General features: G+C 32.0%; 5 protein-coding genes, 3 long non-coding RNA genes, 5 other non-coding genes and 1 pseudogene across 14 annotated transcripts; 10 read left to right on the top strand and 4 right to left on the bottom strand.

The window, feature by feature from the left end:
• Nucleotides 1–13,678: 13,678 nt before the first annotated feature.
• LOC120088194 lies at nucleotides 13,679–19,801 on the top strand. Its single transcript, XR_005484857.1, has 2 exons — nucleotides 13,679–15,295; nucleotides 19,230–19,801. It is a non-coding gene; the product is annotated as an uncharacterized LOC120088194 (long non-coding RNA).
• LOC120089585 lies at nucleotides 13,817–13,899 on the top strand. Its single transcript, XR_005485260.1, has one exon. It is a non-coding gene; the product is annotated as a small nucleolar RNA snoR117 (small nucleolar RNA).
• Nucleotides 14,173–14,295, top strand: LOC120089594. The gene has a single exon (XR_005485269.1). It is a non-coding gene; the product is annotated as a small nucleolar RNA SNORD14 (small nucleolar RNA).
• On the top strand, nucleotides 14,830–14,951 carry LOC120089591. Its single transcript, XR_005485265.1, has one exon. It is a non-coding gene; the product is annotated as a small nucleolar RNA SNORD14 (small nucleolar RNA).
• An 18,677-nt stretch (nucleotides 19,802–38,478) lies between the features above and the next one.
• On the top strand, nucleotides 38,479–42,906 carry LOC120087640 (endoglucanase 24-like). The gene is made up of 4 exons (XM_039044480.1): nucleotides 38,479–38,934; nucleotides 40,052–40,351; nucleotides 40,805–40,966; nucleotides 41,970–42,906. Exons 1-4 carry the CDS (start codon nucleotides 38,512–38,514, stop codon nucleotides 42,573–42,575), a joined length of 1,491 nt encoding a protein of 496 aa, XP_038900408.1. The 5' UTR covers nucleotides 38,479–38,511; the 3' UTR covers nucleotides 42,576–42,906.
• Nucleotides 42,907–43,072: 166 nt separating this feature from the next.
• On the top strand, nucleotides 43,073–43,145 carry TRNAE-CUC. Its single transcript has one exon. It is a non-coding gene; the product is annotated as a tRNA-Glu (tRNA).
• A 2,159-nt stretch (nucleotides 43,146–45,304) lies between these two features.
• On the top strand, nucleotides 45,305–45,377 carry TRNAE-CUC. Its single transcript has one exon. It is a non-coding gene; the product is annotated as a tRNA-Glu (tRNA).
• A 15,143-nt stretch (nucleotides 45,378–60,520) lies between these two features.
• Nucleotides 60,521–61,962, bottom strand: LOC120088279. Its single transcript, XR_005484886.1, has 3 exons — nucleotides 61,715–61,962; nucleotides 61,188–61,289; nucleotides 60,521–61,103 (listed from the first exon to the last, which is right to left on the bottom strand). It is a non-coding gene; the product is annotated as an uncharacterized LOC120088279 (long non-coding RNA).
• A 138-nt stretch (nucleotides 61,963–62,100) lies between these two features.
• On the top strand, nucleotides 62,101–64,834 carry LOC120088277 (fructose-bisphosphate aldolase 1, chloroplastic). Its single transcript, XM_039045463.1, has 6 exons — nucleotides 62,101–62,404; nucleotides 63,095–63,364; nucleotides 63,569–63,678; nucleotides 63,752–63,842; nucleotides 63,938–64,207; nucleotides 64,328–64,834. The coding sequence occupies exons 1-6, from the start codon at nucleotides 62,231–62,233 to the stop codon at nucleotides 64,604–64,606; spliced, it is 1,194 nt and encodes a 397-aa protein (XP_038901391.1). The 5' UTR covers nucleotides 62,101–62,230; the 3' UTR covers nucleotides 64,607–64,834.
• Nucleotides 64,665–67,209, bottom strand: LOC120088278. The gene is made up of 3 exons (XR_005484885.1): nucleotides 67,014–67,209; nucleotides 65,698–66,313; nucleotides 64,665–65,623 (listed from the first exon to the last, which is right to left on the bottom strand). It is a non-coding gene; the product is annotated as an uncharacterized LOC120088278 (long non-coding RNA).
• A 9,071-nt stretch (nucleotides 67,210–76,280) lies between these two features.
• Nucleotides 76,281–86,111, top strand: LOC120089384 (NADH dehydrogenase [ubiquinone] 1 beta subcomplex subunit 9). The gene is made up of 6 exons (XM_039046835.1): nucleotides 76,281–76,494; nucleotides 76,597–76,638; nucleotides 77,497–77,578; nucleotides 84,497–84,552; nucleotides 85,158–85,225; nucleotides 85,746–86,111. The coding sequence occupies exons 1-5, from the start codon at nucleotides 76,363–76,365 to the stop codon at nucleotides 85,194–85,196; spliced, it is 351 nt and encodes a 116-aa protein (XP_038902763.1). The 5' UTR covers nucleotides 76,281–76,362; the 3' UTR covers nucleotides 85,197–85,225; nucleotides 85,746–86,111.
• A 3,639-nt stretch (nucleotides 86,112–89,750) lies between these two features.
• LOC120088210 (ubiquitin fusion degradation protein 1 homolog) lies at nucleotides 89,751–103,358 on the bottom strand. Of its 2 annotated transcripts, none has more exons than XM_039045336.1 (10): nucleotides 103,220–103,358; nucleotides 102,549–102,590; nucleotides 101,764–101,841; nucleotides 101,352–101,376; nucleotides 101,232–101,264; nucleotides 100,987–101,108; nucleotides 100,767–100,897; nucleotides 90,761–90,984; nucleotides 90,359–90,615; nucleotides 89,751–90,109 (listed from the first exon to the last, which is right to left on the bottom strand). In XM_039045336.1, the coding sequence occupies exons 2-10, from the start codon at nucleotides 102,549–102,551 to the stop codon at nucleotides 90,017–90,019; spliced, it is 966 nt and encodes a 321-aa protein (XP_038901264.1). In that variant the 5' UTR covers nucleotides 102,552–102,590; nucleotides 103,220–103,358; the 3' UTR covers nucleotides 89,751–90,016. The 2 variants fall into 2 exon arrangements, with proteins under 2 accessions (XP_038901264.1, XP_038901265.1); XM_039045337.1 differs by having other exon boundaries at nucleotides 102,549–102,584; nucleotides 103,220–103,329.
• LOC120089601 lies at nucleotides 91,788–91,883 on the top strand (annotated as a pseudogene).
• Nucleotides 103,359–109,105: 5,747 nt separating the features above from the next.
• Nucleotides 109,106–112,334, bottom strand: LOC120087618 (arginine decarboxylase). Its single transcript, XM_039044449.1, has one exon. The coding sequence runs from the start codon at nucleotides 111,713–111,715 to the stop codon at nucleotides 109,559–109,561; it is 2,157 nt and encodes a 718-aa protein (XP_038900377.1). The 5' UTR covers nucleotides 111,716–112,334; the 3' UTR covers nucleotides 109,106–109,558.
• Nucleotides 112,335–144,179: the final 31,845 nt, after the last annotated feature.

Here is a 144,179-nt window from a genome sequence, read left to right as displayed (position 1 = left end):
ATTTTCAAGACCACATTGACTCAAAAGTTCATACTTCTATTTAAAGATGAACCCTCGGTCTTGCAATTTCCTCCTCAACAATATTCTCATATAGATCAAGATTAGTAGACATCGTTTGTTATAAACGATTGGGTGAAGAATGAGATGTAAGTCATTCTAAACAAATGTCAATATTATTATTGTTTTAATAGGTAACTTCAACTAGATTTGTTGTACAAGAAATCAGTCGTCTTAAAAAAGAATGAAGCTCGAAATGTGTATATAATCATCACATTTCTCATAAGGGTTATGCGAATCTTGCCCAAGAATTAGTAAGTTTTTCAACTTAAATTAAATATTTTATTCTAATATGTTTGTGCTAATTAAATATGTATGTTCATGTAGAATTATCAAGTGATCCTTCTTATCAGGCGACTTTATGGAGGAAGTATGAAAAGGAAAAAATAATGAATACTTTGATGAAGCCACTCGAGAATGTGCCAGTCGAATTATAAGTTTATATTGTGCAAAGTTTAAGATGGCATATATATAATGTCTGAAATTTGTGTGATATAGATATTGTGTGAAAATTGTAATATGTTTTACGGGATAAATTAGCCAAAGTCTATAAAGGTGAAGATGTTTTGACCAAAGCATGGGGTACAGATGAACATTGGGGACGTGTTAGAGGAGTGGGTGATTTTTTTTCCCATTCCCAATATTTCAAATTAGTAAAACCAAAGTCCACAATGAGCCAAGAAATTGAAGAAGGCTCTAATGAAAAAAATGCTCGACAGGTTAAAGTGTCAAGAGAAAAAACTCATAGCAGACAATCTCATCAGTCCAAATCATCTGTTGGAAGTGTCGCACTTAGTACATATGAAGAAGAAGATACTGAGAAGATGCATAAAGAAGATTTGGAGGTAATTTATTTGTTGTGACTTTTAAATTTTAATCATATTGTGCTTAACCATGCATGACATTAGTTCTTTTAAATTTGTTAAGGGGGCACCATGCCTCTTGTCTATAGGAACTCTAGATAATATTGTTGCAGTAGCCAGATGATGATGTGTCATGCTTAACTATTAAAGTACTAATTGACATTGTCATGGGAGAAGATTTGCCAATACTAATTCCTGTGAAGGGAAAAATAGATTCCTTAAATCAAGCAATTGGCAACTTCATAACATGGCCTCGTGAACCAGTAATGACGAGAAAAAAAGTATGCCTCTTTTTAAGTATATGAGTTTGGTTATTTATTATTTTTCGTACTTTGAATTTTTGTAACTTCGGTTATGGTAAGACCATTCAACAATTAAGAGCTTTGGCCACTCCTCCAAATATACGGACACCAATAGTACCATCAAACTCTTGAACGGACATTCCATGCACAACATAGATGATGTAGACATGATTCGTATCAATTTAGATGAACATATATTTAGAAGAGACAAAATTGTTTATTTAGGCCGCGATGATCTGATCCAATATTACAATATGGTTGAAATAGGTTACATGTGTATTTTAACATACATTGCGTAAGTATTACTCATTTAGATTCACTCGTGTATATTTGTCTTATGTTTAAATAATAAATTTTACTTTGTTTAGGTATCTTTGGGATGCTTGTGGTCATGATATTACGAAGAAGTTTTTTTATCATTGATCAAGCAAACATATAGCCACATGTGAAGTCTCAAGATATTCGATCCAGAAATTTAGCCAACCAACTAGAATTGGATAATTTGGACCAATTAGTTCTTATTCCATATAACACAGGGTAAGTAAATACAAGTTTTTTAGTTATTTTTAATTTGCATTATACGCATACTAATATTTCAAAATTGTTGCTTATTATAGTTATCATTGGATATTGATTGTAATCAATCTACAAGAAAATTTTGTTTATGTTTTGGACTCCATTCGAAGTAAGGTTTAAGAGGATTTTCATGGAGTTATAAATATATAAGTGTAATCGAACTTTCTTAGCTCTTAATTGAAGTATTTATGTTTAGCTAATGTTTTCAAACTATTTAGTGGAATGAAAACATGGCAAGCCAAGTACGATCTCCAACACCATCGGTCTTCTCCAAAATGGAAACTTGTAAAGGTAAATTTGCATTCATTTTTTAACAATTTATGTCCATTCGAACATAAGAATAATTGTTTTCAACTTCTTTATATGCAGTGCCCCTGTCAATTAGATTCTGTAAGATGCGGGTACTATGTGCAAAAGTATATATACGAAATAATGCATAATCCTACTACTCCCATTACTAGCCTCGTACGTAAATTATTTATTTTTTATATACTAGCTTTAATTTAATAAATGATGTAAACTTATGTTGAGTTTATCTTTTCTCTTTCTTTCTCTCTCTCTTTTTGTAGTTCAATACAAAAAATGCATATACCCAAAGAGAGATTGTCTTAATTCGAACCCAATGGGCAAGTTTTGTTGGCTGATTTGTGTAAGGATGTACTTATTGTTTTTTGTCTCGATAGAATGTAAATGCTAGCTTAGAATGAATCTTGACAAGTTTTGAGTAAAATATGTAAGTTTAGAATGAATCTGAAGTATTAATCGTTGGTTTGTAGATAGACGAATTGTTATCTAACCATGATCTGCTTACTGGAATATTTATGTATAATTTTTTTTGTTTATGGGGTATTTGGTGTAAGTATCTATGGAAGTACTAATTGATATTTGTGAATCAGAGAAATGATTATTAATATTATAGAGGTGGTTGATAATTATAATTATTGTTCTATGAAACTATGTTATCGATATACAAATGTTGGTTAGTGTGTTTATTTCATATTTGATGAGTACTTATAGAATGGAATGGAAATATTAATTATTGTTTGTGGATAAATTATTATAGAAGTATACTTCATTGCAGGTAACTTTGTATTTAGTTTTTTAGTAGAGTGTATTGTTCTATCTATTGTTATATTTTAGGTTTGAGTTAATGAATTCATAGGTGGAAGTTGGCTTGCCATGCAGAATATAAATATGCACGCATTACAATGAATATTTTTTTTTATATTTTTTAATAAAAAAAACAATGACGGACAATTCACGACCCAACACGAAACTTATAATGTCGTTTTTAACTTTTTGACTGGTATTAAAAATGGATTCGACAATGGAATTTTAAAAAGATGGACAATAATTGAAAAAACGGACATGGATTATGGGCTTCAATGTCGGTTTAAAACTGACATTAAAGGCTTTAATGTCAGTTGATAAACGACATTAAAGGCTTTAATGTCAGTTGATAAACGACATTAAAGCGTTTTAATGTCGGTTGCAACATACATTAAAGATAATGTTATTAAATCCCTTTAATGTCGGTTTAAAACCGATATTAAAGCCCAGAATTCTTATAGTATGACTAAACTCTTTAGTCACGAGATCTACTGTCCATTAACTGTCGGACATTCCACTAAAGACCGACAGCTGCACTCTTCTCGCTACAGATATATTTTTGTGTCCATATGATCAATTAACAGTGCAATAACCCTTCATAAATCACTCGTAAGTACAGCTAGGCCAATTTACCGGTTTGCTCCTGTAGTACATCTAACTCCTTAAGTACCATTGATTTCTCTAATGAACAATAAGTCATAGTCCTATTATGACTGAGTCCTCTCTTTCAAAGAGAGGGTATGGCCACTATGTTCAAGACTTGGAATCAGCCATTAAGTGAGCAATTTATCTACTTACCCCTACTTCGGGGAATGAGTGAATTACGTATTGTGTAGCTGAGTTCCCAGCTCCCGAATTAAACGAATCCCCAAAAAGGTAAGCTGGTTGAGTTAGCAATCTGGTCATTCTCACCCATACTGATCAAATGATCGCCCTCATAGGCGGGAGTTCCCAAAACACTCAGGATTAAGGTCATGTCTCCTATGGTCATTTTAGTGAAATGTAAGTCTCAATTATCAACGGCGTTATATAAAGAGACTAATCATCTCGTGGTCCGGTCTTATACAAACTTTTTGTATAGGACACCCTCGCTCGTATGTCTACACATGAATAATCAGGATCAGACCATTTGTAGAACTTTACAACACTTGTAAATATCTAAAGTGGTTCGTATCCGTAGTGTTACCAGAATAAGGTATCCCTCATTTATCCTTATACTACAGATCATTTAAGTTATTACTTAAGGCATAATCCACTTGTATGTCTCACATACATGCTTAAGTTACATAAAATAACCATAGATATTAGTTTATTGAATATGAGTATATGCAAATAAAATAACACTTATTTTATTAATAACAATGTGTACAAAATGTTTACAAACTACGAGACCACAGAAGAATTAGGACATCAATCCCAACATGAACATGTTATTAATGCATACGATCATATCATATAAGCTTTATATAAATGATGCATGATCATGCTTTTCATTAATAATATAACTCTTATGTTAAATTAATGAACTATATGACAGTAGTACTTTCGTTGTCGCTCCCAAAAGCCTAAAGATTTAAAAAAAAAATTATAAAACCGTACTACGCCTATTACTACTAAAACGTAGCAATAGTGGTAAATGCAGGGTCGAACCACAGAGAGGCAAGGAATTAATTTCTCTTAAGCTAAATTTGACTGTGAAAAACGATAAAAACGGGTTTTGGGTTTGATTAATGAAAAACTTAAATGTAAGAAAATAAATTGCAAGGATGAATGTAAAGGGTAATTGATTCATCTAGTCCTCAAATTAAGATAGGTATTTAATGCAATTTCAATCTTTGTTTTCTGCTAATTGCTTATGCGATCGAATTATGCATGCATGGCTACTGAATTGATACAATTTAACTAGCCTCTACAAAGGATGACAACTAACTAATTCGAAATCAATCAAGCGTCCTAATTATTAATTAAGGTCGGAAAGGTCATACTCTAACTACTCTACATGCTTTTAAACTCAATTGGGTTCTCAACGGCTATAAAGAACTAGAAATACATGCATTAAGATTTAGGATTCAACTATGTCAATTAATTATCAGGAAAGTCATGTTCAATTAACAAAATTATTCTTTGAACCTAGCAATTAGACATTCTAGGAATAGCCATCAAATGTCTCACTACTATTGCTACCTATTAGCATGCACATGCACGATAGAGTATGACAGTCAACCTCAATAGTCATGCTTGGAAATTTAAACAGATTCAAAGAAAAAGATAATTCACTATATCAATTAGAAACAAAAATCTCATGAAATCGACATCAAATTCTTGATCCAAGAAACTAAATGAAAATCAACTCATAAATTCATAGATAAATTCAAGAGTTAAAGCCAATACATGTTTACGATCCAAAATAAAACTAAAATCTAACGTAATGATACCAAAAACATCAAAGGAAAAGAAGATATCTCAACCTCCATTGAATTTTAACATAAAAATTAACCTAAAATCGAAAAGTATTTATAGGAAAGTGGCATCGTTGCAACGCTAGATAGAGCACTGCAAGGCTCTAATGTGGTTGGCTTCGAGCGACAGGTATAGAGGCACAACGCTTGGACTGACACTCACTTGTGCGCGCGCTAGTGCATCTCAGTCTCTATGTTCTTAGCGTTGCAACGCTGCCCTGCACCTTAGTATTCCATCTTCAAGCATCAAGCAATCGTTAGGGCTAGGCAAATTACAAGCGTTGCAACGCCAAGCAGATGTAAGATTTTTGTGTGCAAGGATAAAATCATTTGACACCTCGGTAGAAATTTTTTTTTTAAAAAATAAATCATGCGATGTTCTAGAATTTAGTAAAGTTATTTTGAAAGGTAAGCTTGCAGTCCCTAGGTCTTAGAAATATTTTAAGAAGAAATTTGAATAAGACTTAAGGAAATTCTGGTATATAGGATTTGAACGGAGTATTCTTGAGAAATCTAGGAAAAGAACATTGCGGTTGACTTGCTAAAGGAATCTTTAGCTTATGCTTGAGGACAAGTATTGTTTAAATTTGGGGGTGTGATAACAGGCAGAAATGCACATTATCATAGTGCTAAGTTCTTAAACAATGTTGAATTGCATTGATGAAATATGTTAACTTGCATCCATTAAGCATCGTTTTCATAATATCGCGGTCGCATTCGATCAGCGCATTAGAACAGTTGATTTTTATATTTTTTGTGCAGAATATACGTTGACGCAACGCAAGAATTGCGATCATAGAAAATCATTGGTCGAGCACAACTGCACCGCAAGACTTTGCGATGATTGTGTTCATAAACATTCGCCCGAGAAGGATCGCCGCAACTTGGTCAGCGCAACATGGTGGGCGCATCTGGGTGCAAGGCTAATCAATCGCGATGGGACAGAAAGCTGATGATAGTCGAATCCGAATTAAGTTGATAGCCAATAACGGTCACAAAGTACATTCAGCTTTTCGGTGACAATTATTCGGCGCATCAATCAAGAATTAAAATTGTTCCATCTGTACAACCATGAGAGAGAAGCCGCCTTTCACCATGGATGCTCTATAAATACCAAGTGCATTCTTCAGAAAAGGGGTTCACCGTTTTTACAATCTTTTGTTCCACAAGTTCACGCCGCTGTCCATAGTTTTCCTTTTCATTTTAAGGCAGAACAAAAGAAGAGTGGTGGCGCCGAAGATCGCTCAGGACAACTCGAGAGAGAACCTTGAGGTGTAGAAGCAGAGAGCGGGCCAACTCTCGCGAGAGCGAGATTATCATTTTGAGCACAAGTAGAAAAACAGTGTAAACGCCTGGCAACAAGAGATTGCTACCAGGTTCTTTATTCTATACTTGCATTATTATTTTGTACTTCATCTTCATATTTATACAAAGGAAGTTCTATTTCTATATATGTCACTCTCTTAATATGCATGAGTAGCTAAACTAGTCGAATGGGTTGAGAAGAACTAAGCTAACATGACCTAGGAAGTTCATTGCTTGCGATTGTCTTGTTTTATACTATGCAAAATACTCTTTAGAGTTACTCGAGAGAGAGTCTAAAGAAAGAACCTAATGACTCGAGAGAACTAGATTAGAATCTGGACTCGAAAGAGCAAGATTAGACTTGCATAAACAAGAGATGGGGACTTAGAGATAAGCTCTATTTGTCAACTTGCATCGCATGCATCCTAGAGATAGGAATAATATTATGTGGTTGCCTTACTTATGTGTGTTATCCTATCATCGCATAAATAAGAATAGAGGCTTATGTATAGGTCCTATAGACTTATCGCATATATCGCATGCATTCTAATATTAGAAGTCGTTGCATTCGTGTCGAGAGATGGTTTACTATTGTATCCATGTTGCATGACCGCAAAGTATGAACGCATTCTAGGAAGTGTTCGCCGAAACTCTTCTCAACCCGTTCACCGCATATTCATCGCATCTCCCATTTATCAATCTTTTCAAACTCTGCCACATTTATTTATTTTTCATCAACGCAAACAAAAAACCTAACAATTTATTTATTTATCCGATTACTGCAAAGTTCTTCACAAAAATTACCAACGGAATCTGTGTTCACAAGCCCCTGTGTTCGACCCTGGACTTACTAGGAAACTCTGAAGAATTTACACTTGGATTCTACTGGGGAAACTTGAGTGCACAATGCAATTTCATCAACGCATATCATCCATATTTCCACTTCATAAAATCAAGCATCAAGTTTTTGGCGCCGTTACCAGGGCCTTCAGCAAAATAGAGTGCTAATGGTATTTTTTTAAATTTTTTTGCAGACTCTCAATCTCTGGGAAATTACGACTCGGAGATTGAGAAGAAATTCAGAAGAATATTAAGAGATCGCCAACAATAATAAGAAAGAACATCAAGAATGGCGGAACAATCGACAGAAAGGGCCGCGAATGCGAACAATATGATGGCCAACCCCATCCTTCTGGCGAATGACCGCAATAGACCCATCCGGGACTATGTGTCACCTAACCTCTACGATTTCTCTCCAGGAATCATGAGGCTGACGTTAGATGGATCGAGGTTTGAAATGAAGCCAGTAATATTGCAGATGATCCAGGCTGCTGGGCAGTTTGGGGGAAGGCGTGGCGAAGACCCGCACGCCCACCTCCAGAGCTTCATAGAAATCTGCAACACTTTTGTGTTCCTGAATATCTCAGCTGAGGAAGTTCGACTGACTCTGTTTCCATTTTCTTTGTGTGATCAGGCAAGGAAATGGGCATATTCCCTAGAACCAGGAGAGATACTTCGTGGGAACAGGTGGTGAAAAAGTTTATGAATAAGTATTTTCCACCAACTGAGAACGCTAGGAGAAGGAAATTAATAACAAATTTTGAATAAGAAGATGACGAATCACTTAGCGATGTTTGGGCGAGGTTTAAGCGGCTGGTAAGAGACTATCCACACAATGGCTTACCAGACTACCTACAAATGGAGATTTTCTACCATGGATTGAATCCTTCTTCGCAGACCGCTGCCAATGCGACAACCGCTGGTGGTCTGCTCAACAAAACATATAAGGAGGCAAAGAGTATACTTGATCGCATTTCCAAAAATCACGAGGATTGGAGGGAAGACGGTCAGAGATTAAGAATCAAATAAAATGACGCAAACAATGGGTTCATCGCATCCCTGCAAAATCAAATGACTGCGATGATAAGCAAGGCATCGCAATTAATAACACGGGAGCGAAAAAATGGCAGGTCAGCGCAATTACTCAAACGACCACAAGTTGTGTCATTTGTGGTGATGCTCACCCGATGGAGGAATGCCCAACAAACTCGCAGTCGATATGCTTCATGAGAGATAATCCCTATTCCAATACATATAACCCCGGTGGTGAAACTATCCAAATTTTGCATGGAAAAATCAACAGCAAAGCTTTCAACCTGTGGCACAAAAAGGAGGGCCACTCAGATTTTTCTCACAGAACAATGGTCAAGCGCGTAGCCAAGCTAACAGCTCACAATCACCGCAATCTTCATCCCTGGAGAGCTTGCTGAAGCAATACATTGAGAAAAACGAATCTGTGCTTCAAAATCAAGCTACATCCATTAGAAATCTCGAAATTCAAATAGGACAAATTGCGGGCAAGCTGAAAAATAGACCGCAAAGAGCGTTGCTGAGCTCAACTAAGCTCCCTCGCAATGCAGGGGGTAACGGGAAGGAACAATGCTTAGCAGTCTCCTTGCTAAGTGACAACATGACTGCGAAAGTAGGGGAGAAGCACATTGCGACCAACTTGAATGCTGTGATAACCAAAGACCTGTTGACCTATAGTTTCGAGAAGCTTGAGAAAATAGACCCTGAAGTTGCATCCACCCTTAAGCCTCTAGATCTTGAGACAGAAGAAGTTCAACTACCAGTGACTCCGCAAAGACTCAAAGAGGAACAAAATGAGGAAGGAAAGATCGCAATAGTGGCTGCAGCGCAAAATGCTACGATCCCACCTAAAATGGGCGACCCAGGAATCTTCACGATCCCATGCTCTATCGGAGGGACCTTCAATGGCCAAGCACTATGCGATCTTGGGGCAAGTATAAACATAATGCCACTATCAATCTTCAAATAATTGAATGCCGACACACTTACGCCTACAAAGGAAACTCTCTTGCTCGCAAATAGATCTCGAATACACCCTGAAGGAGAGTTGAAAAATGCAGCAATTTCAATCGATAAATTCATCTTGCCGGCAGACTTCCTCATTTTGGATTATAAAGCGGATGAAGATGCGCCCATCATATTGGGACGACCGTTCCAGTCAACCGGTCGCACTCAAATTGATGTGCGAAAGGGGGAAATTGTAATGAGCATTCATGGGGAGAAACTCTGGATTAAGGCAGTAAAGATCCTAGAGGACAAAGAAAAGTGAGAAAAGCCACCATGGACATGAACAAACCAACCTGAAATAAGTGGTCCCTGAGTATTATATGATTCAACCTCATCAAGGACGCAATCCTTTTGAATATCCTTTTCCTGCATCAAATACTTCATGAACTTTTATCTTACTCGTTATTATCTACTATCGTAATTACTTTGTTTATTATTTATCTACACTGCTCTAAAAAAAACACTTGTTGTTTTATTTTAAAATAATTTGACCCTCTCTTTGTTTTTCATGTAATGATCGAGGCACTGGATTGTAGAGATGATACTTGAAGCAGTAAATTATCTCACTCTATCACCGTAATCCAAAGAAGAAAGATCACCGCAAAGTTGGATGCATCGATACACAATGCGGGCGACAACGCAAATTTGGGGGTGTACTCTTCCTTATCTTTATTTCAAAATTTGCACTATCACATTGCATTGCAGTTTTAAAAGCTTTATCACTGCAATCATTTGACGTAGATAAATTTAATAGTTTACCACATGCTGTTTCTTTGCCAAGTATGATTTCAATGATGAAAAATATGCTTCTATTTCTTTTGTATATACTAAAGTCAACTTAATCTTAAGATAGTCACCTCATAAAATATTTCTAGAAGTTAGGGGTTTGCTAGCTTTCTTTCAAACTCTCTTTACAAGGCATTCTAAGAACATCGCAGGACTTATTTTAATTTTTTGGCAATGAGAATTTAAAATTTGGGAGTGAGGTATTTATTTTCGACCTTGCTATTTTTGAAATATTATATATTATATATATAGTTTGAGAATAGCAACTCCTGCAAGTTGTGAAAGGCACTTACCCGTAGTTGGATGTCTGCGTGATACACTTGATTTCGTGGCTTGGACTCCCAAGCCTCATATTGGCCTTGAGGCCAAGGCCGACCAACTGGGCTCTTTTGAGCCCAACTTATCTTCCTTTTATTTATTGGAACTCTCCTCGGCCTGCTCCTTAGCCAATCTTAGGTTCATTTTCTAGGTTAAGTAACTCTTTTGGTTCGTCCTTGACTTTTGACATTTTGTTGGTCCGCAATTACCTATAACAATTTGAGTAACACGATCGACAATACTACAAGACACAAAAATAAGCTCATTACTATATATATATATAGAGAGAGAAAGATAGATAGTCATATTCACGATACAATGGTATTTATATACAATTATTGAGGTTTGATCCGATCATAAAATTAAATAAAAAGTTTTAATTTGTGGAATAAATATGAAATTACGCCTGAATCATAGGATCGTCATTGAAACTCTCAAAATCATATATGTTGGATATTTAGAGTATAATAAAAGTAAATGAAACATTTTGAATATTGAAACAAAAAAAAATAGATTTAACTATGTAGATTAAATTAATCGTTACAAAATTTCAAATTGGATTGAAACTTCAAATTATATATTTTTCATGTACAAATTTAACATATATGAAAGTTAAATTTGTAGTTTCTTTAATTTAAATGAAACTTGTTCGTAGCATTTTCATTTCAAAGTGAAGAGTTCTCTCATTTCTTTTGTTATATTGAGTTGAGTTGGTAGAAAGTATTCAAAAGTTTTGCCAGATTCGAATAGTTCAAAGTTACAGTTATGCCACAATTAATCATTATATATTGCTTATACGATCGATGTAGTCTATTCGCAGCACATCTAGAGTGAATAATGATCTTCAAGACATCGCTTATTAGAACCATGTCTCGACTACTTTTTAAATCTCCACAGGCCTTTGAGGTTTTTATAAGTTATTGGTTATTTCATTTTATAAGCTGTGTCATACCATCTGACTTGCTTTTGAGTTTGAACATTATTATTGTATCCAGATGAGATCTAATTCGTCTGCTAATTTATTCGGTTACTATGTATCATGTCCCTCGACAAAATATACAAAATTACAAATTAGTTCAAAATATGAGGATGGATTTTATAATTTGACCTAAACATAATTATAAAAAATCGTTATTATCTTTAGTGAAGTTCAAGCAATAGTACGAGCGGGAAAAACAATACTCATTAGTCATTAACTAATTTGAATGCTCCTCAATGGATGAGGCAGAAGGCACCTTACTCTAAGATCAAAGGTATGATTTATCGACCTATGTTTATTGATGTAAGTAAAATAATAATAATAATAAAAAATCATTTTTTTAATCCTCAATTTTTAAAGAATTGGTGCGTCTGGCCTATAAATTTTTAAGATGTGCACTTTTAGTCATTAGATTTTTAAGAATAGGTGTATTTAGTCATTAAATTTTTAAAATGTATTTTTTAGTCATCGAGTATTTAAAAACAGGTTAAAAAGGTTTCCAAATTATATGTATATTTTATTATTTTAACCAATTGCGTGACATTTTTAAAAATAATAGAAAACTAGTAGATGAGAAGCTTAAAAACAAATTTGGGAAACACACCCTCTTTGCTAAGGCCACTCTAACTCTAGACGACCATTTTTTATTAAAAAAATAAATATCTTCTTTCCAAATTGACCTCTAATTCTAGCCATTTTTTTGGTAACTTGAGATGTAATCATGTATTTTTTCGAAAAACAGTCATAAATAGGCTTCTCAAGTTTTCATTTTTTAAAACTAACATTCTTTTTTGTAACTAGAGAAATTTAAATCTTTAAGAGCTTTAAGAACTTTAACAAGTTTATTCATTTTAGAAATATCATGCTTGATAAATTTAATCTTATCTAACATAGTACACTTTTTTTTTTATCATACGACATTTCAATATCATCATGCTTCACAATATCATCAGTCTTGAATTTCAAACATACATTTTCCTCAATTAATGACTTATTTTCAATAATCAAGACATTCAGATCATTTAGTTAAAATAGTTATTCTCGGTCCATCTCACCCAAGACCGGCCACTGAGATTTTGTTAAAGAAAATGTAACCTTATCTAATTTATCATTGTTTTTACTTTTTTCATATATCTTGTCAGATTGTACATCAAGATTCTGTTAATTTTTCTAAATATAATGTAATCTTCTTAAGTTTTATACCAAATCTTATATATTTCCAAAGTTTATATAAATTCAGTTATCTTTACCAAATATTATATCAAATATTTATGTAATTTGTCAAACTTTTAACCCAATTTTTTTTTTACAAATTTAAAACTTTCGAATAGATTTACCAACTATCCAAATGGATCTCAACTAATTGCACTTTGATTTTTAAATTTGGGTAAAGATTAAATTTCGCAAAAAAATTAGGCGAGATATGAAAAATATATAAAATCTCAGTATTAATCTCGTGTAGATTAACACCGATATTCTATATATTTGGGTTTTAGAGACAAATTAACATCAAGATTCTATATATTTGTCATATCTTACTTTTTTTTTTTTTTTTTTTTTTTTGTAAAATTCAATATTTTTCAGATTTTAAAAATAACAAGTTAATGAAAACCATTTGGATAATTTGGGAAATCATATAATTTATATAAGATTGAAATAATTATACAAATATTTGGGTAGATAATTGTATAAAATTTAAAAATATATAAGATTTGGAAAGATTTCCTAATATTTGAAAAAAAGTAGGCGAATCTCCCGGTAACAGAATCTCGTGCATAATTTGATATTGAGAAGGCTCAAAACTAAAAAAGAAAAAAATAATATTTTAATAAAATTTCGATAAGTTGTAAAGGCGAGTTTTGACTATTTCCCATTTTTCTTCCTAAAATTATCAAGACCGAAAAATAAAAGTTACCAAAGATGAAAACCCCAACGTCTTAATCTAAAATTGCGCATCGCCAGAATGCTATCGAGGGTGCATTGGTAATTTCGCTGGTTCTAGGGTTTCCACAAATCTCCTATTTAAACATCTCCGAATTCTCCGTCTCCCTCAAAATTCTTAATTTCAGCTTCTCTCTCTTGAAATTTCTCCTCTTTCACCATTGGGCGGTTCATCAGATCTTCAACTGTGGTTTAGGGTATTTTTTTTCCTTCTTCAATGTTTTGATTCTTTTCTTCTCTTTTGGCCTATGATTTAGAACATTTGTCCGTACCATCTGAGAAGTATTTCGATGGAGTATACAATCAAATTCTACATTCTGAGGCCTTCGATATGTTCTTTTCCCAAATGCGTTTTAGATTTGTTTTTGGTTTGACTTTCTTCTATTGGAAGGCAATAAATTAGAGTCTCTGATGCGCTTCTAATATTTCGTAGCGTTTTCAGCGCTGTACGTTGCCGACAATGATCTTTGGGAGATGAGATTCTGGCATTTGCTTCCTTTATGATGCTTATGCATTCAGATTTTCCCACATTCTATATTCTCTTGTATTGTTTTTTTTATTTGATTGTTGTTGTTGATTTGCATGATGATTTGGTAATGAGTCTGTGATGATACATTTAAGGCTTGTTTCTCAAAACATTCGCAGTGGCCGCCTGAGAGCTTTCGCCTTCGCCAGGCTTGAGAGCTTCTGCTGTTCTTATCCTTCCTTGGATGTCTGAGGCTCTATTTAAGAGTTCTACTTCTAGTTTCTCGACGATTTAAGTTTTTGTTTTATAATGCCTGTTCGCCCTTCAAAACCCCCTAGCGACTATTTTTGGGCTTTAGACGAGTTTATGTATTACTGATCATTGCTGCTTGGAAAATCTTATATACAAGTACTATTGCTTTTATTTGAATTCTTGGTTTCATTTGCTTTTCACCTATCATTGGAGAATCATTGAACTGTTGGTTCTGCTATTAACTTATATTTTAACCTCATTTAGACTTGTTATATGAGAATCCTTGAATTGCATTGTCTGTTTTGAACTTCTGTTGTATTTTCATTTCCTGTTGTCGGTGGAGTACTTTTGAACTGTTGGGTCTGTTCTGGACTTGTTTGTAACTTCATTTCCGTTTTCCATTGGAAATCATTAAATATTTTCCATCTGTTCTTAACTTATCTTGATACCCCATTTCCCCGGTTTTGTTTCCCTTTTTCAAGGGCCTTCTGGTGGTATCTAAGATTCTCCATGCTCTATGTTCAGTTTGATATTTTGATAACAATGATGATATCTTGAAGGCTTGTTTCTCAAAACATTCGCAGTGGCCGCCTAAGAGCTTTCGCCTTCGCCAGGCTTGAGAGCTAGTGCTGCTTTATCCTTCCTTGGATGTCTGAGTCTCTTTTAACTCCTTTGGAATTACTTTTTAATTTTGTATCTTTGTGTTGACATTTTTCGAAGCGTTGCTTCTCCCAATATATGCTGCTGCCTTGTCATAAAGCTCTTGCCTTTTTTATGCTCGAGCGCTTAATGCTGCCAGCTTGGAATGTCTGAAACAGATCTGTATATTCTTGCTTTTTTATTATTCAATCTTCATCCTTCTATGAATTTTTATGAAGCTTGTGGAAAACTTTTGAAGTAAATGATCCGAAATATCGCTTTTTTGATGTAATGTTTTGTTGTTGATGGATGAAACATCGTGATGGGGGTGCTTCCCAGGTTATAAGCGGCAGGAACATCCCAAAGTACTTGCCTCTGAACAATTTGTTATGAATTACTGAAAAATAAAGACACAGTATGTTAGTATATTTATTTGAGCTTTGGTTTCGAAATACTTTGGATAGTCAACATGTTTGACAGTGTATGAAAACATTTTCAATGATTGATTGAGGCAACATAAATTTATGTCACAGAGGCAACCACTAAAACCCCTCCACCAATGTTGAGAACAATCAATAATGAAATCATTATATTAATTAATTTATTTCACAGAGGCAACATAAATTAAGGAGATTTTGGAAAAATTAAGGTGTTTTTTTATTGAAATTTCTTATTGAATGACTTTAAGGTTATGGACTGATCATTTGGGCATGTGTTAAAAACGAAGAGAAAAGTGGAATTTTGAATATGGTGGGCTGAAAGGAAAATGCAACCAAATTAAAAAGGTAGCAAAGAAGTTTGTAGGTGGCTTGATTTGTAGAAATTTGACCGAAGTAGGAAAAATGAAGAAAAACAGTGGTGCTAAAGTTTTCGTGAAAACAGAGGAAGCTTGGGTTTTTAGTGAATTTGTGTAGTTAGAGGTTAAGGTAAGTACTTATAAGGTCTTTCTAGAGTTCTATGGTCTTTAATTTGATGGATGGAATTTCTGATTTTAAGTTCTAAAACAGGGGCATCATGGAGAGTTTGGTCGGTTCTAGGAATTCTAGGGTAAATTGGATGTCCAAACTATGTATAAAAGGTTTTTGTAGGCCAATTAAGTGTTAAATGTCTGGAAAGTGATGAATTTAAGTCTGAATTGCTCACTGGAAAAATAGAGGTCAAATCTGGAAATTCTTATTTTAAGCTTTAAAACAGGGGTACTATGGAGTGTTTGGTCGATTCTTGGAGTTTTAGGGCAAATTGGACGTCCAAACTTTGAGGGATGTTAATTAAGATCAGTAAAAGGTTTTTATAGGTTAATTAAGCGTTACATGCCTGGAAAATGATGAATTTAAGTCTGAAATGCTCATCAGAAGAATAGATGCTAAATCTGGAAATTTTTGGGTTGGAAGTTGAAGAAAGAGTTGACTTTCCTAGTTTGACTCTTGTCTGTCATCTATTGTCTGTCATTAAAAGCTGAAAAATAAATTTTAAGTTAATGAGGTGTTCTAAAACTTAATTAGGGATTCAATTGGTATTGTTATGATACCTTAAACCTAAAATCATAATAAATTGGGATCCTAGTGGAATAAGGGATTAATTTGAAGTAAACCCTAATTAGGGTGTTAAATGAGAAAAATTAAGCAAACTTGGAATAGAATTAGTCCTATTGATGATTAATTTTAAAATCTAGAGTTAATTTTAGAGTAATTGAAGGACCAAATTACAAAGCAAACTCTACCTTGGATCAAATAATGGATTTGGCAAAAGTTTAGGTGAAATTGGTTATACTTGAAGATTAATCTTCAAATAATTGGATTTTGGTCATGTGAAGGATAATTAGAGGATTATCAATATAATATCAGGATAAATGGGAGATGGAGAAATCGAAATTATGAGGAGTCGGGTAAACGGTGAGTGGTTTACTTTCAGATATTTTGATATAGAATTATATTTTATAGTATGTTATGATTTATGAAATGTGATGGCATGATCTGTTTTACTTGTTTGATATTTCAAAATTTAGATCATGATTTGTATGGTTTTTATGAAAATCTCCTATGTGGTCAGAATATATCGGGGAGTCCACTTGGTCTTGTGGTGTGTATCTATTCTAGGCTTGTGGTGCTTGTTTCAGAGATTGCTTTTTCTAGCTTACAGACGTGATTTAGATAATTAGAGCTGACATAACCAGGTGGTTGACTCATATATACATCCCATTACTGGATTGAAAGTGATTCAGTATTGTACCATCCATGTTGACGAAATATCCATTTGTTCCCCACGATATTTTGAGATGGAGAAGGTCATATTTCTCATTAGAGTCGTGTATTCCTCATCCATCACTTTTTTCCATTGAGAGGTTGCTTGAATTTTGGTGGGCTCTGATTGGAATTCTGGTGGGCTCTGGTTGGGCGATCGTTCTAAACGATGGGGGTTGGGCGATCGTTCTAAACGATGGGGGTTGGGCGATCGTTCTAAACGATGGGGACTGGGCGATCGTTCTAAACGATGGGGACTGGGCGATCGTTCTAAACGATGGGGACTGAACGATCGTTCTAAAATGGAGGCTGAGTGATCGCATTGTCTGTCATCTGGTTGATCGTTCTAAACGATCGTGTTGCCTCAGTGATCGTGGTGTCTTTTATTTGGCCTATCGTCTGGGTAATCGTGCTAAACGATGGTTGGTTAGCGATCGTTTGATCTGTCGTCTGGGCGATCGTGGTGAACGACTGGGATGCAAAGCGAAACTCTCTTGTATAAATCTGACCTGATGGACTGAGACATCATACCCTTTGTGATATGAGCTGGTACCAATATACATATATTTCTCCGAGTGTGATTGGAATTTTTGACTATGATATGGCCGTAGGTATGGGTAGCAGGCACACCCGAATGTCCTGAGATTAAAAAAACCAAGATTAGAACCAAACATTATGGTGACAAGTGATTTACCTTACAATACTGTGGTAGGCATGCCATTAATGAGATAGGCAGCTATTGAAAACAAGAGGACAGAGGCATGGATGCTTGTGTAAGGAGCGTGAGTCCAATTTCTATGATGTGTCGATGCTTATGCTCAGCTCTGTCGTTTTGTGCAAATGTATATGGACACGAATTTCGATTAAAATGCCTTTGGACTCACAAAGATGGTGTATTTTGTCATATTCTCTCTCATTATCTGATTGTAGTATCTTTATTCCAAAATTAAATTGAGTTTGTATTAATTGAGTGAAATGATGGAATGCTGCCAATGTCTCAGTTTTCTGTTTCAGAGGATATAGACACACATATCGATCGTGATCATCCAAGAATGATATGTAATATCGGTATCCATTAGTAGATTCAATAGGGGGTGGTCCCCATAGTATTAATTCAAACTTATTGGAAGCCCGCCCGAGATTGAGATTTAGGAAATGGTAAGACATAGAATTTTCCCAATTGACATGAATGACAAAATTCTTTTCTTTCATTCGATTTTATGGTAAGTTACATTCTCTAATAACATAATCTAGAGTTTTCACTGATGGATGTCCTAGTCTCCTATGCTCTTGATTAAACTACATTTATCCTAACTCCTGATAAAAGTCGAGTTGATATTTTTTTATAGAGCGGTTCCTCGGCTCTTGATGTTGTTTTATAGCACTTCAGCCCCTTGTAGTCGGTATAATCTTTTGTCAAGCTCCCCTTTCAGCAGTGTTCTGCCCGTATCCTTGTCCTTAATGACACAACAATTAATGTGAAATTCAATAACCACAGCATTATCATGAGCTAACTTTGATATACTAATCAGATTATTTACTATGTTAGACACACATAGGACGTCATTTAGTATAAATTCATTCCTTCCATTAGATAAACAAGATTGACCAGTGTGAGATATGTTTAATTGTTCACCATTACCTACAGTGACTGGATCGTTCATTACCTCCATACTCGGTTGGATTGTTGATGTTGTTACAATCTGGAGTGACATGGTTAGTATCTCCACTGTCAATGTACCAATTTGGATCCGTTAAATGTCTCTGGTGTGGCTATAAAGGGGTTGGAGGGTTGAGCTGATGTGAACAGGGCAATAGTATCACTGTTGGGGCCGACTGACCCATGATTCCCTCTTATTACCATTGAATGAGGGATTGAAATGTGGTTTCCCTCCATTTGTATTTCTGTTAAATGCTACATTGAAAAAATGTTGTTGTGCAAAAGAGCTATGTATTTTGATAAAATTTTGGTGTTCCAGTTGTTTTTCATAAGATAGCAGTTCAGATTACATATCTAACCAAGAGATATCTGGTTTACCTTGGATGCCTACGACAACAGGGTTGTATTCTTCATCAAGGCCAAGGAGGACTTGTTAGATTAGAGCTCTTGTCAACATAGGGTTGCTTGCTTGTGCAAGGTTGTTAGAGTGCATCTTCATCAATTTGACGTACTCGTTCATCTTCTGGCTACCTTTTCTTGTCGATTGAAACGTTGCTTCAGAGGTCGTCTAGATGAACATTGGTGGGCAGAGTATCTGACCTGAAAGGTGTCCTTCGAGCTTGTAGCTTCGGAGGATTGGCAGTGCAAGTGTCTTCCACAGCATAAAATTCCCGTGTCCGAGTTTCATGGTGGTGAGTTGATTCAAGAGCTGGTTGAGAGGTGGCGTGGTGAATTTTATCGGTTTGGAGGAGGAGCAATTTCCAGTGAGTGTGGTGTCGGCCATGAAGCTCTGATTCCAATTTTACCGATTTGGGAATTTTCTCAGTCCTTTGGACTTCTACCTTTTGTTTCTTTTTGTATTGAATGAATAATGAATACCTACAGCCCTATTTCCTTTATACACATCTTGCCCTAATATGGTTACAAAATAATAATAATACAAGGAATAAGAATAACTATTTTCAACTAAATCGACCTCGACTTTATCTTCTACTCAAAAATAGAATTTATGCTTAAGCCCTCCATTATTATATTAGTGTATTATTATTGAATCAGTGTTTTAGAAACTTCTCGCTTTGACTCAATCTTGCTCTCTTTTTTTTTTTTTCAAAAAAAAAAAAAAAAATTAAAGAAAAAAAATGATTAAAGGTGTTTGGTTTCTAATAGGCATGTTGTTGGCCTTGCGACATCTATCAAAATCAATCGTTGTTTTAGTTATATTTCACAAATTTTCAATTATCAATGCACAAATTGAATGCATAGAAATTAACGTACCTCATCATTGGGCCACACCAGCCCAACCCAGCCAAAAGAATCGAGAGAAATTGATATATATGGCCATTCGGTTGCTTTTGTTGGCCCATCACTAAAACTTGTTTCTTCATTTTGCCCCTTGAGCCCAAAGTACATCTCTCCAATAAATTTAAATTACTGCACTTGAAAAGAAAATTTTCAAATAGATTTTTTTTTTTAAAAAAAAAAGTTTAGATTTGATTATGGAAAATATTAGCGAGGAAGGTGGGCATCCTACTTCCAGAAAAACTATGCACAAAACCCTTTTAAAATGAAGAAAGCAAGAAAACGGATTTTAGAATTTGCTTCAACCATTTTTTTTCTTTGCTTAAAATTTTAGGGACATTTGGATTGAGGAAATTGGGATAAAATTAAATTTGAGAATAGGTAACAGATAAAGTTTAGTACAAGTGAATGATTTCCACCTTTGTCTCTCATCTTATAATACATTTTTTATTCTTTTATTTTATATATTTTTAGAATTAATTAATTTAAATTATATGAAAATTATATTATATTAAATTTTAAATTATAATGTATGAATTTAACCATTACTATTTAATAAATTAATTAATTTACATACATACTTAATTTTTCTACTCAATTAAATTTAAATATATTTTTTAAACAATTTAATATATACTTAATTTTTATTTTAGTTTAATAAATTAGTTTATATATATACATATATTTTCATACTTTTTTTCAATAAACTATAAAGAAGCGATGCAATAAGACTATTAATTAATTAATTAATTATATTTGTAGTTAGCTAATGATCATTATAATGAATACAATATGAATTTATTTTTTTTAATAATTATAATTAGTTTATCATTGATTAATGAGAATTCATTAGTTGCTTTATTAATTAATACATCATAATTATATAATCAAGTAACTTTAATTATAAATTTCTCATTTTACTAATATTTATAATTAATAATTTAATTAATATTATTATTTGATTGTTAAATAATTAATTTTTCTCAATTGAATTTATTAAATTAATCTACCAAAATTTTATAGAGTTTTATAATTAATTTTATAAATTAAATAAAAAATAATTTATTCCCACAAAATTCTTGATAACATTTCCATGGTACAACCAAATACATTTGGTTGTCAAGGAGTTAGAATTATATAAAATGAAAGAAAGAGGGGGTTGCTTTTAAGAAGGATTGCTTTTTAAACTGCATGGTACAATGTTAGAATAATGTCATTTGGGTCTTCATTTTCTATTTTGTGTTTGTCTGTGGATTATAAACTTCGAGAGAAGATAAAGAAGAAGACTGCTAAAGCCAAATGTTGGAACATTATTGAAAATATTCAAATAAGATATTTGCGCAAAATTTTATAAAAATTATTTTCAGAATTATGTGTTCCTAAAAAGTCTTAATTTTATTAGTACAATCTATTTGTATGAGGAACGATTCTATTCTAGAAGTCAATTTGTTCCTATAATATCATAGCTTTGTTAGTACAAAATATTTGGGTGACTTGTTTCTTTTTTTTTTAATACATAGTATTTTCATATTCAATATCGAAAATATTTTTCTTTGTAATGTAGGGTTTCTTTGGACATAAAAGAATTGAAATATGGAGAGGTTCTCTAGCATGAATGAGAGAATGAGAGGAAAAGGTTGAATATGAAGAGTTTCTTGTCGAACAAGGTATCTTAGCCTACTTGAATGTATTTGAGTGTAAGTTGTGATTTGATTGAAGTATATTGTTTAACGTGTCGTGGTTATTGCATTAGGAATTGTAAGTATATTGTAAGCATGGGTTCCGGGTATAATGGGAGAGGTCTTTTTTTAGGTGATCAACCTAGACTTTAGATTAATGGGAGAGATTTATTTTTGGTGATCAATCTAGATTTTAAGATGATTTCTAGTATTTTTTTTTTTTTTTTTATTTAAATGGTTATATAATTAGATATTGTTTTAAATACACACAAAAAAAAATGTAGGGATTAAATTGTGAGGGCATAGTTTTTCTTATTTTGAACCATGAGGTTGAAAGTAGTGGTAGTCTTTTGGTTATTCATAAAAGTAAAACTTGGTTGGACATTTTTTGAAAAGTTTATATTTATTTCGTCATTTGTCCAAAGAATCTAAGAATCAAAGGCTAAATTTGGGTTTGGGGACTCAAACCCTGATTGGTCGATAGCCCAATTCATGGACTTTGCTCAATGAGTGAAATAAAACCAATAAAAAGTCATGGGTCGACCGGTTAAATGTCTAAATTAAATAGGTATTTCTGAATAACATCTAATCCTATTTTTTACTTAAAAAGTATCTAAATGCCTAGTTTCATTAATTTATTTAATTTGAAAACGGACAAATATATCCTCAAATATTTAAAACGAAATTTAATTCAAAAAATCAAATAGAATGAAAAATAAATCAAATCTTGTAATGTAGGTTAACAAAATCCCAAGTGAATCTCAAGATCTTTTATTAAAAAAACAACTACCAAAAACTAAAAACCAAATTATAAATATAAATAAGATGTGTATGTTAACCTAAAAAGGGAAATAAATCAAAATATCAAAATAAAATTATAAAAAGATCAACTATCTAAACCCCACCCATAAGCACAGATACATGGTGAAAAAAAAAAAATCAAATTTAGAATACCAACAACTAAATCTCATACCAAATACAGAGTTGGCTACTATTGTTCTTACGTTCAATGATGATAATATAAATCTCAATAAAGATTAAATCAAATAATAATCATCGAACAACCCCACATGTTTTCTTAGTCAATTACATTTTCATTACACACAATAACTCCAAACCATGAATCAAACCAACCTTCCAATCCTTTCAAATTCATAAAGATCCACATTCGCCCTCGTCCTCTCCAAAGAAAAAAAACATAAACATGCATCTTCCTCCATAAATACACAAGTTTTAGGTTTTTTATAGACGTGTATTGCTTTTTGTTACCTTGCATAGACCATGTATTTGATGGTGCCAGAGATTTGGAAATAATTAACATAAACTAAAGTTTTGTGAGTTGTCTTCTCACTAAAGTCTTTGTCGCGAGGACGATTGCCGTTTGCCCGAGTTCATCCTATAATTTTTAGAGGAGACGAGACATATCATACATCATGCACAATGTGCTATTGTATATAAATTGCTAGTGCTTCAAAAATAAGAAATCAGAGAATTTTGCTAGAAATAGTGCATTGGCTTGAGGAGATAAGATGTATCAAATGAATTGGGTGTTAAAATTACATCTTCCTTAAATAAGTTTGATGGTCATCTTATTCAAAAGTGTAAATTTGGAAACATGCCAATTTTTTTATACACTAATTTCCCTATTTTCCCCCAATTTTTTTTGTTAAGAATTTGGGCTTAGCCCAACCCATTGCACTAAACTAAGAAGGCCCACAATGGCCCATAATTGACCTGAGTTTATCAATTGAACCGTTTTAAATTTGGGCACTGACCCGACCCACCATACTCAAGAGAAAGCTAACTTTTTGGGTAATTGCAATGGCAGCGGGTAGCACTTTTAGCGATATTCTCTAAGAATCGTAAATATAACAATTTTCTCAAATCTACTTATTTATTTTATTTTCATGTTTATTATACTTTTTTTTTCATTCTAGTTCTATATGTTTGGGAGATTCTTGGTTGTTCTCGTTCATCTTGTTTCTCATTGTTGATTAACATTAGATTTTTTCTTCTCAATTTTCTTTTTTCTTTTCCTTCCATTTTAATTATATGGTTTTCGCTGACTTTTCTTTTCCCTCTTTGTTATTTTATTGGTATTTATCATTATATTTCTTTTACACAATAATTATGAGATTCATTTTTTTGACTTTTTCTAATAAAGTCTATTTCTTATACTAGTTTGAATTATTTCAACCGATTTATTCTATATCTTCTAAATATCTTCTATCACTATTAGGTTTCAAACAAACATTTCTCTTTCTTCCATCTTTTTTCTAAAGGTGTTCAAATGACCCAACAACTCGAACGTTTCCGAAATTATTTCAGATTAAGTTAAGTCTCGAGTTACCTTTTTAAAAATTTGGGTCGACTCAACCCAACCCCAAATTACTAATATATATATAAAATAGTAACATTTAGGGTTTTTACGTTCTCTACCTTGTGTGACCACTTATTGTAAATCTTTTTTTACATTGCATAATGGTTAATTCTGGGACATGATTGCTATATTTATAACGATGTTTCGGTTTGAAAGAGATTATTATTATTTTATATATTATTGTTATTTTGAAAAGTGCCCACTTATTGATTTTGGTTCCATTAAAATGAGCATGTGTATTGTTTGGATGATGATTTGGATACAATATCATAATTACTGACCGTTTTGCACAATCAACGAAAGTGATATACTAGTGCTCGTTTAAAACCTCCTAATTCAGCTTTCTTATTATTTCTTTTTTCTAATTTCTTAAGAAAAATACAAAAAATCAAAATTAAAAAATTATTAGGCCTTGTTTGGCAATTCAATTTTGTTTTCTTAGAAAAAAAAGTTATGAACCTAATATAAAACATTTTAATTCTCTTTTGAATGAAACACTTCAAATAATTATCAAATCTTATATTTAGGCTGACCTTTAACTTTATAGATAAATTTACATTCAATTAGAAATTTTATCTTTGTAATTTGATGAATTGTGGTTTTTCTTTCTCTCTAGTTTAGTCTTTATGACTTTAAAAGTTTCAGTTTCATCTTTATGATTCAATTAAATCTGACAATTTCATCCATCGTATATCATCATATTATATTTTTGACACGACATTGAGCTAATTTTTCTTTTTTTAAAAAAAAAATTACACCAACCATTTAATTGACAATATACTTAATAGGATAGTGGTGCCGCACGCTGTGTTAGGTTAAGAGTAGGTGCGTGACAGGCCTTAAAATGCGTTCGTCAGGCATTGTAGTTAGTTGAGAAGGCAAGTTAAAAAAAAAACACACACACACACACAAAGAAATATAGTGGTTAATCAATTGGTAGAAAATAGTTTACCTACAACTTGAACTTTTATGAGTGAATCAATTGATGTGATATTTATAATGGTTTCAATTAAAATTCTTAACTTGTTATAATTTAATCAATTTAGACCATTGATTAATAAATGTGAAAATTGTCAAAGCATCAATTCTTATGTGTAGATTTCTTCAAATGTCAGATTAACAAAATGGATGACTAGAATTGATACATGAACAATTTTTAAAGAAAATCTTTACTTATGTAAGTTTAGGAATTTAATTAATAAAATTATAAATCTCACATAATGCTTATCAAATAGAACATAATGGAGGTTACAAATTGATATACTTACAAAAGTTTAGAATTTGAATGGATACAATTATTAGTTCAAGATTTTAATTGATATAACCCCAAACTTTAGAGGTATAAATTTTTCAGATTACAAATTTGGTCCCTATAATTTGGAGAAAGTTAGAATTTAGTTCTTACGAGTGGATAAAATCTCATAAATAGTCTCTATGGTACAATAAATCTCTCATAATTAGTGGTAGCACACAATGAATATGAGTTAATATTAGAATATGAAACTATATGAACTAAATTCTAACTTTCTCCAAACCATAGGGATCAAATTTGTAATTTAACTGTGGATGTTTTGAAACAAAAAATCCAAATGAGTTGACTTAAAAACCTTTTGAATATGTGAACAACTAATTCTCAAACACTAAAGTCCGCAAATCAATTTGATTTCCATTCTAAATATTGGATTAGACACGAAAATCCTAAAAATCAAAGCTCTTAAACAAAATAATAATAATAATAATTGAGAGGATGATGAATTCCACGCTAATATTTTTTTTATATGCAACTCAATATATGAATCATAAAATTCAAGAAGCTCTCATGGCTAAACTTGAAAGAAGAAGCACACATGCCAAAATTGATTCATAAAAATCTCCCAACAGCCTTAAAATGAAAATCCTAATGTCACATCATCAATCATAACAATAAAAATATTCGTACATTACGTCGTAAAAAGAATAAAAAAAAAAAAAAAAAAGTAAAAATAAAAACCTCTATCCACAACCATTTTCCTTTTCTCACTTTCGAGGACATTTTTATGTAGAAAACAATGTTTTTGTCAAGAGTTGCATACTCCATGAGATAAACCAATGTGTTCAAAAAGCCCGACAACTCGAATAATTTGGATTATTCAACCCAAACTATAAGGATTGGATTGGATTAGTTTTGTTTTATTTTAATTATTAGTCATACGTTATAGATAAATTTACGTATTTAAATTAATAAGGAAAAATAAGTTGTAATCCGATATCCAACTTAACTTGAATTTTAAGGGTTGAGTTGGATTGGGTTGAAGACTTTTACTCAATTTTTCTGGATTGTCAATCCAACCAACTTGAATTTTTTGGTTAGTTCAAAAAATACTCTCAACCAAACACAGTCGAACCCGTGTATGATGAATATCATACTTAATATTTATTTAAGCAAAATTTAAAATGTAGAAAGTAAGAATAAAGGGAAATGCACGCATTTTTAGGCGGGTTAGCCGCAAAAATAACACAACAAGTAACAATGAATATGAATGAATATATTCTTCTTTATGGATGTTATGGAGTGTACCCATTCCCCTTTCCCTTCAATTCTCAATCAAATCAAAACTTCCAAAGACTTTTAACATTTCCATTGAAATTGATGCACCTACCTATCTTATCTTTACCCTAAAAAATCAAGAGGGAAGATTATAAAATTCTTTTTTAAAAAATACTCTTCCATCAAAGTTTTATCTAAAAATCAATCGATAATGGAAGAAGTAATTTATTTATCTTTTAAAGACGGTATGTAACGTCTCTTCATATTTTTAATGTGGGATCTTCAATATGTCCTCTTCAAATGTACTCTTTTTAGTTAGTTTTATATGCTCCAATATCATATTGGATAAACACTGAGATTTCATCTAAAAATAACTGACAATAGAAGAAGTAACTCATCTATCTTTTAAGATTGTGAAGCTAAATTATTTTACCCTTAATTTTGATAAGATTTGAAAATACATAGATTAAATTGTTACAAAATTATTAAAGTCGGGGGACAAAAATATTTTTTAAATTTAATTTGATGGGTGAGTTTTGATAATTAGTTTTTTTTTCTTCTTATCTACTGTCATTTTATTTGGTTCACCTATTGACTTGTGTCACATCTTGCCAAAACATTATTTTATAATTCAATTCGCATGTCATGTCAAGTTTTAACCTAACGATCGATAATAGCGAGAGCTAATCAAAATCAAAGTTAAAAAACATACACAATGACTAAATTTGTGATTTGAACTTTGAATGGAGTGCAATTCAAATCTATATATTTACCGATACTTTCTTAATTGAAACCATTAAAATTATATAATGTTCTTAGAACGAAAAAACTCAAATCGAACTAAACACACATTCTAACTCAACCACAACGAACAAAATAAAACATCTAATACAAAATCTAAAGAATCCATAAGGATAGATAAAAGAGTCCTATCTAATTTAAAAAACTTTCGCAAACTATTAGACGAATCAGATTGTTCATTTCTTTAGTGCACCTATTGTCTCCATTCACAATCAAATCAAGCCAAACCAAAGGAGTCTTTTTAGGGATAATGCAAATTAGCATCCATTGAATTAATGTACCATAATTCTAAATCCTTTTTGTCAATATTGTCTTCATTTGTTCATCTCCTCGACAACCTCTCATTTAATAGATAATATTTGTACTACATCAAACAATATCACATTGATGTTTTTGAAATACTCAACATAACTTATCCTAATTAATTTTAATAATTTTTCATTAATACAAATGTTTTGGCTCGTTTATAATCATATATTAAACAATCATAATTATAATTATAACATCTAAACTTTTCCTTCATAATTGTGATACACTAAGCATATTTTAACATGTTCGTCTAAGAGGATAATAAAAAATCATAGAATTAATTGAACGGTATGTATTCGTTATACGAACAAAAGTATAGAGATAAAATTGAAACGTTTTAGAATGGAGAAGTGTGTGTTATAAGTGAATAAAATTGGGAGTGTGTTAGGGAAGGAGGAGGAAAAAAAATGGAAAGATAACTTGAGAATAGAGGAAAATATATTTGGATGCTCTTCAGTTCATAAACCAAACTTTATCATGTAAACAATTTCAGCTTTAATCAAAGCTTCCATTCAGCTCTGTCTTTCATTCTTTTTTCATTATTTTATTTAGGCTAAATTATCATTTTAGTCGATGTACTTTGAAATTTATCAGTTTTAATCTATATACTTTCAAATATCTAATTTTAATCTCCATACTTTAAATGAATTTTAAATTTAGTCCTTATTAGTTTTTTATTGGTGATTTTCCACCTAATTTTTTAATATCTATTAACATTTTCACTATAATTATTTACAAAATAATCATGTATTGTTTTCTCTTGCATTAAAATTAATATTATTATTTAACTAGTTTCTAGAAAAATTAATTTCTAATGAAGAGTATGAGGATTAAAAATAGACATTTAAAATTACATGGACTAAATTGAACATTGAACAAATCTTATGGTATAAGGACAATAGATATTTTAACCTCTTAATTAATTAATTATTACTATTATTAAATGAATGCCAAAAATATCATTTTGGTTTTATTTCATTTTAGTACATAAACTTTCAATAAATCTTAAATATAATATTTTAAAATTAATATTTTATCGAAATGAATTTAACAATAATAATAACAATAACTTCCATCCAATAAAAAAATATTGACCATATATCACAATTTATAAAGGTAATGCTAATATAGTTTGATTTTTTTATTTGGAAAAGATCAATAATAAACTAACTACGACCCAAACTAATTTTAAGATGGATTGAAAACTACGTAAAATTAAAATCGATATGTGAAAATACATTAACTAAAATGAAATAAGATCAAAGTATAGGGATTAAAATTATTTGTTTTTTAAAAAATAAAAAGATTAAAAAATAAAAAGGAGTAATGGGATCATGTAATAACCGCCCAACTGTCATAACAGTCTGAAATTACATCATCATCTTATCCCTGCACTTAAAAAAAGGAAAAGACCATTCAATCTCAAAAACTTCACCTTTACTCTTACACTTTCTCATTCACATGTTTTTTTAAAATAAATAAATAAATAAATAATTTAGAGTTTTTTTTTTTTTTTTTTTTTGGTTGGAGTTGTTAGGAATTTTAGCTTATAATATTCACCAGAATATTCTAGATATATTTACATGTTATGTTATTACGAGTATAAATGTATTTGTTAGACATTATAATTTTGTAGTTAAGCGTGTATACGAGATGTAAGGATTAAAATTCTGATAAAAATTTGTTGATTTAAACATAACTCAAATAGTTAAGCTAGCAGTAATCACTTTTAACACATTTGATCGAGATTTCTTTCACTTTTATTTTATTTTAGTATAATAAATATGGATTACAGATTTAGTATGTTTGAATTCCAATTCAACCACATATTGAACTAAATAAAATAAAAACATTAGAAAAAATAAACATCAGTTTTATAAAATAAAATAATTAAAAAATAAACTTATTATCCTTTTCCCTTCTTTTGGGGTGGACGGAGAATATTAAAATCAATTGTTTTTTTTCGAAAAATTCTAAATTAATTAGCTAAAACTTTAAAATACTAAACGAATAATATAAATTGAGTTAGCAACAAATTTAAAATAGTTTTTTTACGTAAATAATATGTCGCTATGATAATTATTTTTGTTTGATAAAATTTTTATTCAACAATTATAAGTATATTTTTCTTAATAAATTGTGGATTGCATTTTATTTTATTGTTTTTTAAGCACACGTGTATTATTGGGAGTTTTGGGAGATGGGATTAGGGTTTACTTTTGGATCATGTATTTCAATTTTTTTTAATGTAAGAAGTTATTTTACAAATTTTTGCATGTGACATTTTTAATTAAGCCATTTTTGTTTTAACATTTTTTATATAAAAAAAACTCATGTATGATGAACTTTTTTTCAAAAGTGTTTTTACATACAAGTTTATTTTTTAGAATTCAAGGTAACAACTGTACATATAAGTTTATTTGATTTCTTAACCGATAAAGTTGTTTTTTATTGATGTTAAATTACTATAAATAAAGATTATAAAATTCTATGAATTAATTATAAAAATTGGGAATTCACGTTTTGACGGGACTTGCGTACTTGTGTTAACAAAAGTGTTTTCAATGACATTTTTGTGCTTCAACTTAAATATAAACAGTTACGGATGTTCTATATGTATTTTTAAATCAATAGTCATTTTGAAGCTTTAAATTAGGGTTTTATTGACAATTTTATGTTACAAGTATCAAAAAAAAAAAAAAAAAAAAAAATTGTGTGTCAACAAAACCCAAAATTGTAGTAGTCATAATTTAAAATAAATGGTCGTTGGAGTTCGATGAGTGGCTGTTGGAGGTCACCTTCAACAGTGGTGGTTGGATGTTGCTGGAGTTGGCCACTGAAGGTGGTTGCCGAAGTTAGTCGTCAAAGATGGTTGTCAGAGTTGAGTACCAATGCATTAATGGTGATGGGGTTCGGTACATTATTAGTGGACATGGTATAAATTGTTGGTGACATACGAAGTTGGCCTCCCAAACAATGAGTTGAGTTCATATCTCAACTCATCTCATCTCGTCTTCTCACTTTAAACACTCCCTTAGTGTATTTGATTTATGACGATATATTATTCGCATAACAAAATTTGTTTAATGATGATTTATTTTAGTTAAAATACTATTTCAAAAATTCTTTGAGTTTCATTCTATTTTAGTTTCATATATTTTTTAAAAATTCAAATTTAGTTCGTACCGTTTAATACATCTTGAAAATATTCTCAAAGGTTAGGTTATTGTTGGTTTTTTCTAATAAAAAAGAAATGCTATCAGTAATATCTTTATAAAATTTGGAAATATCTCACGTAATGTCTTCTTTCATGAAAAAACTTACTATAATATAACTAGCTTCAATCAAAATCAATTTTGATTAACCAAATTCAACATGTATTGAAAATATATAGACTAAAGTTAGAGATTTTGGAGTATAAGAATTTAAATGAAATGAAATTCAAAGTAAAAAGACAAAAAATGACATTTTAACCATTTATTTTTTAACATATTAACCAAAAAGCTGTGCCTAATAAGAGTAATGTCTAACTCTAACATTCACCTTTAGGCTTTATGGAACTAAATTAAATGAAATCATTAAGGTTAAAATTAAATTTAAGTTACCTAAAAAATAAAATTTAACTATTTCAAGTTGAAAATATAAAATATGTATTCTCCATTAACTAAAAAATAAGGTACAAAATAGAAAATTTATTAAAAATCTTATAGCAGAACTTATGAAATCTTATAGCAGAACTTATGATTATTATTATTTACTGTCCAAGTATTTCACTCATCTAGATTTAAACATGATATACAAATAAAAGATTATCTCATTCAAATTCTGTAAAAACAACATTTGAGGGAAATTTGGCAATAGTTTTTTTTTTTCCTTTTAATTTTAGTTAAAAAAAATGGTGGAAGAACATATGCACCAAGTTAAAATAGATTTAATTTCTAAGATTTTTTTTTAAATAAAAGTATTTTGAGATTTAAAAGGGAAAAAAATCATGATAACGTATCAATTTACCTCTATGTTATTTTTAAAAATTTTATTTTAAGGAGCAATAAAATTAATTTTTTAAATGGAAAAATATTATTTACTTGGAAACATTTGATTTGGATTTTATAATTTATTTATAAATCTCAGGAATAAAAGGAACACACATCTCTAAAACATTGAATAATAGCACACGTTGAACGAAGGTAGGAATTTAATTATTGAATATTCCTGAAATTGGAGCATTCCAAAGTTCAATAAATGACGTATTTTGATTTTTATTTTTGGGAAACAAGAAAGATAGGAAAAAAAAAAGGAGAAATTAAAATTGTCGATCATATATCTACAAGTACAACGAATCTATACCCATGTATAAATACTCAATAAATAAATAAATAAATAAAACAATAATAATAAATAAAACCATTATCTCTATCCATTTTTCTAATATTCCTTTAAACTTTTCTTCCTTAAAACTCCGAGGATAATTGCCCTTTTTTTAATTGCCCATCATGTGCCCATTTCTTTATTATAAATTTTAGAAGATTCTCTTCCTCTTTTTGTTCAAAAAATTAAAATTAAAATTAAAAGTTGCCTCCATTTCCGAATTAGTGTTCATAATTTCGAAAATTCAATATGTATAATCCAAATATAAGTTTTTTTTTAATAATAATAATAATAATAAATAATGCAATTTTTTGTGTCATGTAATTTATTTATTGAAAAAGGAACGATGGTTATCATTTTGTTTATGTGGGTTATTGTTATTGGCTTGAAAATATTTGCGAGACCCACTTCATTATTAAATGCAATATGAATAAATCAAACATAAGTCTTTTCCTAAATAATGCATTTTTCCATTGTGATTTACTCAAAAAATCAAAAGAAGTAATTTTAAAAAATATGTAGTTTGTAAATAAATATAACAACATATATACAAGGTTTAAATTCTATTTTATTTCTGAACTTTAAATTTTATATATTTTGATCACTAAAATTTTAAATATTTGTTTTAGTCCCCAAACTTTCAAAAAATATTTATTCTAGTTCTTATTGTTAAAAATCTATACTCTTCAAAGATGAAATCTATCTAAACATAAAAATGCATATAGTATAGATTGAGTAAGATGAAAATAAAGTAAAATGTCATCAACTAACATGCGACAACCAAAATGTTGTACCCAAAACAACTTTTGATCTCCATAGAAAATTACTTTACGACCTAATTTAAAATTGAAACATTTGATTTTTTAACATTGGCTAACTTACTTGTAACTTAGCTAGTTAAAAATACAAGTCATCTCACCATTCTAGTTAAGAGTTAACCGAATCTTGACAACAATGACTAAAACGAACGTTTTTTTAAAAATTTAGGGACCAAAAAGAGAATAAAATTCAAAATTTAGATACCAAAAAAAAGGTTTAAACCTATATACAATTCACACTTTAATTATTTTGACTATTATATAATTGGCATATTATTATTTATTGCAATTTTCAACAATTAGTCAAAGTTATTGATAGTTGCCAAAAAAAAAAAAAAAATCCACGACGTGGGATGAAAATTCGAGCTTCGAGTCTTTAAAATAGGTATACAATACATTTTTTTTTTTGTCAATATGAAAATAGTTCAATAACATTAATTTGTATTATCAAACTTACAAAATAAAAAGTTCAACCTCTTATATTATATGTTGTAAAATAAACGATTATTTGGAATTTATAGTATATCATTTAAATTTATGTTGTTTTGATCATAATTCCATGATTTATGTTAGTTGAGCTACACTTATATTAGCTATAATAGATTGAATTAAACTTAAATTGATGTTATTGATACAATTTTAAAAAAAAAAAATCTAATTTTTTGTTTAAAAAATGTAAAACTTGTACTATATTTGAAATAGTAATAAATGATTTATGTGGTTTGAAAAGTATTAAAAAAAAGTACAAAAATAATAGAAATTGCCTTTTGTAAGACGGTAAGAATATTGTTTTGCTCCATTTGCAATATGGGAATCTCCATTTGCCCTTCAACCACTCTCTTTTTTTCCCCTTTTTTATTGATTCCCTGGCAGCTTTATCCCCTATTATCCCATTTTATTTTCATCTTTACATTTTCTAAAATTCTATTAGTTTGATTTTTTTTTTTTTCATTTTAAATTATAAAAAATATTCTTAAATTTTATCCCTTATTTTAAAAATATCTATAGACTTTTAAAATTTTCAATATTACTCTTGAATAAATGTTTCAAAACTATCTCTACATTAGAAATTCTTTATATTGTTTAGTTAAAAAGCACATTTAATCCCTATACTTTCATTAAGGTAACAATTGATCCCTAAACTTTCAAAAGAAACGATTTAATCTCTGTACTTTTAGATTGATTACAATTTAGCCCTATTGATAAAATTGCTGTTAAAATCTAAATCGTTACTTTTGAAAGTTCAGGAACCAAATTGTTGCCTTAATGAAAGTAGGAGATTAAATGTGATTTTTAGTCTTTTTTTAATACAAAAATAGACACTTGATTGTTATAACGGTAAAATGAAAAATATGAATCACCCTATTATTTTAAGTCATTACACATCGGTTTAAGTTTCAATTTATGTCTAAAATTCTAAAAAATTTCTACTGAATCTTTTTGAAACAAGGAAAAATTATATGAGTAAATTCATGGTATTAATTAAATCACTATACAATACAAATGGACATAATTATGGTCTTTAAAAGCCATTATAATTTTGCATCATCAAGAAATTATTTTCCATAACAATCTTTTTTGCTAAATAAAAGTAATATAGTTTTTTTTCTTTTTTTTTTAAAAAATAATATGGTTTACTATTTATGTTTCTTAAGAATAGAATTAATGTAATCTCATTAATGAGAAGTTACATAGACCATTAAATAGATTATGTAATATAAAGTCAAAAGTTTATTCGACACAAACAAAAAAAAAATGTACGATAATCTGAGAAAAATTCAATTGGTTATACACATATTTTCAACCAATATATTAGAGATTCAAATCTTCTCATTATAATAGAGTCTTGTAAATTGAATATAGACACTTAGTCACGTTATTTGTCAAATAATTTGCTACGCAAGACATCTTCCCAATAACTTAGGTGAAATACATTAATTGAATTGGAAAAATATGTGAAAACCCAATTCAACCATTCGTGTTTGATTGAAACAACAATATGCAATCTCTTTTTATAGTATTAAAGAAAGAGAGAAAAAAATGATAAAAGGAGGTTGGTTTATATTAAAAAATTAGGCTTACATATTTTAATTTGAATGGGTGTAATTTTTTTAGTAGAAACTAAAATATATGTGTATTCCAATTTATTCACAATGGTTTTAAAAATTTAAATAGAGTTTTAAAATGTATTACAAAAATTGGTGGGGTTAGCAAAAATTCATAGTGGATAAGTGAAATTACAATCATATCTAATAAACTAGGTTTTTTGGTTGCACAATTTTTAATACAATATCTTATTAAAAAAAAGATAAATCTTTGCTAGGATAACACGTCCAATATTTCTAAGAATATATAATATTATTATCTACTTTTAGGAATAAATTTATAATATGACTTGCTTTTAATTTTTTTTTTTTTTTTAAATATTGGTTCTCATTAAAATAATATTAAATTGGGACGGATATAATCAAAAATGACGATATTTTAGTCAAAAATGTCGTAAAATGTTATTTCAATAGATCTTTCTAGCAAACATAAGATAAAAAATCAAAAGAAATTATTAAATTAATAATAAATATATATAATATATACGCTAAATATTATTTAGAAATTTTGTTGTTTATTTTTTAATGTTTCATATATTTTTTTAACGATTTAATGAAAATGTATATTCACCTCGCATATCATGTTAAATCGATGAAAATATAAAAATATCGACATATCAATCGAAAATTTAAACAAATTCATGACACACATATATAATATATATATATATATATATATATATATATAATATATATATATATAATTATTAATATATTCCTAAATATAACAATTATATGGTGGTAGAAAGATTTAAACTCCAAGAAAATAATTAGGCTTGTTTAACATTCATTACATTAATATTTGATTGTGAACTATACTATTATATTGACACTCTAGAAAAAAAAAATTAAGGCTTCGTTAACTCTAGCTAAAAATGTAATCCATAAATGATAATATAAAAATTAGGCCCCCAGTTGATTACGTTTGTTGTTATTTTCTATGTCTTATAATCGTAATGAGCTATGAGGTCCACCTCTAAATTTGTAAAAAAAACGTACAATCTAATTGAAGAAGAGAGAGTGCTCATTCTTATTATGCTTGAAAATTACATGGAATTCACTCCATTTACTATGATTGTTACCGTTACAGATATTGTTATCGTAATAGTAAATGCGAAATATTTGTAGTTCTAAGTAAACATGATAAAAAAACCAGTCCAATTACGTTTACAATTTAGACTCATTATGATTACACCAATTTTCGTTAAGGTTTGGTAAATGTGACCTAAGTTCAAAGAAAATATTATATTAAAAAATGACAATGATTAATTGCAGCTAACGATACCTAATCTCGTAGGTCTCGATTTCCTTACTTAAGCAAAATAAATAAATAAAATAATCCAAATATTTTTCTTACAAGAATAAAATTGAGATTAAAATAGAGTGGATTGGTCTTAATTAGCTACTAGGGGTATGATCTCATATTCGGTAACTGTTACAAATTCCGAAACACCATGTTTTAGAGAATAAAACACAAACCCTATCTCCCACTCCATTTTTCCGCCCTCTTTATCAACAACTCCGGGACCCACGTAGCTACACAATTAAATTTAAAATATTTTTTTAATTAATAATTAATTAATAAATAAATTTTAAATTATAACTTCAATCTTTTTCTTTAAAATCATTTTCGCTCTCTAAAATTTCGATAAAATAATAATTTAGTCCTTAAACTTTAGTCTCTTTAAGATTAAGTGTTGAATTTTATTATATAATGACTTAATCTTTATAGGTTATAAAAAAATTGATTTTCGATCAATTTAACAATCTACATTTGTAAGAAATTTCATTAAATCTTAAAAATATTTATCACAATAAAGACTAATTCGTTACAAATTATAAAGTATAGACACCAAATTATTGTTTAATAAAGTTCAAGGACTAAATTGTTATGAATTTGAAATTACATGGACGAAATCATTACCAACAAAATCTCATGGACTAAATTGTTACTTTAATGAAAGTTGAAGGACCAAAAGTAATTTTAAATTTTTTTTTTCTTTTAATATATTTTATGAATTTTAATTTTTAACGTGGTGGTATTTATTAATTCTTAATACTTGGTAAAAGAATGTGAACGCATCGATTAGAATTGAACTATACATGATAATATTTGATCATTTGATCTATACTGATATTTTGATACTCCATGTATGATTACATTTATTTTAGTTTAAAGATATACTAACAGATCCATGTACTTTAAAAGTTCTAGTTGGTCCCTAAATTTTATTTATTTTCATAAATGCAAACAACTACTAACTATTTGTTATTGTCAACTACGTCTAACAACTAATTAGGATAATCGAGCTCCCAACTTTGAGAAGCAAAATCATCTAGTGCCACTTGCTCCACGCCATTGACAAACACTATTTTGTAATTGATTAATGTAATGAAAAGAAAGACTCACATAACTTCGTCTATGATGATCTTGACGTCTATAAAGTTTTTGTACTCATCATTTAGAATCGAAATCACTTTCATACAAATTGACTCAATAGTTACTTGAAAATACTCTCAAGTAAACTATTTTCAATTCCTCTTCAATAGCCGTCATCTCCCAAGAATAGTATATTATTTTATATGTACCATACCTCCATCATTTTCATCTCCTTTTAACATTTACTAAATATTTTATATGGCCTAAACAAACTACTTATCATATTGATTTCAAAATATTTTCAAGCGTATAACCTCAATATGCAATTATATACGAATCATATCAAGAAATTTAACGAAATAAGACAGATCATAAATTTAATATTGCATTGGACACATTTTAAAGTTGACTTTTTTAGTACAATAGAGACTAAGGGGCGTTTGACCCCAAGTTGGGTTGGGTTGGGTGGGTTAAAAAAATTCACTTACCATTTGGTTAATTAATTATTAAATAGGTTTATTATCTCGTTATTCGCATTAACTCACATTTATCATCTCGTTATTCGCATCAACTCTCTCAATTACTCTTATTTTATAATAATTATCAACTCAATTATGCGCGTCAAATGCAGATTCAAAATAATGGTCACTAACAGCTAAAAACATTCATATTTCAAGTTAAATTATATTCGTTTTTGTCATCTTAAAGCATAATTCAATGTACTTGTATTATCGAATGTGAAGTTATATAAATGTAAATATTAATTGACTAAATTTGTAATTTAACCAAAACGTCATTCCAGGTTAAGTAACTAATCCCTTTCTCACACTTTACGTCACGTGACTTCCTTCCTCCCTCTTCCTTCCCCCTCTGTCGGCGCTTATTTACTCTTCCGCCACCATCGCCACCACCCTCTCTCTCTCTTCCTCGTGACGCTGCCCTCAACTTCCAATCTTTTCCTATAAATACCCACAAAACTTCCATTAAAAACTCCCAAATCAAAAAAGCCCCCAAAATGAAGAACCCCATTTTCTTTCGCCGGACCATTCTTTTCCTCATTCTTTCGATTCTATTCTCGCCGGACTTCGCATTTTCCAGCCACGATTACGGCGACGCCTTATCTAAATGTATCTTGTTCTTCGAAGGCCAACGATCGGGGTTCTTGCCACAAGATCAGCGGATGACGTGGCGTGCCAACTCCGGCCTCGGTGACGGCTGGACTTACCAAACTGACCTTACCGGCGGCTACTACGACGCCGGCGATAATGTTAAGTTCGGTTTTCCGATGGCTTTCACCACCACGCTTTTGTCTTGGAGCGTCATTGAGTTTGGCGACTTGATGCCGCCGGCGGAGTTGAGGAATTCGTTGGTGGCTATTCGTTGGGCGACGGATTATCTCCTTAAAACGGTGTCGCAGCCTAACCGGATTTTTGTTCAGGTAATGAAAATTTTTGCAGTTTCAGTGCGGTTAGTGGTAGTGTGGTAAATTTGATGAAATTTATGGGTATTTTTATTACGTAATGGGGTTACTCAGCACAACGTGACCACGTGGACTCTATATGTTCTGTGATTGGTCGGCTCTTCCCTTCCTGGGGCCCGCTTTGTCCCACATAAATTTTCCTCTTCTTTTCGCTATTTATTGGGAAACTAATCTAATTACTAATACAAAAATTAACTTTTTTTTAAACTAAAAGTACCATTTTGCCCTTGTACTTTACTTCTTCTCTTCTTATTTTATGCTCTAACATTGAGTTACCATTCATGTTTTTTTAGCGAGGAATAAATGACATTTTTTTTTTCATTTTTATTCGCATTTTTATCACAATTTTTTCGTTATTTTTCTCAACTTATTTGGACCTTGACTTACGTATTATTGTTTAAAAAAACTTAACTAATTCAATTAATTAATGATCAAGAGGTAGAGTTATATAGTTCTTAATTCGAATCCTCCATCATTATATTAAAAAATAGTTTTAAAAATCTTACATGATCTTAATTTTCAAATCCGAAGTCTTTTCTATACTATAATTGTTTTATTTGCATTCAAATCAAATGTCAAAATGATTCTTAAGAGTACCACAGTGAAAATTCATAAATCTAGTGTTCATAATTTTTTTTTTTTATAGTATAAAAGAAGAGTAATATATGAGTGCATCTCAGGTTTCACCAATATTTGTATTAAAATATATATATATATATATATATATTAAGAAAATGGACAATTATGGTATTTTAGCTTTTGTTATTAAAAAAATTATGTTATAAGGTAATTTCTTGTTTTGAAAAAGAAAAAAGAAAAGGAACAAAAAAATGAGTGGCACCGAAGTAAAGTGAAAGGACCCCAGTTGAAATCCGTGAATGTTTAAGGAGTTAGGACCCAAAGAAAGAGATTGTCCTAACCGTACATCATGTTCCCTACTATTTAAGGGCATATGACCCCAACCAACCCATCTCTCATTAATGCCTTTCTGTTCCTCTTCACACATTCTTCCCATTCATCCACCTTTTTAATTAAATTCAAATTTCAATGACTAAACTTGTAATTTAACTTATAGGTAGGTGATCCGAGTGCAGACCATTTCTGTTGGGAGAGACCAGAGGACATGGACACCGCAAGGACCGTGTACGCCGTAGATGCTCCAGGGACTGCATCGGATGTGGCGGGGGAGACAGCAGCCGCACTAGCAGCAGCGTCAATGGCATTCCGATCGTCTGACCCAGGATACGCCGAGACATTGCTACGAAATGGAATTAGGGCATTTGAGTTGGCTGATACTTATAGAGGAGCTTATAGTGATAACGATAATATTAGAGATGGTGTTTGTCCTTTTTATTGCGATTTTGATGGCTATCAGGTTTGATATCTTAATTATCCTTTGAAATTTAGATTAAATTGCAAAATTTTTAAAGATTTTTCTTTTAATAATAATAATATTAACAAAATGAAATAAAATAAATATATTTTTGTTTAGATCCACCCGTGATGGCACACTTTTTTCTGTCATCAGACAATTTGACTTGTTTTTTTATTATTTTGTCATTTCTTGATGCGTCGACTAAATGGGAAAAATAGGAAGAAATAATTACCACTACTTTTACATTATTTACAGAGTTTTTGTTCATTGAAAAAACGCTCTATTTGGTAATCATATAGTTAAAATAGACTTAATTTTAAAAAATAAAATGGTTATCAAACAAGACGTTAATAAATCAACATTTTCTTTGATTTGTTTTGACAAAAGAAGAAAAGTTTAATTCCATCTATACACAAACACTAGGATGTTAAATATTATAATGATTATGGACAGGATGAATTACTATGGGGAGCTGCTTGGCTAAGGAGGGCGAGTCAAAATGAGTCGTATTTGAATTATATTCAAGACAATGGCAAAACGCTTGGCGCTGAAGATAGCTTCAATGAGTTTGGGTGGGACAACAAGCATGCTGGCCTTAACGTTCTCGTCTCTAAGGTATCTTTTTTACTCTCCTATTTTATCATTCATTCTTAATGCATTTAATTCGAGATTAATTATATTTTCTTTCAACTTAAATATCAATTTCTGTCCTTATATTTTCAACTTTATTTCATTTTCACCATTTAACTTTAAACGTATCTATTTTAATCCTTATAGATCTGTTTGATAACCATCTTATTTTTAGTTTTTGTTTTTGAAAATTAAGTGTATGGACATTACTTCTACCACCAAATTTATTCATTTGTTATCTAATTTTCACCAATAGTTTAAAAAATCAAGCTAAATTTTGAGAAATGGATTTGATTTTTAAAAACAAAAACAAAAAACCAAATGGGATCTAAACTTTTAAAAAATAACCATTTTATTTTTTGATATATTATTTTTCATTTAATATTCATTCACTTCAATGATTGTCTTAATTTTGTCTTAAATAATTTGAATCTGATTTATATCAAGAGTAATGATTGGGTGCAGTATAATTCTATGCTTCACTTTCCTTTACACAAAGTATATATCTATATATGTACATGTTTGCCCATATATCTTTATAAATGTCATGTGAAAAGAATATGGTAAAAAAATATTTGCCATATGTCAACACAGGTAGTATTTAAATTTTTCTCTTACGTCAATATTTCTAGTATACATATTCAAAGTTATATAATTAATTTGTTTTAAAAAATCTAAATGTAAAGATCAAATGATTGTCTTTTTTAATATAGAAAAATTATATCTTTCATTTAGTTTTTATTTGATCTCCATAAGGTTATATTTTTATCATTGAATGTTGAGTTTAATTTTTATAGGATATTTTTAATTCATTTTTGCCCCTTATATATCGTTGTTGATGTTAACTTTCACTTAATTAATTTAAAATAATCTTAGATTTTATTTTATTCATTTATTATGTACGAGAATCTTAGTTTTATTTGGAAGAAGTTAAAAGAAGTAGAATTTAAAAAAATATTGAAATGACAAAAACGTCGTCGTTTTCCAGGAAGCCTTAGAGGGAAACATATTCACACTCCAATCCTACAAAGCATCTGCAGACAATTTCATGTGCACTTTAATTCCAGAATCTTCTTCCTCCCACATCCAATTCACTCCCGGCGGCCTCATCTACAAGCCCGGCGGCAGCAACCTCCAACACGCCACTTCCATCACCTTCCTCCTCCTCGCCTACGCTCACTATCTCGACCGCACTTCCTCCACCGTCAACTGCGGCAACGTCGTCGTCGGTCCCGCCACTCTCCGCCGCCAGGCCAAGCGTCAGGCCGACTACATCCTCGGCGACAATCCGAAAGGCATCTCTTACATGGTCGGCTACAGCAACTACTTCCCTCAGCGGATCCACCACCGCGGCTCCTCTCTGCCGTCCGTACACGACCATCCGCAGCCGATCGCTTGCAAGGAAGGCTCGGCGTACTTCAATTCGGCGGATCCGAACCCTAATGTGCTGGTGGGAGCCCTAGTGGGTGGCCCAGGGGAAGACGATGTGTATGAGGATGATCGAGCTGATTTCCGGAAATCGGAGCCGACTACTTATATTAATGCGCCGTTTGTTGGTGTTTTGGCGTATTTTGCTGCGAATCCTGGCGATTGAATTGATTGATTGATCTGATTTGATTGATTTTCCGGCAATGGGCGATCTCCGGTGAAAGGAAAGGAAGTTTTGGGGGTTTTTTTCTTTTGTTTTGATTTTAGGGAAAAGGGAAAAGGGAAAAAAGGGAAAAGGATGGTCTCTCATCTTTGGCGGTTTTGCGGAGAGGGTAGAGGCTTGTTTTGGTAATTTTACTTGTTGAAGAAAACTAAAAAAGAATTTAAAAAAAACAAAAAGTCCACAGTAGGTCAGTAGCTACCATGTTGTGACTTTTTTGTATTTTAACTTAAAAATATATATATATATATATTTCACTTTAGTGAGCAAATTTCAACTAATATATCAGTGTGCTGGTGACCAAAAATAATTTCGTTAATCTCTTGTACTAAACAAAAATCTTTTTACTTTTACTTGAAAATAAAACAATAAAATTGTGTGCCTATAAAACATTGGAGTGATTCAAAATATTTAAATTATAATTATGAGCTTGGTATTCGAAATCCGTTGTAGTCTAGTTGGTCAGGATACTCGGCTCTCACCCGAGAGACCCGGGTTCAAGCCCCGGCAACGGAATTTTATTCTTTTTAATCCTTTAAGAAATGGAATTAATTAATTAACAAATCCACAATATTGTATAACTCGATATTATTAATTGTATCAAATTACGTCATTCACTTAATATTATGGCTTCAAAAATAGTGGCAGCAATATTTTGAACCTATTTTAAAAAATTCAAAAAATTAAACAGATATATCTTTAAATTATAAAAAACTATGCAAAAATAACTTTTTAATATTTAGGTTTTATGTTTCAAGATTTACACTTTTAAACTTGATTATTTACCAATATTCATTTTCCATCTTCAGTATTAATTTATGTTAATTAATTAAATTTTACTATTTTGTATCATTTCGTTTTGTAATTTTTTGTAATTAATTACTAGAAATTGAAGTCAATGATTGAAGGTGAATATTTAATGAAAAATTGATGTTAAAAATATAAAATCTTGAAACTTAGATGTCAAATTGTAACAAAGTTCTAATTTAAGGATAAATTTATAATATCTTGAAACTTAAAGACTAAGTTGAAATAAAACTCAAAATTTAAGGACTAAATTTGTAATATTTGAAAACTTAAAAACCAAATAAAAACTATACCCGAAATCTAAAGACCAAAAATGTATTTTACCTCAAAAACTAAACATGTGTTGTTAAACCTTTGGTGTCTCCTATTTTTTTTTTTAAAAAAAAACTTCGGTCAAAAAAAGGGAATAGGGAATGGTAATTTATGTCAATTATAATTGAGTTATACCAATTTATTCTGTTATAGTTTGGTTGATAAAAGATGCTCATTTATCACTTGATAGACTTGAGTATAATTAAATATCTTATCCGTATACATATACATATTCTAAATGATGAGTCGTAATGAGTAATGATTAAAATATCTATTAATATATTTGTAAACCAAAAGGTTTAACATTGATACTTGGGAGTAATTGAGATCTTCGATATATTTTTTATAAATACACATTAAACATAAATAAATAAAAAAAATCCTATATTGATCTTAACATGAATATAAATAATAATAATGAAATGCATAGCTTGTATAGTTTAGAAATAAAGTTAATAAATGTATCCGACATGTTCAAAAAATTCGTGAAAAATCTAATCAAACCCAATCCATTTCGTACAGTTTTTATTAGATTATCAACTCATTTAGATTGAGTTGGATTGGTTCAAATAAATATAAATTTTATAGGTTGAGTTGGTTCTTATATTTACTTTAAATAACTCAAATTACCTGAACTTATTACTATTATTATTATTATTTACTTGTGTTACAATTATATATACATATATTTAATTTACTTTATAGTTTTATTCTCTAAAAACTCTTGAAAGTAATTTGTCACACTTTAAAACTTTTCGCAATATAAACTGAAATTGATCTGTTAATTTTAATTTAATATATGATAATAATTTTTTAAAGAATATTACGTATTAACATTTTACTTATTGTTAGAACAAAAATTTAAACAAATAACTCAATCCAACACCTAAATGTATCATGTTGGGTTTGGTTGTGTTCATTATTTAATTATTTAATAAAGATTATTTGGGTTGAAGAAAACTTACAATCCATAAAATTGAATTGGGTCTAAAAAGTGCTTCCAACTCAACCACTAGACACCCCAAGATGAGAATTTAGTGAAAAATTAGAATTTGGTATAATTATTAAAACGTAAGTATAATTATTGAAACCAAGCCAAATTAAAAGTATAATTATTGAAACGTAAGAACCTAATTAAAATAAAACACAAAACTTAGATTTCATTTCGTAGCCATTTTGTTTTTAAAAATTAAGCTTATGGACACTACTTCAACATCCAAATTTCTTCTTTTGTTATCTACTTTTCACTAATAGTTTAAAAAACCAAGCCAAATCTTGAGAACTGAAAAATTAACTTTCAAAAAGATGTTTTTGGAATTTAGAATTCGGCTAAGAATTTTACCATTGTCTTTAAGAAAGATGTAAATCATTGCGATAAATGTAGATGAAATATGCTTAATTTAAAAAAAAAAAAAAAAACAAAAAATGAGAATTTTAAAATATAAAATACCAAATGAAAACTAAATCAAAAATTAATTGACCAAAACTATACTTTTCGCAAGATAGACATTGGTATTATTTTATTTATATATAATAATATTGTACTGAATTCAAGTTCCGTTGTAGTCTAGTTGGTTAGGATACTCGGCTCTCACCCGAGAGACCCGGGTTCAAGTCCCGGCAACGGAATTGTTTTTTGGTTTTGTTTTTCTTTTTTATTTTAACTATTTTTTTTTCCTTTGGGGTTTTAGTTTTCATTGTTCTGAGAATTAATTTTATTATTTTATTATTTTATTATTTTATTATTTTTCCTTTTTATGAATAAAGGATCTTGTGAGTTGTGAAGCATTGGAAAATCTGCTCTCCCTGACACTGTAAAAAAGGTATTATTGAAGATATGATTAAATAAAACTTCGGAAATTGGAAATTTTTAATCAACAATTTTTTTTCTTCTAAATTTTAAAATTGTATACTTATTGAATTAATAAACACGACATTGCTATGTGGCTCGAAATTCTATTTTTATGTCTTATCCACTCTTTTAATTTTTTTTAACTCGGATCTCGTTTTTGTTAGGCTTCTTGACGGTGTCTGATGGTCTTCATTTTCAACTTGCTTTCTCATAGTTTGGTCTCGATCTCTATCTAAACTAATCTACGCAAGAGATCTTTGCACCCGTATGTTTCCGAGCCTACTACACTATAATGCTCAAGCTATTATTAAGAGCAAGTAATTCGGCCAAGCAGGTAAAGAATTAAAGTCATATCTCTCTACGTTCACTTACCCCGTTTGGGGTGGTAGATGAGGCTATCTATAAGCCAGTCCTCTGGCACATGCCCACTATTGTGTGTGATACAAATGGTATCAAAGACATTTCTTGTGCTCAAGGTTACATATTGTTAGTCTGGTCTTGACTCATTTAATTTCCAGTAGATATATGTTTACTAGCCTCATTGATCGATCAAACCATTGACAATTCTATTTTGAGATGTGCACCCTCCTCTGTCCTTTTTCAATACCATTTGGGCTTGGACCCACCTGTAGACTTTAGATCTTGTCTTGGATAACTCTCACCGAAGTTAAATATAATTTTTTATCTTTATATCTTAGAGCTCGTTCCATTTAGTTTCTATGCTAATATATGTTTCAATTTAACCATTATATTTTGAATAAATATTAAAAAATACTTCACATCTTAGTTGTTGTTGTTTTTTTTTTTCTTTGGAAAAAAGGTATCTCTATTAGCATTTTCAACAGAATTTTGAAACATATTTAAGTTATGTATTTTTTTAATTTTTTTTTTTCATTCAAAATATTATTATTATGCAGTTAGTTTTTTATAAAAATTAACTTCAAATACCTAATTTAAGATTATTTTATATGCTCTTTTTTTATGTACTTTTACATTTATTTTATATACTTCAAATACAAATTCATTTTACATTTATTTTATGTATTTTTTTGGATGATTTTATCTCGAAGATATTTTCAAAACACAAGAACAAAAGCTGAAATTAATATTTGAACAATTTTTAAATGGGAAATTAAAGCGTAGGGTAAAATTTAAGATTTCGTTCTGAAAGATAGTACGTCAAAGAATAAGATTTATGGCAATTCCCGTGACATGTCCATATTTTATTGTTATTTTATATTATGTTTAACCACTCATCGAATTAATCTCACTCTAATTAAATATCCAATTTTTTTTACCAAATTATATTTTAAATATCCATATATTATCAACTTTTATTTTATCCATATATTTTATTCAAATCTCTTTTTCATTATTCTATACGTATTCAATTTTATTCAAATATTTGAATTATTTTTCATATTTTTTTATATACATTCTTAATAAATTAGTTGTATATTCTCATATTCTCAATAAATTAGTTTTATATACTGTTTTTGTTATTGCTTTAACGAAAAAAGAAATATCACTTCGTAAAAAATGACCATAACTTTTGTTACTCACACAAAGTATTCATCGATTTAGGTTTTGTTGTGGTTTATTTAACAGCTTTACAACGGATTAAACTCCTTTGATGGTTGATGGGAAGAGAATTCTCACTACCATGATCTTCGAAAATTTGAGGCGCATATTTCATTAAATTCATTGTTCCAACAATTTGAGGAATATATCCAAAGTAAAAAAATTTCCTCTGTTGAGTTAACTATATTTCGTGTAACAATGTACCGAATTGGTTATGCTAATTCGAATATTGTTGAAGATAAAGATATTTTGTGGTTGGTGTCAGTTTTACCGTAGTCCCCTAAATTGATGTTACTACATGTAATTGTAGAATAAAAAATAGGGTCGAGTTACGTATAAGGGTAATTGCTGATATTCCTTAACAATCGCGTTACTAATTTTGTTGATGTAGTTAACATAATCTCCATATTTTATTATTATCTTATATTCTATTTAACGACTTTTCAAATTAATCTCAACTTAATTAAATATCCAGATTTTTCTACCAAATTTATATTTAAATATCCATATATTATTTATTTTATTTTATCCATATATTTTATTCAAATCTTTGAATGTTTTTTCATTACTCTATACAAATTCAATTTTATTCAAACATTTGAATTGTTTTTCATATTTTTTTTTATATACATTCTTAATAAATTAGCAGTATATTTCTCATATTCTTAATAAATTGGTTTTATATACTGAAAAATGGTCATAACTTTTGGTTGTTCGTCGATTTAGGTTTTATTGTGGTTTATTTAACAACCTACCATTTTTGTTATGGCTTTACAGTGGATTAAACTCCTATTTGATGGTTGATCGGATGAGAATTATCACTACCATGATTTTAGAAATTTTGAGGCGCATATTCCATCAAATTCATGGTTCCAACAATTTTTGGAATATATCCAAGGTAAACTTTTTCTCTCTAGTGAGTTAAATATGTCTCGTTTGACAATGTACCGGATTGGTTCTGCAAATTCGAATCTTATTGGAATTGTTGAAGATAAAGATATTTTGTGGTTGATGTCGGTTTTATCAGAGTCCCTCAAATTGGTTTATGTGTAGTGTTTGAATAATGAATTTGCATAAATTGATCATTCTTCCCAACCTCTGGAGGGCAACACTGAAATCGTTGATTTCTAAGATTTTGATTCATTTCAATCTTGTATTCCCACTAGAGCAAATTTAGTTTTTAGGAGTAAGTCTGTATTGAAAAAAGCAGTTAATTTCTTGTACACGTGGATTAGACACTTTGTTAAAATGCATGTGTGTGATAGTTGTATAGGTAGAGTGTATTTGTTGTTTTCAAACGGTTTTGAAACTTTCACATCTTTAGAATTCCATGTGGAGTAGTTTTGGCAATTGTTAATCATTATTTTTAAATTTTATAATCTATTTTTCTATTTTTAAAATTTTAAAAAGTTTTTGCTATTTATCTAAATGAAAACTTAAATTTTGTTATTTATCTAGTCAATCCTTTTTAAATTAAATAAAATATTAAAAAAACACTTTGATTAATACTACATCATTCAGCCCATCCAAGGACAGCCCATGGACCTCTACCCCAAACACTATACAAAATAATAATAATAATAATAATAATAATAAATAAATAAATAAATTACAAGTCGTATAAATTTTATCAAATTGTATCTAAATATTCAATGAATTACAAAAACATATGCATATTATAAAATGGATAAGATTCTAAAGAAAAATTATATTAGACCTTTCTTTTTAAAAAAAAAAAAATGAAATGTGAATTTTGACAAAATTGATTTAATGGTTTGTGTTTTAACCAAACTTAAAAAATTTAATTTCATTGAATTTAGTCAGTTTCTATTTTTTACTTACTTTTTGTTAAAACTTGTGGACAGTTTTGTGAAAATTAAAAAGAATTTAATGTTCAATTCAATGGCAACCGGAAGTTTAGAGTATAAATTGATACAAATAATTAATTATTTTTTTTCAAAAGTTCTATTTTGAATTATCTAATTCTTTGATTGAGTATTAGTTTTTGAATATTCAATTTTAATAGGGACAATTGCAAATATAGCAATCAAGTTTTAAGTATTAGTAGATATAGCACAATGTAAAAATACAAATATGATAAAAGATAGTATATCACTCATAGATCATATCGCGCACAAACACACACACACACAAAATTTGCTATATGGTAACTTATGATTGGGTATTTGGGTAGGTTGTACAAAGATGGTTGCAACTAGAAATGTACTCAAATATTCTTCTTTTAATATGGAGATGGAAATTCAATGCATGTGTAACCGTGTTAAAGATTCATAATAATATCTTAAAAACAACTACAATTGTGCTTCTTTCATAAATGCCTTTTGTTGGGTGAAAATTTAACTTTAAAAAACAAGAGGAAACCAACATTTGGTTGGAGAATCCCACATTGACAAATTCGTATTTGGAAGTCTCCCTTATGTACTTCAATCTTGAGTTTTGGGTTTGGGTCCCAAAGGATACCCATATATTTGGAGAAAGTGAGGAGACCCACCAATGTGGGTTCGATAGACGTCCCACATGCACGTTGCCGTCTGTCCCGATCAGGTGTGGTGAGGTGCTTCATTCATGCATGTGATTATTAATTTTAATAAAAATATTATTATTTTTATTTTTTTAACCAAAAAAAAAGGTCCTTCCCGTTCGCGCTTCGTCCGTGCACGTTCTGAGGCTCACCGCCTATTTCGCTCCCTACCGTTCCACGCTGAAGGCCTATAAAAGGCGTGGCCTTCAGAAGTTCCAAAAACACAACTCATTCACTTCATTCCAATTTTCCTCTTTACCTCTTCCATTTTAGTTTTTTGTGCAGTGAATTAGAAAGGGTGTGTGTTTCAGTCGGTAATGGTGCATTTCTGATCGGGTTTCCTTGGCTGTTTTATCCTGGGGACGACGTGGTAATTCTCAGACTTGCTTACACACTTGGGCAGAGCCGCGAAATGTCTTAAAGAGAGCTAGCTCCACGACTCAGCCTATAACAAGTTTTTGTTTTGCAGGTTTTTGCTCTTTGCTTGACCGTTGTGCCTAGACCTGTCTCTTATACACATCTAGATGTGTATAAGAGACAGGCCCAATCCCATGAACTCCAGAATATAGCCCACAAGATAATTACTGAAGGTATGTCTCTAGACGAATAATTCCAAGTTGCTGTTATTATTGATAAACTGCCCCCTTTGTGGAAGGACTTTAAGAACACTTTGAGGCATAAGACCAAGGAGTTCTCCTTGGAGAGTCTTATAACCCGACTAAGGATCGAGGAGGAAGCTCGAAAGCAGAACCGGAGGGAGGAGGTGAACATAGTACCTGGGAAATCCGCCTCTGCCGTGATAAAACCTAACAAAAAATCTAAAGGAACAAAGAGAAAAGGTCAAAACCGTGGCTTCAGTAACCAAAACCAACAGAAAAAAACAAAAGCCCCATTCAGGGGAACGTTACAGTTCCTCTGCTTTAAATGTAATAAACCTGGGCACAAGGCTAGGAACTGTAGGAACAAACATCGTCCTGCTGGTCAGACGAACCTGACAGAAGAATCGTTAGTCGCCTTGATCACAGAAGTAAATGTGATTGGTGGTTGTGAAGGGTGGTGAATAAACAATGGCGCTACACACCATGTCTGTCACGACCTTAGTCTATTTAAAACTTATACTGAAACTAAGGATAAAAATATTCTGTTGGGAGATCACCACTCCACGAAAGTTGCTGGAACCGGTGAGGTGGAACTGAAGTTTACCTCTGGGAAGACCCTCACGTTGAAGGACGTTCTGCATACTCCAGAGATAACAAAGAATTTGATTTCAGGCTATCTCCTCAACAAAGCCGGGTTTACTCAAATTATAGGGGCAGACCTATATACCTGTCTCTTATACACATCTAGATGTGTATAAGAGACAGGGCCAGACCCTCACGTTGAAGGACGTTCTGCATACTCCAGAGATAACAAAGAATTTGATTTCAGGCTATCTCCTCAACAAAGCCGGGTTTACTCAAATTATAGGGGCAGACCTATATACCTTCACCAAAAATAATTTATTTATAGGGAAAGAGTATGCAACTGAGCGAATGTTCAAATTAAATTTAGACCTTAATAAAATGAAACCTTCTCTGTATATGTTGTGTTCTATGAATATTTGGTATGTTAGACTCTATCATGTGAATAAGAATTTTATTAGTAACATGATTAGGCTGGAAATGATACCTAAGTTATCCACGAATGATTTTGATAAATGCGAATATTGTAGTCAAGCTAGAATTACTAAAACTCCGCATAAATTTGTACTTAGGAATTCTGAGCCTCTAGATTTGATTCATTTTTATGTTTGTGAATTTGATGACATCTTGACTAGGAACAGTAAAAGGTATTTCATTACTTTTATTGCTGATTTTACTTTTGTATACTTGCTGAAAAACAAAAGTGATGCTTTTGATGCCTTCAAACTTTTTTGTTTCTGAAATAGAGACTCAGTTTTATAGAAAGGTTAAAAGACTTTGTAGTGATAGGGGAACCGAGTACGACTCAGACAGTTTTAATGAGTTCTTTAACTCACATGGAATAATACACAAAAAAGACCGCACTTTATTCTCCTGAAATGAACAAAAAAGTCGAAAGAAAAAATAGAACTTTAGCTGAGATAGTAGTTGCTATTTTACTTAGTTTAGAAGTTGCATCTTATTGGTGAGGTGAAATCATCCTTATCGTGTGTTATGTCCTAAATAGAATCCCAAAGTCTAAAAACAAAACTTCACCTTACGAAATTCTCAAGAATAAGAAACTAAACTTGTCCTACTTTAGAATATGGGGTTGTCTAGCCTTTATAAGGATTCCAGAACCGAAAAGGAGAAAGTTGGCTAGTGGAGCTTACGAGTATATCTTTATAGATTATGCCTTAAATAGTAAAGCCTACAAGTTCTATGATCTAGTGAACCAAGTGATCATTGAGTCAAATTATGCCACTTCTTTGAAGATAGTTTTCCTTTTAAATCAAGGAATAGTGAGGGCTCTGAATCAAGTGATATAACCATATTTAGAAATCCTAACCCTGGAGAGGAAACTGGCCTAGAACCTAGAAGAAGCAAAAGAGCTAGAACCGCCATTTGAAAATGACTTCCTGACCTACAATGTAAAAAAAGATGCTAACCTATGGTAAGAAGCCATAAATGATGAGATAGACTCACTTGAGTCAAATAGGACTTGACACTTAGTAGATCTACCCCTAGGATGTAAGGCAATAGAGTGCAAATGGATCTTAAAAAGGAAACTTAGACCTGATGGGACTGTCAACAAATTTAAAGAGGTTAGTAGAATAGGGCTTTAGACAAAGAGAAAATGTAGATTTCTTTGACACCTTCTCCCGTGTCACTAGAATTACCTCAATCATATCCTGTTCTCTCTCGCTGCCCTTTATAACCTCGTAGTACATGCACGTCATAAATTATGTGAAATCAATATTGAGTGCAAACTTCGACATGAAAGACTTAAGAGAAGCTAGTGTAATCTTAGGCATAAAAATAAATAGATCTGAAAAGGGAATTTCTTTGAATTAATATCACTATTTAGAAAAGATTCTAAAGAAATATAATTACTTTGATTGTAAACCAGCCTGTAGTCCTTATGACCTTAGTGTCAAGTTGTTCACGAACACTGGTGATAGTGTTAATCAATCTGAGTATGCGAGCACCATAAGCAGTCTTAGATACGCCGCTGACTGCACTAGGCCTTACATAGCATATGTTGTAGGGTTACTTTGCAGGTTTACAAGCAGACTTAGTAAAGAGCATTGGAATGTTATAGAAAGGGTAATCGGATACTTGATAAAAACACAAAACCTAGGATTACATTATCAAAAGTTTTTCGCTGTCCTAGAACGCTTCAGCGATGCTGACTGGAACTCTCTTTCGGATGATTCAAAGGCTACGAGTGGTTATATCTTTAATATAGCTGGCGGAGTTGTCTCTTAGAAGTCCAAGAAACAGACTATTTTAGCCCAATCTATGATGGAGTCAGAAATGATAGCACTAGCGACAGCTAGTGAAGAACCAGGCTGGCTTAGAAGTCTACTATCATCCCTTATGGGAAAAGCCGGTACCAGCCATATTGATCTATTGTGATAGTACTGCAACAATCGCAAAAGTTCAGAACCGTTACTATAACGGAAAGAGATGACAAATACGTCGTAAGCACAATACCATTAGAGAGTTTCTCACTACTGGTGCAGTTAGAGTGGATCACATACGAATTGATGAAAATTTAACAGATCCTTTGACGAAAGGACTGGCTAGAGAAAAGGTTTTCAGAACCTCAGAATCAGAAAAGATGGGATTCATGCCTATAGAAAGATGAATCACGGTGAGGAAAACCCAACTTGCAGACTGAAAATCCTAAGAAATAGGTTCAACGGGTAATAACTGATCACAAGTGATATATAGTAAATCATGTTAAACCAAACAAAGAGTTCCATTCTTATGGTTTACAGTCTGATCATGATATCCTGAAGCATAAGAAAGGTTAAACTTAGTTCTTAATGAGATCTATACTTGATGACTAGTGGGGTACCTAGCTACAAGAGTACTCTTGATAGACTCATCTGTGTGAATGTGGAAGTGAGAGCCGCTTCTTATGGAGTTTTTAGGCAAACTCTCTAGAGCATTCACTAAACCATGATACACGTGCTAGGCCTTAAAGCACAGGCTTTCGTACTACACCCTAATGACACTCTGTGTGAGATACTGTTAAAGATAGAGTTCAAAACCAAGGGTTACTCTAATATATTCTGAATCATCTATACTATGTAAAGGTTCAAGTCATAAGAAAGCTTTGCTTATGCTTAGTGTTGTATAGACTAAAACTGCTCGATGAAAATCTTTTTTCTCTCTCTTTTTGATTAAATTTCCAAGTAGGGGATTGTTGGGTAAAAATTTAACTTTCAAAAACAAGAGGAAACCAACCTTTGGTTGGAGAATCCCACATTGGAAAATTTCAATTTGGAAGCCTCCCTTATGTACTGCAATCTTGAATTTTGGGTTTAGGCCCTAAGGGGTACCCATGTTTTGGAGGAAGTGAGGAGATAGACCAATGTGGGTTCAATGGACATCCCACATGCGCACTACGTATTTAATAAAAAAATTAGTATTTATTTATTTAATTTTAATTAAAAAAACAAAAGAAAAGGTCCTCCCCGTCCTAAGGTTCAATGGACATCCCACATGCGCACTACGTATTTAATAAAAAAATTAGTATTTATTTATTTAATTTTAATTAAAAAAACAAAAGAAAAGGTCCTCCCCGTCCTAAGGTTCAATGGACATCCCACACGCGTGAATATGGGGTGACCTTCAATAATTCCAAAAACACAACTCATTAACTTCATTCCAATTTTCCTCAAAACTTTTCCATTTTAGTTTTTTGAGCAGTGAGTTAGAAAGGTGTGTATTCTGGTCGGCAATGATGCATTTTCGATCGAGTTTCCTTGGTTGTTTTATCCTGAAGACGACGTGACAATTTTCAGACCTGCTTGCACACTTGGGCAGAGTCACGAAACGTCTTAAAGAGAGCGAGCTCCGCGACTCAGCCTGTAACGAGTTTCTATTTTGCAGGTTTTTGCTCTTTGCTTAACCTTCATGCCTTGACCGATTACTATTCGTCGTTTTGAGGGTCCTGCCATTTCTAACACCTTTAAAACAGTGTCTTAATTATATGAGAATGAGAAGTTATATGTTTCTCTATCCATTCTCTATGTAGATTCCTCCCTTAGGATACGATCATTGTGAAGAATTTTCTAATTTCCTAACTACCACAAAGAATACAAGTATTTTCTTTTAAAACAATAAACTAAATAACCATTATAAATATTCAAAAGAAAAACAACCATTTAAAAAATAATATGAGTAAAACTCAACCACTACAAGAATTTTTACATTTCCTCACGTAAAAAAATGTCGGACAAAGTATTAAAAACGTTGGGATAGGTTATGCCAACACATCTTTTTGTGTCGGCATAATCATCGGCGTATCCATGCGGGAGAAGTTCCTCCCAACGAAAATGAATTTCGTCGGCATAAATACCATTTTTTGTAACACAATTGCTTGCATCGGCATAAATACCATTTTTTGTAACACAATTGCTTGCGCCAGCATATGTTTTTTTTTTCCAACAAAATGCAATTTACGTCGGGAAAATCATAATCTTTGAAGGAACTCTGAATCGAGATCCAGTGAGCGGAAGCAGATCGTTCCAAATTCCATTGAGAAAGAACACAATATTACAATCTAAACGGAACAGATTATGCATATACTATAAATTACAGCAAGCTTCTTATAAAAGAACAAACAAGAAATAGAGTATGCAAACCTTTGAAGAACCTTTCTTCAAGTATCCCTCGATCGTTTAGCAACTCGATCAGAATGATCTCAACGAATGGAACAGCCAACAATATGAAATGATGAATTCTCGATCACTAACGAGTCCAACTCGATCTTCGAACCTCGAATTAAACAGGAACACCACAACAAGTGTTACCTTTGTATTCTCGATGTGAGAATCAATGAGTTGTGGGCTCTGTATGATTTTGAATAGAGGAAAGAAGAAGATAGACGATCGAGTAAATGGGAGATGGATACTGTCTATCGTATAGACGAAATACTAGATCGTTCAGTCAACAGAAGCCTATTGTATAGACGACTTTACCACTCGATCGTGTAGTAATGAGTAACTATCGCATAGTAAACTCAGAACTTCTGATTGTTTAGGTTGTGATACTATCGTTTAGTAAAATACTTTTACACGATAGTCTTTTCTTTTGTCAAACGACACAAATGAAATCAACCCTGATTTTGGTAAACGATTTTCCTTTTATCTCATAGTTACCATAACTTCCAATAACCTTTCACTCTATCGGTTATTAAAGAAAAAGAATTAATTATTATATAATTAATATATTATAAATAAATATATAACCAACTTATCATATTATATTTATTAACATGTAGTATTTATATTTCATCATTTGAAACATATAAACCATAGTTCTTTTTATATATTTATCGGTATTAATATAAAATCATATTTATATTAATTCTCCAACTAATGTATCTAAATGTTGTGGTTGTGCCCTAAATCTCGTTGAGTCCAGTAGTTTGTAAAAACATCTTGTATATGAGCAAACATTTGGTGATGTAATAATATGAAGATATTTTCTTCACTACAATCTTTGATAAGAGATATTTTTTGTTGCATTAACCACAAAACTAATAAACTAAGATATCTGGTTATCAATTGTAACTTAAGCATGATGTAATGGGACATATCAGTGATCATGCTTTAAGTGATAATCTCTAAATGTCTTGTAGTAGATGGACAGAATGAGGGTAACCTTATTCCTTGACATTACGAGTTGGTCTGCTTTGTAGATGTTACAAGGTTCTTAAAGTACTACAAATGGTTTGATATTGACCATTCATGCATTAAACATGCGAGTAAGGTATCCTATACAAAAGAAGTTTTGTTATAAGATGCGATCACAAAATGTTTAGTCTCGTTATGTACGCGTTTTTAAGAGACTTTCATATTCACTAGGATGACCATAGGTGACATGACCTTAATCCTGAGTGAGTTGGGAACTCACGCCTAATGAGTGATGTCCTTTGTTTGTTATGAGGGTGCGAGTGGCTAGATCGCCAACTCAAACCTACCACTTTTTTGGGGATTCGTCTGATTGGGGAGCTGGGAACTCAGCTACACAAGACATAATTCACTTCTTCCCCGATTTAGGGGTAAGTAGATAAATTACTCCCGGTTGATTCTGGAACTTGAACAATGTGACGCTACACCTTCTCTTGGCCCGAGAAGGAATTACCCATAGTAGGATTATGATGTATTGTTCATTAGAGGAATCAAATGTACTTAAGGATTAGATGTAATTATAGGGGGGCAAAGGTAAATTGGCCTGATTGTACTTACGAGCGAAATGTGAGGGTCATTGTACTGTTGATTGGTTATATCCAATGGACAAAAAAATATATTTGTAACGCAAAGAGTGCAGTTGTCGATCTTTAGTGAAATGCTCGATAGTTAACGGATGATGGATATCGTGATTAAAAAGTTTAGTTAGTTATTTACGCATCGTTGGAGCTTCAAGCTATAGATCCATAAGGTCCCCTTGGTAGCTCAATAGATTCATGTTGAGAATCAGTTTTATAGTTAGTTTGAAATGTTCAAATTAACAAGAAGAAATTTGATTATATATGATATAATTAAATTGTATCAATTAAATGAGATGTAATAGACTTAATGTATTAGATACATTAATTAGAGGAATTATTATTAAATGCTATAAGGGAGAAAAAGAACTATGATTTATATATTGCATGAGATGTGATATTAAAACTGTAGGTGTGAATATCTTGATTATATTTGTAATTAAATCAATTATATGATCATTAATTACAGTTTTTTTCTCCCATAACCAACTTAGTGGGAAGTTGTGATCAGTTATGGTAACTGATGGTTAAAATTATGCTTTCATTTTTACATTATGCGATCCTTACGAATTTGTAAATCGTGCGATCAAAAGATATAGCTATATGATAATTTGAGAGCATACACGATCGTGTAGCAAGTTTTCTATACGATAGTCACTTATCCTCTAAACGATCGAGTAACTATCTATACGATAGACTAAACCTATCTCCCACTTACTCAATCGTCTATACGAAATGCCAAATTCTTCCTATCCTCTACCAAATCCTACAGTGCCCACAACTCCTGGATTCTCACACCGAGAATACCAAGGCAGCCCATTGGTGGTGTCTGTTTCGTGTTTGAAGGTTGAGTGTATATTGGCTCTTGTTCGAGGAGATTATTGAGGCTTGACGTTTGTGTTTGTTGAATGATCATGTAGTAAGTTCGAAGGAACGAGAAGAATAGTTCTTCAAGGGTAAGTTCACTTAATCCTTAATATTTCCCTTTTTGAAAGCACGCTATAATTTAGAATTTTGCATAACTATTACTGTTTGATTGTAAATGTGTATGTTATGTCACAATGGGGTTTGGACCGATCTTGCTTCTGCTCATGGATCTCTCTATTAAAAGTTCATTCATCTAATACATCATATCAATTATATCACATATAATTAAATTAATTTAATTATATCGCATATAATTAAACTTCCTCTCGTTAATTTAAACACTTCAAACTAACCCAAAATCTGATTATTAACTTGAACCCATTAAGCTACCAAGGGGACCTTATGGACCTGTAGCTTGAAGCTCCAACGGTAGGTGAATAACTTACTAAACTTTTTAATCACGATACCCAACATCCGTTAACTGTTGGTCACTCCACTAAAGATCGATAGTTGCACTCTTCGCACTACAAATATATTTTCGTGTCCATTGGATATAACCAGTCAACAATGCAACAACCCTTCACAAATCGCTCGTAAGTACAACTGGATTAATTTACCATTTTGCCCCTATAGTTACATCTAGCTCCTTAAGTACCACCGATTTCTCTAATGAACAATAAGTCATAGTCCTACTATGACTGAGTCATCTCTTTCCAAGAGAGGGTGTGGCCACTATGTTCAAGATTCAGAATCAGCCCTTAAGGGAGCAATTTATCTACTTACCCCTGCTTCGGGGAATGAGTGAATTTCGTCTTGTGTAGCAGAGTTCCCAGCTCCACAATCAGACGAATCCCAAAAATGGTAGGCTTGTTGAGTTGGCAATATAGTCACTCTCACTCATACAAATCAAAGGACCGCCCTCAGAGCAAGAGTTCCCAACTCACTCAGGATTAAGGTCATATCATCTATGGTCATCCTAGTGAAATGTAAATGTCAATTATCAACGGTGTTATATAAAGAGACTAATCATCTCGTGGTTTGATTTTATACATACTATTTTTATAGGATACCCCGCTCGCATGTCTCTACATGAATGGTCAGGATCGGACCATTTGTAGCATTTTACAACACTTGTAACATCTATAAAGCGAGCCGTATCTGTAGTGTCACCAGAATAAGGGACATTATCCACTTGTATGTCTCCACATACATGTTTAAGTTATATGAACTACAAAGCAAGTCATATTCGTAGTGTCACAAGGATAAGGTATCTTAGGCATGATCCACTTATATGTCTCCACATACATACTTAATTTACATGAAATAACCACGGATCTTAGATTATTGAATTTGAGTAAATGCTTATAAAATAACATTTATTTTATTAATACTATATGTTTACAAACTACAAGACCACCAGGAGAATTAGGACACCAATCCCAACAGTTCTAAACAACAAAATTTCAATTCAATATGCAGATTTCTGCCAACGTTTATTTCCGTCGATATGAGTTGTTTATAATTTTATATATTTTTTTGTAACAATTAAATAACTTTTTTATTTCCTTAATACCTAATTATGCACATACAAAAATTAATCTTCAAACAAATCAATTGAGGATAAATATAACAAAAGTAAGTTTATATATTTAAAAATAAGACTAATATTTAATAAACAAGCTATAAAATTTTACGAACAAAAAACTGTACATACAATTAATTTTGAGCTTTTCTAACTTCTTACAAATCCCCTATACAAAAAAAAAAGTTTAATCTTCCCTAAGCCAAAATAAGTGAGATACTAAACCAAACTAAGTAATCATCTCACAAAATCTTCTTGCAATCTAAAAAAAATGATCTTTATGAATTTACACGAACAACCGGAAATAGGAAAAACAAAATATTTAAAATGGTTATGAGGAATGATCTCTCTCTCAAGCTACAAACATGTTGTCAATGTTCATAATTAAAACATGAACATCACAAACAACGATTTTACTATCTAAAAAGTGATTAAAATTATTATAATTAAGATGTGAACCCCTCCCCCACATTACGAGCATGTCGTAAATCCACTTAAATAAATAGATAAACACCCTTTAAACCTCCACAACTATCAGATCCCTATAAATAAGCCGAGAACTTATTCGTTTAAAGTCCACATTTAGGCTTCAAGATAATTTAAAACATAATTACAATATATACATCCCCCTCCCCTCCCAAGCTACAAACGTGTCCTGGTTCCACTTAAACGTCATTTAAACCACAAAGTAGCAACAAATGCATAGAAAGCGTCGAAGCGAATCCCTCCCCTCTAAATCCACCTAAATTTCTTTCAAGGCTAAACCCGTCATTTGATAGTCCTAAAAGCATATAACTCAACTCTCAGATCCCTACAAATAAATCCAAGAACAAAGTTCTTTTAAAGTGCACAATTAGGCTTCTAGATAATCTAAAAAACAATTGCAACATATACATCCCTCCCTCTCAAGCTACGAATGTGTCCTAATTCCACCTAAACGTCATTTAAATTACAAAGTGACAACAAGTACACTAAAATACACATATTTAAAGTGTCTGCCATAACTGCAGGATAGTCACAAAACAAACAAATGAAGTTCCTAAATCCACTACAACACTCATATTTGAAGTGGCTACCATAACTGCAATATATCACACAACAACCAAATTAAGTTTCTAAATCCACTAAACAAGAACTGAAAATTGTCATAACGTATCTAGTTGTTCGAAGGTTCATCTCCTTGCTTTTGTTGCGCACCTACCTATCTTGTGATTTCAGTCAATTGATCTTGAAAACCCGAAACTATTGACTTCAACATGGCATTTTCCTCCTTTAAGCTTATCACCTCTGCCTCAAACTTTTCATACTTATTCCCAATATCTTTCTCAATTTATGAGGAAGATATAGCTAATCGGGTTTTGGGTTTCATCCAAGAACTTTAGTGTGGCTTGATCGTTTTCCCAAAACCTATTCACAAATAATTTCCTTCGTTGTTGGTTCGACCTTATCTTGTGATGACTTTCTAATCTCCTCTTGCATTGCCAACTATATTTATACTAGTTTTTTAGGTTATATATTATATATAAGGATTAATATAAAATTATGCATATATGATACAATATAACTTACATGTGCTTTTTTGGTGGCTTCGCTTATCCACCCATTCTTCTCTGAGAAGTGACTTTTGTAAAACAATTCTACTTGATCTACTTTTTCAACCTTCTCGATCGTCTGTAATTCAATAAACAAATTTATTCTTTACATTCAGTGGAAAATGAATAAAACGATATGGATTTACATCGTGCTAGTTCTAGTTAATCTTTTCGCAAAGAATAATGAATAAAACATTGATGAATTTATTTTATTAATAATTATACTTTTCGCAAACATCGTGCTAATTCTAGTTAATCTTTAAATGAACTTTAACTTGAAATGGACGACACCCAAAAGTTTAAAAAAAAATCTCCAATTTTCTCAAGTATTTGTCTAAACAATCAATCAAATTTCCTATGCACAAAGCATACTCCCTCCCATCCACACAGTACTATTAACCACACATATTTGCATCAAACAAATAAAACCAAAAAGGTCTATTTGGAAATTCTTCATCATCAAAGAAAAAGGAAAAATAAAAATAAAAATAAAATAAAAATCACCTCCAAAATGATGACGTGGCAAGCTATCTACCGTTGTTCATAGTGATCACAAATCTCATCAAATCCTCTAACTAAACCATAGCCATTAATCCCCTTTCCTCTTCTCAAATCAAGAGAGAATCAGAGCCTCATATTCTTCAGAAAACCATGAATGTGATAACCCTTTGTCCAATTCCATTTTAAAAATAAAAAAATAAAAAAAAATTAATTAATTACATAATAATAATAAGAGAAAGAAAACAAAAAAATATAGCATGTGGAACAGTGGGGAGTGCCAAGTCAGCAAAGTTATCATCCACGTGGCAAAGAAATATTGGAAGATGGACAAGGGCCTCAAATTGGCAATCTTTAATCAAACACAAAGCAACTATAAATACAAAGAGAAGGCTTCTCATTTGTGGCCACGGAGGCAGCAACCAGATCAGAGAGCGTTGGTGAAGAAACAAAAAAGATAAGATTTTTCCACCTTACCTTCGTTTCTCAAGACTCTGTGTTGAACCCTTCTTCAATTCATCAATGGCATCTGCTTCTCTTCTCAAATCCTCCCCTGTTCTCGATAAGTTCGAGTGGGTTAAGGGCCAGTCCCTCCGCCAGCCCTCCGTCTCCGTTGTCCGCTGCCACCCCACCGCCGCCCCTTCCACTCTCACCGTCCGTGCTGGCTCTTACAATGACGAGTTGATCAAAACCGCCGTACGTATAATCCTATTGTAGACTCTATTTGATAACACTCCTTTAGTTTCTATGACTTGATATTCACTTTCAACCAATGTTTTTTTGAAGACTAAGTCGAGTTTTGAAAATTTAAAGGAACATAACTGGGTGCAGTCTAGTAGATTTATTTTTTTACTACCTAACCAAAGCACCTAATTATTATCGCTCAACTTAAAGAACAATTTTTAACTAAAACTAAAAACATAATAACTGAGTCTTACCCTTTCAACTTCCAAAATAAGTGTGGCCTCCATTCTACTTTAGACCCTACTTCATTATACTCTTTTAACTTATGAGTTTCTTTATCGTGTTATTCACTTTCTATCAATATTTTCAAAAAAAACCGTGTCAAGTTTTGAAAGCTAGAAAAACGCATTTGAAAACTATAATAAAAAAATGAGGAGTAAACAAAAAATGCATAACCATTACCAAATTGTTAACGGAGTCTTAGGACCCGTTTGGATTGACTTGAGAAAAAAATGTTTTTCAAAAAAATCATTTTTATTTAAACACCTTCGATAAAAATTGATTAAAATACACTTAAAAAGTTATTTTGAGTGGTTGTCAAACACTCTCATTTCTTCCAAAATGACTTATTTTTTGAATTAAATACTGAAAGTGTATTCCAAACACACTCTTAATATTTCAAATTGTGGTGTGTTGTTGTAGAAAACTGTGGCGTCTCCGGGACGTGGAATATTGGCTATGGATGAGTCTAATGCGACTTGTGGAAAGCGTTTAGCTTCAATTGGATTAGAAAATACAGAGGCTAACCGTCAGGCTTACAGAACTCTGCTGGTCACTGCACCAGATCTCGGCAAGTACATCTCCGGTGCTATACTCTTTGAAGAGACTCTCTACCAATCCACCGTTGATGGTGAGAAGATCGTCGACGTTTTGGTCAAGCAAGGCATTGTCCCTGGAATCAAAGTTGACAAGGTAAGGAACATTGAAATCCAAAAGGAATTGAAAGTTTAGAGATTTGTTTGCTGAAACAGAGACTTTGAATTCAACAAATAGGGGAAGATGAAAGCTTTTAGCTTTAGAAAAGAAAATTTATCAGCTATTTTTGTAGTGGACTAGCTTGTTTGCTTATTAAAACAGAGTACTCTGTTTTTTCAATGTGTATAAAAAAACAAACAGGGTTTGGTGCCACTTCCTGGTTCCAACAATGAATCATGGTGCCAAGGTCTCGACGGCCTTGCTTCTCGTGCAGCTGCTTACTACCAACAGGGTGCTCGTTTCGCCAAATGGTACCAATTGTCTTCTTCTTCATCAGCTTCTTTCATTTCAGAACTTCAAATCACTAACGATGACAATTTACAGGCGCACAGTCGTGAGCATCCCAAATGGCCCATCAGCCCTCGCCGTCAAAGAAGCCGCCTGGGGCCTTGCTCGCTATGCTGCAGTCTCACAGGTCTCAACAAATCAAACCCCTTATCTATTAAGGAAACCCCATTTGATTTGAGGTTTCTTGATTGTGATTTTAAATGGGGGCTTTGCAATTTGCAGGACAATGGGTTGGTTCCGATTGTGGAGCCAGAGATCTTGCTGGACGGTGAGCATGGAATTGACAGAACTTTTGAGGTAGCACAGAAAGTTTGGGCAGAGGTATTCTTCTACCTTGCAGAGAACAATGTTCTGTTTGAAGGAATCCTTTTGAAACCAAGTATGGTTACTCCTGGAGCTGAGAGCAAAGACAAAGCAAGCCCTGAGACAGTTGCAAAGTACACATTGTCTCTTCTCCAAAGAAGAATCCCTCCAGCTGTTCCTGGAATCATGGCAAGTCATTAAAACATAGCTTAAAGAATTTTCACAGAATGAAAATTTTTGGGGTCGATTACCTTGATGAATGATGAACTTAATCGGGTTTTTCCTTTTGTTGTTATTGTTGTGGAACAGTTTTTATCAGGTGGGCAATCTGAGGTAGAGGCTACATTGAACTTGAATTCCATGAACCAAGCACCAAACCCATGGCATGTGTCCTTCTCATATGCCAGAGCTCTGCAGAACACCTGCTTGAAAACATGGGGTGGCCGGCCGGAGAATGTGAAAGCTGCACAGGATGCTCTGATTCAACGAGCCAAATCGAACTCGCTCGCCCAGCTTGGAAAGTACACCGGTGAGGGCGAGTCCGACGAAGCCAAAGAGGGAATGTTTGTCAAGGGTTACACATACTAAGCTTTTCTATAGATCAAGAAGATGAAGAAGAAGATGATGATGGCTGAATTCGGAGACTAATTGCTCTGTTTGTTATGTTTATGATGATGATGCTTTATAGCAATTTAAAAAGAACAAAAAAAAAACTATTTTTGTGTATTCTTAGCAGCTTAATGAACATTTTGTTGATGATTTTAGTTTAGTTTGTGCTCTTCTCAATCCTATGTAAGATGCTTGAATTTGCATTAATCATGAGCATATATAATAAGGCTTTCTTTCGAGGAATAATTGTCTAGAGATTGAGAATTTCTTAATATCATGTTACAAATTATTCAAGACCTAATCCAAAAGTATTTCAGATCAAGAACAGTGAACCTTGTAATTCAAGAATAATCATGGAATGATACATGCATGAAGAAAACTAGAGTTGTACAAGATAAATAGAAATACATGGACCATAGAATTCGAGAAAACTCTATCTATTTGATGGGAATAAATTTTATGAAGAGTCATTAGTTTTGTAAAAGCCTTAATTGAAATTAAAAATGAGGCAAGGAGTGGAATAAATTTTATGAAGTGCTCTTTTTTTAGACGTAGGGTTCTGGAACTCCTTGGGCCAAACAAGGAGAATTATTAACTCCAATCCTCCAACTCCAATTCTTTGGGCCAAACATCCTAAAAGAAAGTTCGATAAGTTTTGTGATTCATGCATTAAGATAAGAACGTAACAAAAATATCCCTATCATTCCGCATCAACAGTTCAAAACGTTAAATTTCAAAGCTGTAATATATTATCTACAGTGAAAGAGACTACTGCATGATATGGAACCACGCACTTGCCTGAGAAATGGCCATTTCCTCGAGGTCAGAAAAAATTTGGCTCCTACTTGATTTGATCACTCTTGGCTCTGCTTTCTAAGCTACAATCTCAGCTTGCACCTTCAAATACTTTCTTGCCATTCAACTTCTTTCTTCAATTTGTATCCGTTGCTCGTATGCTTATCTGTAGCTCCACTGGAAGATGGGACCTCCTGACCTCTGCTCTAATACCATGATAAATCACTGATTGATCCAAAAGGTTGAGCATGAAGGCAAATTTAATATTTTATCACCTAATAAAAGATTCTGAATCATTGAGCTTAGTCCTCTTTAAGTCCCTCCGAGCAAATGAAATAAGCTGAAGTTGACCCGTTTCCAAGGCGAAAAAGGCTCAAATAGGAAAATATTTCAAACAAGAACATCAGTAGCCACAAATTTTGGTGTTACTTGAAAAGAGATATGTGAGAAATTTAAACAAGAACATCTGTAGCCACAAATTTGTAGGAAAGAGAAGCTCTGTTTATTATTTCACACATCTAGTTTGAAATAATAATCTTAAACTATACCAGCAATCCAACCATAGTTCTTAAAACAGAGAGAAAAAAGCTGTTTTGAAAGTAATCTCCAAGACAAGACTTCCCACCATATAAGTCAAATTAATTTATCTTTGAATTAGGGTGTGCTTGGTTTAACTTTTCAAGTGTTTAATTTTGAAAATGAGTCATTTTGGAAAAAAAAAAAAATGAAGTGTTTGATAACTATTCAGGTTCTTGTTCTGGTAAGCAGATGTGTAATTTTGAAAATGAGTCATTTTGTATTACTTTTCAGGTTCTTGTTTGAAGGATCTTGCAAGCATCACACACCATCAGGTTCTTGATTATACCCAAGAAGTACTTCTGTGTGCAGTTCCTGAAGTAGAAAACACGAGATCAACATGGAATTCATGACAGTCTTTGCAACATTAGATTTGATAATAATTGTAAAGTTTTAAAAGCTTAATTATGAAATAATCAGACATCTGCTTACCAGAAGACCAAAATAATCACAAAAAACTCTTCCAATTGGTACATTACATATCGAATAGAGGTTAAAAAATTTCTTCAAACAAAGTCTCGAACATTATAAAACACGTGGGGAGAAGTATTATCTTCCTAGTTCCTGGTTTTAAAACTTACCCAGATTAAAAATGCTTCACAAGAACAAAACAAAGATGGAAATGAAATGGATAGAGAGGCAGAGAGTCATCAAACAAGACTAGAAGAATGATTGGTCATAATCATAATAAAAAAACGGGGAGAAATTATAATTAGCAGCAGGGTCATATTCCTATCACATTTCAAACTCCTTATCCAAACAATAACATCAATTATCCACAATTCTAAACCAATAATAAACAGGACTTCTGCAGATAGTTTATATCTGAGCCAAACATTTCTTCACTTCAAATTAATACACCATCTACGTCCATGCTCTCAAACACAACGAAATAGACTATTCTGAGTGTTTCTAGGTGGTGTAGGCCAATCATGCTTCCAAGTAAACCTATGACGGAAAAGAACGGAGAGCAAATTGGAGAAGAAAAGGGATTGAAGGGTTAGTAAAGCATAACCTCCTGATCGCAGGAGCGGCAAAGGGCGGCCTCGGCGGCGGCGCAGAAGAGGGTTGCAGCGGCGCTCTCACAGACATTGCAAAGGGTTCGCATTAGCTGCCTGAATCGTCGACGTTGATACAACGACGGCGTAAAATCCTCCCTTCTCCGGTCATCTCTATTGACTTATGACTTGCTCTTGAGTGTTGACTCTCGAGTGAGGCAATGCTGACAATACAAAAACGTATAATTATTTAATAAAACTTTAACTGGACCTAATTAGACCATTTTTAATCATCTAAAACAATATTTAATTTTTAGAGGTATAATGTAAATATCTGTGTAAATGTAGAGCAAAATTTAAAAAAAATAATAATAAATAATTACAAAATAATATCAAATGTTATTTTATTTTTTCTAAATCTTTTTCTTGGAAATGAAAAGTTTTGATGGTAAACGAAGCAAAATTCACGTAAATGGAAATAATGTACAAATGTAATGGGAAAATGTTTGAATGAAATTAAAAGTAAATATATATTATTTTTATCAATTTTAGTTTCTTATAAATTAAAGCTTTGGATGATAAAACAAATAAAACTTATATCAATCCAATTATGAGGTGAAATGATGTGAAAATTAAATAGAAAATTTTAAATGAAATTAAAAATAAATATATGTTATTATGTTTTTCAATTTTGGTTTATTGAAAATGAAAGTTTCGGAGGGTAAAAAACAAAACTTACGTCAATTTAATTGTGAAGTGAAATAATGTGAAAATTTAATGGAAAAAAGTTTGAATGAAGTTAAAAATAATTATATGTTATATTTTTTGGATGGTAAAAGAAAAAACTTACATCAATCTAATTTTAAGGTGAAATTATATATTGATGTGTGAAACTATATAATTTATGTAATCAAGACAAGTCTATAAACTAAAGATGTCCACGGTCTTGGATCAACACCAGCATGCAGCGGAAGGGAACCGGATCCATAAGCATTATAATTCATTAATTTTGGATGAAAAGAAACATGTTAAAACAGAGTATAATGGGTTTCAAGAACATACCTTGACCGAACCATTGAAATAAGCTGCTAAATCCTCCAAATTTTTGTGTAGACCACCACAAGATCTTCCATACTATCCTCTTAGTGCTCTAGATTGAGCTGTGGGACTCAAAATAAGCTAGAATCAAAAGAATATGGAGAAAGCTCGTTGAACCAACCCATTAAAGAACACCTTTCATCCGAATTTTTCAACAATCTCTTCAATATATTGCAGACTATCATGCAAAGAGATGTGCTGGGATGCAGCTCATGTTTGGAGTAAACCAAAGGAGAAGGTGGGATCCATGTAAATTAGTTGAAGATGAACATGAAAAAACCCAATTTCAATTTTTGTGTAATTTTTCAATTTTCAAAATCTATTTTGATTTTAAAATAATATTTTATTTCTAAAATAAAAATTTATTAATTTTACAAATTAATTTCATAAATTAATTTTATAATAAAGTTAATAAATAAATATTTAAACAATTTAAATAATTCTAGTTAATTTAATATCCAATATTAAATTAATTTTTATACAAATTCATCTTCATATATTTAAATCATATTTAAATATATTTTCTCCAATTCCATTTGATTCTAATTTTAACGTTTCAAATTAACTAAGTACACTACTCTAGAGCTAATCCATGTCCGAGCTAGTAGGTGGACTTCATGGACCTACAGATCATGGGTTCCAACGATCCGAGATTAATCGTCTAAACTCATTAGACCGATGTAACCCTTATTTGTTAAATAATGGGTTACTCCACTAAGGTCCATAGTTGAACTCCCCTCACGGTAGATATATTATGTCTACTCGATATAACCATGATATATGGGTTCCAACGATCTACTCTAGAGCTAATCCATGTCCGAGCTAGTAGGTGGACTTCATGGACCTACAGATCATGGGTTCCAACGATCCGAGATTAATCGTCTAAACTCATTAGACCGATGTAACCCTTATTTGTTAAATAATGGGTTACTCCACTAAGGTCCATAGTTGAACTCCCCTCACGGTAGATATATTATGTCTACTCGATATAACCATGATTAATAAGTCAACCCTTCACAGGTTGTTCGTAATAACGACTGGGTCAAATCTCTGTTTTACCCCTAAAATTACCTCTTGTTCCTTAAGTCCCCACTGATCCCCTAATGAACAATTGTTTTGTGATCCAATCACAAAACTGAGTCCCTCTCATGCCAAATGAAAGGACGGGATCCCTCGTTCAAGCCCCATAATCAGCATTTAAGAGAGCAACCTCTCTACTATCCTTAAAGCTGGTAGGAGTGAATTCCCTCTTGCACTCTATGTCCTTAGCTATCTATCCGATCTTACCCCTGAAATGGCAGTCATATTGAGTCTGCGTTGTTGAGCCAACCCTCACCTATGCAAATCTAAGGGCAATCCCAAATAAAAAATAGTTCATAGTTAGCTCAGAATTAAGGTCAAATTACCTATGTCATCGCTTTGAAATAGTCAGTCTTAAATAGTAAACGTCGTTATAAAATAAGAGTGACTCATTTTATGGTCCGATCTTGTACAAACTCTTTTCCACAAAGACACCCTCACTCCTCATGTCCAACATTAACGAATTAGGATCACTTCGTTTGTAGCACTTTACAACTCTTTGTAACAACTACAAAGCATACCGTATCCAATAATGTTCCAGAATAAGGTACCCAACCTTATCTATGTACTATAGATCATTTTGACTATTTACTCAAACATGATCCACCTTTGTGTCTCTACATAAAGTTCAAGTACTCATTCAATAGTCAAGGAACTTTTAGGTTTATTGGATTTCTATTTAAGTCATAGATCTATTCAATAAAACCTTTGTTGAATTTTCAGAATAAGCTCCATTGTTTACATACCATGAGTTTTAGGACATAAAACCCAACAAACTCCCACTTGGATTAAAACTCCAGTGATAACTTATACATCTAATATATAAGACTAGGTTTCTGAGTTTTATAGAGAAGTACAATAAACTAGGGTATCTCATACCCATCTTTTACCATTCGGTATCTCTATACCCGATATTTCTCCCACTTGCCCTAGGTTATCTGGTATTCCTAGTCCTACCAGGTAATTCTCAAACATTTTAGCCGAGAGAATCATTGTAAACATTGTTAGGTATACAATAGGCTTTTGATAAAACTATAAGGGGATGGTATCTTAATCTCAATAATGGCCAAAAAGTACACTTTCCTCCCACTACATTAAGGTATTCTCAACATTTTGAGCAAGCTGCATCTGACCTGCCTCAACAACTCTTTGTTAACAATCAGATATAGAAATCTTTAAACTTTCTATACTTAGATCTGGCTATTTAGATATCTGAATATCTACAAATAGCATTTAACAATTTGATTCTCAACAGAGGTTGCTAAAACAAACATAATTTTTTAAAACAAACATTTCATTTAACACAAAAATATATAATTTCGTTCTTTACAAGATTTAACAGTTAAAAACAAGTAGCAACTTCTCCTACTGGATGAGCTGAGCAAACGATCCGAGGGTCAAGTTAGCCTGGTTACCTTTCTCTACTCTCTTTTCGGCAAGATTTTGAGAACAGTATCTCCTACAATGGCTTTCATCGTTGCAATGGAAACATTTTCCTTTGCAGCGTTATCTTTGCCTTTCTTTCCAGTAGGAATTTTCTTCTCTTTCCCTTTGCCCTTCTTTCCAATAGTACTCTTACTCTTTGAAGAGGAGGCAACATCAGGCTTGGAGGACATTCCTCCCTTCTTGGCAGTAGTAACATTTACTTCTGGCACCAGACCCTTTGTTCTCAACATTGTCTGGTAAGCCTGTAAAAAATTCAGTAGAGTAGTCAAATTTTATTCATAAATGCATTCAGAATTGCAGAAAACTCTTCGGAAGATATTCTAGAATAAAACCAACTTGACTTCTCTTGTTCATGATAACACCGTTTACTTTTGCCATATTAAAGTGGATCATCATGTCTAGAACATGTCCACAAACATTGGTCTTCACTTTGATGCGACTGTTGTAAACGTACTTAATGACATCCCTCGCAGAGATTCCATAATCTCTTTGGTAGTACTCATATCCTCATGCTTCTTTTGTCCACACATCAGATAAGCTAGCGAGGATATAAGCACAAGCTATATCATTAGCCTTGACCCATCTGTCATATACATCCCGAACATTTTGGTTTGTGTTAGAGCTAGGAATGAGAGGACAATCCTCAGTTAAGACAAACCGCAAATCGTTTATCACAAGTATCGTATTCAAATTTTGATTTCTAATTCACATAATTATCCCCAATAAAATCTATCTGACGCTAACACTTGTATTATTGAACTTGTCATTTTGAGAATTAATATCCAATCAAGTTTTAGCAATTTTTAATTTTTATGTAATTTTTCAATTTCCAAAATCTATTTTGATTTTAAAATCATATTGTATTTCTAAAATCAAAATTTATTAATTTACAAATTAATTTCATAAATTAATTTTCTAATAAAATTAATAAGTAAATATTTAAACAATTTAAATAATTCTAGTTAATTTAATATCCAATATTAAATTAATTTTTATACAAATTCATCTTCATATATTTAAATCATATTTAAATATATTTTCTCCAATTCCATTTGATTCTAATTTTAACGTTTCAAATTAACTAATCACACTACTCTAGAGATAATCCATGTCCGAGCTAGTAGGTGGATCTCATGGACCTACAGATCATGGGTTCCAACGATCCGAGATTAATCGGTTAAACTCATTAGACCGATGTAACCCTTATTTGTTAAATAATGGGTCACTCCACTAAGGTCCATAGTTGAACTCCCCTCACTGTAGATATATTATGTCCACTCGATACAACCATGATTAGTAAGTTAACCCTTCACAGGTTGTTCGTAATAACGGTTGGGTCAAATCTATGTTTTACCCCCGAAATTACCTCTTGTTCCTTAAGTCCCCACTGATCCCCTAATGAACAATTGTTTTGTAATCCAATCACAAAACTGAGTCCCTTTCATGCCAAATGAGAGGGTAGGATCCCTTATTCAAGCCTCATGATCAGCACTTAAGGGAACAACCTCTCTACTATCCCTAAAGCTGGTAGGAGTGAATTCCCTCTTGCACCCTATGTCACCAACTATCTATCCAATCTTACCCGTGAAATGCAGTCATATTGAGCCGACACTATTGAGTCAACCCTCACCTATGCAAATCTAAGGACAATCCCAGATAAATAGGAGTTCATAGTTAGCTCAGGACTAAGGTCAAGTTACCTAGGTCATCACTTTCAAATAGTCAGTCTTAAACTATAAACAATGTTATAAATTAAGAGTGACTCATTTCGTGGTCCGATCTTGTACAAACTCTTTTGCACAAGGACACTCCCACTTCTCATGTCCAACATGAACGAATTAGGATCACTTCGTTTGTAGCACTTTACAACTATTTGTAACAACTACAGAGCAGGCCGTATCCAATAGTGTTACCATAATAAGGTATCCAATCTTATCCATGTAGTATAGATCACTTTGACTATTTATTCGAACCTGATCCACCTTTATATCTCCACATAAAGTTCAAGTACTCATCCAATAGTCAAGGAACTGTTAGGTTTATTGGATTTTTATTCAAGCAATGGATCTATTCAATAACACCTTTATTGAATTTTCAAAATAAGTTTCATTGTTTACATACCACGAGTTTTAGGACAAAAAACCAACACACGGGGCGGGGATGCCATTCCCTATCCCCGTCCTCACTCCCCATTTCATTCCCCATCCCCGTGAAATTCTCCACGGGGATCGGGGCGGGGAATTTGTGGGGATCGGTTTCCCGCGGGTAATTTTTTTTCGTTACTTTTTTTTTTTGTAAAAAGCCAATTAATTTAAATCAATAATGTGAGCAAATTTTAATTAAATAATTAACTTTATAGCTAAATTGTTTATTATGGTTTTGTTATATGATTATTTGAATTTAAAGATAAATTACTCAAATTTTGGCTTAAAAAGCTAATTAATTTTTTTAGTAGAAAGAAATAAATATAAATCAAATATTCACATATATAATCTAAATTTAAACATGTTCATTATGTTTCTCAATAAATAATCAAATTTGAAATTTAAATGTAATATTTATATAATAATAATAACATAACATTAGATAATTATACTAAATAAATATGTAAAAGCTAATCGGGGCAGGCCGGGGACAGGGAATCCGTTTAGCTCACCGGGAATTTTTTTTCCCACTCCCTCCTCCATTCCCCGCCTAATTGGGGAATCCGCGCCCCGTTTAGGCGGGACCCCGCGGGGCCCCGTCCCCGTGGAGAAATTGGACATCTCTACTATAAACCTTAAAAAACTTCCATTGAGCCTAATTGCTAAAAAAAAAAAAAAAATCAAAATTTCCATCAAAATTTCGAGAATGGGGGAAAATCGAAATTTCCCTTATACCGTAATTTCGCGGTGGGTCGAGATTTTGATGAAATTTTAAACTATGGGTTGAATTAACCATTTAACCCTTAAATTTTAGTAATACTTTATTATAAATTATGACGATTTAGTCGTTATTGTGAAAAATATTATTATGATTTAATGAATTTTTTACCTATGTAGAATGTAAATTAATAAAATAAAAAATCAAATTTATTTATAAACTAACCGTAACTAAAATTGGCTGATAATTTTCATGGTAATGATTAAGTTGCAATAAATTTTAAAATATAGAGACTAATTGTAGCTTATTAAAAAGTTTAGAAATTATATTATTATAAATTTAAAAATACAAACACTAAATCGCTACAAGCTAAAATTTAGGGATTAAAATTTTATTTTCACACAAATTTATAGACTAAAAATGTTTCGAAACTTAACACATTTTTTAAAATACATATATTTTTTAATCTTTTGTTTTCTTTGTTACGAAGTGAGATTTTAGAATCCATCTCATTCTATAGATGTGTTGATACTCAACTCTGGCTCCCTATGAAAATAAAGCCTATTCTTTGGCTCCTTTTATGATTAATTAATGTAGTTTACATTTTCTTTTAATTCTTTTTACTCGCTACTTCGTACATTTAAAGAATAAAACCTAAAAAATATGTACAAAAAAGAGAAAAATAAGATTCAACGAGTAATGAAAACGAATATCGAAAGTGAATAACGAGAATGAGAATCAAAAGATAGATCATATTTCATTTGGTCTGGTCAAATGAACCACGGATAAAATTCCTCTACAAATACAATCTTCATTCTACTTAAATAGTTTTTTTTTTCTTTTTTTGGGGTCACCTATGAGTGATTGAATTTTTAAATTTGTATCTATTTAGATGTTGAATTTAATAGCATCTGATAGATCTGTGTGTTTTCAGTTTTATTTCTAATAAGTCATTAAATCTTAAAATGTTTAATAGATATAGGATCTTTCAATTTTGTGTTCGAGAAGTCCATGATATTCAAGTTTTTAAAAAACTAATTGATCTATTTGATAAAAAATGAAATTTATGTTTGATGAGACTTTAAAATTTCAATTTTGTGTCTAGTACGTCCATGAATTTTAACGAATTCTAATAGGTAAAGGATCTTATTAGATGTTTTTTAAAGTTCTTAAACGATATAAATACAAATATGAAATGTTTATATACTAAACTTGTGACTTTAAAAAAAGTTGTGTTTTGTTCAACCATCCTCATTTAACTAATCATTTAGTAGTTAATCAAAACATAGTTTAATTAATAAAGCACCTATTAGCATTGTTAAAGTAGACGACTTAATCCCTAGTTGAACTAAAAAATGAAGTTGAAAAAAAAATCAACTTATTAATTCCCCAAAACTTATTATTATTTTTTTTATTTCTTTGTTATTATTATTATTACTCTCTTTCTTTCTCTCTCTATATATAATTTTTTACGATTTATGAAGTTTGAAAATCAAACTTTTAACTTTTAAAGTCGACGGTGCAAACTTTATTTCAATTAAATTAGGCATATAATGACATAAGTTCAAGCTACATATCACATATATTCTACATTTTTTCCATTAAAAGAATAATCTACTGAACTTAACAAAACTCAACTAAATAATTGAAGAAATAAGAAGTTTAAGAAAAGAAATAAGTTAAAAAGAGAGAAATAGAACTCACTTCTCTCTCTTTTAAGAACTATGTTAAAGATGATATTATTAGGATTGGAAAAATTTTTCAGGGGAACCCGTCCCGATCGGGATAGAGAATCCCCGATTTGACTGGTGATAGGGTCAAACCGGGGATTTTCAGGGAGCGCGGCAGGGACGGGGACGGTTGATATATTTATATTCTTATAAATATGTATCTATAATATATAAAATAATTTATTTATATATATGTTTATAATGTATAGTGTGAGATTAAAACCCAATATTAAATATCCAATTTCTATCTTTAACTCCAAAAAGTCAAGCCCAAATATAAAAAACTAAAAAAAAAGCCCTAAATTGAATATGGTAGGGGATTCTCCACGGGAAACTAGTAGGGAAATCCCCATGGGAAACATCGATGTACAGATAGAGTGATGGTTAGTTTGTATTTTGGGGAATAAGGCAACCTCAAGTCAGAAAGTCTAAAGATAAAGTTCGTTATGGAATTTCAAGTAGACAGTCGATTTACCTTATTTGGAACTACAATGATGTATTTATAGGAGTAGTTGACCTAAGTTGTCCCGACAAGGTTTTAGAGTAACTTTGAGATAATTCTTCATCTCATTGAGCCGAAAGAACATGCCCCTTGTGTGTTGGCCAGGATCAGCTGAGGCTGGGGATAAGCACCTTCCCCTATAGTGATGCTTTGGGTTGGGGCACACACGAGACATCTCCTAATAGTTATGTTACTAAGTTCGACCTCGATCAAGATTGAGGTTGAGCACAGTGATTTGGGCTTTGACCCGAGTTAAATCTCCCTCATAGGCCCGAAATGAGCACATGATGTTATTTTCGACTCAAGTCTCATGATTTTCTTAGTTTTGTTGGTTCTATCATTATTTTATATCGATTATACCTTTGGTCCAAAATGACCCAACCTCATATATATTTATTTATTTATTAGGTAAGAGAGTTGGAAACCCTTCAACTGTGACGGCGTATAAACGGCTCGTTTTCTCTAACACTGCACTTCCTTTCCTTTTTAATCCACATAAAACGGTGCGTTTGGATCGTTAAACGGCGTTTATCTCCATTGTTGTTCCCAAACGAAACCGCAATAACAACACACTAAATACAAAGCCATCTACAGAAGAAGAAGAAGAAGAAGAAGAAGAAGAAGAGAGAGAGAGAGAGAAAGGGAGAGATGAGCTTTTCGTCGACGGCGGGATATCTGGCTCGGCGAGCCGCCCAGAAGGAAAGGGTTCGGATCCTTTACCGGCGAGCTCTCAAAGACACTCTCAATTGGGCCGTCCATCGCCATCTCTTTTACCGAGATGTATTCGTTTATTTTTTCCCCCATTTCCACTTCTCCGTTTTGACATTTCTTCGATCCTCAACTGATTTTGTTATTGTTTCTTTTAATCGTCTTTTGTTTCAGGCGTCGGACCTCCGGGAGAGATTCGAGGCTCACAAACACGTGGTTCGTTCTCTGTCTGTTCCTTTAATTTTGTTTCGATCAATTTTTTGTTCTTTTCTGTGTTTTCGTTGATTTGAAATTTTCTGCACTGCGACCTCTCTGTGAGTTAATTGACGTAGGGATGTGGATATAAACTGATGAAAGATTTTTTCTTTTGGGATTGATGTTTGAGCTGTATACTCTACTTTTACTCGCGGGGGTTTTTCTTAATTGCCTTTTTCGTGTAAATTGTCTTGCGTTACTTGATGAAATATTAAAATGTAGTTTGTATTGATAGTTTTGGATGAATGCTTATGTGGGGGATGGACATTGTTGATTGACCCTTGAATATCGTCTGCTTAATGCATTAGGAAAAGGTGGATTCCTCGAATAATTGTTATGATATCCTGGGAATCAAATACGATCATTTTTCAGATTCAAATCGTGTTAACTTGGAAGTTTTGTAGGAAATCCCATATTTAAGGATTATGTTGCCCCCAATTTATGTTTCAAATAAGCAAGCATTCTCTCATAGAAATTATTTTTCCTATGATGCTTGTCTTGTATATGTGCATAGCTCACTCCTGATTCATGCAGTTAAATAAAAAAAATCAAGTTTGAAGACTGATGTTGGACGGCAGTGAGAAATTTATGAGAATTAACTTGGAATGATACTTGAAACTTTTGAGGGGTCTTATTAAACTGAGTAGGACTTAGAGATCCAAATTGCTCTAGGAAATTGGGTTAAAACTAAAATCTGAGATCTTGGATTCAAGCTGTGAAAGGTCTACATGTATAGATCGACATGATCTTTGTCAGCAAGCCATGATTTCTATGCTATTGATCTATTGCTTATGGATCCTTTTTGGGCTGGATCTGCAGGAAGATCTCGACACAATAGACAGGCTGATAGCTGATGGGGAAGCTTCCTATAATAAGTGGCGACATCCTGATCCCTATATTGGTAAGCAGAATCATGAATGAATTTGATCACATGGCAGTTAATTAAATTAAGGTTGCAAAACCGAATGATGTTAATGATTATGTAATATGGTAATGATGAAATTGACTTCTCTTAAGATCTTGGTCTTCTACTTTAATCAGTCCTGTAGATATCAGATATGCTTTCTGTTTATTTGAAATGCCACTTAAGCGTTGATGTTCTCTTCCTCCCTTTTGAATAATAGAAATTGTATTGCAGAAACAATATAAACAAGATATTATGAGTTTAGTTAATATATATATATATATATACCTATCGGTTTTCTCCATTTTAAGATTCTGTTTAGTAGGTTGAAATTATTTATTATAGTAAATAGCCCCAAATTATAAATTTTCCTTTCAAGGTTGTTTCTTGAGTATCTAAGAATCTAAGATGCTTGCACGAAATTTTAGATATTATTATTATTTTTTGGAAATAGAAACATTTTATTGATGAATGAAATAGGTGATTACAAGAAATCTCTCCAATGTGAGAGAAAGAAAGATAAACTATACAAATTTAAAGTAGACTCATAATTACACCAATTGAGAGCATGAATAAGCACAGATTCAGAAAAACTGTCAAAAGGAAAGAATATGTCTCTAAAGAGGCGACCATTGTGATCACCCCAAAGAGTTCAAAAGAAACTCCTCACAATAGCCAACCAAAGAATTCTTCTAGAACCACCAAAGAATTCTTCTAGAACCACCAAAGGGATGCCCCATGAATAGAGTAGCCAAGAGTTCATAAATAGAAATAGTGAGAACCAAAGACCATCTAAAATAATATTCCAAAAGACACCTCACAAAGGAGCAGTGAGCAAACAAATGAGTCTAAGATTCATAACTATGACACCACATAGAGCATCAAGAAGAAAAGAGATGCATAAAAGGCATACGGCGCTGCAATCTATCAACTGTATTTATGTAATTTTTTTTTTTAATCTTCTTTGGATAGAGGCCTTTCCAAATAGACAGAGATTCTTCCGATGAAGATCGACAAAACCAGTCAAATCGACCATAAGGGAATTGACAATATAGCAACCTGAAGAGTCTAAAGGCTAGGTCTTGACATCAGCAGTAGAATGGTGTCTTACTGATGTGAGATGGTGCGATAAGATAGCCCATCCCGAAATTTCCTGATCATTAAGATTACGACGAAGGTGACTGTCCTAAGAATCAGTATCAACAATCCAAACATTCGTCACCATATCATTAGGATGAAGGGCAAGAAAGAATAGATGCGGGAAAGTTGTAGATAATATACCACAACTAAGCCCAAGATCCATCCGAAAAGAGGTAGTAGCACCATGACCAATATGTCGATGAACATGACTAGCAATCGACTTAATGTTCTGACAAATATATTTCCAGGGGGGAAGATTAGAACCATGGTATCTGGAAGATGGCCAACCCCTAGCAAGGAAATGATGTTTAGCAACAATAACTTTCCGCCATAACGCGTCAGGCTCAGTAAGAAAACGCTAGATCCATTTATCCAGAAGCACAAAATTCCGATGATTGAAATTACCAATATCAAGGCCACCCATCAATTTGGGACGTTGTGTAGTCTCCCAGTTCACATTATGCATACCACCCTCTTCACGAGCACCTTCCCAAAAGAAATCACGAACTAGTTTATCCAGCAAAGAAATGATAGAGCTGGGAGCTCAAAACAAAGATAAGTAGTATGTAGCAAATTAGACAAAGTAGCCTCAATAAGCGTAGGTCTGCCACCTTTTGAGATATACGCATATTTCCAGTTATGAAGCTTGTGCTTAATTTGCTCAAAAACATGGAGCCAAAAAGCCATAGATTTAGAATTACCAACAAGAGACAAACCCAGATAAGAAGATGGCCACGATCCCCTCTTATAACCAAAAGTATTCAGCATCTACTGAAAATCTGAATCAACGATATGAATACCAAGAAGCTCACTTTTAGCAAGATTATTTATATATTTATTTATTTTTGTTGGGAGGGTTTTTCTCTATCCCCGAGCAGTAGGTTGTTCCTTCTTTTGTTTTAATACAATATCGTTTCTTATCAAAAAAATATTTATTTATTTTTAAATGAGAAACAAGGGATGGATTGTAAACACAAAATGGAGAACAACTGTAGGATGGGGGGAAGAAGAGATCTACGCCTGAAAAGAAGCAACCTACAATATCGAAGCCTTCCAATCATTTCTAATCATGTGTAAGCTATAGTTACCAAAGAAGTTCATTTGGTTTGAACACCACCAAATAGTATGCCACTATGCTGTACATAAAAAAGAATCCACTGAAGACAACCTATTTTGAAAGATCCTCCCATTTCTCTCCTTCCATATCATGATTCATCCACAAAATAGCCCTCAGAGCACCATTCCATAAAATTTTGGCCTTCCCTAAGGGCATTCCTCCTAGGCTCTTCATCAGTCGCTCATCAATCTTCTCAGGGAGACATGCAGCTAAAACTTGATAGAGGGAAAACTATGTTGAACAGGAGAGCGGGCAGTGGGACAGCATGTGATACAAAAAGATTCTTCCTCCTTCAAGCACAAACATAAAATAGATGGAGACTTTCTCTGCAACTTATCCAAAGTATTAAGGCTTTTATGCATGACCAACCAAATAAAGACCTTAACTTTCTTAGGCACCTTTCTTTTTCAGCTGTAGTCCACCATGGCCGTTTTAACTTTAGCATTCAACTTAGTCAGGAAAGTTGGTGGTGAAAGATTATTGTTCTGTGTTTAATAAGATGCTTGGGAATAAAATTCCTTGTGATTATTTTGCAACAACTTCTCCATTAGAGTGAAATAAAATTTGCACCTGTTCTCCAGCAATGGCATTGCTATCAGTTTATTGTTGTTTATTTTGTATATCAACAATGTTACTTTGATATTTTTTAGATTCCCTTATCATGAATTATTAAGTTTATGTACTTATTTAATATGAATATTGTTTACTAAAACTTTATATTTTTTCTAAAAGAAGAAACAACTTCTAGAATTAGTTGTGAAATTATTTGTTTTTGTATTTTGTGAGGACCTTTAGATTAGAAGGGGTAAAGATTGTTGTGCTTATTGTCAAACAATACAACTGGGCGAGAGAGATTAATGGGATTATGATCTCAAAAGTCTAAGGAAGTGAGAAATAATGAAATGGGCTATAGATGCCATGCAATCATGGGAACCTTGGTGTCCTAGATGCTTAGTGTCCTGAATTTCATAAATTAGACCCAGGCATATTGATACCTATCCCCTTAACATCCATGATTACTCAAAGGAACTAGCACCGTATAGGGTTATGAGGATATTTGCTCACAAGATCTATAGTCCTACATGTAGGGGTGAGCATCGGTTGGTCGGAGTCGGTTCTCCGACCGAACCGCCACCAAACCGACTATGGTCGGTTTGGTAAATTTTCAAACCGATCTTGATCGTCGAGAAGTAAAAGTCGGTCGGTTGGTTTTACCTCTTGGGGTTAGATGAACCTTGTCCTCAAGGTTGTAGGTTGGGAATTGTTGTTGAAAGTTGTTAAGAACCATCCAAGTAGCTTCATGATTTGGTAGATCCTTCCAACTCACCAATAATTCTGCTTCCCCCGATTGAGTATCCTTTTGATACCCCAAGATACGGATACCATCTGGTTTAACCACCCATTCATAGTTATCAGACAAAATTGGGAGTCCCATTTGGAACGTCGATTGGGGTCCCACTACTTTCTTAAGTTGGGAGACATGGAATACTGGGTGTATGGTGGCTGTCGAGGGTAGTTCTAACTTGTAAGCAACATCATCCATTCGTTCTTCCACACGATATGGCCCAAAGTATTTGGAAGTCAGCTTCTCATTTCTCCTCTTGGCCAAGGTCAGTTGGCAATATGGTCGGATCTTTAGTACACCAAATCTCCCACCTCAAAATTGACTTCCATCGTCGTCAATCAACAAATTTCTTCATTTTGTTTTAGGCAATTGCCAAGGGAGCCTTGAGGGAGTCTAAAGCAACATCCCATTCTACCAACTGTTGATCCAGAGTCGCATTCACTATTTTCTGATTGCCATAAGAGATCAATGTGGGTGGGGGTCTGCCATACAATTCTTGGTATGGGGTCATGCCAATGGGGTTATGAAATGTAGTGTTAAACCAGTATTCAGCCCAATAGAGCCAGGCAGACCATTGTTTTGGTCGTTTATTACAAAAACAACGTAGATACCACACACTTTTCAACTATTTTCAATTGTCCATCCGTTTGAGGATGGTAAGTAGTGCTTCTTCGAAGTGTAGTCCCCTGGGATCGAAACAATTCGGTCAAAAAATGGTTGAGGAAGATTTTGTTGCGATTAGATACAATAGACTAGGGAAACCCATTAAGTCTGACCACCTCTCGAATGAATAAATCAGCCATGGTCTTGGCCCTGAATGGATGCTTTAGCGCTAGGAAACGGCCATATTCACTAAGGCGATCGACAACCATAAAGATTGTGTCCACTTGACTTGATTGGGGTAACCCTTCGACAAAATTCATTGTAATGTTCCCACACACATTTTGGAATACGCAGGGGTTGCAGTAGACCTACTGGGCTCCAAGACATCCACCTTATTCTTCTGGAAAACCGCACATTGTTCTACATACTTCTTCGTGTATCACTTCTCATGCCCTCCCAATATAACTCCCCCGTCAATCGTTTGTATACCACCATATCCAAAGTGACCCCTCATCACAAAATCATGATATAAATGCAATATGGAAGGGATTAATTTCAATGATCTCGATAATACTAACCTCCCTTTGTACCCTAAGGTATCGTGGTGCACGGAGAATTTGGAGACCAGATCCGAGTCTTCATGAAGTTGATTCCACATCATCGATAACTTCAAGTCTTTTTGTATCTCTGCTTTCACTACTTCATATCCACCAAACAGGGCACATTCACGGTAGCTAAATGAGGTACATCAGGTAACTTGGATGGTGCATCGACAACCTTGTTTTATGGTCCCGGTCTATACTGAATTTCAAAGTCATATCCCAACAGTTTGGAGACCCATTTATGATATTATGGTGGAATTTTTTGTTAAGAATTTCAGGGCGCTTTGATCCAATCGAACAATGAATCTTTGTCCCAACATGTATGGCAGCCAATGTTGGACTGTTGATACTACAACCATAAGTTCTTGCTTGTATAAAGACTTTAAACGTGCTTGAGGAGACAATACGCAATAGGTCTTTGGTTCTGGGACAACATTGTTCCCGATCCGATTTCTGAAGCATATGACTCAATGATAAATGTTTGAGTGAAATTCGGCAATGCCAACACTGGCAATGTGACCATCGCATTCTTCTGCGTTCAAAAGCCTCGTTCTGTTCGTAATCCTGATGATATCTGCCTGTTCAAAGTAATTGGGTCAGTGGTCCTGCCAAGCTTCCATAATTTGCCACGAATCGTCTGTAATACCCGTTTAAGCCTAGAAATCCTTTAAACTCTCGAAGATTCGTTGGAGCTAGATACTCAATCATCGCTCGTAACTTTTGCAGTTCAGCTCCTACTCCCTCAACTGAGACCATGTGCCCCAAATATTCCACACATTCTTGTGCAAATTGACACTTACTCCCATTCAAATACATAGCATTTTCTTGAAGGATTTTTAATACTAAATCCAAGTGTCGAACATGTTCTAGAAACTCAACCAGGATAAATCAAAATGTTATCAAAGAAGACGAAAATGAACTTACGTAAATATAGCCAAAAAAATTTGGTTCACAAGTGCTTGGAATGTGGAGGGGGCGCTCATTAACCCAAACGACATCACCAAGAATTCATAGTGGCCTTCATGTGTCCTGAAAACTGTTTTCCTACATCCTTCTCGTGCATTCGAATTTGGTGATAATCATATTTCAAATCTATTTTGGAGTATACGACCTTACTTGAATAGAATCTTTTGTCCTTGAGTTCGAAAGTCTATCTTGGAGTTGATTTGCGACCCATGAAGTTCATCGTGAAGCTCATCCACCCTTGGGATGGGAAGCAGTTAGGTACTTAAGCACCTTGGAGAACTACACCCCAAAAGCCAGCTAATAGAGGTGGGAGAGCCAAGCCAAGTACTACATTGGTCATCCCATTCTAACCAATATGGGATAAAGGTAGCCCATACTACCTTGGTTCCTAATAGTATCCCATCTTCGGAAAGTCGACGTCCCAATGACTAAACCTACGGTGGTTCATGTGGAAACTCCTAGTTTGAACCCTCTGCAGGTGCTTTTCTCCGAAACGTTGATAACTGGCTATGATACTAGTATGTAAGGCATCTCCTACTAGTACTCTATTATAGCCCTCATACTAGTATGTAAGGCATCTCCTACTAGTACTCTATTATAGCCCTCAGGCAGTCAGGCTAACACTCCAGCCGATGGGAGAGAGCTGGTTCTCTCCCTCCTCATGACTACTTCTCAATTACAAAAAGCATAATCCAATCAACGTCTATTGTTAGGTATTTAATTACTTTGGAGAACCACACCCCAAAAGTCAGCTATTGAGATAGGAGAACCAAGCCACTTAAGTACACATTGGTCATCTCATTCTAATCAATGTGGGACAAAGGTAGCCCATACTACCTTGCTTCCTAACAATATCATCCTTTGCAAAAAACTTCTGTAAAATATAGTTATCTTTTCTATGAAATATGATCGATGAGTTTGGAACAAGAAATTCTCAATTCTGGAGTATATTAGTTGACTATTAGTTAAGTTGCAGGCATGCGAATGAAAAAACAATCTTCCCCCCCACCCTCTAGATGGTTGCCGGCACTTACCTAAAACTTTGAAGTATCATTTCATTGTTTGTTTTTTCTGTTCTGCTTAAAACAAGGCTATTTTATGCAGTAATTAATCCTAATTTTTTTTCCCCCTTTACTCTGTAGTTCCTTGGGCTCCCGGTGGTTCTAAGTTTACGCGAAACCCAACTCCACCTGAAGGGGTAAGTTTCCTTTAGAAGATTGTTCACATTTTTTTCCATAAATTTTTTAAATGTTCATTCCTTCTCCTCTTCACTTACTTTATTTTGATTTTGATTTTTTTCTTATTATTTTATTTGCATATATCTTTATGCATTACGGAACTATATAGCGTCATCGACAACCTTTCCTGAACATTACTTGAATGGGATCTGTTCTATAGATGGTACAATTGTATCCCTACAAAGAACTAATATAGTATCGCTATCATCATTAACCATCTCATCCTCGGTGCATTTTAAGAGAGGTTATAATGTAGAAAGTACATAATAATTGTGATGATCTGTGGTTTGTTTATTGCTCAAATGAAACGTCTACTAAAATCACAGTTTTGAAATATGTATATTTGTTTTCACGTGGCATTTTCACCCCCAAAGATAAGCACAAGTGTAAGCTAAACTTCCTTTCCCCAGCGATTGGAGCATAGGAACTCAGCTTCATACTCGTTCCCTCCTTCTTTGGCTGTTTTAAGTTCTCTACTCTTTGTCCCTTTGATGAATTCTGTGCAATTGTTAGAGTTTAATCTCATCCGTCAATATGACACCAACATCTATGTGCAATGATACAGATCGAGATCATATATGGCTATGGGCGGGAAGATCACTGAAATCTTCATTATCATGGTAATTAATAAAGGTAAGCTTACATTTGGCTGCCGATGGTAACAAATCTGTATGCAACTCAAATTGGATTGCAACTTGATAGGATTTAATATAATTCTTGTATTATTTTATTTTATTTCTTGATTGTTCACTCCCTTGCAGAGTTTGAATCTTTAGAGCTTTTTTTTTTTTTTTTTTTTTTAAAAAAAAAAAAAAATTATCCAGTGACAAGTTCTATTTCTGAATAATAAAAAAAGAATTGTGTTTTGTACGCGATGCTGGCCACGCAATAAGAGATTATGGTCCTTTACCGAGTGAAATTTGAGAAAAGAGAGAAGTTTCTCTCAACAAACCCATTTTGTCTGATATTGTCGACAACAATTTTCAAATAATTACTCTAATGTTGTGAAGTGTTCAAACTGTTTCTAGAGCAATCATTTACATAATATATACTACAATTAACAATGGTTTTCGATATACAATGACTCAAGTTTTGGATACTTTTTGCTTGGAGGTCTAATGTGAAACACAATGTTTTGATTCAACTATTGCAGGTCGAAATGGTTCGTGGCCTCGTCAGAGCTGATGATGAAAAAAAAGGAGCTCTTTGATGTGTGAACTTGAATGAACACAGATTATAGTCATTCCTTGTTGATTTGCTTTCTAGTTTTTGCCCAGATGTGCAAATTTGACATAGAAAAAATCACCGTTAGAACGGGGTGTGATGCTACAACTTTTGGTTAATTTAAGTGTTCATCCTTTGCATGTACCTATCTTTCTGTGAATGCGGCTAATTTTTATTTTTACTTTTGGTGGGAACTTTGGCTAAGGAAGTCTCCAGGATGAGCAGTTTGCCTGATTGCTTGTAATTGCATCAGATGTTGAAACTGTGAGGATGAATAACATGAATTTTTAAACAATAGGAAATACTTTTAGCATTTCAAAAGCCATTTTCCTTTTTTTTCCCCTCTATTAATTAATTAATCTTTCTTCTTCTTCTTCTTATTATTATTGTGAATCGTTTCACAGTTTAGGGTGTTCTTGAAAAAAATAATATTCATAGACCATCTAAAATGGCTGTTTGTGCATTCCAGAAAGGGGAAAGAAAAGAGTATCTAAACGGATTTATGTTTTAAGATTTTTTTTTGTGGGCTGTATAAATATTGTAGTTTGTGATACATCCAAGAATTAAAATATTGATATGGTATCACGTATGGATATCAAGACTTCAATTTTATAGATATATTAAAATATCAATATCTACATATATTTTTAGAAGTGGAAAAAAAAATAGAAATTTTGTTTGGATTAATAATTAAATTATTTTTACTCTCAAATTAAGTTATGGATATTATTATTAGTGTTTGTATTTATATTGAATTAAATAGATACATGTTTTTTTTTTTAAATGTTTTATGAGCATTTATAGAAGACATAAAAAATATCCGTGGATATTTAGCATCGACGTCGGACCCTTTAGTTTATGAATATGTCAACATATTGATGGATATTTTTATCTTTGAATGTATCTAAGTATTTGTCGTAAGAAAAATTCTAGGAAGTGCTTCTAGAAGGATTGAAATACATATTTTCAAAGTTTATTGTGTATCGTAGTCAAAATCACATTTAAAAATAACTTTAACAAGCAAATAGTTAAAATTGTAGTCAATATTCATTCAAAAAACAAGCAAATAGTTAAAATTGATTTTATCATGTTCACAGTAACCCAATTCTATCATATTTACAACCATCCATAAATATGTCTTTAATTTATCAAAATTAATTTTCATTAAATGATGTTGAATGACTAAAAGTACATGCAAAAGTTATTTTTAAGAATTATAAAATCATTCTAAGGGATTGTGTAAGTGCTGAATTGAGATATGATGTCTGAAATTTATATGACTGTATTTGAAGTGGTGTTATTTTTAGGGTTGACAACAAGGCGGAGTAGAACTCTCCCATCCCCATCCCAACGGGGGGAAATTAATCCTCATCCCTGCGAATTGAAACGGGGATGGGGACGATTCTCTGTTTCATTTAATTTTTCCCGAAAAAATGACAGGAAACTTTGGGTTAGAAGTGCTGGAGAGTCAGTTTGACCCATCCCAAAAAATTATAAAAAAAAAACTTCACTTAATTTTTTAAAAAAATAATATTTAACTTGTACTTCTAACCTCACAAATTTGTTGCATATAAAACAAAATTTTCTTTATTAGGAAAAAAACAATAAGTTAATCTCACCACTTTAGAGTTTGAATTAAAAAAAAAGAAAAAAAAGAAAAAAGAATTAAACAAATATTACACTAAGCAAAATTGAAAAAAAAAAAGCAAAAATAATAAAAATAATAAAAAAAAGTAAATGCAACTTTTTCCAGATTTCTTAAACTTCATATAAATAAAATATATTTAATATATATTTATATATTTTAAAAATATAAATGGGTGGGGTTGGGTTGGGATGGGGCGGGGACACCCCTCATCCCCCTCGCCTCCGACCCAGAACCTTATTTTAATTCCCTCTTTGACCCCTATCCTCGGTCAAACCGAGATCGGGGCAAGGACTTGCGGGGCCCAACCTTAATTGTTTTATACGAGTTTATATGTCTATATCTAGAATACAAAGTTAGGGTAATATGTTAGAGTATCTGGTGCAGATTTTTAAACTCTTCATAATATACTTTTACGATTTACGATTATTATTTTTGTTTTGAAATTTTTTTATTCAATAATTTATCACTCTTCGTGTTTTTTTTTTATTTCTTTTTTTTTTTTTTTTGTAATAAACAACAATTAACCGACTAGAATATGATTAAATAAAATTGAAAACAAAAAAGAAATCAAAACTTTTGATTCCTAATTTTCTCCATAAATTTTATCATTATCATCTTCTCATTGTAGCTTTGTATCTTTCCTCTATCATGAAATTTTTTTGAATTGAATCTCCTCCATCATCTTAGCAACCAATGGAATGTCACAACAATTTTTTAACAATTTCACTTTTAATTCTTCCAAATTTGGAGGATTGTCAGAGAACAAATCTCCATTTTTAGTAATTTTTTCTAAAAAATGTTCTAGAAAACAAATCTCCATTTTGTGATTTTTTTTTTAAAAAAAATATCTGTTATTTTTTTCTTTAACTTTTTTTTGTCTATCATTTAACTATATACATACTTTTCTAAATTTTTAACACTCATTTGATATGCGAATTCAATTAAATAAATTATTGCAGTTAATGTGGACAAAATACTACTATTTATATAATCAATAACCTTACAACATACTTTAACGCTCAGGAATTAGTTTAATATGCATCAAAATAGGGTTGTTATTGAGGTTTATTTACATGTTCACAAATAATAAGGTATATATATATAATCATGGCCAATAATGAGCCAATTTCATGCATATACAAAAAAATTGTTCGTTAAAATAGTTAAATTGATCAGTCCTACCAAGTAGATGTATGCATTACCTCTTCCTAGACTGTGGTGGGATTGTTAATAAACAATTAGTTTTAGTCGGAAGTAGTTGTCAGAGCTCGAAATTGGTCACACGAAGGTGATATTGGAGTTGGTCGCACGAGTTTGTTGTCCGAGGTGGTCGCTAAAACTTGGAGTAAGTCATCGGAGTTTTGCGCGAAGGTAGTAGTTGAAGTTGATTATCGAAGGTGATTTTCGCCGAAGTTTGTAGTTAAAGGTGGTTGTTGAAGCTCGAAGTTGGTCGCATGAACATGGACACCAGAGTTTGTTATCGGAGCTCGAAATTAGTTGTCAGAGTTGATCGCAGGAAAGTGGTCGTTAAAGTTGATTGTCGGAGCTGTTGTCGGAGTCTAGAATTGATCGTTGGAGTTGGCCATGTGAAAGTGGTTGTCAAAGTTGGTTCCCTAAGTGTGGCAATAGTAGACGATGACAATGAATGATGAATGAAGCCATTGAAAACATTGGAAGGAAGGATAGTTGTAGGTTGATAAAATATACCAACTCAACTCCACCAACATTTAAAATTGGTGGTCGAACATTGAATTGATATATTTTACCAACTCAACTCAACTCAACTCAATTGTGGTGTACCAAACACTCAACTTTCGTCTAGAGAAATCATTTGTGTGGTTTAGCTACAAAAATTTTAGAGAGTTTCTCATCCCTTTAAGTTTATGATTTGAACTATTTACTTTTTATATTTGGCGGTAAAATTTTCAAAACAATGAAAATGAATTAATAGAAACTTAACACATGGCATGGCTATAAGTGGACAAACTCGAAGATAAAAGTGCCAAACTCTTGATATCTAAAATCGAAGGGCAAAAATGTAAAATTTTAAAATTTAGAGGAAAAAAAAAAAAACTGAACTCCAAACTCAAGATTAAAAGTGTATTTTAAAATCTAGAGATCAAAGGTAAATCATACTCAATGACCAAAAATACATTTTCTCCAAAAATTACTTTAAAAACACCCCTTTTGAGTAATTTTACGAAAGTGCTATTGTTTAGAAAGTTATTGGAGAGTCGAGATAAGCCTAAAAGAATTGAAATAAGGAGTTTCATTTACACATCCTGCTCAGCCACAAACACAAAATACTTTCTTTCAAGAATTCAAAGTTTAAATGTCTGTTGGTACAGATAGCAGGGAATAAGGAGAAGTATAATCTAACTGATATTGAAACTTGAAAGCAGTGACTCATGATTTTTCCCAATGTACAATTTTTTTATACGTAAATGAAACTTTTGTGCTAAATTTCATTTATAAAACTGTTGCTATCACAAAAGCACATAGATGAAACAGGATAAAATAGTTTTGATGTAAACAATACTTTGTTCATCTAATTAACCTCTCAATGAATACTTCTTTCCAGCAAAAGGCTGAAACTTCAGCTCTTCTTTCTCTTTGGGTTGCTCTTGCTCACCGTCTTTAGATTCCTGGAAAATATCAGCTTATTTACAGTCAATTTCTCATTTTGATTGAAGTTTGGTAAGGAGTATCGACCAATATGAGCCTAACTCAATTAACGTAAATGTGTACTATCAACCTCGAGATCAGAGGTTCAATTCCTACCCCACATGTAAAAAAAAACAGATATATAAGTAATATCGTGGATAATCCTTGTTTATAGATGAGTTCAAACTACTTCAGAACACTTTAAGATGACAGAGAGCAAACAGCCAAACCTTCTTAGTTTCCTTCGGAGTTCGGCTCGCATTTCCTCCAAAAACAAGCTTTCCTTCGGACTGCCTCCTGTTAGCATTCTGAGAGCTAGACCCAGCAGAAGGCTGGCCGCTAACAGTTCTTGTATCAACTTGCTTGTCCTTGGATAATGAAGCTGAAGATAGTGGTGGCTGTTGCTTAGATGGTTTCCCATCCAAACGCCTCCCAACTCCAGTGAAGGGATTGAATTTTGGTTCAGCTTCTGAAGGGGGTTCCTCATCTGTAAGAAAAAAGAATATGCAAATGCATTAAGTCATGTTTCAAAATGGATAAAAATAAGAAGTTCCCCAGCTAATAAGATAAGCAGTACAATTTTGCTTTGTAAGTTCATGAAATCATTACACAAAAACATCATCAGGTCTGACCTTGGACTGGAGCCTTGCCTGTAGGAAGGGATGGAACTGGCTTTTCAGGTTCCTTGTAATCCAAAGGGGGCGCGAAGTCCACTTCACAGTCAGTCTCAATTATACTTATTGCATTTGAAGGCTTCGTTTCAATTATATCGATGTAATATTTCTTGTTGTTATATGCCACCATGATACTGTCTCCGGTTGTCAGGCATGAAAAATTTCTCAAAGTCGTCTCCAAGCTGTATGACATTGATAGGTATGTTAATTGGGATATTATAAGGATATATTAATAATTAGTTAGAGAGTTTGTCAGGCTTGTAGGCTATAAATAGAGTGAGTAGGGTAGGTGGAATGAACTAGGGCTTGAGCGTATTTCAAGATTTGGAGGATCTAAATATCTCAAACACTTGGTTATCTTGTAATTCATTATCGTTTATCTTTCAATACATTCGGGTTCTTTCAGATATGCAAAAGACTGAACAGTAAATGGGATGCTTTTTTCATTCACGTCCAACCAATTAGATATGAATTGGCTTTCCTTATTTATAAGGAAGTGACTGGTATATAAGAAAAAAGCACTAAGTTCACACCCCATGAGTTTCAGAAGCTTTACTTAATTCTAGTTTAAAGGATATAGAACTACGTTCATCTACATTTTCATGGCAAGAACCTAAGCTGCATATTGATTGTGTTATGGGGATACCAACCTGAGGGCTTATGTCCATCCAGAGAAGCAACCAATAATGAGATTTAACACGAAATGTGATCGATAAATTAGACGGACAGGTTACAGGAGCTGGTCTATACTAATATTCGGAGGGATATTAGAAATTAAGGGCATATGAAGTCTATTTGTCTTTTGTATAAAAAAAGATAAAAGACTATACATGACGTGAAAACATCAACAAGAGTGGAGGAACAGGTATTCAAATCCCCAACCTAGAGATGAATGATATTACAAGAAAGCTCTTCACTTAACAATAACCAAAATTGATTGAGCCCAATACCCTAAAACAAATCCTCATGTACAAAACTACCACAAGTCCTTCCGGGGACATCCTATAAAATTGAAACGATACAGAGAAGATTGGCATGGCCCACAAACGTACAAAACTACCACAAAATGGATTAAGATTTCATAGGGGGAAATTATTCAAGGTCTCTCTTCTCCTAGAGGCTCCTAGCTAGGAATTAGGATAATGAAGAAAATTTTAGATGGGTCTTCATTCATTTTCTAATTTCGCATTATCTATGAAATGGTTTCTTAACCCAAGAAAGGAGGGAGAGATGCTTTTCAAATCCATGGACCAAAACTCTGCAAAATAGTCTCCCACGTCACATTAATATTCGCACCAACTAAAATAACCACCAATGCAACCCAATTTTGAATCTCCATCTTTGTCAGATTCCTTCAGAAGATCTACTTCAAACAGTGAGAATCCCCACTAAAAACCTTGAACATAGAGTTCCAACTGGGAAAACGCAACCTACAATCTCAAGAACAAGCAGTCAAAGGGTTTATCCGTAAGCAATTCCATCTTCTTAAATCTGACCATGTCCTGCCTTGCCAATCTTTAAAGAAAGACTACAGTGGGAGTCAGCTTGGTTATGGTTTCCAATGGACGCCAGTTGTTGCTGCTCGGCACAGATTGGCTCTCACCATGTTTATTAATGCCGATGAAGCACAAAGTAACTTCTAGGAGGAACTCCACGACCAATTAACAAAGAGAATTAGTCTTTCTCCTCACACAGAAAATTACGGTCTATCAAACCTTTTCCAAGAGGGGCAATGTCCCCATGCACCAGAAATGGAGCAACACCCCTCTTCACCATTATCAAAGCATATTTATGGCTCATTTGGAATGGACGAAATAATCGGGTCTTTGAAGATAACGAGACGAGTTTTGCTCGCTTTTTGAATAATCTTTTATATACAGCTCTCACTTGGTGTAAACTCACCTCATCTTTTGTGATTTCAGTCTTACATCTCTTACTACACAGTGGAATACTATTATGTAATCTCACACGGCAATTTTGTCCTGGTGTAATTTCATGATATCAATGAAATTTCTCCAAAATGTTTCCCCCCCCCCCCCCCCAAAAAAAAAAAAAAAAGCACTCCCCTCTTTCACAACTTAAAAGTACGGCAGTACATTCCTAAAGAAATTTCATATACTTAACCTTCTCATTCTTCTTGTGAATATGGAGATAGAAAGAAAATCCTATGATAAGCCTTGATAACCAAAGTTTACCAAAGAAGAAAGAAAAAGAAGGAAAATGAGCAAATATCAAAGTAAATAAAGGATAGGGAATATTGTTAGTTAGAGGGGGGGTCAAAACAGAAAAGAGAGAGAAAAGGGGAGGGACCACGAGGAGAGGAGGTTATTTGTAAGAGGGAGTGAGACCATGGAGGGGCATTGAGGATTTTGTAAATCAAATCTCATATTTTGAGACTGATGGGAGAGAAGGGAAGCTCTCCAATTCTTCCCTACTGTTAATAAAATAAGGAGAAAAGTCCATTCTTATCAGCTGGTATCAGAGCACTCACCTGGGCATGGTGGGGAAGATGGAAGCTCGATTAATTAAAATGGAAGAAAAACAACTGGAGATGGAGGAAAGGATGGAAGTACAAGCTAAAAAAGTGAAAGATTGGATGGGTAGCATGTCGGCTCAAATGGCCTTAGTGTTGTCGAAAATTGAAACAATGGGCAACTCGAAGAGGCAATCGCCATCATCGGAGAGAACTCCAACAGATAAAGGGAAGCGAGTAACAGAGGGCTCTTCATCCAAAACAGAAAATCAAGAGGGAAAGGATGGCAGTACAAGCTAAAGAAGTGAAAGATTGGATGGGCATGTCGGCTAAAATGGCCTTAGTGTTGTCGAAAATTGAAACAATGGGCAACCCGGAGAGGAAATCGCCATCATCGAAGAGAACTCCAACAGAGAGAGGGAAGCAAGTAACAGAGGGTTCTTCATCCAAAACAGAAAATCAAGAGGGAATACACGCACCTGCGAATAAAGGGATTCCGTTGTTTGATATGCGGCTGAGGAAATTGGAAGTACCTATCTTCAAAGGGGAAGAGGACGAGAATCCAGACGAATGGTTACATCGGGTAGAGAGGTATTTTGTTGTAAACAGGCTATCGGAGAAAGACAAGTTGGATGCGGCGGTCCTATTTTGGAGGGGGAAGCACTCGACTGGTATCAATGGGAGGACGATTGGTCGCCGGTGAGTAGCTGGTCGCAGTTCAGAGAGTTATTTTTAACAAGATTCCGGCCGGCGAGTGAAGCGGATCGTTATGCCCGAGTGATGCGGCTGTAGTAGGAGACCTCGGTGAGGGACTATCGGAGGAAGTTTGAGAGATACTCTGCTGGGCTGAAGGAGTTGGGCGATAAAGCTTTGGAGAGTAAATTCATCTATGGGCTTAAAGAAGAGATCCAAAGTGAGATGAGGAAGCTGAAGCCCGAAGGACTGAAGGCCACAATGCAAATGGCCCAGTTGATCGAGGAAGACCAAATGTTGTAAAGGCATCTGGGCAAGGGGGCCGGGTTGGAGGGGATCTACAACCCGAACGCAAAGACGGGGGGAAACGTGGGTGGATCAAGCAACCGTGGGTCGAGTAACCCGATTAATCGAACCCTTACAATCAACCCAAGCCGGGGGAGTTCGACCGGGTCGTCTGCCACCATTGTTGCGTGAGGAGAAACAGGGACGAAGGGGATCACCGATGGCTCATTTCGGAGGCTTTCCGATGCGGAGATGAAGGAGAAACGGGATAAGGGTATGTGTTTTAGGTGCGACGAGAAGTTCAGTTTTGGCCACCGTTGTAAGAAAAAAGAGCTGCAGTTCATGTTTGTTCAAGAGGGGGAAGATTTAGTAGAGGAAGGGGAAGAACCGAATATAGTTGAATACAAACCAGATCGAACACCACCGAGGGATGAAAAGGAGATCGCGAATCTGTCTTTAAATTCACTAGCCGGATTGAGTTCACCAAAAACGATCAAGGTGAGGGGAATCATTGGGGAAAGGGAGGTGGTTGTATTGATTGACGGGGGAGCAACTCACAACTTCATTACTTCAGAATTAGTCACAGAACTACAGCTACCCATATCACCTTCTGAAGGTTACGATGTAGTGTTGGGATCGGGGGGAGCAGTTCAAGCCGCGGGAGTGTGCAAAGGTGTGTATATTACCATCTTTGATCTATCCATTATTTAAGATTTTCTTCCTCTATCGTTGGGTAGTGCGAATGTTATCCTGGGAGTAGTGTGGCTGGAAACTCTTAGGCAAATCATTTTTTATTACAAATTATCAACAATGGAGTTCAAAGTGGGGGAATGGACAGTCCAATTGCAAGGAGACCGAGGCTTGGTGAAATCACAAAATATCATTGAAATCCATGGCCAAGGCAATTAGGGGAGGAGACCATGGAGTTTTGATTGAATTGAATGGTTTAGACCTTAACCGAGGCAAGGCAGAGGAAGAAGAGGACAGTGAGGCTGAAACAATGAAGAATAACACTGAAATACCACTGGAAATCCAACAAGTACTAAAGAAATTTGAAGTGGTTTTTCAACCTCCCCTCCTCAACGAAACCAAGATCACACCATTGAGCTTCTTCCGGGAGCTAGACCTATCAATGTGAGGCCTTATAGGTATCCTCAATTTCAGAAAGATGAGATCGAAAGGATGGTGAAAGAGATGCTAATGGCAGGAGTCATTCAGCCAAGTCGAAGTGCTTATTCTAGCCCAGTTTTGTTGGTTAAAAAGAAGGATGGGAGTTAACGTTTCTGCATAGACTACCGTGCCCTGAATAAAGCAACCATTCCAGATAAGTACCCTATTCCTATTGTAGATGAGTTATTAGATGAGTTATATGGTGCCACAATCTTCTCAAAGATTGATTTAAAATCAGGTTATCATCAAATTCGAGTCCACCAAAAAGACATCCACAAAACGGCTTTTAGAACACATGAGGGCCACTATGAGTTCTTGGTGATGCCATTCGGGTTGAGGAATGCTCTATCTACTTTCCAAGCCCTTATGAATGAAATCCTTAAACCATATCTCTGTCGGTTCGCGTTGGTCTTCTTTGATGACATTTTGATCTATAGTAGGACATTGGAGGAACACATGAGTCATCTAGCAACTATATTGGAAGTGTTGATTGACAATCAGCTGGTAGCCAATTGGAAGAAGTGTCAGTTTGGGGTAGCGAGTATTGAGTATTTAGGACATATTATTTCTGCCAATGGAGTATCAGTCGATCCATCTAAGCTGGAAGCTATGAATAGATGGCCTACACCACGTAATGTGAAGGAGTTGAGGGGTTTCCTCGGCCTTACCGGATACTACAGAAAATTTGTGGCCAGCTATGGCACCATAGCTCTGCCATTGACTCAGTTACTGAAGAAGGGAAGTTTTCAATGGAGTGAGGAAGCGGAGGAAGCGTTCCAACGTCTCAAATCAGCCATGGTTTCTGTACCAGTGTTGGGAACCATTTGTGGTAGAGACGGATGCATCAGGGGTGGGAGTGGGAGCTGTGTTAACGCAAAACAAAAGGCCACTGGCGTATTTCAGCCAAGCGCTGCCTCCCACTCATCGCTTTAAGGCAGTGTATGAAAGGGAACTAATGGCTATGGTGTTTGCCATTCAAAAGTGGAGGTCGTACCTTCTAGGGAGACACTTCATAGTCCGGACAGACCAGAAAAGCTTAAAGTTCCTTCTAGAACAAAGGGTAAACGCTGGGGAGTATCAGAGATGGATTGCTAAACTTATGGGATATGATTTCAGCATTGAGTATAAGAAGGGAGCTGAAAATTCTGCAGCAGATGCCCTCTCCCGATTACCTACTTCACTGAAACTAGGGATGATAAGTGTAATAAAAGGGCTGAATACAACAGTGTTTGTTGAACAGGTGGGTGCGGATGAGGAACTGAATGGGATACGACAAGCTTTACTAACTGCCCAACCAGCTCCTGACGGATATAGTCTGAAAGGTGAAGTGCTTTACTACAAAGGGAGGATTGTCCTACCAGCCACTTCCCCTTCAATACCCCTATTGTTACATGAGTTCCATAACAGCCCCATTGGAGGACATCAAGGGAGCTTGAAAACTTATCAAAGAATGTCTAAGGTAGTCTATTGGAAGGGAATGAAGAAGGTGGTATAGCAGTATGTGGCAGATTGTGGGATTTGTCAGCAAGCCAAATACTTGTCCCTTGCACCAGCAGGTCTCCTACAAGCATTACCAATTCCGGATAGAGTATGGGAAGATATCTCCATGGACTTCATTGAAGGACTGCCCAGATCTGAAGGATTCGATACCATCATGGTAGTAGTAGACCGTTTGTCCAAATACGCCCACTTCATCACCTTAAGACATCTCTTTTCTACTCGGTCTGTGGCTGAAGTATTTGTTAGAGAAATTGTACGACTACATGGATATCCTCGAAGCATCATATCCGACCGTGACAAGATCTTCACTAGCTTGTTTTGGGAAGAACTCTTCAGTGTGATGGGAACTCAATTGTGTAGAAGTACAGCCTACCATCCCCAGACGGATGGGCAAACAGAGGTGGTTAACCGAGGTATTGAAACGTACCTGAGATGTTTTACTATGCATAATCCTAAACAATGGGCTAAGTGGATACCTTGGGCTGAATTTTGTTATAATACTTCATTTCACACATCTGCCCAAGCCACCCCCTTTGAGGTTTTGTATGGCTGCCCACCACCACCAGTACTCACAAATGATTCAACCTTAGTCAGTGAAGTTGACATCCAACTGCGGGACAGGGACATAATGATAGCCAAATTGAAGAACTCCCTACACAAGACCCAACAACGGATGACGAAATCGGCTAATGCCAAGAGGAGGGATGTAGAGTTTGGCTTAGAGGACTGGGTCTACCTCAAACTTAAACCCTATAGGCAGTCATCTATAGCTAAGCATAAACATCCAAAGCTGGCACCACGGTTTGTAGGACCATTTCAGGTGATCGACCGTATCGGGAAGACAGCATACAAGCTTGCCCTACCAGTTGGAACCGGTATACATCCTGTATTTCATGTATCAGTCCTTCGGAAAGCAGTTGGTTGTAATTTACCACAAATACCGATTCCCCCTAATCTGACCGAAGAGTTGAGCTTTATAACACAGCCTGCTGAATTGTTAGGCATCAGAACATACCTTCCGGGAACCAACAAACAGAAGTACTGATTCGTTGGGAGAATGGAGACCATACCGAGGCAACATGGGAGCTTCCAGATGTGATCAAGGATCAATTCCCTGATTTCCACCTTGAGGACAAGGTGGCTCTTTGGGGGGCGAGTATTGATAAGCCCTTGATAACCAAAGTTTACCAAAGAAGAAAGAAAAAGAAGGAAAATGAGCAAATATCAAAGTAAATAAAGGATAGGGAATATTGTTAGTTAGAGGGGGGGTCAAAACAGAAAAGAGAGAGAAAAGGGGAGGGACCACGAGGAGAGGAGGTTATTTGTAAGAGGGAGTGAGACCATGGAGGGGCATTGAGGATTTTGTAATCAAATCTCATATTTTGAGACTGATGGGAGAGAAGGGAAGCTCTCCAATTCTTCCCTACTGTTAATAAAATAAGGAGAAAAGTCCATTCTTATCATCTACTTCCACCTATTAGGTCTTTAGACAATCTTCTCAACCACTATCTTACACACAGAGAGAGACTGAAACTGGAGCAGCCGGTGTGTGATGCCTAGGTCCATTCATCAATTGATAATCAACAAGCACCAAACTGTTGGCTTTCCCTCCACAAAATTAATGCTAGCAATAGTAGTATGGGAAAATTATATCTTCAAACGTGAGACGATCTTTAAAAAAACACGTTAAAGGTGAGTCTAAGGTGCACCTCGTTCATCCCAACTTGAAAAGCATTACTGAGGGTAAGCTTCTCACCTCCATCCAGATGGCAAATAATACCATCAATTACCAAAATGAAAAGAAAACCAAAAAGAAGGTCCCCTTGTTGCATACTGCTAGCATTTCAATTTACAAGTTTTTTAAATGCAAGAAGTCATTAATTCAATCCCTACATTTGTCTACAAAACTTTTAGCGTACAAAAAGGATCGTAAAGCCCAACACACATAATTGTAGTCCCTTTTTAACATTGAGTCTAACAATAAAAACCTACATTATCTTTAACCTCAAAAGCATTGTTTTCTGATTTGCTGGAAGGATAACATACAAAATTTGTTTGCCTATGGCAAAAGCTCCTGAGTTAGGAGCCACCTTATTATGAATCATCTTTCTGAACCATGAGACAAGCACGGTAGAGATGAACATCCCAACCATGCTATGGAGAATAGTTGAGATACCTGAAGTGTGGTTTTTATGAAAACTATTTAAGAAGTAAAATGAACGTTGATTTCCTACTTGCTGATAGTGACATGATGTCCCCATGTTCTTCAAAATTAAATAAAACATGGTCCATAATCTTAATCCCTTACCACCACTGTCTTTCTAGCTCTAGTGAACCCATCCAACCTGGGGACTTTACCCAACCCAGACTCCCAAAGAATTAGTCCGGTCCTCTTCAAAAGGCCTTCTGAACCAAACTTTATAACCATCATCATAATCAGCATATCTACCTAAATAAGCTTGTAACCTCCTCATCTCCAGAGGTAAGCCAGAATTCCATCATCCTTGCATTCATCTGATCAAGAACATACTTTCCTATAACCATCGGCTCCTATGGAGGAAGAAAAGGCAGTACTCCTTCCTTGATCCATTATAATCTAGACTTCTACCTCAAAGAAATTTCTTTGAGACTTAAGAGAGGACTTTTTAAATCTAAAACTACAAAGGCTCTCTTCTCCAAGCAAATAGAACCAAATAGATCTTGGTTTTCTTCAATAAAAATACTATCCATAAATCATGTAAGTCTTTCCCGTGTAAGTCTTTCTTTAGGTTTGGTTGAAAATAGGGTTATTAACCTAGGGACATTTATGTAATTGTGTAGACCCCTAGGGTTTTTTACTGTCTACTTATACAGTGTGTCCCTATGTATTCAGTGTATCAGATTTAAAAGAATAAGAAAAGTCTTTATATCGTGGTTTTTCTCCCTGTACCAGGGTTTCCACGTAATCTTGTTGTTCTTCTCTTCCATATTCTTTATTTTTTAACAGGTTTCTCGTGTCAATCATAAATTTTGGATGTTGACCTTTCATTCAGAGGGTTTCTCGTGTAAGTCTTTCTTTAGGTTTTTACTTGATCCCTCTCACGTTGTTGAGTCGGTCTTTGACGTTTTATGGAGGATTAAGATTCCAAAGTAAGTTAAGTTCTTCTCTCGGCAAGTTTTGCTTGGGCATGTGAACACAATGGATAGGTTCATGAGAAAGATGCCTTCGTTATTGGGCCCTTGGTGCTATATCTTGTTGGAAGGCGGAGGAAAACTTGGATCACTTTCTCTGGGAGTGTTTGTGTCAATATGCTAGATCTATGTGGAATCATTTCTTTCAAGAGTTTGATTTCACGCTTGCTCGTCAAAGATATGTTCATTTGATGATCGAGGAGTTCTCCATCCACCTTTTAAAGAAAAATGTCGTTTTCTTTGGTTTTGCGAGTGTGTGTGTGATTTTATGGGATCTTTGGGAGGAGAGAAACAATAGAGTGTTTTGTAGAGTGGAGAGAGACTCTAGTGAGGTTTGGTCGTTGGTTAGGTTTCATGTCTCTCTTTGGCCTTCAGTTTCGAAGACTTTTTATAATTATTCCCTAGACTATATCTTACTTAGCTGGAGTCCCTTTCTCTAAAGGGTTTTGTGGGCTTGGTTTTTTTTGTATGCCCCTTGTATTATTTCATTTTTTCTCAATGAAAGCAGTTGTTTCTATTAAAATAAGTTTATTTTTTTGTGGAAAAAAAAAAAAAACTATCCATAAATCATGATCAAGGTCTTCTCCGGTCAAAAATCTTAAATGTCTCTATTCCAAGGACCAAGACTATAGATGAGGGGGGAATATGAAAAATTAATAATTAGCAACTCACATGGCTTTTGGATTGGATATATCCAAGAAGTCCTTTGTGTGAGGTTGTAATTTAACATAAGTTCCCTTCGGTAGTGTAACATTCTTCACTCTCACAACGTCTCCCTCCTGTAAAAGCATATTCTCCATCATCTGTAGAGGAAACTAAGCAATCAGCACATGTTCTTGGAAAGAAATCAAGCTGGAAACACAAATAAGTTTAGAATGCACTTAGTGACTACCCAATAAGGCATATAGATCATTCCCTCTTCAGCAATGAACTCGAGGACACCACAGTGGGAAAGTCGTTCAGTAACATCATTCCGAAGTTCAAACAACATTGGATAATCGATATGTAAAGATGCTGCAGATATTAGTTTAACATTGAATTACCATTGCACAATACATGAAGGACAATAGATATATAAATGTAAAAATAAGAACAAAAAGGTAAAAGGAACTAAGTCATAGCAAAAGCAGAAAATACCAAGGCGATCAAGGGCTGATGGTGGCATTATGACTGAAATGAAGAGGTAAACATATGAAGACACATTAGCAAGAATGGGATATTTGACCATAGAAAGTAACACAAATCAGAAAAACTTACTTTTGTCACCAGTTTCAAGTTGTGGCTGCAAAATAGATGAAATAAACAGAGTTTAAACTAAAAAAATATGTTGAGTATTTAAGAAGATATTCCAAAATACAATATCAAATTTTATCTCCATGTCTAAATTCATCAAGTGAAACAACCCAAAAAGTAGCTACTCAAACTACACAAAGTCACATTCATAACTCAATGAGATCAACATCCTTCTCTTTATTATTTCATTTCAAAAATCTTGTTGATGTGCATATTAAGACAGGGATGACTGAAAAAATTGAATGATCTGCTGCCTTCACAATTTAGAGACGGAAGAATGATGATGGAATTAAAACAGCTTTAGCTAACCTCTTGAAAGAAAATTATAGTAGCCTAAACAAGTAAATAATTGAGTGAAAAAGTAATGTTCAGCAACCTTTTCAATAAAAGATGCAGGATAGCACCGATAAGTTTGCTCAAATGAAGTCCCATGATATCCATACCCATCGAAGAACTGCACAACCACATGAAACATTTTAGATTACATTATGATGCTATGCTTTAAACTTTAAAGAACAAAAATTGAAAAGAACATATGTGTCAACAAGGAAATATTCTATCAAATAACATTAAAGAAATATTCCAAGAGTGGACCAAAGATGAATGCTCCCACAATTTAAAAGATGGTGCATATTTCAGTTCCACATGAAAAGTTCTATATTCAGGAGTCTTAGAATTAAACTCACAATTATTATTAGTTTTTTTTTAATGAGTATATTCACAATAATAGCTGTTAAAGAAATCTTCCAATCGAATAATGCTGATACGGTCAGCCATTCAAATTTTACGAGACTACGTTAGAAACAATTTTCTGCTTTAAAAAAAAGTTTCTTTAATGCAAACAAATTTTCCCGGCAAGATGCTTTTAAAGAACAATTTTAAAACACATGGAAGATTATTGAAATTGCATCTCAACGTTTTCATACATTTCATTAGTCATCCCAAACTGCTTGTAAAATTAGTCTCGGAAAGAAATTTGAAAACATATCTAAACAGCCCATAGATATCCATATACACCATAAAAAATTAACTAGACCACAGGGAAAGAGGTTAAAGAAATCCATCCAACCCTTCTTTAAGCTCAAACCAACGTCAAACGTTACCATTTTTTCAATGGGAGTGGGGGCCGGGGGTTGGCTAAATATAAGCTAAATAACTTACCATAGTGTAGAACCTTGCAGAGTATCACCCCAAAACCTGAACCTACCAATGGAAGTATGGAATATTAGTTTAAAAAAGTGCAGCTCAACGTAGAAGATGAAACCAATAAGATAAGAGACTCTCCATTTAATAAATACCAAGTAAACATCCAAACATGTAAATAATAAAAAAACCCCATGTGGAAAGAAAAAAAAAGTTCTGAAACTCATAGTTTAATCAGAACTAGCACAGTCCCCAGCGCACACACAAACACTGAGATCAAACACCTGGTTTTGACTCGGATGTGGATAAGTACAAGTTATATACAAAGAAATTCAACTTCATCACAAACACAAAAAAGGTCCAAAACCTTCAACCATAGAATTGAAAGGGAAATGTGGGGGATAATTAGATTTGTAACAGTTCTCATCTCAAATATTCCTTTTGCAATAAAAAAGAAACGACAGCCTTCACTACGATACAAGCGATTACCCACAAGCACAAGCAAAAGAAAGAATCTAGATAGGAAAGAAATGAAGGTAATTGTTGAGAATAGTTGCAGAAAACGAAAATCTGATTGAGAACAGAAATGCAAATGGGAAAAAATTAGAAGAAATTGGTTGGATCGGAAAGTAATGAAAGAGCATAGACAGTGAGAAAGGAAATGATCGGAAAAGGGAAATTGAAGAAACCTTTAATGGCGGAAATGAGAGAGAAGCTCTGACCGACTTGAGGAAACTCAGACGAGAGAATTGAAGAAGAGAGGAACCAAGCCCATATCCATCAAAATGGCTGAGATTTGTTTTTCTCATTATTCTTCACTATTTTCTATAGTATTCTATTACTCATTTATTATTTAACCCAAAGAATATATTCTTTTTAGATATTAAACCCACCCAGGTTTAAAATATTGATATTTTACCCAAGAAAATATATCAGATAAAATATCAATATCAATTATTTAAAATATAAAAAAATTAAAATTAAAATAATATATTTATATTAGTAAAGATTTTATAATTTTTAAACCACTTTTAACACATTTATTATTTATATTATATTTATTTTAGTAATATTTTATTACTTATTTTTTAAGGCAAATATGAATTTATACCCCTAAATGTTGACGTTATATCAATTTAAACTATTAGACAGTCGGGTTGTTCTAGTGGCAAAAGAACCACATAGTGAAAGTGGGATGATCAAATATGGTTAGACTTCTTTCCATACCCCAAAAGGAAGGCATTTCAACACCTCAGTCCGTAGCTAAAGTTCTCAAACAAGAGTTTCATTTCGTCATTTCATCAAGCAAATCCCGTTACTAAAGGAAATTGCCTTAACCCGGAATAATAGGGGAAACCAAAGTTCAGTCTTAGAAAGCTTCAAAGATTGTAACAATCCAGACCTCAAGCTAATAATTATATTAATTTAAACCCTAAACTTTTATAAGGGTGTCAATTTACATATTTCTTTAAATTTAGTTTGAAAAAATATCACGCAAAACAATAGGTAAATTCTTATACTTGTGTGAACTTTTACAAATGTCGATTATTCAAAATTGATAACTATAATCTAAATAGACAATTTTCAAATAAATCTTAATTAAGAGTCTAAATTGATTTACTTATGTAAGTTTAGAAGTTTAAATGATAAAATAACAGTCTCACATGATGTTTATCCAAATAAAACATAATGGAGAGTTTAAATTGATACACTTATGAAAGTTCGGGTTTCAAGTTATACAATTATTAGTTCATAGTTTAAATTGATATAACTTTAAGTTTAGGGATATAAATTGATATTTATCCCAATTTTTATGTTTCACAACTTTTTTATAATATAATGGAAATGTCGATTCATCCCTTATGTCTATATCAAACCCAAATGTGAAAATATGAATGTAAATGTCAACATCTTCTTCTTTCGCCATCAATGGCCGTCATCGTCGTTATTGCCCTCGCCATTGGCATTAAGAAAGAATCCTTGGATTGCATCGGTATATGGGTAGTTTCAAATTGAATCAACAAAACACTGAATCTCATTAGCAACTATTACTTGTCCGATTAATAAATTTTAAATGATAAGAAAATCGACTTTGACTCGAAGTGAGAAAGCCAATTGAAGGACTTTAACTCCCTCCAAGGATCTAACCAAATATTAAAAGTTCTCTAGTTAATATATCAATATAAAAAATAATTAATAAACTTTATTTTAAACAATAATTAAGTTGGTTTTGCTTTCATATGAAGTTATAGATCTTGTTATTGGCTTCTTCTTCCAAAAGAAAATATATTGATATTGACATTTATCTTAGTATTGGGATTAACATGTTTTTTTTTCATATATCTATGAAACCTTCCGATTTACATATATCTCGACATATCAACGAATATTTTTACTTGAGCGGCTATCTACTAATGACATATCCATTGAATAAGAGTCAGATTCCTGAATTACATCTAAGTCAGATTCCTGAAGCAATAAGAGAGAATGTTGCAAGTCCTACAAAAGAGAAGCAATGTTAGAATAAGAGTTGACCAGGGAATGATACGTATTAATCAATATTATAATTATAATCAATCAATATAAGTTGACCAATGATAATTAATTCCTGCATAGTATAGGAAAAAATAATCGGTATTATCTCCTACCCAACTTCATTAAAATAAAAAAAAAAACATTTAATTAGTGATAGCAATTAAGTATTATGCTAAGTTAGTAAGCAATTAGTATAATTATTATTAATCGATCTCTTAGTTAAGAGAAAATTGTATATGGGAGCTAATTGTTTGTAATGTATATATTAATAAATGACTGCATCTGAAATAGAAACACTATTATTAAAGTTAATAAATGAGTTCTAAAGATGTTTGGTTAAAATGATGACACGTTAGTCGATGAACATTCAAAAATGTCAAAACTAATGCACATAGTTGCAATAGATTTTCTAAGATTAGTCCAGTAAAGGTCAAGATCATGCACGATTAACTCGTACACTATATTTTGATGATAACCAATATTTCAAATGAATAACAATCTTAAGGACACCTACAGGCCACGGGTAACCCACTATCCCTCACTTATAATATATGTAAGAGCTCTCTTACAACAGTGGTTCTTTGAACAATGGAATCATGCCAACTTTCAACGTTAAAACCGGACACAATGTGCAGCTAGAGAACTAGCTAAATTGATTAAACTCAATTGTAAATTGCATTTTTGTGAAATACTCGTTATGTGTGCTTACAATTCCTTATATATACTCTTAAAGTCACAAATAAACCAATTTTAGTTTGAAGTCCAAATTCAACACAGAATCGAACAAACATCTTTGATCATTGTTATACATATAAATGATGGGGATTAAATCTAATCTCATGCCCCCATGTGTCGACCATAATTCTCAAAGGTTTTACCGAACAATCAATTCTATGGGATCAACTTCCATTGTGATTCCAACATTCTAAAGTTGTATAATTGAGACATACACGCATCATTATCCTCCTTGTACCAACAATTGTATTTTTCCTCTTGGTCATTTTCTTTGAACGGTAATTGTTCATTCTTGCAACTTCTTGAGGTTGACAATGCCAAAAGCTTGATTTTTCGTTGCCAAACGTTTATCTGATACCATATTAGATTCACTAAAAAGAAATCCTCCAAGAGTCAAGTTTTTTAATCTATGTTATGAATCAAAGTAGTATTGTACATGAGATGGAACTCCATATTTATAAGGGATTAATACACAAATAGAGCAAAAGAGATTTAACTTAGGAATGTATCTAAATGACTCTATCTTCCCTCCATCAAATTGTAAGTATACATAACAAATCAAGAAGGCTTAACAAGTAGTTCAACAGATGGAAGTGATGTCCATAGTCCCCTCCTTTACAGGTATACATCAAGAGCATAATCGAATAGGAAAGTTCGCTCTTTTATCTCCCTACAAATGTGGTTGCTAGAAATTCAAATATTAAAATTCTTGTGATATTTTTCAATTGGGTCTCCTTTTCAAGCTACTAGCCATATAATCACTATTTCTTGCATGTTTAAACTTTGCCCACCAACATTTGAGAGGCTTGAACTATACGGCCCGTATAGTCTTTATTGGTCCTATATGAGCCTGAACCCAATGGCCCTAAGCAAACATCTGCCCAAAGGGGGAAACACTTTTTGTTTTTGGAGATAGTATGTGTTTTCCTTTTTCATCTTTCCATATTAAAGTCGGGAAAGATTTGAAATTCTTACCCAGTCCATAGTACTAATAGATCTCATTTGAGCACATTTATACATAATAGAAAACAAGCACCAGACAAGTAAATATAATAAAACAAATGAACTATCGTGATAAATTGGGATATTTGTAATTCATTAAAAATCAAATAGTTATCAAATAAGACGCTAACAACCTCAAAAGTGTTTAAACCACCACCAAAAAATATTGGTCTAAAATGGAACCTGTTTCATCCCCTTCTCTTCTCATTCTTTCCATGTTGCTTTTTATTTGGCAAATGGTACAATTTAACCCCCATAATTTGCAAAATGTTATCATTTGGTCATTGTATTGCTTTTCTAAGTCACAATGTCAATGATGGTAATGCAATGTTCATTAAGACGACACAATATTTTTTAATATCCTCGTGGCAGTCTCCATCGCTTGGTGCCTAAAGACATGTTCCCCTATCCATGCTCATGTAGTAGTACTTGTCGACTCGAACTCAATAGGCACACTCAAACGTAATCGCACGACTATGCCACTTGGCTTGCCTAACAAGAAAATTTTCAAACTTTCTCGACAAATAAAATCATGTTGCTATAACCCTCGAGGTGATCAGGGAAGAGAATCTATATCTTCCTAATAACATCAAAACTATTGCACTTTCAAAATAAGAATAGAATGACCCTCTCTCAACAATCATGTCTTCCTAATAGGTTAATAAGAACAAAAGGAGGCAAAGAATCTTTTATATTTCTTCTTAATAACATAATGTCTTCCTAATAGCAAACACATTAGGATGGTCAACAAAAAGCATAGAATCTTTTCGTGTCTTTCTAATAAATAAAACTGTGATGTGATGATTAGGAAAGAGTTGAGGATCCATTGTTTGACAAAGAAAAAACATCTCTAGAATAAAATATTTACCAATTATCTCTTTCAACTCTGTTGATCTCCATCATCCTTGGCTCAAATGTAGGGCATCATTTCACTTATCTCGCCCAGAAGATCAACCCTGCTTGTATCACAATACAGCTCAAGTGAGATGCCAAACAACATCGATACCAAAAGGCACAAACACTCTTAATCACTCATGAATTGAACTCTTTTCAAACACTAAGAAAACTTAGAGACGAGAATCCACTACGATGAACCTCTCTCAGTAATTGTCTTCCTGATTAGGAGTCTGGGACAACTAAAAAAAGTCGTCAAAATACAACCCAAGTATGATACCAAGCAACATCAATATCAAAAAGCACACTCCTAATCACTCATGAATTGAACTCTTTTTAAACACTAAGATGACATCGAGATGAGAATCCTCTTCGTTTGTTTGTAGTAAGATCGTGTCTTTGCGAAACATCTTCAAGAGTATATGACAATTAAAAAACATCTACAAAGAACCTCTCTCAATAACTGTCTTCCCAATTAAGAGTATATGACAATTAAAAAAAGAGTCGGAATCTTTCTCATTTCTTCCCAAAATCAACACACTGATGTTTAAGAAAGAGTTGAGAATCTTTTCATGCTTTCCCAGTGACATTAAGATGATCAGGAAAGAGTTAAGAATCTCTTAAAGATATCCAGAATAAAATCATATGAAAAAAGAAATATATAGAGACAGACAACAATCTGAACCATCTGTGTGGGAGTCAGTCATAAAATATCAAAAGAGAAAAGGTGTTATAAAAAATTTATGACAGTGATGCCTTTTCACCCATTACTCTACTCTATATTTTCACCTTTTTAGTTATATTATGTTTTATTATATACTAGAAAGGAAAGAAAAACCATTATTCTTTTAGTTTCAAAATTCAGAAACTCAACTTGTCTTTTGTTCTTTTTCTCTTCCTATTATCAAAGATCACTATTTATGTCAAAATTCAAAATTTCACTAAATACAAAGCTAAAATAGAATTAGAAAAAAAAAAAGAGGTATAACATGAACAAGGGAATCTACCTCAGAGGATTCTGTTATTGACCACAGGACCAATCTGAGGCTGAAAAAGATTGAACAGAACAGCACTTTGTGGACAGCAAACCGATAGGGCATTGCCATTAGCAGATAAGCTCCATCCCCAACCGCACCTATTTGGATTGACAAATTCCAAAGCAAGACTCCTTTCCAACATACACATACACAATACAATATGGATAATATTTAACCATTCATCACAACACAAAGCACACCTTGCAAAAGAAAACTCACCATCATATTGATTCACAATTGTTCATCGAATTACTAATTTAAGAAGCTAACAGAGAACAAAGCAATGGGGGACCTGTTTATCACATTTAAAACAACAAACAGAGAAAATGAAACCCTTTTCAATTTCCTAGAAGTTGTTCAAGAGAAGAGGAATCAATTCAAAAGATATACCATATAATTTTAAAGATCTGAAAAGAAAAATAGCCATTGACAGCTTCTTTTTCTTTTTGTTTTTTTATCTGATGGAAGGAAAAGGAAAACTCATTCTACACAGTGACGACCAAGAGAGAACAAGATCCCGAATTTACAAAAGGGTGGATTCGGTGTTCCTATCCCCTCTCTGTACTAAAAGAAGAAAGTTCAAAAGAAAAAAAAAAGGGCCAAAGGAAAAGGAGCTTTGCTACTATCGCTGTGCTCTCATAACCCTTTGTAACACACCAAAGAAAAAAAAAAGTTCTTTTTTTTTCCTTTTTGCAAAATATAGAAAAGGGAAATTAATGGAAATACATCGACGGACCCATAAGGACAACAAAAACTGACCCACTAGAGAAGAAATGCAATAGCTAATTAGGGATGGCTGAGGACACCTAAATCTTAACAACTTTGTCAAGCATAACAGTAAGTCCACTGCTCGGCATCGCCAGCACCAGAATCCACAGCACCATTGTAATCAGTCTCACTGCAGCAGGAAGATGCACTAGCCAAATAAGGCATATTGCGAAAGGACATGGCCAAGCTATTGGCTATGCCCTCACCACCATCATCATCTTCCTGCCCAAACTCTTCAGCTCGGTGCTTGAGGGTCTCGAACATGACTTCGGGCTCATGCTGCATCACTCGGAGGACATCCCCACATGATGGCCCAGGCACAGTGCGAGTCACCGCAAAACTATGCGGTCCATCACTCTGCATCACCCGAACCACACTCGGGCCACCAAACAGGTTGTGAACGCCACCGAGAGCCTCCTCATAAGCCCCACCCAGAAACATCCCAAGATAGTATCGCCCACCTCCTCCACCTGACAAATTACCATTGCCTTCCAGCTCATGCAACGGCAAACTCGACTCACCACCGATGAACTTATCAATCTTACCATCACTGTCACAGGTAAGATCAGACAGCACGCCTCTCACTGATGGTCTCTGATCAAGACGATGAATGGGAACAATAGGAAACAGCTGGTCGATACCCCAGAAATCTGGGATTGATGTGAAAACAGAAAGGTTCACATGGTAAGTTCTTACAGAGTCCAACTCGCCAACAGCCTTTGAAATGAGAGCACAAAGTCCATCCACTGCAGCTAGTTGCTCCATTCCCAAACATCCATCCTTGAATTTCTCAACGCAGCGTTGTTTCAATTGGTCTGCATACAGTAAGCACGTCTTATACTCACCCATATAAGCCGCAGCCGAAAGGTTCTGATAATCTACGCGAGCATCGTCTGTCAGCCCATCAACAAGATACTGAAGTTCAAGCGAGCTCATAGATGGGGCCTCATAACTGCTAGCAGAGACAGCCTCAAATATCAAAACGGAGTGATGAGAGACGATTGCTCGGCCACTTTCACTGCAAATTATTGGGTGCTTCACAGACCTACGGTCGCATACACAACGGACTGCATCAACAACCGCAGCAGCATACTCCTCGAGTCCATAAGCAACAGATAACTCAGAGTCCGTAGACTTCGAACCGTCATAGTCAATACCCAGACCACCTCCAATGTCAACAACTCGCATATTGGCACCGAGACGGACCAATTCACAATAGATCTGAGCAGCCTCACCAACGCCATCGGCGAGCAAGGCAGTGGAAGGGATCTGGGATCCAATGTGAAAATGTAGCAATTGAAGGCAATCAAGCATATCAGCCTGTTCAAGCTTCCTAACCACCCGAAGAATCTGGGTGGTCGTAAGACCAAACTTCCCTTTCTCGCCAGAGGTAGAGCCAAAATGTCCAGAATGTTTTGTTCTCAGCTTCGCACGCATGCCAACCACAGGGCGAACCATGAGCCTCTTGCTCAAATCAATAACTAAATCAAGTTCTTCCTCTTGTTCAAGAACAATCACCGTGTTCAAAGCAAGCTTCCTGGCAATAAGAGCCAAAGAAATATACTCCGCATCCTTGAAACCATTGCACACCAAAAGGGCATCCGAATTCCCTTTGCACAAACAGCTCATTGCCAGGAGAAGCTCCGGTTTCGACCCAGCTTCAAGACCAAAACGGAAAGGAGATCCGGATTTCACGATGTCTTCAACAACAAACCTATCCTGGTTACATTTGACCGGATAAACACCCTGGTAATGAGAACCATATCCCTGAGATTGAATAGCGTAATCAAATGCCGACTGGAGAGATTCAAGACGGTTCTTAAGCACATCGGGAAAACGCACAATAAGAGGAAGCTGCAAGCCAAGACCACCAGAGCAAATCGGATCTGAAGCCTTCTTCACAATTTTGAGCAAATCAATCTCCTGATGGGGCAAAGTAGCTGTCCCATAAGGACGAACAGCCATATTCCCAGAAGCATTAACAGAGAAATAAGGAGCTCCCCATCCATCAATCTTGTAAAGGGAAGAAGAAAGACAAGGAGACCAAGTCATACTTTCAGAGGTGGGAGCAGAGTCGAGAGAGGTGAAGATGGTAGTCTCCGGAGGTCCGCCGGAAAATAAGACCGGCGACGGAAGAGAGCTATCCCCAGCAAAAGCGTAGCCAGGAGGAGGAGCTACAGCAGCAGCGTCCACGCAATAAGCTAGGGCCGGCATCTCTCCGACGACGGATCAAGAAAAGAATAAAAAGAAGAAAATGGAGAAGAAAAATTCAAAGAAAGAAGAGAGTAAAATAGTTAGAGAAATTTGTTAAGAAAAAGGAATGATGATAGTTTCAGAGTTTGTGCAAGTGGGGGCTTTAACACCCGCCGAGGCCGAGGCCCCGGCTACCCCCCCAAAAGAAGCAGAAAAAGTAGCTATTTCCACTGCCAAATTTACCACAATCCCCTATACGCTTCCAATATCCCACCGCGATCCGCTCAGAAGAATTTCACAAGAACAAGACACAAAATCAAGCTACGAAATCAGAAAACCACCAATCAAAGCTTTAATACCGAAAATTTCTTCACCATGCAGATCTGGAAATCAAAGAATCAACACAAAAACCAAAATCCAAACCCCAAAGGATCGGGAAATAAAAAACCAGAATTGCAAATTGCTTCAACAAACAGAAATCGAAAATGGAAACAGGGAGAATTTTCAGAGCAAAGAGGCGGAGAGAATGAAGAAGATGAAGAAAGAAACGGAAACCTAACGGAGAAAACGCGGAGAGAAATGTAGAGCCGTCGGAGACGACGGAATGCGTTTAAACGAGGTTAGAATGAGCGAGATTTGCATGCATAACCAAGCGTCCTTTTATAGGAGAATATCTCTCGGGTTCGGGTCGGATTTTTCGTAGCAGCCACCCATCAACCCGATAGTTGATGACCCGATAATATTTCTCGCGATTTTTTTTTGTAAATCAATTAATTAAATTTTTTTTAGGGAAAAAAAAGGACTAAGATTCTATTTCTTTTCTCTTGAAAGTTAATGGACTAATCAGCGTCGGGTTGCCGCGTGGCCTACTTTCACGCGGGACCCTCCATTAACCTATACATCTCCCGAGGCTTCGCCTTCGGGTTATCCTTGCTTACGTGGCGTTCATTTGTGAGTTTTATAATTTAAATAATAATAGTTAAAATTATAAAAAAATATCCCTGGATGGGTTACATCTTTCAATTATGTCCCAAATTTTTTAACAATTTTATTTTGATTCTTCGAATTTGAAGTTATTTTTTCAAAATAAAATTTTTAGGAAGAAAAGTTTATATTGACTTGTGTTGTTTTTTTAACCAACAAATCTAAATACACAAATCAAAGAAAATCTAGGTTGATTCAGTATTTGAGTTTTTCTCTCCATTTTTTATAATAATTTATATAAAATATAAGGATTGAATTCTTAGCGATTCAAATACAAAACACAAGCCAACTTACCAATAGTTTAAAAAATCAAGTCAACTTTCAAAAACTAAAAAAATAACTTTTTTAAAAACTTAGTTTTATTTTTGAAATTTGATTAATAATCAAATAATTATACTTAAGAATAGGATGCAAATCATTATAAAAAAAAAAACAGAAAAGAAATAGGTTTAATTATTAAAAACTAAAAATAAAAAATAAAATAATTTCCAAACAAAAATTTATTAGATTATAAAGATAAGTAGGTACCAACTTTCTTTATTTACACATTTTTGTTTTAAGTCGAACTTTAAATTCTAAGAGTTAAAATGAAAATTTTTAAAATTTATACGATTACATCGAAGTCTACAATTGAGGGATGTTTACTTTTGTTTTTTCTTGGATAAATTAACCAAAAAAATAATTAATTTGATATTTACTTTTTTTATTTGGATAAATTAACCAACAAATAATTAATTTGAAAATCTCGTGATATAATGTGATAACGATATTGACGAATTAAGAAGAAGAAGGTAGTAGGAAGTTTCGTGGATTAAGACCCAAATGACGTGGCAAGATCCTGACGGTTCACCTCATCAAATTCAATCAGATGAATGAAAATTGGTTTCTTTCTGCCAAATTTGAATGAGATCCATTGAGGCTTGAACTTTATGGGTTATTCACTTGGGCTAGGATACGGTAGGAAATACGGTAGTTCTCGATTAGTTACAGTTAACATTATTTTAAAATCTTCATTTGTTATTGTATTTATTATTTTACATTCATCAGTTTTTATTATTTGCGATAGTGTTTACTATTTCCTTCTCGAATTAAAATACTTTACACCTCGAACACATATTATTATTATAACCCAACTATAATAATCTAAGATTATAATAATCAACTCACTGCCTCAAACTATTAAAGTGTGGCCCTTGCACTATCAAATTTACAACCACCTATTTGTTGAAAGTGATTTTAGAAAAATTTAACCGCAAACCAAATTAAATAATATAATAGAATAAGCGTGTAAAAATTGATAGTACTAGCTTTTAGATTTAGCTTTTTATAAAATTCTAATAACTTCCTAATCAATTAAATAAATATATTATAATAATATTCTCCTATATTTTTACACATATATTTTAATTTTAACCATTATTTTTCTTGAATTTTTATCAAATAATTTAGACAACATTAGTTAAAATTCAAATCATATAAATTAAAAAAAAAAACATATATTATAATAAGGATTGTTTTCAAGTAAAAGAAAATGAATCAACTTTGTCTATTAGTGATAGACCACGATAGACAGTAATAGAACTCTACCGTAAGTCTATCATTTAGTGATATTAGTCTATATGGTCTATTACTGATAGACAATAACATTTTGCTATATTTGAAAATATTTTCAGTAATTTTACCATTTAAAACAATTGATTTATAATAAATTATAAATTAATTATCAATGTGAAAATAATTAAAAATAATAAGTCTACTACGATCCATTTAATTAAATTACACAAATTTAGTATTAATTTATCTAACGTCGTAACTAGTTTCTCTAATTTTAAACTAAAATTTACCAAATACTATTTTACTTTCTTCCACTATTTTTTCAAAAAGCAAAGTTGACAACAATTATTTTAAAAGATACAACAACCCAAAACTAAGTCTCGATATAAAAAGTTAATAAGACAATAAATTGGAGTTTCTTAATCGTGGACCCAACAACTCCTTAGGCTTTGAATTTATAGGGTGGAATATTCAAAATTAATTTTTTTTAGTTGAGGGTATGCGTTTAGAGTGGTTGAAATAGGATCATATTATCCTTAAAATTTATAAAAGTTAAGCCAGGAAAGATTCTCATTGACACAGTAAGCTAAACTAAATGGTAATTAGCAATATACACTATCTTCTAAAATCGAAAGTTCAAATTTTCATACTCCAGTTATTGTATTATAAAAATAATTGGTGAAACTCGCATTAAAATTGAGTGTTAAATTTTATTTTCTTGGAACTTTATCCTTATATTATATAAACACATTTAATCCCTAATTTGTTATTAATATACACGAAAAAAAAAATCATAAAATCTCAATAATATTTTTTTTATGATAGATTTCAGACTAAACCGGAAAAAAGTAACAAGATAGGAATATTAGGACTTTAAAAAAATGCATTAGATTCTTTGTAGAGTCAAAATGCATCTGTTCCTGCATGGACTCAAGGTAAAAAAATGTGTTAAGAGATTCGATTACTCATTCAATCGCCTTCTCCTGCTGGGTGGTACCCTCCTTTGATGAACACTTGAAAATTAGACACTAATGCTACTTTAAGTTGTCATATCAAATATATTGGTGGTTTGGGGTAGCTGCTTTAAGACCATTTAATTGTTTCCCTTGCTAATTTTAAATTTATCTCATAGTGCAATAAGGTCAAAGTTCTCGAAGCAATGACTATTTGTGATGGCCTCATGGTATTACATCTCTTTAACGCTCAACATATCGTTATCGAATCTAGTTGTCTAGAGATCATTAACCTATTGAATGACGTATTTGTGGATCATACTAAAGTCTCCTTTTCATTGATGAGGTGAAATCCCTCACGTATGTGAGTGTGTTGTCACAATGGTTTGACGCACTCACTTGTGAATAAGACGTTGTAAGAACAAGTTTCTTTCCTATCCAAGTTCTTTACACACTTTCATTTGTTTGTTCCTCTTGTATCTCTTGATGTAATTCCATATTTGTTTGTCGTTGTTAGGTATTCCTAAAAGCAACATTCATTATACGTTATAAATTAATATAATTAAAATAAATAAATAGTTTATTTATAATTAAATTTAGCAAACACTAAAAATCGTTAAAATTCTCTCATAATCACATTTTTAACATTTGCGAAAATGAATCTAAACCCATTTTAAATAGGATCTAAAACTATTTTACACCTCTAAATTTTTGTTGGTTATTAAATAAGAAAGCTAAATTCTCATATACACATAAAACAAATTCTCATAATTTATTTTAGATTAAAAATAGGTTAAAACACTATTTTGATTTTTATATTTCGAAATTTATTCTATTTTAGTCTTAAAATTTTAATAGATATTAAAATCAATATAACAGTTAGTTTGTGGCTAATTTTTAAAAAGTAATAAAAATAAATAATATTTAGTCTCTAACTGTCTTTCCCCCCTAAATTTTATAAATAAATTAACATTGAGTCTTTTTTAAAAAAATAAAATTTGGGTATGTTTGAATTATCCATGGAAAAAAATGTTTTTCAAAGACGAATTTTCTTTAAAACACTTTTTATAAACTTTGTTTGTAAATAAAACACTCATATTTATTGTTACGTTTTTTAAAAAAGTGCTTTGTGCACGAGTTTGTTTGGTTTGTTCTTTTATAAATGTTAAATTGCTATAAAAAAAAAATAATCATTAAATGCAATGAAATAATAATTTCAATTTTATATTTAGACATTATTATCACTCAATAATCTTTAGCTGTGAACTACAGTGACCATAAAAAATAGGAACTTGGACAAAATAGTTCATTCAAACACACCTTTAATTATTATTCTTATCATTATCTTACCAAACTCTTAAGAATAATAATAACTTCGAACTAACAACATGGATTATTTTTAATATTAATTGATAGTATTAAAAAAAAAAAAAAAGAAGCAAAATTTAAACATTTAAAAATACACCGAATAAAATAAAGTGATGCAAAGATGATGTTTGATTTTGATTTTCTTTCTATTTTATCTCCAAAAATTTTAGGATGGCCGAATCATATCTATAAAACTTCATGATTTAACATTTTACATTGTAAGTACATCTGTTTGTTAGATTATTAATCATAATATTAATTGGTGTCAAGGTTTCAGTTAAAACCGCTTAATAATTGAGGCTCCGTTTGGTATTTATTTTATTTTTATGTTTTATTTTTTAAAATTAAGCTTATTTTCTCCCTATTTTTAATCAAGTTTTGCATATTGTACGATGGTTGAATTCTTAACCAAATTCCAAAAATAGAAACAAGATTTAAAAACTACTTTCTTTTAGCTTTAAAAGATTGTCTTTGTTTTTTAAACCATCGGTAAAAAAGTAGATAACAAATGAAAAAAAAAAAAAGATTATTGTCTATAGGCTTAATTTTTAAAAACAAAAACAAAAAACTAAGATCTTGTTTGATAATCATTTTGTCTTTAGTTTTTTATTTTTGAAAATTAAACCTATTACATCCCAATTTCTTACCATTATTTGCATCTTTTTCAGTACAATGGTTAAATTATTGGTCAAATTCTAAAACAAAAACATGTTTTTAAAAGCTACTTTTTTTTTTAATTTTTCAAATTTTGGCTTGGTGTTTTAAACCATTGGTAAAAAGTAGGCTTAATTTTCAAAAACAAAAACTAAAAAATAAAATCGTTACCAAATAAGACCTAAATAATTATCAAGTGAGACATAAAGTTAACAAAATTCACCTCCATATTTGCAAGCTTACGTTCTTTAAAAAGGAAAAAAATATATATTATTCACTATATAAATTAGATTCATCCGTGCATAACACACAAATATGATCTAAATAATTATCAAATGAGACCTAAAATTAACAAATTTCACCTCCATATTTGTAAGGTTACGTTCTTTAAAAAAGAAAAATATATATATTCTTCACTATATAAATTAGATTCATCAAATATCTGTTAACTACGTGCATAACACATAAATATGATCAAATATACCTATGACTTTAATCATAATTAATAAATTGTCAAAAATACAAATGTCATTTTATAATGGGACCTTTTAAAATATATATAAAAAAAATATTTACAATTTATAGCACAAAGCTTCAAAAGTGTTTTTTGAAAAAAAAAAATAATAGAATTTCCTTTTTAATTATAATTTGTTTATATTTTTGTAAAAAATAAAAGAAAAGAAAGATGTCAAATAATGATAATACAACCATTAACATGAAATGTTTTTATAGGCAATCAATAAATTTATAGAATCAAGTATAAAATTATCAAAGCGAGCTAAGCATTTTGACACATGCTCTTGAATTTTGAAGTTTAATTCCCTAACAAATTAGTACAAAATCAATAGAATTATAGAATAAAAATGACATTATAGATGTAATTACTCAAAATAATAAAATAGAATAATAATTTTTTTATTAAATAGTTAAGTTAATATAAAATATAAATTATAAATATATTAGTCAAATTCTAATAAGCTTAAATAACATGTTTGTATTTAATAATAAATTAGACTATACTTATATTGTTCATCTTTTCAATAAAGATCTCACCTATATAGAGAATAGAGAGTATTAAAAAACTCGTCGAGGGATCTTTTGATCGTTGAAAGTTTTGTTTGGATGAAAATTGACGCAAGAAACTTAAAACTTGTTGCATAATTTTAATAATTTACTTAAAAACTACTTATTTTTAGGCATCATCTTTTCCTCATTTGACAAAGGTATTTTTATACTTCCAAAACTATCAACTTTTTATTTACTCCTTCTTCTTTATTTTTCTTTTATTTTACCTATAATTTCATTTTGAATATAATTAATTAATTAACTGATAAATATTAATTTAACAAATTTATTTATTTTAAAAAATCAATAATAATTTATTAAAATATTTACTTATTTACATAAATTAATAATTAATTAGTTAATAATATCTTGAATATATTAATTAGTTAACTAAAACGAGTTAATTAAGTTGGTACAAAAATTCATCTGTCAATAATTATAATCTCACTCGTTGATTTTTTATAATCCAATAATAATTTTTTTGATTAATTTTAGTTAGATCTTTAATTGTTTTAGTACAAATTAGACTTTCATTATTAACATATGGCCCATTTCATTTATGTTTTAGAAAATGGGTCCAATTTTTATTTAAAAATTGCTTTTGAGGACTCCTTGTGATGAAGATAATGTCAATGAGAGTGTTAAACCTTATACTCTTGTTTTAATTGTTTCACCAACTTCTCTTTAAATTTTCACCAACCTTTTCATCTAATTCTTTAATTTTTTTCACCAACCTCATGTTTCAATCTTTCGCACGCTTTGTTCATGATTTTCATCGAACTTTTCTCTCCCAAATTTAGATCATCGTGGTTTACATATTACAAACGTTAGAAGATCTTTTCCACGAAATTATTTAGGTTACTGTTACCGTCAAAGTATTGGAAAAAGTATTCTTAGTACCTTCTTGTTATTGACAAAGTTATTTACGTTTTTCTTTTTTATGAAATCTTGAAATACTTATCAAACTCGTTTAAAGTATTAAGAAAGAAATCTCGGATAAACTCGGTTTAATTTCATGATACTTGGTCCAAATGTGATGAAACTCAATCTAAATCTTGGTTCAATTTCTTAAATACTAGTCTAAAATTCGATTAGAGCTAAATGACTTGGTCTAAATCTTGGTCTTTTTCAATTATGTTGGCATTTGAGATCTAACCCGAGCAAGCTTGAGAGTCCCGTTTTACATTGAGTTGTACACTAATTAGTAGTTGTCGTGAATTTGACTACTATGAATTCTCATGTTCCCATGTTTCCATACCATTGCTACATGTAGGTATCGTAGCATCAATCTCCATTCTCTTTGTCCATTAGATTAGATCATTAATAGATTTTTATTAATGATATGGTCTGTCTCCTAAGCTCAATCTAAATTTTCTATTTTGCATTGTGTTATATCTACAAATACTTTGGACCTAATTACTATATTATGTAATTGTTCTTCATTTTAAAATATTTGTTAAATTCATTTTTATATTTGATTATTGAAATATATTTTTATATTATTTAATTAAAATTAATTGATTTAAATTAAATTTCTAATTAATTAAAAGTAAATGTTGATTGTAATAAATATATAAACAGACTTATTTATTTATTTTAATAAAAGTATATTAATTAACATAATAAAGAATATAAACTAATTAATTTAGCATTAATTCAATAAAATTATATGAAATTATCATGATTTAATTTCGTACTATAAATACAAACATAATTTATTTTCTTTAAATACTAATAATGCTCAATGCAGCCAAACACAACAATCTCTTGTTCCAACAATTTTATTCTTAAGCATGTTAATCTCATACATCTTTTATTCTTAAATATCTATAAAACTTTAAACCAAACGTCACTAAATATTGGGTAAGAGAATCGAACCCCTTTTAGGTTAATAGTTCAAATATTACATCAACGGAGCTATATTCCTTTAGACAAAATATCTCAATTTTTGTTCATGATTATGCTAACATCCCTTAATTAAGGGAAGGATAATTAAAGTGGAAGTTAAATTCTTACCCCGACATTGAAACGTTTTTAAGTAATTGTAAAAATAAATATATTTTTTTTACAATATGTAGGATGAGAGAATCAAACATCTGACTTCACAGTTGATAATAAAAATACTATGCGAGTTGAGTGATGCTCATTTGGGGCAAAGACACATTTTTCAATTTTTTTTTTTTTTGTCACTCTTTGAAATATTTAAATAGTAAGTGTGAGGTATATGATCCAACTAGTCATCCATAGAGAATAATTTTAAAAAAAATGTTTTATCTATTGATTCGAATGACAAAGTTACTTTATTAAATTGGTTGAAATTTGAATTCTTCTCCAACGCAATTTTACAATGTTACATTTTTTTATTTTTTTATTTTTTTTTTTTTGCCATTTTTAACTTTACTATAAGATGGAAAGTAAATTGATGTGTGTGGCATGCACATGTCACAAGTATTTAAATTCTATCATGAAATACAAATGTCTAACTCTTTTGAGTGTTAGAGAAAAGATAATCGGTAAGAATATATTAAAAGTAAACAACATTTAAAAACGATGATCTAAATATATGTTTTTTAAATTTCACTATATCTATGAATTTAACTCAACGGTAATTGATATCTACTCCATCATCATAATTGTTATACTAAAAATATCAATTTTTATTTAATTAAAAAATACAGTTAATAAATGAGATGCAATGTTATAAAAATTATATATTATTTGTTTAGTGTCAAAAAAATAAATAAATAAGAGATGCAATCCAATAAAACTTGTGTTATGGGTGATTTCAACAATAAAGGATAAAAGCGACATAATAATAATAATAAAAAGGAAGCTTATGGGCCAAGAAAGTGACAATAAACGGACGAGCCATTTGTACTTGAACTTGGCCCATGGCTATAACATGGATACCTGAACTTTATGTGGAGACATAAAAGAGGATAAGGTTTGAGCATATAACCAAAATAGTCTATAAGGATAGGGTTGGGTACCTTATCCTGAGGACACTATAGATGCGACCCGCTTTGTATTTGATACAAATGATGTGATCTCGAAATTGTTCATGTAGAAACATGCGAGTGGGGGCATCCTATGAAAAAGATGTTTGCATAAGACTAGACCACGAAATAGTCATTTTTCTTTATGACGTCATTTACTGTTAAAACTGACTATTTCAATTTGATGATCTAAGGTAACTCGATCTCAATCTTAAGCTAATATGAACTCCTGTTTATTCGAAATTATCCTTTAATCTGCATGAGGTGAGAGTGGCTCAACATCATCACTCAATAAGCCTCCTATTTTAGGGGTAAGACCGGGTAGATAGCTGGAGACATAGTCCTGCAAGATGGAACTCACTCCTACCCAATTTCAAGATTAGCAGATAGATTGTTTCTTTAAGTACTGATGCCCTCACCCTCTTTATGACTGAGAGGGACTTGGTTTATTAGTAGGACCATAAACCAATTGTTCATTAGTGGATTAGTGAAGAGTTAAGGAGCAAGATATATTATAGGGGTAAAACGGTAATTTTGGCCTAATTGTAAATACAAAAAACATATGAAGGATCGATTTACTGATCATGGTTAAATCAAGTGGATAGAAATATATCTATAGTGGAGTGGCTCAATAGTTAAAGAATGTTAGTTAATTCGGTTAAAGAGTTTAACCAATTAATCTCGGATCGTTAGAGCTCATGATCTATAGGTTCATTAGGTCATCCTACTAGCTCATAAATAGATTAACCCTTAGAATATGAGAGACCAAATTTAATTTGAGAGATTTATTAATTATATACAATATGATTAAACATTTAATTATCAAACTAGACAAAATTGGAGACTTGGAAAATATTTAAGGGAAAATATTTAAGTATGATTTAAATATTTTATATATGAATAAAGATTCATATTAGAAGGTGGTGGTTTAATAATTTAATATTTGATATTAATTATTTATTTATTTAAAATTAATTGAACTAATTTTAAAATCAATTTCTGATTTTATAATTTCAAAATTAAAATTGATTTACAAAATTTGAAATGTTATGTAAAAATAAAATTTGAAATTCGAAATTTAGAAAAAATGGGATTTTCCACTAAACTATCACCTCACTTCTCCTTTTGTGGTGTCAAGCTCACATGAAATGCAATTGCATGTTGTTTTTTTTAATAAAAACAATCTTAATTTCTTGAGAAAAGAGGTTGACTGATTTTTTGGAAAAAGAAACGTTATTTCTCTTGGTTCTTGATATTAAGCACAAAAGCCTCCAAAATTCGTCACATTGATGATACTCATTTTGGACCCCACAATCTAATCTAAGGCCAGATAATAGTAGGGAAGATTCTCGTGGTGGTTTGCAAGCCATTGAATGGGAGATTTCAGCTGGGGATTGGATCAATTAAAGAGATCTACAGAGGTTGTACTTTCAGAAACCTTATTTCTATTTTTTCTGAACATCCGTGCTTGTTTGCTTAAATTAATGTAGTTAGAGTGCTTAAAGATCCCATTTGCTTCCGCATGTTGATTGTCAACACCATCATATATATTATTTGGTTGCTTTAAGTGAGGCGACATGTCACTTCCTTATCGATAGTGTAAGCCCTTGAATTTGTTTTACTAGTTAATTAAGTTTAAGTACCCTTAATTATATGTTAAATATATGTATTAACATTAATGCAATAGTAAGCTAAGTATATTTAATGAATGATGCGTTTGTAATGTTTAAGAGAAGGAAAATCTTATAATTGTTAGGAGCATCAGGTTGTGAGAGCAGTCGACGCATAGAGAGTTTGAGGGTTTATACAATGGCAAGCTAGAAAGAAGGCAGGAAAATGCTAAGTGTGGAATGTCGAACTCTCGAGTGAGGTGGAAAGAAGTTAAAAACTTAGAGAAAGTAGAAGACTCCATGCATTAGAGTTATGAGAGGCCATGCGGCCAGAGGTCTAAGAAGGGGACATTATGGCTAAGTACAACAATGCGGTATGAGGGAAGCATGCGACCAACCTCGTATGCCAATGTTGAGAGCTAGGTTGATAAGCGAGGCGACAGAGGATATGAAGGTGTGTAGAAGTATGCGCTAATTAGGAAAAGGCAGAAGTGACCGCAAGGCCATACGATGAAGTTAAGCTGAGGAGTTCAACTTAATTAACTGGTAAATAAGCCAAGTGGCAGTCTTAAATATGTCAATTGGAAGATAAATATGCCATGTGGCATTTAATTAAGCTGGAATGTCATGCAAGTCTAAGTATAAATTAACATGATGAAGAAGGAAAATGGTTGGCCAAATTTTTTTCATATGCCTAAAGGAAGGAGTTTTGCTGCCAACTAAAGACTTAGAAAGTGAGAGAGTTCTCGACAAACTTGAAGGAAAATTGAAGGATTCCAATCAACTCAAAAAGAGTAATACACAAATTCTAAGGTAAGTGAAAGTTAAGATATTTATGAGCGAATTCGTAGAAAGGAGTTTAGCTAAATGAATGTTAGGATTAAAGTTATGAAATCTAAAAATTGAATTTTGAAATGATGTTGTGGATGAATAAGCAGACAGTTGCATATGAAGAATAAGCAAACAGTTGTCCAATTGATGATATGCGTTGATGTGTAGACAAAGAGTTCACAACTGAGGCGCTCTGAGTACATCGCATAGTAGACATTCATCACGTAGGCTAAGAAGGTGTTTTAGTGCTTATCCGAGCACCTTGAGGAAAGATATCCAAATTTCAGTCAAGTTATAAGATAAGATGGCTAAGGATAGCTGATGTAGTGAAGATAGGTTATAATGTGTTGAACCTAGTTGTGATACAACGAATTACTAGTATGCAGTAAGGATGGCAAAATTCTTCGCGGGGTCGGGTCTCCACGTGTCCCTGACCCGATTGGGGCGCCTGATTTGATCGGGTACGGGGATCAAACTGGGGATTTAAATCGAGTCCCCGGTCGGAGATGGAGAGGGGATCCCGCCCCCGCCTAGATTTTTTAAATTGTTAAATATATATTATATATATATTATTTATATAATACTACTAATAATAATAATAATGAAAGAAAAACTGACACAGTAACTTAGCTACCGTTACTAATTTTGTTTTTTAATTCCAATTCTATTATTATTATCATTATTATTATTATATAAATAAAAAGAGGGATTTTTTCCCCACGGGGACCCGAATCCTTGAATAGGGATTCCCCAACTCCAACCTCCCAAAACGAGGAATGGGGCGGGGACGGGGATTAAAAATCTTTCCACGGGGATGGGGATGGGGAGTACATCCTCGCCCCGGCCTCGTCGCGTTGCCATCCTTAGTATGTGGTGAAGTTAAGTTTATGCACTAAAGTCAAAAGGGAGCTAGTTATACTAACTAAGGGACCTTTCCTTATTCCAAAACAAACACAAATATGAGAGGTTTACATACCCCTTGGATAAGTAGCTTAAGACAGTGAGTGGCTAGTTTTCAAAATATTTTCTAAGTGTTTTACTTATGAATGTTTTAACACATAATTGCTCTTACTTCAATGTTCAAAACATGCTTTTAGTAATGGGAATTGAGTTTAACGCATGATTGATGTTTTAAAACATAGTTTTTATATGAAATTTCCATGCGTTCCACTTGAGTTTTCATGCCATGATTTAGCATTTAAATGAGTTATTTATTGATTCCTGTAAGTTTGAAAGCGTGCTATTTTAATGATGTTAACATGTGTAATGATATGAAAACCTACTCTTAAGCTTTGGTATCGAAAGTATGGTAAGGTACCCAGTTATATAATGATCCTTGCTATCGAAGATATGGTAAGGTAAGCAGGATCCTATTCAGTTCTAAGCGCACATAAGACTTATGTCATCGACATTGATGAGATCGAGCAAAAGGGCTCTCCCTCAACTAAGGTTAGTGGGGAGTGAGCAAAAGGGCTTTCCCATGTGTTCAGATAAGGGAGTAGAGGAATTCTACAGGATATGTTGATGAGTTTTAAACCAAGGTTTTCATGTTACATTTTCTTTATTTTCTAACTGTTATTTCTTAATCCTGGTATGTTAATGAGAATATTTTATATTAAGTTGTTTATACTATAAGTTATGAAAGCATGTTTTCTTAAAAGAAGTCACTCACTGAGCTTCTAGCTCACATTTTTTTTAATGTTTTCCTCCCCAGGTAGCGGTCAACATCCCAAGGCCTAGCAATTCTGCCAGTCAGTCACTTCTCAGACCCTCAGAAAGTTTAGAGCTTAGGTGGCTCATCATGTTTTATTAATCTATTTTTTATGTTCATGGCACGGAAATGGAGTAGAGTTTTTGTTGAACATATGTTGTAAATAAGTTTGGTTTTTCTGAAACTACTAAGTATGCTAAAGTTGATATTCTGATTAGTAGTAACTTGTGTGCTTGGAGTTGTTGAGATTATGTGTTAAGTTTTAGAAAATTATAAACTTCTAATAAGGTTTAACAGGTATGAAGGATGCAGGTTCACAAGAGTATGTTGGTGGTAATTGTCATAGGAGGATTGACAACTACTATCTTCACATCTCTTCATAGATTAAGAGGGCAATATGAGAAAGGGTATGACAAGTAGCATGTTACATTTAATATTTTTTTGTCCAAGAGACATAATATGATAATGATAAAAGAAAGGTCTTTAATTTTGTAAATAGTTTCAAAAGTGCTCATATTCCTACCATTTTTTTAGAGGAGCTTTAATTGAGCACTTAAACATCGAATATTTAAAAATCTTATTCATCAACTATTTGTATGAATGACTTATTTAATATAATTTATTTTTTAATTTTAATATCCAATTGATTGTTGAAAATAGATATGAGAGAAAAAAAGGAAGATAAATAAAAAATTACAAAATAAAAAATAAAATTGATTATGAAATCACTATTAGTTGTAGGTTATGAAACATATTCTTCAACTTATTATTTTAAACTTTCAATTTTCAATTAATTAAAGAAAATTATAATATATATATATATATAATATTATAATATAATATATATATATAATAATATTATTGTGAAATAATGAAAAGAAAAGAAAACATATATCTTCACTTAAATGAAAAGTAAAAAAAAAAAAGGCGAAAAGACAGAAAGAAAAAAAATACCCAAAAAAGAAGGAAAACTATAAATACAAAAGAAAAAGAAAAAGAGCCCAAAAGAAAAGAATGGATTGTTACGTGGCATCAATGCATGGGTCACGTGTTAAGTCCATCAGTGAAAGTGGAAATTCATATCTAAACATTTCCATTATTTTGAAAGGTCTAACTGCGATCAAGTGCAAGTGCTCCAAGACAAATTAACTACTATAAGTGAATTTTGATGTTTTAGAAGTTATCAATCGGTCCAACAAACATGAGAACTCTTTAAGGTATTATTTTTGTTTCAAACTTTGTTGATATCTCGTTTTTTTGTCACATCTCTAGCGAAGATAGCAAAATTGTTCATGTTATTGTAACTTTGGCATCCTCTCAAAATTGTTATTTATCTCGTAATGATGTCTTTATGCTCGCATTTTCCCTCTCATCCATGGTAAAGAAGTGAGAGAGTAGCTAAATTTGGGCGTTCATTGATTATTTCATCTAAAAAAAATACTAAGATACTTTTTTTCTCAAAAGAAAAAAATTCAAGTAAGAAAAATAACTATATTCCTCTTACATTTAAGACAAATATAGTTTTTTAGTTCAATTTATGATATCTTAATTAAATAAATTACTTTGTGAAAGTGCGTTAAACTCAACGATAATTGACATGATTTTCCTTTCTAAAGATCGAGGTTTGATCCTTCTCTCTCGCAATTGTTGTACTCAAAGGAGAAAAAAAAACGAATTAAATTACACTTAAGTTAGTTAGTACTTGTTAACATTAGCATTGTTCGCAGAAGAAAGCTTAACACATATGTAATTAACATGCACTCCCTTCCTTGAAATTAAATTTGATTCTCTATCCCCATAATTGTTGTATTAAAAAATCTTTAGAATGCCTTAATATATTGATTAATGCATTATATCATTGACTTTGTTTGAATCCTCATCTCACATGGTTTAACTAAACAAAATTAGCCCAATGGTTTGTAGTCATATGTTTCTTTATTAAAAAAAAAAATAAATAAATAAAAGAATCATCTCACCTTTAAACAAATATATAATATATTTACGTTAAGTTAAATATTAACTAATATATGTGCCAACTTGAGCATAGCTCAACTAGTTAGATATATGTCATCTACAACTAATATTTCTCGTCCATTTTAAGCATAAAAGTTTGTTTTCGAGCTCACTAATAAATGGAGATAGAAAGATTCAAATCTCTAACTTACTGGTAGAATACTATACATATCTAACTAAATGACCAAAGCATATGTTTTTTTTTCACTTTGAGTTCAATAATCGTGGGTGAATGATCGCATCATGTTTATCTTATCCACTAAAGCTATATCATGATTGTTAGAGACAATGAACCATCCAACATATCTTCACAATGGTATGATATTGTCCACTTTGAGCATAATCCTCATGACTTTTTCTTTTACCCAAAAAACCTCATACTAGTGGAGATAGTTGTCCTCAACTATATACCCATGACCATCCCCTTATCTAGCCAATGTGTAACTTTGATTGCATTCTTACTAATCCTTCCATCAAACAAAAGATCATCGAGTTTCCCCTCAAATAGTCATCCATCATTCTTAACTCCTATATAGACTAACTCTTATTTACCATAGCACACTGCATATAAGATAGAGTTAAACCACATATCACACAACATGACTACTTCCAAGACTCCACTACATCTTTGTTCAATACCCGAAGATTTTATTAACATGGATAAGTCAGGAGCCTGACTTTGATACTACTACTTAGTGACAACAAACACTACATTAACATATCCCTCAACATTGGTATGGTATTGTCTATTTTGGCTACATCCCTCATTAACTTTGTTTATTGTTTCACTCAAAAGTTATCCTCACTTATGTATCATGGATCTCGATCTTTCTCTTACTTAGCTATTAGAACTTTGGTCGCACCTCAACAATAATCATAAATTTAAGAATTTAATTAAGCCTTTATACCTCAATTAAAATTGAATGGTTCGAATTTCCCCCATTAGGTTGATCGTATGATATTTCAGTACACAAGGAAATAATATTTGCCCTTTATATTTCCTGTTCTTGTTGTCCTTTTAAAGATAATATATATTTTCTTAGAAAAAGAAATAGGGAGATTCTAATGAAATAAAAAATCTAAAAAATATTTAGAGTTTATAAAAAAAAAAATCAAAATATTTCGTATTTTTTCAAACTTTTTTATTATAAAGTTTAAATATTTTTTAATATTTTTTAATATTTAAAAAGCCATAAAAAAATATGTAAATAATAAACATTTACAATAAAAGGACAAATCTTATCCATAGATTCTCTAGCAAAGGACGACCAAACGGCTGGCGATGTTGAATAGTCTCATCCTCAACTAGTCCTACTAGTTACGTTTTGTTTCCTGTCTTCTTTTTTTTTTTTTTTTTTTCTATTTTTTAAAAATTATTTCCACGCGTAAATCACAGGTAAAGATTATAATATTTTATCAATAAATTGAAAGACTTGATATTGATATTAAAGATTTATTGATATATATGATATCATTTAAAAATGCTCATAAAACATAAAAGAAATGTCATTTATATAGTCCAATATAAAAAAAAAATCTACTATAATCCCTATTTTTGATTTATTTTATTCTCTGTATTTTAAGAATGTTCATTTTGATTCATATACTTTCAAATTTGGTTTATTTTGATCCATATAGTTTCAAAATCATTTTGGTCATTATACTTTCAAAAAGTGACCATTTTGATCATTTGAAAATGAAAATGAATAGACCAAAACGGTCATGTGATAAAAGTACCAAACTCAAAAGTCATTTTATATTTAAGATTTTGGTTGTTCAGTATTTTGATGCATTGATTGTTAGCATTTTACTTTACCTTCATTATGTTCAATACATACTAAATGCAATTTCATCATAGAGTTAACAAAATGTTGTTGTAGAGATCAAAATAAGTATTTTTTAAAAGTTTAAAGTTTAAAATAGTCGTTTTTTAAGTTTAGAAATCAAAATAGAACAAAATTTAAAATTGAGGGACCAAAATAAGATTTAAACCTAAATTTTCTAATCTATGGAAAAAAATGACCGTTTGAATAAAATAAGCCTAGGAATCTACGTAAAGCATCTCTCATCATTTGGGGTTTCATAAAATATATATTTCACAAAAGAAAAGAAAAGAAAAGAAAACCGCTTCCCCAAAAATTAATTAATTAATTAAACCCCGAGATGTTGGCAGGTGGGACCATTAAGACGTCTTTTAGAATTTGGATGGGCTTGATGGCCCCCCCGCAGGTTGACGGTTTGTCAAACTACTTTTTAACGGACGGCGGCCAATGAGTAAATGACGGGCCTTTTCTTTTGTCTTTCCCGTCATGTGACGGCCGTTTCCGTCATCTTCCGTTACTAGGGTTTCTCAACGGTTCATGCTCATCAGATGTGGGCCCGCCATGCAGTTTTTATTTATTTATTTATATTTTGAAGATCATTTTTTTTATTTGTTGAAAATGGACTTTTACATTTAATAAGTGTAGAAAAAGTGAACCTTTTTTTTATTTTATTTTTTAAAATTTCTTTTCTCCCGAACTTTTTTCATTGACATGATAAAGACAATTTTATTTATTATTATTATTTCTTTCTAAAATTTCGATGGAAAAATAATGAATGATACATTTTATAAATATTATTTTCCTTTACTAAATAAGATGAAAAGTTGAAGAAGGCACTTCATTTTGCAAAATTTTACTAAAACAAAAAGGAAAGCACAGAGAAAAAAATTATAGTACTGTCGAACTACGATACTCTAATATTATTTTGATTTATTTATTTTAAAGATGTCCACGAAGTAGAATAGGGACGGAAAAGACTTTTCCATCCCCGTTCCCAACTCCTATTGAAATTCTCATCCCCACAAAATTTCTTGTGAAAAAAGAAACTCCCATTGTTTTTTCTAATATAAATTAAATCAATTTTTAAACTTATAATTTTATTCTTAACATTAATAAAATTTTATAAATCAGGTGAGTCATTTTCAATACATTTTTATTAAAAAATTCTACAAAATTTTTTTAAAAAAATATTTTATATACAAATATATAATTAAAATATTTTAATTCCATAATTTTAAAAAATTATAATTTAAATATTACAATTTTAGCCCTTTTAACTTAAAATATTACAACATTTTATGGTATAAAAAAAATAAAATCTTAAATACTAATATATATATATATATATTAAAATATAATAACATTGAGATGGAAATTAGAAAAAAAAAAAAACTAATTGTTGAAACATTTTAAAATAAATTCCCTGTAAGTTTAAAATGTAAACATATATATATATATATGCATTAAGAAAATAATATATATTTTATATAGCTTTTTCTATCGGGGCACTAATAGGGTTGAGTCGGAGATAAATAATGTAATTCCTGTTCTTGTCCTCATTTAATCAATGGAGAGAAATTCTTTTGTAGTTATTGTACTAAATAATAATAATAATAATAATAACAACAACAACTCTTTAATCTACCAATCTAGTTGGGAAAAAAATCTAATTATATAGTAAATAATTATGACAAAAGGAGAATAAAATATATCATCGGAAGAGGTAAAAAAAGGGAATTTTGTGAAGGGGGTGTGCTTGTTTTACCCGCAAGCCAAACGCCCATCTGCTTTGAATGTATGATTCACTTGTTGAGGGCTCCGCCAACCACTCCCTTTCTCTTCAACTATTGTAATTCTATTTTTCAACCTACTTTAGAATTGCTTATAAAATAGTTTTTAAAGGCCAGAACGTCTAAGTTTTCACGTTTTCCAATTAAAAAATCTCATCCCTCTAACTATGACTCTTAATATATTCATATTTATACTCTCGAATCCTCGATCAATAGGTCAGATATTCGAATCTTTCGTTTCTATATATTGTAAAAATAAAGTTTATCTTTTGAGAAGGATGAATATAACGGGAAATAATGTAGATATTATCTTTGGTATTTGGGTCCCCACAGTGTATTGTTTCTCAAACTCATAAAATCTTATCAATTGTAGCGAATTAAAACATTGTTTAAAATGAGGTTATTGGAGAAGAGAATAAGATTCGTTTGGCAAGGTCGTGGGACCTATTTGATATACGATATCAAATATCTTATGAAGGTTGAAGGTTAAAATCATTTTTTTATTTGAGTTCTCGTGTCTAACCATTGAATTGTGTTACCAATCTGTGTATGTATTAACTTATTAAGGCAAATACTATAGGCCAAGAGGCCAAATGCTCAAACCTCCTAATCCTCACATGTTATTAAACTCAAAAAATGGAAATATATATATATTGAGTTGTGTTCATATTGGCTTTGTTAATTGATAAGATTATAAGAGTAGTTTGTCGTAAAAAAAATGTTATCTTTTAAGAAGAATAAACAAATAAGGGAATAACAAAAAACATATTTGGTGTCAAGTCTCCACAAGACATTGTCTCTTATTTCTCAAAATCTTATCGATTGCAATGAAACCTTGTGTTAAAACGAGGATGGATATGAGGATAGGACCAGCTTGGTATGCATGGTCCAAATTCTATCTCATGCTATTAGATTTGCTCAAATTAATCAATAGTCTAGGAGATTTACTGTTCATTTATTATTATGTGATTTAAATAGTAAAAATTTCAAATTTTGAACTTAAAATTTTAATATGCAGAACTAAATTACAATATATATTTTTTTTTTTTGATAAATATAGTATTTTATGTTATAAACTCATTTCATATCATATTATATAAAATATGTTGAATATAGCATAGTATACTACATTATGTTATAAACTCATTTCATAAAACATGTACAATATGGTATATTATACAAGATATTGTAAAATAATAAATATAAAATAAAACATGTTTACATGAATTAACAATAATTAAATTATTTTTCAAAAAAACATAATGATATTCAACTTAATGTTTATGATTTATAAATATATTATGAAACATATTTTGAAGGATATAATTCAAATTAAGATCTAGTTTACAAAGTTACAAAATAACCATTTAAAAAACATATATTAAGAAAATGTGATTTGTTCGAAAACAATAATACCTTTTTTTTAAAAAAAAAAAAAAAAAAAGTTATGAAATTTGGAAATAATTTAGAAGTTTAAAAATGTAAGCATAAAAATATGATTAGAAAATGATCTAAAATTTGAACATTGGAAAATAGAATTATTTAGGTTGAAATATTCTTCTTCTTCTTCTTCTTTTTTCTTTTTTCTTTTTTCTTTTTTCTCTTTTTAAAGAGAGACGCAATTATATAGAATTTAAGATATAAAATTGAAGTAAGTAAGTCCAATGAATCAAAGAATTTAGTCAAAGAGTCAAAAAAAACCTACACCACTTAGAATCTAAATTTAAACATGTCTATGTCGAACTATTTGGGGCAATTAATATATTTGGTCAAAAAAGTTTGCCCCCACCACTACTCTTATCTTTTCCATCTTCACGTTCAATTGTTCCTTCCTTTCTAACATTTTTAAATAATACCAAAATTTTAAATATAAAAAATAAAAAAAGAAATTAGCGAGCATGGTCAAGAAGTCGTTTGATAATTATTTGAGTTTCGTTTGGTTATCATTTAGTTTTTAAAAATTAAGTCTATAAATACCATATCAACCTAGTTTCTTGCATAGTTGTATATTTTTTATCGGCATTTTTAAAAAACTAAGTCAATTTGTAAAAACTAAAAAAATAGTTTTTGAAAAGTTTTTTTTTTTTTTTTTGTTTAAATAAGAATTCAACACTTTTACAATATAGAAACCAACGTAAACAAATTAGAGAGAAATAAGCTTAATTTTCAAATACCCAAAAATAAAACACTGATTACCAAACGTGGCCTTAATTAAAAATCAAGAAAAATTTTTAAAACTAAAAAAAATAATTTTGAAAATTTTACTTATGATTTGACAATTTAACAAAGAATTCACATGTTTAGGAATGATGAAAATCATTTTAAAGATTTGGCATGAAAACAAGCAAAAATTTCAAAAATCAAAAACAGTTTTAACAAGTAGGTAAGAGCAAGAAAACTATAAGTAAAAGTGGTGTTTGTAAGCTTAATTTTACGAAACAAAAAATAAAATAGTTTTTAAATTAGGCTTTAATTTTTAATTGTTGATGGATATATAAATTGATTGATGATATATATATCGGATATAATATTTAATGAATGGATAGAAATTTAGAGGAGAAAAAAAATGTTAGATGCGAAAATTTAGAGATTTCTGGATGAGAAATTAGAAAATTCTCGCTTTCATAAACTTTTTTCTTCTCCTAAATTTATATTAATTAAATGTGTAAATTTATTATTAGTCGATTTTAACTTTAACTCAATTATGATCTAAATTAAAAAATATTAATAAATAAAGGGTTGGACCGGAACTTTTTAAATAATAATAGAGACAAAAACTAAAAAGCAAACCAAGACATTAGAGACTACCACGTGTATTTAGCGAAAAAGAAACTCATGTGATCGTTGTCATAAAAATAAAAAATGTATTTCATAATACATTTGAGTTTTGAACAAAATTTTTATAAACTTTTTTGGATGAAGATTCTAATTCTTCTTTATAAATCGGTGGAAAAATATAACAGAATTGTATTTTTTTTATCGATAATGATGAATTTTGTTTAAATTATAAAATAATATATTAATATCAACATAATTCAACTAGGTTATATATATATATATTGATTAAGAGATTTAATTTCCACTCTTATGAGTCGTTAAACTCTAAAAGAAGCACTTCCAATTGTTTTAATTAGCACTTCCAATTGTTTTAGTTATTGCTAATGACAATATTAGTTAATGAGATGTAGTATAACACCTTTATTTTATGTCAATTTTAATTTACATTATATGATAATGATATTAATATAAATTTTGTTCGAGTACTTAAGGTCTTGTTACATTATCGGTCGGTCGAGACAATATGAAGAAATGTAAAATTTTAGATATTTGTCATTGATGAAGAAGATAATAAGCTATAAAGAAAGAAGATTGTGTTGGTGAATGACTGCCCCAATGCGTTTTATTCATTCTCATTAAAATTATAGGTGATGCACCCTACACAACGGTTAGATATCGTGATTAGAAAGAACAAAGAAAAAAATAAAGAAAGGGAGGATGAAGAAGATTTAACTTAGTTTTTTTTTTTTTTTTTTCATCTCTTTCTTAGCTGCTAGGATTGTTGTTGGAAAAGCACACTAAAACAAGTTTTTTTTTTTTTTTTTTTTTTTTTGTTAGGAAAATGAATTATTTACATAAATTGAAAAATATTTTGTGTTATATCTAACGATTTATCTACTAATTATATTGAATTTGAAAGTTCAAATCCTCGTCGATTGATTGTACTCAGAAAAGCTAAAAATAAACCTGGGCTAAATACATCAAATAATCCAAAGCTTTTGATAATGTTCAATTTTATCCACATTGCATAAAAAATTGTCAGAAAGAATTTCATAATTTTATTTTAAAAAACTAACATTTTAATAACATATTTGCATGCTACTTGGTTATTATACTCTAAAGAAAAAATAGATTCGTTGATGAAGAGAATTTTGGGATGGGCATATTAAATTTTATGTCTAAAATAAATCTGAGCAACACGTCCACATATTGAGATATATTAATAAGTAAATAATTTAATGATACATCAACTTTCTATTAATAAAATTTGATTTTTTTTTTCATGAATAAGGATTCATTATTTGAAGAATAAAAAATTTTTAAAAAAACCTTAAGGACTGAATTGAAAATTTTCTTTGAAGTATTAGAAAATGTATTTCATGATGTATTTGAGTTCTAATTTGAACAAAATTTTATTTTACTTTTGGATATATATATATACACGTACATATACATATTTTTGCAATATGTGAAAGATTTACGTAGGAAAATTTATCATTGGTATTTAGTGGAAATATATGAAACCCAATTAGGTTACATTATTGATAAAAAAAAAATCAAAGATTCAATGATGAATATTGTCCATAAATGTAATATAATATATTAGTATGAGCATAATTCAACTAGATATAGAGCATAGGTCATCGATTAATAGATCTAATTCCCACTCTTATAAATTGTTAAACTCTAAGAAAAGCACTTCTAACAATGTTGTTTTAAATCTTGCCAATGATAATAGTGGTTGATGAAATGCAATACAATTCATTTGATTTATGTGAATTTTAGTTTACATTATATTATAATTATATAATTATAATTTTAGTTCTTTGTACTCTAGGTCTTGTCACATTCTTGGCCGAGACCACGAAGAGGTGTAAAGTTTTAGATCTTACTGATAATGGTGAAGAAGATTATGTGAGGTTATGGAGGTAGGGAATAGCATTAGGAAGCTTTTGGCAATGGAGGGTTTTGTGTGTGTGTTAATGGTCACGTCAATTTGTTTTGTTCGTTTCGATTGAAAGTATAGATGGTGCATCCTACACGATGGTCAAATACAATGATAAAAAAAATTGAGAAAAAATAAAAAAAGAGAAGAGGATAAGAAGATTCAACCTAGTTTGTTATTTTTTAGTTCAATTCTTAGCTGGATTGGCATCGGAAAAAACACAAGAAACTAATTCTTTTTTAAGAAAAATGAACTATTTATGTATAGAAAAAAAATTCGTGTTATTTCTAGCAATTTTCCAATTAACTCTTGGAAGTTCAAATTCTCATACTCTACTTATTGTATTTGAAGAAAATAAAAATAAACATGGGCTAAATACACGTAGTAATGCAAATTATTTGATAATTTTCAATTTTCAATTATCTATATTATATTAAAAATTGTCAAAAAGAACATTATAATTTTATTCAATGACCAATCATTTTATTAACATATTTAAAACATGTGAATACTAATGGGTCAGTATATTCCAAAGAAAAAATGGATTTGTCAATAAATCTAACAGTTTTTTGATGGACGTATTAAATCTTGTCTAAAATAAATCTGAATAGTACGTTTATATGTTGAAATATATTTACAAGCAATGAAAGTAAATGTTCCATCCATTTTTATTAATTAAATTTTGAATTTTTTTCTATTTTCATGAATAAGTAAGTATTCGTGATTTGAAAAATGAAATAAAATAATTTGTTAAAAAATTAAGGACTGAATTGAAAATTTAAGAATGAGGGACCATTTTGTAGATGTATTTCAATGTTACAATAATTAAAAAAAAAAAAAAGTTTTGATAATGTTGGGAGACAAGGCAAATGGATTGAATGGAGTGTGGAAATGGACAGCTTTGTCCTGTGCTTTTGAGTAACGGAGGCACTGAATGGTAAGGGTATTCTGGTCTTTTTACATACCCGAAATCACGGGGAGTGTACGATAGAGTGACAGTTCGTTGTTGTCACCAGTGACGTGGTAGCATCTAATTGGTCTGTGAGGATCCAATGTAATCTCCAATTTACATCACAGTGATCAAGTGGATTCTGATCTTTTGTTGAGAAGTGGGTCCCACTCCGTTGTGGGCCCAGATTCTCTCTAAGATTCTCCGATTTTTTATTCCACCAGCTGTTTGTTGTTTGGTTAATACTTAATATTATAGTATGCCCTTTTTCTCCACTTTATATAATTTTAAGTATCCATCAAAATTAATGATTTATTGTTTATGAATTAATTCTCTAAATATCATTGTCAAAGTTAAGATACTCTCGATTAAAAGGTTAAAATTTTTCTTTTTCTGAAAAATACCTCCATTAAGGCACCTCGAAAGATAAAGAAAGAATTACAATGATTTTGAGCCATATCAGAAATCCAGTTGGAAAAATTTTCAAACCAAATACTTGAACGTTTGTCTAACCTAGTTCTCTTGGCAATATAATCAACAAAAGAATTACATTCCCTTCGCTACAAGACACATTTGACTTTGTAATCAACTTTATAGCAGTCGAGTGATTTGATTCCATTAAGAGGGTTTTGACACATAACGATAGGACTAATTTAACACAGGAAAAAGTCTTCCGACAGCATCCACATTTAGTTTAAAGATTTAATTCTTCCTACTACGCTTATTTATTGAAATTGCATACTCCATTTAATTGATCATAATCAATTAAAATTTATCATTATTTTTTTAGACCAAATTAAAACTTTAGCTTCTGAATTTTTATGTTGGTATCCATTTGATTGGTGTGTGTGTGTTTTTAATAAATAAATTTAAAAAAATGGTTGAATAAGTGAAAAACTATTAATATTTTTTTTGACAAATTGTCTTTCATTTTCCTAAGGTATTATTAGATGGCAAAGTTGAATGTTTAGATATTGAATTTGGTAATTTAACCATTATTTTATTATTCATAATATAATTAATTTGGGATGATTTACCCTTTTCTTTCCATAAAAAATTGCTAGAAAACCACGTTTTTTTAATAAATATATTTCGACAATATGTGGCCTTAAGACGTTGTTTAAAAAATTAAAATATTTTATATAATTGAACCAATTTTTGTCCTAATGGATATTTTCTTTTAAATTTCCAATTTTGTTTTTAATTGAATCAATTGAGGTATTAAGATAGATTAATTTAGTTTAATAACTTTTAATTTATCAAATTAAACTTATAATTATTATTTCTATCGAGTTTTATTTTTTTTATTGTCTATTTTTGGGATGTTTTCACTCTTAACATATTAAAAAGAAAAAAAAAACTTTTCAAAACCTATTTTCATTTGAAATCTAATAATGAATTCAAATGTTTTGTTATGAAAGATAGAGAAAAAAAAAAACCCAACTAAATTTTAAATATCAATGTTCAAAATTTGAAATCTAAAAAACACCCGCTTTTTACTTTTGAAATTTAACTATATTTCTTTAGTAAGGATAAAAATTATTATTTAAAAAGGTATAATTAAAAAACATAATTTTAAAGAACGAAAGACTAAACAGTTATAAAATGAGATATTGATAATTTTTTAATATGTTTTTATATTTACCGAAAATTTTGAATTCTTAAGATGCCTCGTTAACTTCAAGTAATTTTTTGAAAACTAAAAAAACTCGGTTTTTTTTTCTTTCATTCTTTCTTTAAGTTTTTATCTTTGAGTTTTGATGATGAATTCAAATCCCTTCACAGGAAAATGAAAACTATGGTAAAAAAATGTAAGAAAACAATAACAAATTTCAAAAACTAAAAACCACATAATTACCAAACCACGTTCTATTATTTCCTATTATTATTTCCTATTATGTTTTTGGTTAAAACATAAAATTATATTTTATACTATATTAATTTTCAAGCTTGCCTTTAACCAAAATATATATTTTTAAAAGATAATTGAATAAAAGAGCCAAAGTTTGACTACTAGCTTATACAAGGCAGATGCTTCAATATTACAAGCTGGAAACATATGTTTAAAGTTAAATATATTTATTCCAATTTTGACATTCATTGCACTTTGTTTAATTTCAATCTTAAAAATGAGCATATACTTTTGAAAAATCTTATATTTAAAAGATGGTGAAATTTAACATATTTTTATAACTTCATTTTCCCCCAATAAATAACTCTACATCCCCTAATACTCAATTTTCTAAATAACTTTTTTGATTTAAAATATATAAGACGAAAAAATCAAATTTTTTACCTCTTAGTTGAACGTAACTACTTTAGGTTAGTTGAAATTTACTCTGATCATTATTTTATAATAATCATACTTTTAAATTATAAAAGTAACAAACTAGATAGACATATAAAAATAATTTTTATAGAAGCACTTTTTAAAGCACTTGCAAAGGTATATATAATTAATTTTGATTTAATCCTATGCATTTGAATACAATTAATTTAATCTTTTTGGCACATCTAAAAAAACACAATGAAACTTTTAAAATACTACCACTAATTTTAAAATTTTAGCCAAGATATAGATAAATACATTGTGAGGAAATTATAAGAAATTAAATATAGGCTAAAATATTATTTTGTTTGGTGTATTTTGTGACTTATTCTATTTTAGTCATGGTTCATTTGGATGTTCAAATTAGTTTTTTAGTACAATAAATACTATAATTAATCTATATAATTTGTTTGTGGTTAAAATTTCTCAAAAAAAAAAATCTTAAATTAATGATCCATATAAATTGTTTGTAGTTAATTGTTGAAAAAAAAAAAAGTCTTTATCAACTTTTCTCAACAAATTTAAAAAGCATGAGCACATCGTGTCTATTCTTTAATTAGAAATTGTTGTTTTTATTTGGCAAAAATTAGGTTAAAATTAATGTCAAACTATGACAAGTGAGAATTAATTTTAGAACTATAAAGTAAATAGATTAAATTTGACTATTTAAAAATATAGTGACTAAAATAGAATAATAAATTATTAAAGCACTAAAAAAATCATGATCAAATATTAATTTGGTTCATATTTAAAAATAAAAGATAAACAATACAACTTTTTTATTCTATTTTGACATCGTCTGAATACATTTATCGTAATTATTTTTGAAAAATAATGTGAAAATAAACTTCACGCTTGCAAGAAATAAAAGAAACAAAAGAAAATAGAATAAATGAAATAAAATAGAACAATGTTAAATTTAGCCAAAAAAAAATCAAAGTAGTTTTTTTTTAGTAATAAAATGCTTGGATTTGATTTATTTTGATTAGAAAAATTTATATTAGTTGAATCATATTTAGATTTTTTTTCATACATAGATTGTTTGATCTATAAATATTTAGGAGTCAGTTTGTTTGCTGAGGTAATGTAAGATGTATAGGCTTTTGAAAATTCTCGAGCATCCTAGAATATTCATAAGGAGAACATCTTGAGTTTTGGATGTTCTCTTGAAATATGGGTTTTCTGGATTCTCATGTTGAGGACATCATTTTTTTTACTATTTTAATATATATATATCACTCCTCTTTATTCTCATTCTATTATTAAAATAATTCTATGAACTATGTATTTTAGTCTCTTTGACTATATTGTAGTTTTTTTTTTTTTTTTTATAAAGATATTCAAATTCAAATTAATATTTATTTTATAAAAAATATTAAACTAATATATATTATTTTATTAAGAAAAATAACAAATAAAAGAGTAAAATTACATTAATTTAAAAAGAAATTGAAATCAATCGAAACAAATATGTTACATAATTTCAAATTATATAAATTAATTATAAGTTAATAAATAGTTTTAAGGACATTCTTAAAATATTACGTAAATCTAAGATATTTTTGAGTAGAAATCTTAAAAAAAAAAAACACAATTATCCAAATATTCTCAGATATCTTCAAAAACATTCCTAAAAAAAAAGATTATTTAAAGATGTCGAACACATATAATTTTGGACATCTAAAATTAAATTTCAGTTGTCTACGTTTTAAAAAGATAATAGTTAAATTGAGATTACTGAGACACTATATTTAATGCTTTCTTTCCAATTTTGTCCTTGTAATCATTGTACAATAAATATCAGTTTTGTGAAATAATTAAAAGAAAAAAAAAACTGATTTTGTGATTGAGTGAATGTCAAATTCATTCATTGAGGCATTAAGAATTGAAATAATTTAAAGAAAAGAATACAAGCCAACATAAAAGTCAAAAGGTAGCTAACCATTATTTCATGTTAAATTATTACAATTAATAATTATATCAATTTCACATCATATAAAAAAGTGATTAATAATATAACTTGGGATTTTCTTTGCCCTTCTTTATTTATTTATTTTTTTGGCCCTTCTTTAATTGATATATTTCAATCAAGTAATTATTACGACTAATAATTAATATAAATTTATAATTGAAGTATTAAAAAAATTCACATTAATATTCAACTTGAACTCTCAAACACACACTAACTTAAATATGGTTTTAGTAAATTAAAGCGAACACAATTCAATTAACATATTTATGTGTTAGTAACCACAAAATCTATGGTTTAAATCGCCTTACCTTTAATTGTACTAAAAACAAACTGATTTTAATAGACTTATTTTTTTTACCCTTTTCTTTTAAAATGTTACTTTATTCCTTTTTTGTGTTCGACCACATCATAAAAAAAATTGATGATGATTTTTTTTTTTGTTTAAATATTATTCTTTGAAGATATGAACTAGTTTGCAATGCAAGCACGTGGCGACATAAGTTAATGTAAAATGTTATTTTATTTTATTTTGGTGTCTGCCCACAACGTAAAAAAGATTTATGGTGATTTTTTAAAAAACATACCATTTTTCAAAGATATCAATTACTATGGGATGACAACATAAGTTAATATACAAATACTATTTTTTTTATTTTTATTAAGACATGAGATCATGTATGCAATTTGGTTTTTTTTTATTCGGAGTAAAAATATTTTGACCAATAAATTATGCTCATATTAACGATGAACAACAAGTTGATGTATTACATACCATCTTTTACTAAGGAAAAAAAAAAGTAGATGACTAATCAGATATAAATGAATTAAAGGTATCAACTTTAGTTATACATAAAAATAAAAACTATTGAAGAAAAATGATAATTAAAAATGATATTATACAGAAAAATGATAATCAACTTTAGTTTCAATATTGCGTGCTTATATCAGATGTATTACACGACTCCTAATTGAAGAAAAATGATAATTAAAAAAGCGAACCGCCCTTGCATTTGGATTGATGGATATTTTCCTTTGAGCCCTAAAATTCCATGAAATTGAACAAATTATTCAACTAACTACAATTTTTCCCTCTTGCGTCTTTGACTGCTTTGTGAAATTCTTTGTCTTAAAACTAAGGTTAAAATTTGCTTTAAAAAACCTCACAAAGTTTAAAATATCAATGCCATGAGAAATATTCACTACAAGAATTTGGATTTTATCGACAACATAAACCATTGGAAGTAAAAAAATCGTCGGGATAACCTATCCCGATGGAAATCCAACCGTCGGTTGTATCGTCGGAAAAACCTTCTCCAACCCAAAAAAATCTCATCGTTGGGAAAAAGATATATCAACAAAACAATGATAGAGGCTTTTGTCAACCTTGAATTATACCATCGGGAGAAGTTATTTCTCTTGATAGTAAGAATAGTTTTTCACCATTGGGAGAAGTCAGCTCCTGCCAATGGTTTCTTTTGACGTCGGGAGATGGTTACTTATCCTGACACTCAATCTATGATTCGACAGTCGAAAAAAATTATCTTGACCTATTTTTAGAGTTACCTTTGCTGATGGTAACCTATTTTAGGTTCGGAAAAAAGGTTGAAAAAAGACATGAAATTACACTTTTCTCCGACCCCACTACCGTCGGGATTACATATTTAGGCATAGAAAGTATCTTTTATCTTTATTTCCTAAATATTATTATTATTATTATTATTATTATTATTATTTTACAAATGTCATACCTATTTGAATCTTACAAATATTAAATAAACTAAAATAAAATTGATAAAACTAATTAGATGTCTACAATATTAAATAATATCCACAAAACATGTTTGAATCTTACAAATTTATGGAATAAACAACTACTAATAAGATTCGTCTTAAACATAACATAACATCCACAAATTCTTAACTCCGAAATAACATTATATAATATCTACAAAGTACCTATAAAACACAATTCTACAACCTAACTTAGTTTGTCGGGAGATGCATCTTCAATGTAAATCTCGAGATACCTACAGAATACAAATTTAAATAAGTTTAATGCTCAATATACCATATACCAATCTTAAAATGAATAGACAATCACCACTATAACCTCAAACCAACCCATATTTACACATTTTAAACTCAAACTCAATATACCACATACCAATCTCAACATCAATATATAACTTAAAACTCAACTTAAACATAAACATAATTAGACAATTACCCTTATACCAACTTGAACCCAACATAAGAACATTAACAAATTCACATGAACTATTCAAAATGAATATAAAACTTAAAACTCAATACAAGCATTAACAAATTGAAACAAACTAACTCATATTTACAAATTGAGGTGGATTGGAGAGGGTTTTGAGAGTGAAATAATTTTATGTAGAATTTCCTCTAAAATTCTAATTGCATGCCCTTCAAATTGATCAAATCGGATGTATATATTCAAATTAAACATGCAAACTCCCTTTAATCAGCCATTTGACACTTCAAATAGCATTAACTAAGTGGGTGAAGGAACTCTTATCAAAGAGTACCTCTGAGCAGAAGCAAGATCATTCCAAACTCATTGGGACAGAAATACCGCATTCACAATCAAACATACAAGTTATATATTAACAACAAATTACGACATGCTTTGAACTTTAAACAACAAAAGAACGAGATACGTACCAGTTGAAGAACCCTTCTTCGCCTCAAATCTCGTTCTCGTCAATGGATTGCACCTCTCACTCTCGTTGTGCAAGCCAAACCAATCGTCCACCAAATCATTGTCATCTACCCAAGAACAAGGCAGCAGGGAAGACATCGCCATTCAGAACCCTCGGTATTCTCGGAGTGAGAATCCAGGAGGTGTGGGCTCTGTTGGATTTGGTAGAGGGAAGGAGGAAAGAGCGATCGTTTACCATAACTAAGCAAGTGGGAGAAATTGGAAGTCTATCGTATAGGCGACTGCTTGATCGTTTAGGTAAAGGTACACGATCGTGTATTAAAAGGGGCGAGATCGTATAGACGATCGTTTAGTAAATTTTATGCGATCATTTAGGAAAGGCGCACATGTACACGATCGTTTAGTAAACGTTGAGCTGTCAGTGTATGCTCTCGTTTGCTATGCGATAGGCAGTGTACAAATCGGTGAGCGAGT

The sequence above is a fragment of the Benincasa hispida genome, chromosome 10 (assembly GCF_009727055.1).
Source record: "Benincasa hispida cultivar B227 chromosome 10, ASM972705v1, whole genome shotgun sequence".
Lineage (NCBI taxonomy): Eukaryota > Viridiplantae > Streptophyta > Magnoliopsida > Cucurbitales > Cucurbitaceae > Benincasa > Benincasa hispida.
The sequence above is the reverse complement of the archived record's forward strand: the minus strand, read 5'-3'. Positions and strand labels throughout refer to the sequence as shown.

Excerpts from the sequence above, each read along its gene's own strand:
- LOC120089384 (XM_039046835.1), top strand. The coding sequence starts at position 76,363 with ATGAGCTTTTCGTCGACGGCGGGATATCTGGCTCGGCGAGCCGCCCAG. Across the intron at positions 76,495-76,596 it reads GCCATCTCTTTTACCGAGAT|GCGTCGGACCTCCGGGAGAG; the intron begins GTATTCGTTTAT and ends CTTTTGTTTCAG. Across the intron at positions 76,639-77,496 it reads TCGAGGCTCACAAACACGTG|GAAGATCTCGACACAATAGA; the intron begins GTTCGTTCTCTG and ends CTGGATCTGCAG.
- LOC120088210 (XM_039045336.1), bottom strand. Across the intron at positions 101,265-101,351 it reads ACTTGAAACTGGTGACAAAA|TCATAATGCCACCATCAGCC; the intron begins GTAAGTTTTTCT and ends TCTTCATTTCAG. Across the intron at positions 100,898-100,986 it reads TGATCTATATGCCTTATTGG|ATGATGGAGAATATGCTTTT; the intron begins GTAGTCACTAAG and ends TTTCCTCTACAG.
- LOC120088277 (XM_039045463.1), top strand. The coding sequence starts at position 62,231 with ATGGCATCTGCTTCTCTTCTCAAATCCTCCCCTGTTCTCGATAAGTTC. Across the intron at positions 63,679-63,751 it reads GGTGCTCGTTTCGCCAAATG|GCGCACAGTCGTGAGCATCC; the intron begins GTACCAATTGTC and ends GACAATTTACAG. Across the intron at positions 63,843-63,937 it reads GCTATGCTGCAGTCTCACAG|GACAATGGGTTGGTTCCGAT; the intron begins GTCTCAACAAAT and ends TGCAATTTGCAG.
- LOC120087640 (XM_039044480.1), top strand. The coding sequence starts at position 38,512 with ATGAAGAACCCCATTTTCTTTCGCCGGACCATTCTTTTCCTCATTCTT. Across the intron at positions 40,352-40,804 it reads GCGATTTTGATGGCTATCAG|GATGAATTACTATGGGGAGC; the intron begins GTTTGATATCTT and ends GATTATGGACAG. Across the intron at positions 40,967-41,969 it reads TTAACGTTCTCGTCTCTAAG|GAAGCCTTAGAGGGAAACAT; the intron begins GTATCTTTTTTA and ends GTCGTTTTCCAG.
- LOC120087618 (XM_039044449.1), bottom strand. The coding sequence starts at position 111,715 with ATGCCGGCCCTAGCTTATTGCGTGGACGCTGCTGCTGTAGCTCCTCCT.